The 124,824-nt window shown below is 41.7% G+C and overlaps 8 protein-coding genes across 12 annotated transcripts in view; 5 read left to right on the plus strand and 3 right to left on the minus strand.

Annotated features, from left to right (window-relative positions):
- myh7ba (myosin, heavy chain 7B, cardiac muscle, beta a) overlaps window positions 1–13,686 on the minus strand; it is a 16,908-nt gene extending 3,222 nt beyond the window's left edge. Inside the window, exons 1-33 of one of the 2 annotated variants that reach the window (XM_033626701.2) lie at window positions 13,623–13,686; window positions 13,192–13,344; window positions 12,571–12,674; window positions 12,306–12,449; window positions 11,957–12,113; window positions 11,510–11,537; window positions 11,110–11,206; window positions 10,523–10,546; window positions 10,311–10,403; window positions 9,589–9,652; window positions 9,390–9,488; window positions 9,204–9,307; window positions 8,943–9,081; window positions 8,736–8,854; window positions 8,197–8,346; window positions 7,760–7,930; window positions 7,491–7,670; window positions 7,272–7,404; window positions 7,116–7,192; window positions 6,688–6,775; window positions 6,487–6,604; window positions 6,247–6,370; window positions 4,889–5,025; window positions 2,457–2,712; window positions 2,118–2,360; window positions 1,842–2,018; window positions 1,607–1,752; window positions 1,410–1,500; window positions 939–1,328; window positions 727–853; window positions 520–638; window positions 198–394; window positions 1–109 (exon numbers count right to left, since the gene is read on the minus strand). The exon at window positions 1–109 is cut by the window's left edge and continues 75 nt beyond it. In XM_033626701.2, the coding sequence (XP_033482592.1) occupies window positions 1–109; window positions 198–394; window positions 520–638; window positions 727–853; window positions 939–1,328; window positions 1,410–1,500; window positions 1,607–1,752; window positions 1,842–2,018; window positions 2,118–2,360; window positions 2,457–2,712; window positions 4,889–5,025; window positions 6,247–6,370; window positions 6,487–6,604; window positions 6,688–6,775; window positions 7,116–7,192; window positions 7,272–7,404; window positions 7,491–7,670; window positions 7,760–7,930; window positions 8,197–8,346; window positions 8,736–8,854; window positions 8,943–9,081; window positions 9,204–9,307; window positions 9,390–9,488; window positions 9,589–9,652; window positions 10,311–10,403; window positions 10,523–10,546; window positions 11,110–11,206; window positions 11,510–11,537; window positions 11,957–12,113; window positions 12,306–12,449; window positions 12,571–12,674; window positions 13,192–13,288 (4,302 nt within the window). In that variant the 5' untranslated portion in view covers window positions 13,289–13,344; window positions 13,623–13,686. Of the gene's footprint in view, window positions 110–197; window positions 395–519; window positions 639–726; window positions 854–938; window positions 1,329–1,409; window positions 1,501–1,606; window positions 1,753–1,841; window positions 2,019–2,117; window positions 2,361–2,456; window positions 2,713–4,888; window positions 5,026–6,246; window positions 6,371–6,486; window positions 6,605–6,687; window positions 6,776–7,115; window positions 7,193–7,271; window positions 7,405–7,490; window positions 7,671–7,759; window positions 7,931–8,196; window positions 8,347–8,735; window positions 8,855–8,942; window positions 9,082–9,203; window positions 9,308–9,389; window positions 9,489–9,588; window positions 9,653–10,310; window positions 10,404–10,522; window positions 10,547–11,109; window positions 11,207–11,509; window positions 11,538–11,956; window positions 12,114–12,305; window positions 12,450–12,570; window positions 12,675–13,191; window positions 13,345–13,622 lie in introns of those variants that run through there. The other variant, XM_033626703.2, reaches the window with a different exon arrangement.
- Window positions 13,687–35,338: 21,652 nt separating this feature from the next.
- On the minus strand, window positions 35,339–38,837 carry snai1a (snail family zinc finger 1a). The gene is made up of 3 exons (XM_033625758.2): window positions 38,544–38,837; window positions 37,516–38,034; window positions 35,339–36,850 (listed from the first exon to the last, which is right to left on the minus strand). The coding sequence occupies exons 1-3, from the start codon at window positions 38,617–38,619 to the stop codon at window positions 36,666–36,668; spliced, it is 780 nt and encodes a 259-aa protein (XP_033481649.1). The 5' UTR covers window positions 38,620–38,837; the 3' UTR covers window positions 35,339–36,665.
- A 3,256-nt stretch (window positions 38,838–42,093) lies between these two features.
- Window positions 42,094–45,311, plus strand: tp53inp2a (tumor protein p53 inducible nuclear protein 2a). Its single transcript, XM_033626184.2, has 4 exons — window positions 42,094–42,233; window positions 43,051–43,252; window positions 44,176–44,278; window positions 44,643–45,311. The coding sequence occupies exons 2-4, from the start codon at window positions 43,144–43,146 to the stop codon at window positions 44,905–44,907; spliced, it is 477 nt and encodes a 158-aa protein (XP_033482075.1). The 5' UTR covers window positions 42,094–42,233; window positions 43,051–43,143; the 3' UTR covers window positions 44,908–45,311.
- Window positions 45,312–45,437: 126 nt separating this feature from the next.
- LOC117257446 (glutathione hydrolase 7-like) lies at window positions 45,438–50,755 on the plus strand. The gene is made up of 15 exons (XM_033627640.2): window positions 45,438–45,671; window positions 46,109–46,317; window positions 46,388–46,539; window positions 46,634–46,751; window positions 46,829–46,896; window positions 46,981–47,054; window positions 47,711–47,892; window positions 48,001–48,088; window positions 48,173–48,303; window positions 48,392–48,480; window positions 48,948–49,061; window positions 49,173–49,290; window positions 49,926–50,063; window positions 50,170–50,263; window positions 50,352–50,755. The coding sequence occupies exons 1-15, from the start codon at window positions 45,542–45,544 to the stop codon at window positions 50,498–50,500; spliced, it is 1,854 nt and encodes a 617-aa protein (XP_033483531.1). The 5' UTR covers window positions 45,438–45,541; the 3' UTR covers window positions 50,501–50,755.
- Window positions 50,756–53,929: 3,174 nt separating this feature from the next.
- cyld2 (cylindromatosis (turban tumor syndrome) 2) lies at window positions 53,930–62,661 on the plus strand. The gene is made up of 14 exons (XM_033625811.2): window positions 53,930–54,065; window positions 54,423–54,908; window positions 55,856–55,985; window positions 56,396–56,646; window positions 56,733–56,901; window positions 58,637–58,769; window positions 58,958–59,062; window positions 59,365–59,444; window positions 59,577–59,643; window positions 59,733–59,865; window positions 60,333–60,441; window positions 60,549–60,667; window positions 61,240–61,444; window positions 61,731–62,661. Exons 2-14 carry the CDS (start codon window positions 54,468–54,470, stop codon window positions 61,913–61,915), a joined length of 2,127 nt encoding a protein of 708 aa, XP_033481702.1. The 5' UTR covers window positions 53,930–54,065; window positions 54,423–54,467; the 3' UTR covers window positions 61,916–62,661.
- A 2,746-nt stretch (window positions 62,662–65,407) lies between these two features.
- Window positions 65,408–79,624, plus strand: top1a (DNA topoisomerase Ia). Its single transcript, XM_033627067.2, has 21 exons — window positions 65,408–65,564; window positions 66,052–66,076; window positions 68,392–68,488; window positions 68,648–68,756; window positions 69,703–69,755; window positions 69,867–69,956; window positions 70,063–70,135; window positions 70,351–70,442; window positions 70,595–70,710; window positions 70,820–70,941; window positions 71,357–71,479; window positions 72,765–72,952; window positions 73,048–73,192; window positions 73,361–73,504; window positions 73,694–73,879; window positions 73,962–74,030; window positions 74,709–74,823; window positions 75,038–75,165; window positions 76,346–76,440; window positions 76,530–76,679; window positions 78,267–79,624. The coding sequence occupies exons 1-21, from the start codon at window positions 65,532–65,534 to the stop codon at window positions 78,367–78,369; spliced, it is 2,256 nt and encodes a 751-aa protein (XP_033482958.1). The 5' UTR covers window positions 65,408–65,531; the 3' UTR covers window positions 78,370–79,624.
- A 2,553-nt stretch (window positions 79,625–82,177) lies between these two features.
- Window positions 82,178–95,530, minus strand: zhx3a (zinc fingers and homeoboxes 3a). Of its 4 annotated transcripts, none has more exons than XM_033627138.2 (3): window positions 95,395–95,530; window positions 84,233–87,140; window positions 82,178–83,712 (listed from the first exon to the last, which is right to left on the minus strand). In XM_033627138.2, the coding sequence occupies exons 2-3, from the start codon at window positions 86,941–86,943 to the stop codon at window positions 83,679–83,681; spliced, it is 2,745 nt and encodes a 914-aa protein (XP_033483029.1). In that variant the 5' UTR covers window positions 86,944–87,140; window positions 95,395–95,530; the 3' UTR covers window positions 82,178–83,678. The 4 variants fall into 4 exon arrangements, with proteins under 4 accessions (XP_033483029.1, XP_033483028.1, XP_033483030.1 ...); XM_033627137.2 differs by having other exon boundaries at window positions 95,208–95,510; XM_033627139.2 differs by lacking the exon at window positions 95,395–95,530 and adding an exon at window positions 94,607–95,112.
- Window positions 95,531–97,125: 1,595 nt separating this feature from the next.
- Window positions 97,126–103,530, plus strand: fam83d (family with sequence similarity 83 member D). Its single transcript, XM_033625957.2, has 4 exons — window positions 97,126–98,826; window positions 100,378–100,545; window positions 100,705–100,829; window positions 102,168–103,530. The coding sequence occupies exons 1-4, from the start codon at window positions 98,119–98,121 to the stop codon at window positions 103,060–103,062; spliced, it is 1,896 nt and encodes a 631-aa protein (XP_033481848.2). The 5' UTR covers window positions 97,126–98,118; the 3' UTR covers window positions 103,063–103,530.
- The last annotated feature ends 21,294 nt before the right edge of the window (window positions 103,531–124,824 follow it).

The raw sequence follows: 124,824 nt of genomic DNA on the forward strand, positions 1-124,824 counted from the left end.
CTCGATCTCTGTCTGGAGCCGATGTTTTGTCTTCTCCAGAGAAGAACACTTGGCATTGGAAGCCTCCACTGTCTCTTCAGCATCCTGCAGACGTGTCACCAGCTTCTTCCTAAGAGAGAGGCAAACACATGTGATGTACATTCAAACAATCATTGTGTACAATCAGATTCTGCAAGTTAGAAATATATCTCACTCACTTGGCTTCCTCCAGCTCCTCAGTCCTCTGGATGGCGTCAGTTTCATACTTAGTCCTCCACTGAGCCACCTCAGCGTTAGCCTTGGACAGACTTCTCTGCATCTCAGCCTTGGCTTCCTGCTCCTCGTCATACTGCTCTCTCAGAAGATCACAGTCATGACGAGATGACTGCAGTGCATGAGCCAGGGCGGTCTTAGCCTTAAGAGACCAATCATGATGGTAGAGAGCAATTAGTTGAAATGGAGAAGCCCTGAATTTCTGCAGAGGTAGCAACCAGTTTTGTATATAACCACCACTGACTGATGTAGTGATAAGGAGCTGACCTTATTCTCCTCTTCCAGCTGTTTCTTGAGCTCCTCGACATTTTGGCCGAAGGAGTTCTTGGCACGCTGGAGCTGGGAGACCATGGATTCCCGCTCTTCAAGCTTCCTGCTCAACTCGGCTACACGGAAAGGAGAAAAAGGTATCTGTGTTATGAACTGCTCTGTCAAATCTGTTTGTGGATTTATCATAAAATGAAAGGTCCTTACCACTCTCGGACTGAGCACGGGCCTTTTGGGTTGTGGTGTCATTGAGCTGCCTCTGGAGCTCCTCAACCTTGGCTTTAGCCTCATTCATTTGGTCTTCATACAGGCGACACGTCTTCTCTGAAGTCGCCTGCAAAAAAGAGATAAACATTTTTTTGAAGGAACTGACCTAGTTTGGTCCCATACTACTTTAGATCTTATCCTTTTTTTTCTACCTTGCCCTTTGAGAGCTGCTCCACAGTAGAGGCCAGATCATCAACCTCCATCTTTGCCTCGCTCCTCTCCTTCTCCAGCTTCTGCTTGACTCGCTGCAGACTGTCGATCTGCTCGCTCAGCTCTGCGACGCTGTCGGCATGCTTCTTTCGCAAGGTAGCCGTCGTGGCCTCGTGGTGCAGCATGGCTTCCTCTAGGTCTCGGCGCATCTTCAGAAAATCCGCCTCTCTCTTCTTGTTGATCTCGATCTGGGCCGAGGTGGCCCCACCAGCCTCCTCCAGGCGCTCGCTTAGCTCTTCGAGCTCACGAGCCACATCTCCACGCTGCTTTTCTACTTTGGCCCTGCAAGCCCGGTCAGCCTCCAGTTCCTCCTCCAGCTCCTCTGTGCGAGCCTGGACAAAAGCAATGGTCAGTTATTTTGTCAAACTGATGTCATATGACAGCTATAGAAGAGATGAAGAGACTAGTTTCACCAGTAGCTCCTTTATCTTCTTCTGGAGCTGATTTACTAAGGCTTGCTCATCTTCAATCCTTGAGCTCATCGCATTTATTTCAAAGTCTTTCCTGGTAAAAAAAAAAAAACAAAAAAAAAAACATTTGGCAATCATTATTAATCATTACTTCTTAATGACAAGATCATGTTTTTCCGTGAATATATATGAAAACTCACTTTTTCAGGACCTCCTCAAGTTGTTGCTTGTCATTCTCCAAGTCCATAACCGACTCCAAGGAGAGTTTCAGATCTCCTTCCAGCTTACGTTTGGCCCGTTCCAGGTCCAAACGCACCTTCTTCTCCTGTTCCAGTGATCCCTCCAGCTGATGCACAGGAAGAAGGTTGTAAATTTTACATATTACGCATATGATATGTCACCACCTGTGCTTTTTCAGATCATAAATAAACTCACATCATCTACTTGTTGCTCCAGCTTTGCCTTGGCTTTGGTCAGACTGTTGACTTTGTCTTCTTCTGCCTGCAAGTCATCCAGAGTCTGCTGGTGAGCCTCCTGAAGAGCCTTCTTCTCTTTGGTCAACTTCAGTATGGTTTCATCTAGAACTGCCATTTCCTCAATCAGGTTCTTCACCTGCAGGCCAGAGGAAGAAAATATATGTGACACTCATGAAATGTTTATGGCCTGTAAGCGCCCTCTGGAGGCAACTCACTCCTTTTCCAGTTTCCTTACCTTGTTCTCAGTGGCATGTTTCTCCTTTTCCACTTTAGCCAGTGTGATCTCCAGATCATCAATGTCTTTCTTGAGCTCAGCGCACTCGTCCTCGAGCTTGCGCTTCTTGGCGAGCACATTAGCGTTCATCTCCTCCTCATCATCCAGCCTTTCCATGAGTTCTTTCACTTTGGCCTCCAGCTGGATCTTAGTTTTGATGAGTAGGTCACAGCGGTCCTCGGCATCTGCAAGATTGTCCTGCTCCTACAGGGGAGAAAGAGAATGTTTTCAGTGCATTCCCACAGCACTATCTGTTTTTCCAAAAGCTGGATATGCGAATAAATGAAGTGTGCCACTTACTGCCTGCAGCTGTAGAGAGAGATCATTCTTCTCTTGGACCAGGCTGACCTGTCTCTCCTCCAGCTCTTTGCGTTTGACCTCAGATTTCTCCAGAGCCTCCTTCAGCTTGGCCATCTCCTCCTTCAGAGCGATCAGCTCTTTCTCTGTGGCAGCACTTTTCAGTAGAGGCTTGATTTTGAAGAAGAGCTTCATCCAGGGCCAGTGCTTGACAGCATTGAAGGCCCGGATGTTCCACTGGATTATCATCAGAGCCTCCCTGTACACAAGATGAAATAACACACTTGAACACCACAGTTTGGGATTGAGAGTGCATGAAAACTAGTTAACAAGCAAGTAGAAATGTCTCAACAAGGGATGCTCGGTTTGCTTTGACGCTTTTGGGTCACTTCTGCAAAATGAATTCCCAGTGTGAATAAATTTATTTTCACTGTAAATCAGAAATGATCAACAGGTCACCCAGAAATGATCAACAGGTCACCCAGCACCTGTGGCCCGAGGATCACTGGTCTAAACAGTTAACTAAAAGTATGTGATAAATAATTAAAAATGGCTAAGAGCAATAATAATAAATTAACATTTAAATGGTTGAAAAATACTTAAGTACTCTAAAAACTAAACAGTTGAAACTGTTAGCTAAAAGTAATGAATAAATGATTTAAGTAGTAAGCTAAGTAACTGATAAATGGTTGAAATAGTTAGCTAACAGATAAACAGTTTACCTAGTTAGCTAAAAGTATTGGATAAATGGTTAAAAATAGCTAAGAGTAATAAATAGACAGTTTAAATAGTAAAAAAATAACACTTAAAATGGTTGAAAAAAAAAACCTTAAGTATCTGAAAAACTAAACAGTTGGAACTGTTAGTTAAGTTGCTTTATACATTGATTGAAGCACTTAGCTAAAAGTAATAAAATAATGGCTGAACAGTTAGCTAAAATTAGCAGATAAATGGTTAGCTAAAAGTACTGTATGAAACAATGGTTGAAGAAGTTAGCTAAAAGTAATGAATGAATTATTTAAGTAGTAAGTTAAGCTAAGTACTTGATAAATGGTTGAAATAGTTAGCTAACAGATAAACAGTTTACCTAGTTAGCTAAAAGTACTGGATAAATGGTTGTAACATGTAGCTTTGCCACTAATATTACAGATGCAAACTTGATTAAATCAAGCTAAATATTTGCAGTTCATTTGTTTAAACAAATATTGTGCCTGTATGTACTTTTATATAGATAATAATGTTAGCATAGCTTATTAAAAATGCACACATTTGGTACGTGTCTGGTGGTAGTATGGATGAAGAGGTAGATATGAGTTCATCTGACAGGGTGGTGGAGGGGCGACTACTGTTAAAACCAGCAGAAGTGAAGTTCAGATCAAGTTAAGAGAAGAAGGTCAGAAAGATTTATCCTGGAGTTCCCCGTTTATTTATTTAGTTACTTATTCTGGCACTAATCCTGCTGCTATCCACTCTCTTGTATCTAATCATACACAGAGGGATGCGTAATGAAATCATACACCTAATGCTGCTTTTGATGTTTCACGACTGTGACCAAACAGGGTTACCAGATTGATTTGGTCTCAGTAGAATGGCGTCTCGCAGCCCTAAATATGGACCCAGAGCAGACTGGTCAAGGACTCCCTGTCAGTGTTTAGAGGGTGAGTTTGAGTGAGCGTGCACACGTCGGGGTGGGAGGTGAGGGTGGGGGAGCTGATTGCATTTTTGACATGACTCCATGCTGGGTGCCTCTCAAAGGTGAGCGTCTGTGTTTATTTAGAAACCAAAGCCCTCTGTCCGATGGCCGACTTTAATCCTCTGTCACCCACCACATATCCCATCAATGCACTCACTTAGAAGTACAGGCGCCGCGGACAAAAGGGGCCAGGGGCCATCGGGCATCCAGGGAGGGGGCCGGGGGTTGTATTTTTAGGGAGGGCCCGAGCAGCTGCCACTTGACACATGTCGCCACCTGGCTCTGAGGACACCGTCAGCATTGTTTAATTTATAGAGAGTGGATAGAGAGAATGGCCGGAGACCTGCAAGAGGGGTGTGTGTATGTATGTATGTGCCCGTGTGTGTGAGTGTGTGAGAGAGGGATGGAGCCCTTATTAACAGTAAGGCCACACACATGCCTGGTAACCATACATGGACAAGCACACGCCTCACACACGCCGATAACACTGCTCTTGCATACCACACATACTAGAGCGAGGGAGTGAACACTAAGGTATAGTGTGTCACAAGCTGAAAGGCTCGCAGCTGATTGTGTTGCTATTGAACCTGTTCAGAAAAGCAACTGTTGGGGGAGGTCTTTTTTTTTGTATCCATGTCTTCACCTTCCTGCAAGGTATTAAGATTCCTCCACATATGCATATATTTTATATTCAGTTGGCTTTATTTAAAAAAAGTGAGTTTGTCAACAAAAGTTGTCTTACTTCATTTCCATGATCTTTTTCAGCTCCATCCTCATGAGTCTGCCACGAGCGGCTGCCTGCAGCAGCATCAGGACTTTGGCCAGACGCTCATCCCTCAGTTCTTCGAGGTGACCCAGCAGGCCTGCTTTGAAGAACACCTACATGAGGCCACGGGGGGGGATGAAACAATTATTAAATTTGACAGCACTTTTTTGAAAAATTTAAACAACCTCATCATAAAACATTTTTATAAGACTTTATTAATCCTACACCAAGAGAATTCACACATTACAGCAGCTTAAAAGTCAGAAGAAATGACTGAGTGGTAAATAAGGATGAAAAATATAAATTAGATAAAATTTGACAAAGTAATAATCATGTAAAATCTTTACACACTATATACACCTCTCACTTATACAGATACTGTATATCCACGATTGACAGTTGCATAGTTGAAACCATGAAAACTGAGAATCGATCACACACATTTAGAGATAATATTATAGATTTATTACCAGCGTTGGGAGTAACTTTGTAATTCCATTACTTTTGGTGGCTTTTATTGCCTTTATTACGGTGCAGCTTCAGACTGACAGGAAGGGGGGAGAGAGAATGGGCATGACATGCAGCAAAGGGCCGTAGGCTGGAATTGAACCCAAGCCACTGCAAAGGCCAAATGGGGCGGACACTCTACTCGCTAAGCCAGAGGTGCCCCACTACTTACTTTTTTAAATCAAATACTGCAATTACAATTACTGAATTTTAAATTGGCTTGTTGCTCATTACTTATGTCTTGATCATAGCTGACAATGCAGCGTATTCCCCAGACTTTTTCCAGGTTATGATCTAACTTCACCCAACCTTACAGCAGCGCAATGAATGACATGTATCAATTAATCAGGATTAGACCGTCACTGCACATAATTGTGAAGCAATTTGAGCTTGTTGTCTTGTAAAATACAGACATTATATTTCAGTCCTTGAGATCAAGAACAAAAAATATATTGTTGTGGTCCATGTGCTGTGCTTCTGTTTTATTGTTCCACTATACTGTTCATTACTCTGTCACAGCAACACTAAAAAAATATAGCTAAATGTGTTTAAATAAGAAAATTGAAGCAGATATTTAAAGGAATGCAAAAGTTACATTCCTCAGTAACTAATGACTTTTATATGCTAACTGGTAAAGTAATTCAAGCAGAAGTAACTGCAACTTATTCCTACTTTGCAATAACTTGCACAGCACTGAATCACACGCTGATTTAAAAAAAAAATGCTATCACACTATCCATTCTTTAAATAAAGTTTAATTTAGCTTTTCCCTCCACTGGCTATTTTGCCATTCACGGCTCTGCTTTACACAATCTGCTACTTCCTACCTTTGTGTGTCCAAATCTAAACTGGCTTTGGTCAATTTCCAGGGAGGCCAGCAGCTTCTCTGCAGCCTTCCTGCTGTCCATGAACTTATCATCTGGGATGGCATGGGGGTCCAGGATGCGGTAGCTGAATAGATGGGGGGGAAAAAAAAAAAAAAAAAAAGGAGCGTTTTAGGACAGATTATCACTCTGATTCCAAGTCCATACCATGTAATGCAGAAGTGATCTAAACGTGAGCTGTACCGCTGTTTAAATTCAGCGTAGAGGATGCGGTTGGGAAAGCCTTTTCTGCAGATCCTGATGCCTTCCAGCACACCGTTGCAGCGCAGCTGGTGCAGCACCAGGAATGCATCCATGATCCCTGCACAGAGCACATTTCAAACATAAGTCTAGACCAGTTTTGTTTAGCTCGAGATGATGTATGAGGATTATGCTGTGTGTTACCTGGAGTCTTGGTCTCATTAGGGATGATGCAGCGAACAAAGTGTGGCTGGGTGCTGCGGAGATTGGTCATCAGCTTATTCAGGTTTTCCTGTTGGAGAAACATAAATGAAGTTAAACAATAATACCTCCACCACAATTAAAACACCACTCACTGCAAAAAATAACAGCAAAATCTTGATGTAAAACACTTAATTCTGCCAGACTTTATGTTCCTCACATGTGAAATCCTTGATGTAAAGGAGAGAGGAGCCAGCACAGACTTAAAGTGATGTTCATGTGATCATTGCCCTAAACATCACTGCAAGTCTTAACTGCCTCCGTCCCAGCTCCGTCCCAAGTTCTCGCACCACACAAAACATTGGAAAAACCTCTGTCTGCTTTCACCTGCATCAGTAATGGAATATTTTATTCTGTGTCTTCAGTCTCACCTTGTGAAGCTGAGACACGGTCTGGAAGGAGGCAGCCTTCTTCCTCTTCTCCTTGCTGCCACTCTTGTGTTCGGGCACTGCAAGGTAATTAGCAAAGTCATTCATTTGACCTCCTTAAGGTGCTACTGTCTTCTGTCAGACTCCTGTTTACTGTACCTGCATCCGAGGCAACATAATTTTCGTACAGAGAAGCTAGCAGCTTGTTGGAGGATTTCCGGAAACACGCCACTACCGTCTCGTTCAGTGGGTCCTTATTTTTGTCCAGCCAGCCAATAATGTTATATGGTACCTATAAAAACAGCGGGGGACATCCATCTTACTGAATTCTGTTTCTAAGGATTCATTAATCTAAGGATTAACTCAGAAAACACTTACCACTCCGGCATAGTGCACCAGCTCAAAATGCGTCTCGTACTTGCGCTTCTTGTCCGGCCTTGGCTTTTGGAAATTAGGTGATTTGCCAATGTGATTGTCATACAACTTGGCTTTAAAGCTGCTGTCTGTGGCCTTGGGGAACATGCACTCCTCTTCAAGGATGGACATGATGCCCAGTGGCTGGAGGAAGAGCAGAGTGTTAAGTATGTCTCTGTGAAACTCATTTATGATTCAATTTCATCCCTTATGTGACAAAACACTCTCTCTACCTTTTCAATGAGATCAATGCAGGCTTGAAGGTCCAGCCCGAAGTCGATGAAGGTCCATTCGATGCCCTCCCTCTTGTACTCCTCCTGCTCCAGGATGAACATGTGGTGGTTGAAAAACTGTTGCAGTTTCTCATTGGTGAAGTTGATGCACAGCTGCTCAAAGCTGTTGAACTGCAAATGAAAGAGTAACAGGTGTTCAGGGGAAGCGTTAGAAGTGAGTAGCATGAAAAACATGTCACGGAGATTCACCCTGCAGTAGAGCTAATTCATCACGATAAGAAAGGACGAGGCACAAACAGAGCACCTGTTGATACCTAACCAAAATATGGAAACAGGAAACCAGTCTGACAGTAAATAGTTATTCATAAATCTATTCTGAATTTTAAATAATAATAATAATAATAATAATAATAATAATGCTGTATGGATGAACTTACTTCAAAGATCTCAAACCCAGCGATGTCCAGCACCCCTATGAAGTACTGGCGAGGCAGGGAGGTGTACAGGGTGCGGTTGATCCGTCCCACAAGCCATTTGAACATGCGGTCATATGTGGCTTTGGCCAGAGCACCAACAGCATAGTTAACCTACAACACCCACCCACCCACACACACACACACACACATACACACACACACACACAGAGGGAATACAGCTGTCATTCACATGAATAGCTTCTGTTGCTTAGATACTAGATTCCACGGTGTGTGAAGTGGCGAGTGTATTGATCGACTGGGGATTAAGAAGCTGTTCCTCATCAGCATAGTAGTCGTCCAGCAGAATGAAGGGAAGCTGAACACACTGAATTTTTCTTTCCACCCTGTAAAGTACGTTTGACACCGCAGTTCTGCTTTTACATGTTTGACATATCGTGCCTTATTTTTCACTTCATATTACAGAGAAATTAACTCATTCATTCTCTCTCTGGGTATCAAAATAATGACACACAGACCAAACAGATGACGCATCTCCTCACCTGTTCGACATTCTGTCCCTTCACCACATATTCATTCCCCACCTTCACCCTTGGGTGCAGGAGGCCCTTGATGAGATCAGCTGAACTGACGCCCATCAGGTATGAGGCCTTGTCCGCACCTGGTGACCAAATAGGACAAAAAAAAAAAAAAATCATAAATTTGCTTTAAAATCAGATTCCATGCCAAACGTCGTTATTGGTTCTTACTTTCAGTGCCGTCAGCCTCCGCCTGCTCCTCGCGCTGCTTTTGCTTGAATTTCATGTTGCCGAAGTGCATGATGGCTCCAACTATTTTATAGCAGCCATACTTCTCGTCGGCCAGGAAGCCAAGGATGTCCATGGCGTGCTGTAAAAAAGCCCAAGATAAATCCTCTCACAACCTCACAAACCTATGTCTAATCTAAATCAATGCGCTCTATTAAAATGCAGCTGGATTTCCCTCCATGTGGACAAAATAAAAGCTCTTACGTCAGTGGCCATCAGCTCCTGTCCGTCATCCAAGTTCTCCACGGTGGTCACGCCCTGGGAGCAGAAGTGGTAGTCGTACGGGTTGGAGGACACCAGCAGCATGTCTGGAACACAGAGTTTACAGGATCACGTAGCAGTCCTGCAAAAGTACGTATTAAAATATCCAAAGCAGCCAGAATGACTGACCTAACAGTTCTGGTTTCTTCTGCGACATGATCTGGTAGTAGATGTGGTAGCTCCTCTCACCAGGCTGCTGAAATATCACTCTGGATTTTTCCAGAAGATCTGAAGGGCAGAAATGAGAGAGACATGTTCATATTAGGCATGGAACAAGAAGAGAAACACATGATGATGATGATGGATGCATGTTTGACAATTAACTCACATATATCAATATCAGCTGAGGCCAGTTTGCCAGTAGGTCCGAAGTGGATCCTGATGAACTTGCCCTGCGGAGGATATATATCTTAAATGCTCCAGACATTGATAAAGAAAATAAAAAATACCTCAACATGGGCTCAGAGTTACTGCCAAATTATTGTTTGATAATTTATGTTTAAATTGAAGTTGCTGTTTTGTTTTTTTTTCTTCAAAAATTTAAACATGTCTTCAAATACACATTAACATGAATCCAACATATCATTAGCAAAGATGAATCTATTGATTAAAAAATAATTTACAGCACACGGCACTGATTATTTAACATTAAACCATGACATATATTGTAGGCCCAGTTTAATATGCAGCTCAATTTTATACAATATATGTAGGGCAGTCCCTGCTGTCTCTTATTTATTCCATTCATTTAACCTTTATTTAACCAGAAGTTCCACTGAGATTGAAAATCTCAGGCAGCAGCCGATCAGAACACATAAATGCAACAAATACAACATGTAATACAAAAAATGAAATTAAATAAAACAACAACTATTCGAGTATAGTGGCCTCTCAAGAAAAACACACACATGTCTCTGTCACCACATTCTTTATGATGCCCTTAAATTCATCAGTGGATATAAGTGTTTCTAATTTTAGATCAGTTAAGGGGTCCTTGGCCTGAAAAGCCCTGATGTGTGACTATATACAGGGGATTTTCCAGGTACTCACAAAACGGGATGAGTTGTCATTTCTCAGCGTTTTGGCGTTACCAAACGCCTCCATGGCAGGGTTCGCCTCAATGATCTGATCCTCAAGAGTCCCCTGGGAGAGAGGATTAAAAGTTGTTTTTTGTTTTTTTTTAAACCAATTTCCAGTCTGCTTCTATTAGCTGTTTAACATAATGTGGGTGCATTATATTTTTTTCTGCAGCTTAAACCTACCCCTGTTCTGGTGGCAGGACCTTGCTGCAAAAGAATAAATAAATAAAAAAGAATGAGTTTCCTGTCATATAAAGCATGATTGAAAAATGCTTTCACAAGCAAAGGAAAACATCATAACCAGCTGGAAAATTAGATAGTGGTTGTTAAAGCTGTGGTAAAAAAAACCAATGGCCACCTTGTTTTATATGATGAAGTGTGGTGAACGCAGGGGAGAAAAAGGAAAAATGAAACACAGAAAAGTCAAAAGCAAAACTTAAAGCAAAGGGAAAGATAATGGAAAATTTTGAACAATAAAAAAACAAGGAAAAAATGACATGGAAAGGGAAAAAGAAAAACAATTAAAAACCAATAAGAAAGAGTAAAGTGGCTGGAGAGGGCTACACAACACATGAGGGTAAAGACTCAGACATGAATGTAATCAGTTCTCACAATCACCATTTCGACAGTGAGGAAAATGTATGGACAAGGTTTAAAGGGGAAACACTGAAGGATTCCTGGGACCAAAAAAAAAAAAAAACATGAAGAAAATAAAAATAAAATACAGCAAAAAAAGCTGGGAAACAAAATTGTTGCCACATCAGCCTTACTCCTTTTTTGGCAGTTGTTTCCCCAATGGCTGCCACAATGGCAAAATACTGAATGACACGTTTCGTGTTGACAGTTTTGCCAGCACCGGATTCTCCGCTATAGGAGTGTGAAAAAATAACAAAGTATACATACAACAGGTAAAAACTGGTGGTCACGAAACTGGTAATGGTTTTGTAAATTTATATAATTACACTGCTTGTTACAAAAAAGAAAAAAAGTGAATAACAGATTTCAGTAAAGCCAAAAACTGTGGAGGAAAAAAATATCACATCTTTAAAGTGGTTGTGTGTGGACGGTCTACATGTTATATGGCTGCTTATACAGTTACAATCTGTCTGTTTGTTCTCTAATTTGTGACAAGACAATAAAACATATCAGTTTAAATCAGATGATACTTACGTGATGAGCATGGACTGGTTCTCCCGATCTGAAGAAGAGAACATACATTTGACTGATGAGTATGCACCATTGAAAGAAACTAGATGTTTTAACATAAAAAAGTCTTTTTTTAAGTTGAACTTGATTAGCAATTTCAGAATAATTAAAAAGCAATCTTAATTCAGTTGTACTTAAACTCAGGATTTAAGTACAACTGAATTAAGATTAAGTTTATATGACTAGAAAAGTTTATTTCTTTTGAATCATGACAAAATTACTTTTATTTGTTTTAACTTAAAATAGTTGTGTGTCTGGGTTGCCTTAAAAAAATTTAATTTCACCAAACTTAAAGAGACAAGCGTCTTTTTACACTGAATACTTTGCACACTTTATATTCAGAGAGTTTATATTCGGTGTATGAATGTGCTAATGTGCACTGTGTGTGGTTATATTTTAGTGTACACTCACTGCGCAGCATGTCATTATATGCACTGTCTGCGATGGAGTAGATGTGCGGCGGAACCTCAGTGCGGCGTTTGCCTTTGTAGGCAGAGACCACAGGGGCTGTGTAGACGGGCAGCCATTTGTATGGATTTACCGTCACACAGAAGAGCCCGGAGTAGGTCTGAGGAAAAAAGGACATAACCCACTGTGATGCATCACCTGAAGGCAAAATTACCAGTTCTGCTGCTGACAGGTTGACATTGCTCAAGCCTTCAGTTGAACTCTGTAATTTAATCTGGGTAATCATGCCTCTTCAGGGAACATGGAAACATGGGAGAGAGGAAGTACCATCAGTCCATAAAGGGAGACTCACATAGATCATCCAGGCGGAGTAGCGTTTGCGCAGGTTGAACAGCACAGAAGCCTCGTTGAGGTGTGTCAGCATGGCCATGTCTTCGATCATGTCATACTTAGGAGGGTTCATCTGCTGGATGTCACATTCCTTCACTGTCAGGGTCTAAAGGGATGGACGCAGGCAGTCATGAGAAGGGAACATGGGATTTTTCTGTACTGCTGGAGATGAGGTGTAATGGTTCAGGTTTTCATTCATTGCTGCATGCAGAGGGATGACCACTTACCCTCCCATCTTTGGTGTCAACAATGACTTTGTCACCGCTGATCTCCTTGATCTCAATCTCAATGTACGCCTCTTTATCATCAGGGATCCAGGCTCGCTTCTTACCTAAGAGCACAGCACAGAGGGTGCACTGAGTGGGATGATGTGGGGACACAGCAAAACTCTTCATTATGCAAATATTGGCAGACACATCAAATTTAAATATCACACAAATTAGCCTGTGGCATAAATATTCATCCGCAAGTGTGTTATTGGAGAAATTATTTAAAAACTTTATTTATATAGCAGTTTTCAAATAATGTTAAAAATAAAATAGGGAAAAGTTATAACATTTTACTTCTACAAAACAGCTGGGTGAAATTATTTCATTTGTTTAATAAAGTAATGTTGTTTATATATATTTTGCCATGTTTCCAGACTGTTTCTTTAAAAACTCTGCAACAAATACACCTGCGATGACAAACAGATATCTCACACCATCAGCCGCATGTTTGCCTTATTTAAATACAAACACGACTTTCACATTGAATCAAAAACTGAATTAATTTCTAACATGCATATATTGTAGATGTGTTTTATCCTCTAAGTTTCCGCTTCTTTGAACTCTCCTCATCAGGCCTACCGTCAAAAGCGACAGTCTGCACCGCCATCAGCTCCAGGTCCGTTTTGCGTAAAAACGGTGCAGCCTCCCCGAAGTCCTTCATGTCATAGCGCGACATGGTGGCAGCTCCTCGCCGGTCCCCAAAAGCGGACGCACCAGTGATATGAGGAATTCCTTTGGTAAGAAAACAAAGCTTTGCGTTAGGGTCAGTAGTTCTTTATGTGTTACAGCTGTTTCTTTGTTTTAACTTCACCCCTCCATGAAAGCGCTGCTTGTGCGTAAAGAGCGCAGATCCTCTATCACAAAGTGAGAACAATACAGAAACCTACAACGCGTTAACTGACACGTGCCAGCAAAAGTCAACAGTATAACCATACTGCTGTAAATCAAATTAATACTCTACAGGAGCTTTAAAGGGCAGCCAGCCCGCGCGTAAAATGTGATCAACCTACCAAACCAAAGGCAAAAAGTTGTCCACTGACCTCAGGACGACCACAACGAAATAACAGCCTGGTGAGATGTGCCCTCCTTTATACTGTGTTTCTCAAGGTCACGGTCAGTGGACATTTGTCACTCATTAGCATATGCCACCTCCTCCGGCGCCTATTGGTGCTGAGCGCCTGTCTCAATTGACACAAAAGGAAAGCTACGTTTTTGTCATTGCGCTAAACCCAAGCCGGCTATTTTTGTATCCCAGTTATTTTATGCACTGTACACACTGCGAGGGGAGTGGGACAGGGTTGCATTTGGAGCATCCCTGTAGGGGGGAATTTTTTCACTCTGTAGATTTTGAAGGGCAGTGCATCATTGTGTCTACCAGGACTGTGATTTGTGTCCACACACAGAAACAAAAACTGGAAAATAAATGGAATATTCTCAGAAAAAAAAACACTGAATTAAAATGCAGAGAATATTAAAATAAAATTAAAGTGACAGTCATTAGTTTTAAGTGCACACCCAGAATTTGCTTACTGTTTTTATCCACCTTCAACCTCCTGATAAACACAAATTAACTCTTCCCACATCAGGTGACTGCGATGCTTATGAACTCACGTTGGCCTCTAAGTAATAGCCCAAAGTGCCAACAGGGATGTTTGCTATTGTGTGTGGCCACAGAGGATGCAACCTTAGAAGAGATTATTTCAGGAGCTGTGTGGCATTAAACATGCTACTATAAATACACAACATTTTATTAATAGAGAGAAACATGGCGCGTGGCTCCTAATACACAATGAAGTGCCTCATGTGAATTTAAAAGCAAAGAACATGAGTGACGATTAATTCAAGATATGTGATCAAAGACTTTAAATTTAATTTTAGTGTATAAGAATGTTTCGATGAAGCTGCAGCCAGTGATATGTAGAGCTGAAGCACTATGGGCGTCAGATGGAAATAAGAAGTATCTTGCTAACTATCCGCTGGTGGCACAGTGTTTTATATTGTTGCTGCGGTAATTTTGTGTATCCAGTATTTCTGGCATTAGCAGAGTGCCTCTTACACTCTGGTTCCACCAGATCTGACCTTCAGAGCAAGGGGAGAGGTTGGTGCCTGGTATGAGAGCAGGGTGACAGTGCAGCACGGGGGGAGGGAAAGGGGACCACAGTTTCTCAGAATAGACAAAGCCAGAGTCCAGCATTCCTGATAGGGAGATTGACTGTTAACTGTTGGCTGCGTCAAATTCTGCAAAAGCCACGTAGATAAGCTGAAGACGGTCTGCTGCCAACGGAGACACTGTAACTTTTACAAACCTGGAGAGGCGACAGGCCGTCTTTAGTACGACAGAGAGGGTTTGCTCTGTTTTCTCTCAACACACTCAAACACACACAGAGAAAAACAAGAAAACAAACCACTAAACGTCTTGACTTGAGGGGCGGCCATCTTTGTTGACGCTGTTATCTGTTGCCGTGGCAGACTGAGAGGTGTTTCCGTGATGGCTCAAACTTTCTTGGGCATCAGTTAGATAGAGCGGGCCTGAGCTATTCTGGGACAAGGGGCTCTTCAGAGAGGCAGAGGCTGGTTTATGTACTATGTCACTTGCTGCACCATTTCAAAAGCTGGCATGCTGATAACACATGAGGAGGAGATGAATCCCAAAGTCCCCGGAGCTGCCGTCTTTAAATAAGTCCACATACTTCGGCACGTAAACACACACACACAAACACATAGTGAAGTGCATGCAGCAGCGTTTGCGTCGTCCCCCAGCACATCTCTCTGCACTGCTATACTGCAGCCCACTGCAACAGCTGACTTCTCCGAACCACAGCTCTCCTTACATCCCCAGTGTTCCTCAAAATCATTTAGATCCTAATGTGGTGAGGCCCATTGATGCTCATGTTTTCATTATTACACATTTGTGCAGCTTTGGATGTCTTCCCCGTATAAAATGACCAAACCGACATCCAGCTGTAGGCCTCAGCCCCAACATGCCGGGACCAGGTCCTCGCTTCATTCTGCTGGACTGGCTGCCCGACAGTTTGGTGATGTGCAAGTAAGGAGCCGACATTTTGGGCATCAAGACTTGATCTGGGGGTCTGTCACAGTTGTTTTAAATCATCATGCACCGAATGCCAGCAGGCTTAGGCAGCGGGATGGGGAGAGATCGGGAATTATGACTGCAGTCATTCTCAGCAGTGTTTAATCGCACTCGACACAGTCACCTCTCTCCCCATGTTCGACTCCTGCACAGGTGGAACTGTTCATCAGAGGCAACACAAAATGTTACTACACTAAAATAATCGCACGGCTTTTAAAATTCAAATCCTACTGTAATTTTTTTTTTAAAGAAATGTAATGATTTAAATGTAATGATCACTGTGTATTGTCTGATTTCTTTTGACTTGTCAATTGATCACTCTAAATTTAAAGCAGTTTGAGATGCATTTATTTTTGCTTTTTTTTTTTAAATTGAATTTACTACATTAACATACACATTTACAATTTGTCAGAAATGTGTGTATATTACCAGCCATAGCAGAAAAGAATTACAGCAGTACATAGTTTCTATACAATTTTCAAGTCATTCAAATTTATGAGTTTCCAAAAATGAGGTGCATGTCTTGTCACAAAGGTGAGAATTAAGGTTTATCATCATTATTATTACTATTATAATAAACATTAATTTCATTATACATAACATTCAATTTCTGAAAAGATGCACTTGCATTTGTCTATCTCTGTGTATTAGAGCTGCAAATAATAATATTGTCATTGTTGATTAATCTGTCAATTACTTTCTCAATTAATCGATTAGTTATTTGGTCTAATGTGTATTAAATGTAAGAAAACAGTAGAAATGTCAAGCATTGTTTCCCAAAGCCCAGGAAGACGTCCTCAAATGTCTAGCTTTGTCCACAACCCAAAGATATTCAGTTAACTGTCATAGAGGAGTGAAGAAACCAGGAGCAATTCATTATTTTTTCTAAAAAAAATACTCAAACTGATTAATCGGTTATCAAATTAGTTTGTGGTTAATTGAGCCTCACACAAACTCTGATAAAATCAGTGCAGATTTTTTTCACTGCAAAACGACTTAAGAAATGTTACTGTAACTGTAGAGCACAGTACGTACTGTATAATATAGTACGTACGGTACTGAGCTTTGTGCGCTTTGTCCTTGATTTTATATATCATCTCGTTCGTCTGTTTTATAAGCTCATTTTCTTCCGTCTCCTTCTGTAAAACTTACTGTATACAAGTTTGCTTGCTTGCCAGCTGGAGAGCACACATATTAAGATCCCTATCTTGCTCTATAGCAGTAACCTAAAAATGGGCGGTGGAGCAGTGTTTCATTTTGGATCAAAGCATTCATCGAGGGTGGATATTTCTGTAATCGCCTCGTGCCTGCCCACAATACCTTGCAGCAACTGTGTGGGCTCAGGTCTTAGCCGTCGGTTCATCAGAGTGGAGACGGGCTGACGCGTGGCACAAACACACTCTAAAGCCCCAATTACTCTTCCACACCCACTCCACCCCCCTGACATCCACCCATACACACGCAGCAGTAACACACGGCAGAGTTAATCAGTCTTTTAGCAGACCGTTTGGGGGTTTGATACCTCAGCTATTAGCCTCTGGCTCCAGACAATACCCCGTCTCTCATTGTACTAAGTTGTGGTCTGGGTCAGTGGGCCCGGCCTGCCCGGCCAGCCCTGCCCTCAGTATGCATGGCAGCCCTCAGCTGTCTTTCTATTTCAGGAGCATGGAGGCATACCACGGCCCAGCTGGGGCATCAGAGACAATGGGCATGCTGCCTTATCCAAACACAGGCTCGCAGACAATCTGACGCACTCCAGGATCCCAGTGAGAGCCCCGCTGCAGCCCCTCCTGCCCAATAAAGCAGAAGTAAAGGGTTAACAAGGCTGTGCAGACATTTAGACACATCACTCAGGAGCGCCACAGCTTCCTTTACACCCTATCATGATGAGCAGTCCATCGCCAGGAGAGATACATTTCTTGTGTGCTGTGTGACAACAGACAGGAATGTAGTGAAGAGTAAACACAGCTACTCTCAGTTTATCAGTGCACTTTCTTATTTGGCTGACACGGGTCTTTCTGATATGTATAGAAAACAACTACCACCAAGGTGATGAAAAAAAAGATGCTGTAAGTCATTCTCATGTGAAACTTTCTTGAAATAATAAGTTAATATATCAAATTAATTAGTTAATAGGCCTATCTCAAAGGAATGAGTAACTTCCTCAAAATATTGACCTCAAACCTTTTCCCACCAAAATGACCATGCCAGCAGTAGATAAGTATGCTTATCTGTTTGTTTGTGTTTTTGGTGTGTCACATTCGACATCACGGACAGGCCAAAAAACAGGTTAGTATCCTGTAGAAAGCAGCATGAGGGCCAGTGAAAATGTTACAGTGGTTACTTCTTTTTTATTTCTCCTACCTATTCAGTCTTTCCTTCAGACTCTCTGCCAACAACTTGAACCATGTTTAAGAGCTGCTCAGACTGAGACGGACAACATTGTATGGCGTCCCATCATTGCCACAGGCCGGCAAAGGGGCTAAAATTATGCGTCTACCTGGGTTTCGTATTTCCATCACTGCCACTCGGAGCCAATTGGAGCTAGAGCCGAAAAATACCTGTGAGTACTGCAGAGTCATTTGTCTGTAGAGTGAATGTTGTGGCTGTGAACTGTTTGCTGTAGATCTCTGTAGATACAGTTTACTCGTGCAAATGACTCAAATTTAGTATTTTCATGCATTTATGAAAACTAAACAATTTCTATTTGTATTGCTGATTTTTGTCTGTATCATGATTTAACGGAAATATGATGATTCTGGGGGGTTTATCAATTTACCGTCACATCCCAGACACTGTTATACCAGTGTGTTCATACTGTCACAGCTACACAGAACAGTGCAGTTCACACAAAGATATATTTTTAATCTCTTTTATTTCGGTTCCAATGAAATCACCGTTTCTAAACAGCGGCCCATGACTTCAGTTGCTCTGCTTGACTTTAAATAGACTTGGAAGGGAAACCTGTCTAGCTGCTTGGAAAGACCTTCAGTTAGTGACCTACAGCATCTCACTGTCAGGGTGGACATAGCTTCACCTAATTTACTGTCAGTCCCATTGGGGGTCTGTTAGAGACGACCAGGGGTGCAGGTGGCAGTGCTCGCCCTCTGACCATAATTGCTGTTTAGACAGAGCTGCTGTCACAATGAGAGGCATTTCAGCGAGCCGCGTGGCGACTCTTTCACAGTTTACACAAGCTCCAAGCGCTCCTGTATTTTTTATACACACATTCACCAAAGTGCACGCATACACAAAATCACCATCACCACCTCTCATCACAGAGGACGTCACCTGTTGCCTGTGGCAACTGCTCAAACACACAGGAGAGAAGTGGCCGACTGGCAGCACATGTGTTACACCATCAAAATTTGTGTTCAATTAATTCACTTGATTGCCGGGCAAGTAAACTGACAGAGATCACTCAGGGAAAATATCAGCTGAAGCTCAGAGATGCTCTGAGAACAAACACGCAGAACAGAGGAGACCTGTGGTTCGGCTCTCAAACTGTTCTGTAATAAAAATGAGTCCAATAAGAGCAGCTCCAAGTTTGAAAAAAGCTTTCTACAGGGTTCCTACAGTCAAGTTAGATTAAAGACTTTTAAAGATTGTTTAATGAGACTAAATGAAATTTAATCTTTATTATAACAGAAATTGTGGGAAAAAAATTACTTAGGGTTAGGGACAATTTGACCCAAATGTTTACAGTGAAATAAAAAATGACTTATTTGGTCCATTTAAAAGGTTAGACGATCTACTTACAATGCTGAAAATTATGTCAAACTTTCTAGCATGGTTTGCTTTTTTTAAAAAAAGACTGTTTATTCATCATTTGATTGGATGTGGCATTAGTATATGAGTGTTGTTAATTCTTCTATCCCGACCTCTGTGACATTATGTGAGAGGCATTCAGCAGAGTATTTTAAAAACAGATATATTACCAGATATTTTGAGATTTTAAGTTGCAGCATCAGAAAAAAATTATTCAAAAATTCCTGTTATCCATGTCATAGCATTTGAAAGACCTTAGAAAGATTAATTTAAGACATTTTAATACCAATTGAGGCCTTATTTTTAGATTAGGCAGATGAATTCAACGCCTTTTGAGGCTTTTAAGGATTCACATGTTTCTAATACTTTATTATGGCTGGTATAAGTGATAACTAATGGCCTAATAAATGCTACTAAATCATTTGTTAAGGCATTAGGATACTTTGCTGATTATCAACAAGCTTGGTATCAAACAATGTGGGCAGTATGAGTAAATGAACTGTGGTAAACGTCCCTCCATCTTACCAGTGCCCAGATCTCCCTGCTCATCTCTCAGCTCAAATCCCTGGCTCTAAGGCTGTTGCTTAAACTACAGATTGTAGCTTGCCACCAGGACACAGGAAAGAGTATAGAAGTTGACAGAGAGAGGCGTGTCTTTCTCTCAAACTCAGACCAAATGGTGAAACTGGGCAGTGCTGTTCAAATATAAACCAAGATTCAGTTACTGTGTCGCCTAAAATGTCTTCAGAAACATATTTTAGTGCACTATTTGGCTTTATAAGAGAATTTGTGAACAAAAAGCAAGCCCCATAGCTACTGTGTCCTGTATTGAAAAACAGGCTGAAAATACTGACATTAAACAGTAAAAAAAAAGCAGTGCTGAAAAAACATGGACTATATTCTGTTACTGTTTTGTTTATTTCTCATCTAATATCTTTTCAGAAACGAATTTTAGCTTACCTTTTCACTGTAATATGAGATCTACCAGCCGGCTGCCATATTGTTTCCTGTAGCGGCAACCCAAGATGTCATCCACTAGCAAGAGCATTTATTGGTCCAGTATGGCGCATTGGATTCTGGTAGTTGTAGGTTTTCTACCTCTTGAGCAAACGCAAACACCACAGTCCATTTCCTGTTTTTCTTGTCACATAGCACCAATTTCAGAAGTGTTTTTGTCTTTCTACTGCATAGGCAGCCCACTTTTATGAAAAGACCGTCTTTCCAGCAGTGAAATACTTCTGTAAGGGGAGTCACTACAGGTAAAAGACTAGTGGACAGAAAATGTTCAAAACATACACTGAGGTGTTTATTTCGGTTCAGATTACTCTCCTAGGAATTTAGGCAAGAAGCACAGATTTATTTACATAATGCATCATTTCCATATTTAAACATTAAATTTAAGAAGAACTTGTAATACAAATACATATTGAATTTTACAATACATATCTTTAAAGTCCAATTTCTTAAAATGAGTTTTTTCTCTTACTAGAAATTTCTACTTCAGTTTTATTCCTTTTTATGTTCTGAAGGGTTTTTTTTAACAGAGGGGTTTGTGGATATATTGTTCAAAGCCTGATTTATGTACATTTTATTCCTAAAACATGGCAAAAAAATAGATTTTTTTAATGGCTGTTGATAGTATTTTGTGATTTATGGAGTGCTGAAAAGAGATATCCAAAATCCCTTCTGTAAAATGTGTTTGACTCAAATGTATCAACAAAATAAAACAATATTTTTTAACCTGGCTTTATCTCATGTTCAGATGTCTAATTAAATCATGCCTATTTGAATATCTAAACATACAATTTTAAAAAAAACCTGCAATACAAAAAAACATTTCTCTTACTGTGAGTTATCAGCAGAAGTTTCCTGGTGATATCTTTGTTAGAAGTTTCACTCTGTTCACCTGTATTGTCTCAGCATTTGGCTTGTTAGGGTGTGGGGTGAAGCCTTTGAATGATATACATTTAGCTTCTTAATTCACAAGAAAGATCAATCCAATGTCATGTTTGAAACCGTAAACATGTTGCAGAGCACCAAGCACCAAGACTAAAATCACTGTAACAGCTTTGCAGTGCACAGATAATGTGTCACTAAAGTGTATCAAGGACTTCTTAACATTATAACAGCAGACATGATGTCTTCATATGAAGTCAGAAACTCTTCACTCATTATCAGTCACTCACTTTCTAATGAACTGAATTTGTGAGTGTTAATAATTTGCTAATTAATGCAGCCCATGTCAAGAAAATATGTTTGCAAAATCATTAGCAATCTGAATCTTATATTCTCCTTAATCTTGTAACTCCTAACACAAAACTTTAAATTTAATCAATTTGCAACATGTTCCTTCTCTCATTTTAGTGCAACTTATCACATGCAAGTTTTAGTTTAGTGGTAAAAATGTTTGTTCCATCATTTCTTGAGAACATTTGCACTACAGAGGGGGATCTGAGTTTTATGTCAGGAGCACAGTTGCTGGATTTGAAGCAGGCAGATGGAGAGAGACAGAGGGAAGGCGTGAAAGTGTACTGCGTGTGATGAGTTTGGTCAGAGGGAGAGGTTTTATTGGAACCTGCTGTTGATGTGTTTTTAGTTTTTAACTTAGATTTGTTTGCCTTTTGTGCATGGGTGTTAATATCCATCTGTAAAATGGACTGAACTTGTCTTTTTGAACATGCACAAAAAACAAAATTGAAAACAAGGGAGAGGTGAACACAGAGGGAGAGACAGGACATAGACAACATGCTGAGTGTGAGGCCATCACAGCAGAGTTGCCTATGATATGGCACTTAGGATTACCATGACCTGGATGACTGAGAATCCTCACCAACATCACAGCAGAGATACACAGACGACAGTTGCACCGTGTTAAAATATTTTCTATTGTTTTGGCATACGTAAACGTAAGATCCGATGAAATGATCCAGCCAGTGAGAAGCATTTCTACACTGGTTCATTATGCTTTGTCACTCTGATAAGAACAACACGAGTTCTTATTCCTTTAGATTCTTTGGCTACCAGGAATTAGACAAAGTTCTCTTGTCATATTTAAAAAATTAAATAACCACCACAAATTTAAAAAGAGGGTCAAATTATGGCTTATGGGAAACTTGTAAGTTGCTGTCTAAGTTATAATTTGTATGCCATTTTTGACGTTGAGTGATTCTACTGATAATTAGGCCTTTGTCGTGTTGTTGTGTTTGTAATATGATCTCACCTTGACACCCGCATCCTGACATTACAGAGCAAAATGGAAATAGCTGTAATAGCTTGACATTGCTGTAATTGTGTGTGATTTACTGTATTTGTCTTAACATGATCAAATAAACTAAACAAATTAAAATAAAATTTTGTGTGGAAGCAAATAAGAGACGCAAGTATTGAATGTGTTATATTTAAATTTAGGATTTAGGATTTCGTCAGGATCCTCATTAGCTGATGCAGAACGTCAGTTATTCCTCCTGGGTGCCACACAAAACACAGAAGACATGACAACAGATGAGATACTTGCAGACAAATCAACCAAATTATATTAAAATTAGAAAAGTTTTTCCAACAATCTTTTTCTCTCAAACATATTATACATTAACATTATGCATACTCTTATTCAGTAACACTTACATGTATACACTAGTATACTCTAAATTCACAAACACTCAAAATACATAAAGTGAAATCTTAACATATTCCTGTACACAAAAATAAAAATATGAATAAAAAAATTAATAAACTGTACAAGCTGTGGTTACAGGCAGAAGGCTATTAGGTGCTGCTGTACTTGTTTTTAAAGTTTGCTTCATTGTGTGATTCAGCAATCTGAGCTGAAAGTGAGCTCCATGCAGCCGGAGCTCAATACAGTAAGTGGCTTTGATTGTGTTCTAGCTTTAGGAACTGTGTAGTGACCTCTAGTGGCATCTCTGGTGGGGTAGGTATATATGTTAGAGCCGAATGTGAGTTGACTGTACAAACAATTAGGTTTAGTGCATTGTTTTTTGGCAAAAGTACTGAATAAGGCAGCCAGACTCGCCTCAGCTTTCAACCAGGAGAGACTGATATGCATTTTGTTCAAACACCATGTATTTAAACATCATGTATCTGAATTTATTGGTTCTGAATTCACCTCTTTGAAAAAACAAAATATGAAATTTCTTGATTTGCAATTTCAGATGCTGAATTTTAATATTTTCTCAATGTTCACGAATTCAGATCCAAAATTCAGGTTTCAGAATTTGAAAAAAACAAACAAAAGGTGTATGTTGCTTAAATTCATCTGGCCAGATTCAGATCCAAAAATTTAATAAAGAAAAATTCAAATAGCAAAGAGCCTATCCGAGCACGGTCTGTCAGTCATGTGCTCCATGAAAACAGCTCGAAAACTGAAATCCCGAGATGACCAGTGAGAACAGCAGGGCTCTGGTAAGTTAATTTGTTTGTGCAGTTCATGAGCAATTGATCAAACATAAACATTCAGGCGTGATTACCTATCCTGTCCGGGTAGCACAGATGTTGCTACAGAGATGCATCTTTGCTACATTAAATTCTTTTACTTGAATTTTTGGATCTTAATTTGACCAGTCGAGTTTGAGCAACATGAATCTTTATTTATTTTTTTTATCAAATTGAGGCCTTGGTCAATTTCAAATTCAGCTTTAATTCAGAACAATTTAGATACATGGTTTGCAAAGAAAAATAATTCAAGTGGTGTTTGGACTTCAATATTAAGTTTTCAGAAGCTGAAATGTTTATGTCTCTTCTTTGCTCCATAGTTGTGGTGTGTACATGTGAATGTGGGGGGTCTAAAAAAATAAAAATGTTTGGGAATCCTGGTTTAAGGCGCCAACAGCTGACAGATCTGAAGGCATTCTGGGTTTAAATCCAGCCAAGAGCCGCTGCCATGTGTCGTCCCTTTCTTTTTGTCCAGTTTTCTCCAACCACTGAGAAAGAAATTTGATCTAAATGTAGTGTTTCTTTCATCTGAGTGAGAGCTCTGATTCACACATGACAACAACTGTCAAGTCAGTGACGTGTTGCTTGGCTCTAGTTTTTTTCCCCCAGCAGCTTTACCAGCAGAGGGCATCATACTACAGCTTCCAGCACAGGCCTTTGAGAGATCCTGCCAACATTTAACAGCTAGTCACAGCTATGTGGGGCCCCAGGATGTTGAGCAGTAAGAAGCTGGAGCAGGAGCAGGTGAAGAGAGTCCTGAGGGGAAGCCCTGTGCTCCTGCTTCACTCTCCGAGACGTAACAGAAGGATCAGCTTGGCATGCAGAGAAGTGCTACTTCCCGGCAGCAGGCCAGACACTTGGACAGCTGGCACAGTGTGTGTCTCAATCCTCCTCTTCTCTCACACTGCATTTAGCGCACAATACGACAGTGTGTTAGCGGTCTGTTGTCATCTCCTAATTGGCAGTGCCAGAATAGTGTGAACATCAGAGGATGGAGTCTCAGGAGGAGTCTGCTTACCTGATGACAGAACGGAGGTGAAAGAAAATCAGAATGTGCGAAAACAAATCGCCAGACTGTTGCAGAGAGTCAAATATTTCCTTCTGAGGGACTGTTACAGGTCCTTATGTCAACTGTATGTCTGTCAAATGTGGAGCATGTCTGACCTTTTGTTGGAACTACAGACCAATGCTACCCTCTACTGCCACAGAGCATCTATCACATGTCCCCACTTTTACTGTTGTCTCTATGATGAAGTTAGTTTTGACTCTCAAATTAAATGTCTGTATTTATTTTTATATTCTATGGCAGCCACACTGTAATGGGTTGTATTAGGACCCCATTGCAGAACACATGGAGCCAGGAACAGCTGGTAACGATGTTTAATCTTATGACTCAGCAGGTAAAGAGCAGGGCAAGAAAACAGCACACAATACAGTTTAACACTCCAGCTACGTTGCCCCACAAAGTCCTTGGCAGCCCGGCTGGTTTGGCATGCTGTTTCGGGCTGAGAGGCAGGCGAGTGAGCAGTGATGTTTCTCCAACACCAAACACAGTTCAGTTCAACAACAGGCAATAGTACCGTGAAGGAGCAGGCAGAGGACGTAATCGTGGAGGCAGAAGATACACAGTCCAAACAGACGAACCAGAAGGGGACAGGCAGAAAGTAGGTCTAAGCCAGGTGAAGGGTAAAGGAAGACAGCGGGTAAGTTCTCACAGGATGCACACACAATGGCAAAGTGTTGCAACAGGGTGAAAATCTCTGGACCACAGGAAGTCATAGGTAAGCAGACTGGAACACTCACACTGTAGCGTTGTCATCAGATGCCAATGCCAAGCACCCACAGGCAAACAGGAACCAAGGACTTGGAAGCAGGTCTTGTGGTCAGGGACAGAAGGCTGGTGCATTTATCAGGAATCAGACTTGGCAGGCAGGTCAGAGGCAGGCAGGGTCGCAGCGGGACATCATTTCAGAATAAAATGCTGAAGAGTCTTGCACGAGTGGCAAGACGAATCTGGCAATGAATGTCTGTGAGGCTGGGGTATACAGTATATACTGGGTGTGTGTAATGAGGAACAGGTAAACTGAGTTACCTCGATGAGGTGGGTGTGACTGAAGCTGAGGCAAGAGAAACCAGGGGGTCTTACACACTGTTTCTTTAACTCTAATCTTTTAATGACTCCAACTGGAGTGGAAATTCATCCTCGCATACACTTCTCCAAACCTACTGTATGTGAAGACTTGCAGCATGTAGACTGTTGAGCACTCACACTATCTCTCCAGATGTGATTTATTGTGAAGGCGCAAAGTCAGCCAAGAGAAGGTTTTGGAGTCTGTTTTCTAAATATATCAAAACATGTCAGTGTGAGATAAGACGGTGAAGAACGCTCAAAGAACATATGGCCCTAGTCTGTCACGTAGCATACACTTGTTCGTCCTCCCTCATAGCTCCTTCGGCAAGCCTCCTCTCTCCTCATTCTTCTCTCCTCGACATGCATTTTAGGAATTAATCATCCCTGCTACATCCTTTGAGATGGCCCACTGAGATCAATTTTCACAGGCAGGAAGACAGAAGAAAGAGGAGACGAGGCACAACAAAGGAAAATGAGGAGAGCCCCACACACCTCCATGCTGACATTTTGTATCATCAGAGTATACTACTGGTGCAGTACTAAAGCGTCACCAGCAGAGGGAGCCGTGCCCCTGTATGTGACCATCAAGATTTCAGTTTTCAGTCTGCTCACATGTGGGCAGCTCAGTCTGAGAGGAAACACAAAAGAAACCTTGTGAGTGAACTGCACCTTGCAAGCAGCTGGTCTTATGGCTAACAGAAACAAAAGAAAAGTTTGAACAAAATTAAACTCATACTGTATCAGCATGTCATACATCAGTGTTGGGCTCATGTCAACCCTGACACACTTGACTGGATGTTTTCACTGCCAGAATAAAGGTAATTCCACCTAACAGTCATTAACATGGTGTTTCTCAATGACAGGAAGGGGCTATCTCATAGGAAGTGGAAGTAGGAGCGTCCATCTCTCTCACACACACCCCCACAGTCGTCCACTTGCCTGCCCATCCTGTAGCTGTAAGCGGTGTGAGCCAGGAACACCCCCTCTCTGCAGGGCCATGGCTGCCTGCTAGTATTTTGGTAATCGTCATCCTCCCTGACCTGCTGGCCCGATCCTGGCGCCAGGAGTCTCCACGCCTCCCCTCCACCTCCCAGAGCCAACTACCCCCGACCCCATGGATAATTCAGACCAGCTGTTGCAAGGTGCCTTGCCTGCTCCCACCCACTATACTCACACTTGCCTCTTCCATAGTTTTGAGTTTGTCTCAGGGAAAAAAAGAGCCTGGCTGTGGGCTTTTTTGGAGGCCTCTCAGTCTTTGCATGGGGTCTCACTGGTGCATAAAATAAATCCAAGTCAATCACAGGCCTGGTTCCTGCTCTGCAACAAATCAGCACTGTGTCTGGATTCGATGTTGCAATATGGAAACACATTTTGTGAGTATCGTGCCATGGCAGAGATTCAAACACTGATATTTGCTCTCGCGGTCCTTCACGAGTGTCACTGACCTGAATTTCTCTCATTCCTCTAACCGCTCAGTCTTAATGAAGAGGAATGTGTGTCACTGTGAAATGAGTCCCGGACAGAATTGAGTTTTGTTGCGATATGCCTCAGCAGAGCCATCTCTTCATTGGAGTCACATGAAGAGCATGTGTGTCCTCAATGATCAAGTGATACTGTGAGGGGATTGAAAGTTATTGCCAAGGAATGTTTGATGAGAAGAAGGAAAAAGGCCTTGATTTGCCACAGATCGTCTTCCTCCTGCGCTGAATTTATGTAGCAGGAAAGGAAGCATTTGCAGTGTGTATGTATGTGTGCTGCCCCTTTTGTATTCTTGAGTGTTTTTGGCATTTGGGGGCTCTGTGTAAAATAAGGTGCCTCTCTGTCTATGGCCTGACCACAGTGGGACTTTGGACTAAGATGGAGGGGAACCCCAAGCTTTGATCCCCACTCCACAACCTCAGCTCTGCTGAGTAACGGCCCACGAGTGAACTGCGTACATGTGTGTGTGTGTGTGTGTGTGTGTGTGTGTGACAGAGGTTTGGATTGTTTTTTTCATGGTGGTGGCGGTGGTGGTGTGGTTGCTTCATAGAACAGCAGTGGATGGTTGTCAGAGACAGAGGCCTGATAGAGGGGGGTGGGGGAGGGGTACAAAGAGCTGTTCTGGTGGAACTATGGAGGAAAATAGTTCATGCTGCACTGGGATTTCCTGCCTTTGCCCTGGCTAGCCCCCCTCCCCACTCTCCCGTCTACCCGCTCTGTTCTCGACGCCCTTCAGCTGTATGGAAACTGCTCGGACAATATTTCAGCTGGAGATGGGTGAAGCAATTGATTTAATGAAAAGGACGGCAGGGATCATGGGGCGAAAGATTCAGTGTTGATCCAGACTTTTGCAATCAAGTTTCCATAATTCCATCTCCTCCATTAATCTGTTTGGGCAGATGAATAGTTTTGACTGTGTCTCATTCACATCTCTCACATTGACGGCATATCTGAATGGTGTTATCTGATCTCTTATCATACACAGCTGGAATACACATTACTTCGCCCTGACTTTGGTCCTGTGATTGGAAGCACGAGACAGCCACACCGCCACTGCTGCTTGTGTTAAATGTAGAAATGACAGGTGTGTCACCATTTGGCTGCCTTCAGACATATCGCATGGGTGTCAAAGAGGAGGTGGATGGGAATGAGGGGACTGGGTTTAATGTTTAAACCAGTCCCCGTCTCTTCCAGGGCTTTGATCTTAGGTGTCAGTGGCAGAGCTAGGGGGCATGTGTCACTCATTAGCAGTGTGGTGAGAGTGCTGGCTGTGGAGCAGAGGGGAGAGGATGCTGTGAAAATGGCTGCTTATGGGGTGTTCCTGCTAATAAACCCTGAGGGTGGCGTCAGGGCTTGGGGGCGGGGAGCTGAAAAAAAAAGAAAAGAAAGAAAACCTTGGAGGAAAGCAGTGCAGTTCACTTTAATAACTGTATGTGTTGAGCATCGCTTTCATTACCCTGCACACACTTATGCTAAACTGATAGCACAGGAAGTCGAATAGACGATTTCATTGAAAAGCCCCGCTGCCAGCACTCACTGTCTTGGGAGAGGAGGGAAATGGAAACCAGATGTCTGAGATCCACCGTGAATATGTCAAAGCTCTCAGACTATGTCAGTTCCTCCATGTCCCATTGGTGGACTGAAACGTTTCTGCACTGTCATCAGTAATGTCTATAATACTCCCTCCCTGTGGACATCTCATACGGTCTTGGCTGCAGTTACAACCTGGAGACTCCGGGAAAGGAGCTTCACTGTTCCAGAAGATGATTTTTTTTTCCTCTGTTCCTTAGGTTTCAGACCTCACCACATTCCTCAAATTTCAGGGTAACTTCCCATATCCCAAGGCTCAGTCGGGTGGCAAATCTCTCAGCACTCCTTTGTGGATAGATTGCTTTCTCTTGCTTGAGAAAATAACAAGCTATAGAGTAATGACTTAACAAGCAACAGGATAATGGCTTCAACATGTGGAGGACTGCGTGCATGTGTCTGTGTGCGTGCATAGATTTGGGATTGCGCGAGTGCTTCCTTGCTCGCCTGTGTGTGTGTCTATTGTTTGGGAACCAACTGTGCAGAATCAACTGGTTCTCTGTTTGGTTGGAGTTGTTTGAAAGCTGGGCCGCTGATGAATGGACAGATCTCCCCCCAGGTCTGGAGCCTCAGAGGCTTTGGGGATCCAGCAGCCCCCGGTGCGTCACAATGACAGGGACGGCCTGTGGGGTGTCAGTGGGAGTGCCGGGTGTTTTCCATCATAACCAGCTGCTGCGTAGGCCTCCCACACAGAAGAGTGCTCCTCAGTGTGAACGCCTGTGTGTTCACCTACGTCTGTGTGTCTGTATCTGGAGATGTTGGAGACAGTGTGACAGCATGTGGTGATCTATGACAACATGACAGCTGACGTTTGTACTCTGTGTGTGTGTGTGTGTGTGTACATGAAGCAGCTTGTTGGCGTTTAGAAGTGTTTTGATGCCATGCATCTGTTTCTGGTGTGCTCTCCCTTCAGTCTTAACTTTCTTTGATCTCCATTGGAACAAATGGGAAGCACTCGACACCTCTATCTCTCATATTGGTGTGGCTTTAAGATGCTGTGAACCTGTTAGGCTGTTTAGGCTGGGAAATGACATGCAACAGACACAATCATGACTCAATAAGCAATCCTCTTCCTGTCAGTGATGTTCATCATGTGTGCGACAGATTTAGTCATGGCATGATCCAGCTTGCCCAAGAAGGTGCTTCTCCTTTTCACACACTGCTTTCTAAGTTTCAACAAATCAGAGCCTTGAAACGTGAGGAACAAGAAGAGAGACAATATGTTTCCCAGCGCACCACCTGATGATGTTTACACACTGTTACACCATGACATGTCTCGACAGGTGGGCGCAAATCTACATTACCTCTTTCGTAATACTCTGTCACGGCCTCCGGCATCAGTTCAACGTCCTTTTGCACTTTGTCTGGGAAAATATGCTCAGGTGCATTCCAGTGTGGCAAACAGGTGATATTTCCTCCACTGTCAGGTGAGGGGGAGTGGGATAACAGGTGGGGGTGACTTTCTCTGTTTTTATCCATACTAGCAGCATAGCTTTGTGTATTAGCAGTGTTGGTCAGCTATTCGATCTGGCCACTTTTATGGTCCAGGGGTTGAATCCTTTTTCTGCCACCACGAGGTTTACATTTATGTGATTATGTGTGTATTTGTAAAATGTCTACACAACAAGGGCACCATTTTGTGTCGATAGGTGGTGTAAAAGTGGAAAATAATAACAGTCTTCAACATGTGATTCTGGGCAACGTAATGGGGGAGAGGTGAGGTCAGAGTACATAATTTTGGTGGGTTAGGGAAAAACGGCACATTAACCAGGCACTACTACCAAGAGGTAGGTTTCATTTCAATATTGGGGGGACATATATGTCTAGGGGTCCTCCCCCAGGGAATTTTGAGCATCAGACACTTCAATTCCTGCATTATCATGCACCAATGGTGGAAATATCTTTATTTATGTAATAAGGATTCAAAATATAAAAATACAATGGAACATAGTGCTGTAAGGCTTGCAGGCAGTCTGTATTGCTTTCAAATATTTATTCTCCAATAGATCAGCCTTTCTCATTTAATGTAATCCCTGGTGAGTCAACACACATGTAGGCATAGTTTAGTCTTCAGTCCTCTTTTGTTTGAGGAAGTGACCCAAATATGCATGTGGCATCTATTCACATTAATTCATTCTAATTTAATCTATTTAGCTCGTGTGTTGTCATGTTCACAGAGAGAGGACGGAAAACTTGGACAAAAAGAAACTGCGTCAAGAATTTGTTAAAGCGACACGTGATGGGGAAAAAGTGTCCATTTCAAAAAGTGGTGGGGAAATGTCGATAGTGTCCACAGTGTAAATGACTCCTATGCTCCACAGCTATTACATGGATTGTCATTAAATTTGGCACAAACATCCATGTCCCAGTCAGGATGAATTGTAATCACTTTGGTGATCCCTTAACTTTTCATCTAGCACTATCATTAAGACATAATTTTGATTTGTCCCGTTTGTTTCAAGATCAAATACCTGCAAACCAGCATGGTAACTGTATACCTGCGAAACATCAGCATGCAAACAATGTCCCTGTGAGCATGTTAACATGCTGATGTTAGCATTTAGCTCAAAGCTTCACTGTGCCTCACAGTGCCTCACAAACCCGGTAGCATTGTCTCTGACAGCTTTACCTAACTATATGAATTATGTTAATTTTTCCAGCTTTACTTTATGAGACTTTTCCTCCATATTTAATATAAACTTGCTGCAATTATTGAAAGCTGAAGTGCATTAGAGAGCTAATGCTGTATGAGATATTATCTGCAGGGAGATAAGACAGTGAATATGGTAAACATTATAAATGCTAATCATCGGCATGTTAACTTTCTCATCATAAGCATTTACTGACATTTTATAGCATTGAGCTCAAAGTACCACTGGGTCTTGTTAGGTTAAGAAGAGCCACATTAGAATTATGATCACCTTTGTTTTTCACTCTGTTAAGGTCAGAGGAAAATCTGTTTTGGCTGCTTTTGTGCTGCGCAGACAGACTGCTCCTCAGCTGAGATGCCACACAAGAATTTGGGAGTAAGGATAGTTAAGAAAGCTGGGTCAGGACACTCTCTGAGAATCTCTTGTTTCCTGTCCCTGGGTAGAAGTCAGGTTTATTTTCTCCCTCCTTCTCCTCTCCACTCGCACTAGCACCAGTGTGAGGCAATGCCCAGAAGGACACACAGAGGAAAAGCAGAGCGCTCAGGCGCCATCCATCCTTCTACCTCCCCCCCCCCTTCTCCTCTCTCGCTATGCTTCTCACTGGCATCGAGTCCGCAGCAACACATGTCTCTGATCAAGTCCAGCCTGCGTCATCAGTTAGTAAACTCCAGGCTCCAGGAAAACCAACAGAGAGCACATTCATAGCCGGCGACCCTGTGACTGAGTGTGTGATTCATTACTCTTTAATATGCACCCCCTACCCCCATCCCCTAACCCACCCAACCACTTCTCCAATCCAGCCTTGGGGCAACTCCACAGCCTGATCAAATCCATCATTAAGCATACTTGTGGTGTTACCGCTGTTGGCCTTCTTATTTACCAGATGCAACGATTGTGTCCCAGGCCTGTTTGCAGCTCAGAGAGGAATTAGCTCTGCATTCTGACATTTACATCAGTACTCTAAACTTTACTGTGTTCACAGTGAGACAACACGGCTGAGGACCTTCCAGGGACAAGATCTCCCACCAAACCTAAGACAGAGAAAGTTCTTAACACCAAAACACTAGAGAGTAATGAAGTGCTCTGGAGCAAGGTGACAGACATTGAGAGGTGCTAATCTTGTTGTAAGACGCCAAGGAAGTAATACATGAGGTGAGAGGTGCTTGGGGAGTATAGCTGAGGATAGGATGATAGCTTCAGTGCTATCAAAACTGCACAGTCTTTCTATTCTTAAGCACAAAGCATGACACTGATCCCACTGTTGAGATTATATTTTATGCATTGCAATTCCCAAGTAACATGGTGATGCGGTCACACTTAATTTGGATGGTCCGCTGATGATAATCAGCTTATTATCAAGTGACTGTAACGTGTCAGTAAAATGACTTCTGACTCTCAGGTGATAGTCACAAGTGTGAAAAGTTGTCCTGGCATGTTCAGTGTCTACGTTGTGGTTCATCTTGAGCAGGTCACTGACGAGCACCAGACTGAACCACAGACTGGAGTTTAAGTGTCTGCAGGCTTTTCCTGGGAGAATTCTCTCCAGGTCTTGTGTGTCATGAGTGCAGGATGACTCCTGTTTATGAGATGCTGACAGCTCCTTCCTGTCTCCCAGGCCATGAGCCCTAACTGCTGCTGCACCGAAGGCCACTCTACAGTTCCTGGCCACCCAACTCCACCCCGAAAACTTGGCGAAAAGAGCAGGCCTGGGTGGGACAGCTGATGGGGGGATGGGACATGGCGCTGGTCGTGGCAAAGTGCAGCAGTGGCAGCAGCAGCAGCAGAAACAGCACTTGAGCTCTGCAGCTCCTCCACCCAGGCTGCTTTTTTGGGTAAAGTAGGCCAATGTAAACTCCCACTTCCTGTCGGCCTTGTCTCAGAGGGGGAGAGATGATCCTTCTGTGAAGAGGGAAAGGGCTGCTGCTCTGTAGGGACCGTTTCCACTCACTACACACACACACACACACACACACACACACACACAAATAGAAACACAGTCATAGAGACAGGCAAGAGAGTGAGTGGGAGAGAGCAAGCGAGTGCGAGAGCGAGGAATACACAAACACAGTGGGGTTCAGGAATGTTAAACACATGCTTTATGGCATAAATAGCAGCCACTTTTGGTAAATTACAGTGAGTGCTCTGGCACTGTAAAGCACACAGCAGGAAAATGCTCTCAGATTTCAGATCCAGGCCCTCTACTCTCCCCAAGGAACAAGAAGGGGAGCATGTTGTGTTTTCATTTCTCTATAAAAAGGCAGAAATAAGTACAGTAACTTGTGATGCAGCAAAGATTTGGATGTAGAGTTTTTACTGGCCAAATGAGGCTGTGCAGCTTCTGTGGCAATGGTGACCTCATAAGACTAGAGAGGAAAGATGTACCAGAAATGCTGATCTACAGAATATAACAAATAAAAAGCTGCCCACTTTTTCTGGAGACGCAGCACCTCATCATTGTAGCCTAAAAAATTAGGTGATTAGAGAAACTACGCTGATGAAAACCACCAGAAAAGTCAAACAACAAGCAAACATGAGAATAAAGTCAAGTCTAAATGAAAGACTTTTCAAATGTCTCCGCTAGCAGAGGTACCACCCTCTCCTTAGGACATACCAGCTGAAATCATCAAATAAGTCCTGAGCTAACCTCCAACAGCTGAGAGTTTAATAGCCCCTTTAACCAAGAGCATCCTGGGTAAAAAACATGAGAGCATAATGACTAAAGGGACCACAATCAAGGGCTCTCACATTAGTTCCATATTGGAGCTGGTTGGTGTTCGTGCACAGATGTTTGGGAATCTGCATAAGCAGTTTAGTTTTGAAGTACTGAGTGTGCGAGGTGAGTCACTGCTACATGCTGCAGTGGTCGTCCTGGCTGGTAGCTGTGAGCACATTTCCCTGACTCAGTAGGAAATAAGGAACTGTGCCGTGGAACAGCTTACCTCACTCTGTGCTGGCCCGGCTGGGCCTCAGCCCACGCACACCAACTAACTGACTGACTGACTAGTGGCCTGACTTACTGACTGAGAGCAGGGGAGCCATGGGAACCTACAGTTCCAGTATGTGCAGACTCTGACTCACTGTCTAGGCGGAGGAAGAGGAGAATGTTATACTCTCCCTGAGGAGGAAAAAAATATACACACACTGCAGTCACTGATATGGCTTACTAGACGTCCACCTGAAGGCCATTTCTAGAGCTGCAGTGAGCATGTATGACTTCATGGTAAATCTTGACGATGACTGACTTTCACTCTTTTAACGGCACACACTCACATATCCAGCAGTGTTTGCACAGTGACAGTGAGAAGTAGAAGGCAGGTGGAAACTGGAAGCAGGTGCAATCAGTTGTTCCCGTCCATCACAGTGTGTTCACCTGCACATCTGCGCAATTCAGCCTCACCACAATGGTCAGTTCACTCACCACACCTAATATCAAGATGCTGAACAGAAATCTCCCAGTTAATGATCAAACAGACCTTTTATAACCAACGAATCGACTGCGCCCATTTCCACATCCTGTCAAAGAACAGATAAAAATGTGTGGATTTTAACACTGATGCCAATGACAGCAAGTTTTAATAAACATAAATTACTTTATTGAATGAAAATGTTTCTGTTACAACATACAAGAAATACAAGTGAACACACAAGCATGGTACAAAATTGAAATAACACATCATCTGCACATTGCACTATAAAACACTGCCATAAAATAATTAGGAAAGTTAGAAAGTTCATCTGTGTACTGTCCATTTATAGGGTTCTGATCACATATTAGTCAACCATGTCTCCATGGTGTAAACCTTAAAAATCTTTGGTCCCAGCCTTCTTGCATTTCAAACACTTTGGTGCTAATTTCTACTAATACTGCAATCAAATTTAAATCCACAATACTAACTGAGGTAAAAAAGGCACATTTTTGGCTTATAAAGTTGAACAATTTCAAGGCACAAATTCATTTAAGTTACAAAATATGGCTTTGGCTGGTATTATTAACACTGTGGTAACCTTGAGTGCATGGCTTGCATTGTCCATCCACGCTGCAGTGGCCCTGCAAAGTGAAGCTTCTTTGGAAAATAACAGACAGCATGGCTTTTCCTATCTTTGACAATCATCAGATTAAAGGGAAGGTTTGGATGTAGACAAAATAGAGGCTTAAACTGATTCTCACTGGTGAAAAAAGACTAACTGATGCCATTCTTTTGTAATGACATGCTTCCTCTTTTTTCTTAAGCAAACCAAGGGCAGTGGAAGTCACCTGCTATCAGCCAGCGAAGGTCATGGCTGTAGCACCTGTTAGCACCTCGTCTATCTACACCACAGTACCAGGGACAGCTGTGTGTGCATTTGCTTTTGTGTGTGTGTGACTGTGTGTGTGTGTGTGTGTGTGTGTGTGTGTGTGTTGTGAGGCACGCTGAGAGATTTATTCCACCCACGCACCCCTACCTCTCGGCAGCTGTGTGTAGGCTATGATCCTGAGCTGGCCGGCACCAGGACAGAGACAGGAAAGAACACCTCTTACCCCAATGAGTTCACTACATATTTGGTCTTTGGAATGGGCACAATAGCAACAAAGGGGCTGATATCGAGTGAGTGTCGGTGTTGCTCAGTTCAGATTTGGTCCAGCCTCAATCTAGATTGGGAGAAAAAAAAATCTGCTTCTCAGATGTTTTTTTTTTTTTCACAGAGCAGAGAAGCTAAACGGCTTGTAAAGTCAGATCCATAATGAGGCTTGATTCCCTCCAGGTCTCTTAAAGTAGGCCATTTCATGCTCTTTATGGCCTTACAGGTCATCAACAGGCCAGCTGGGCTTGTGTAGACCCCCTCTCCAGGGCGTGTAGCCCCTCTGCTGCCCTGAGCTCGGACTGGGTACCCACTGTCTCTCTCTCTCTGAGGTGTCTCACACCGTGGAGGAACAGCAACCGGAGGAGCTGTGTTTCTGCAGCAGCGACATGCGGCTGAAGGTGCGAGAGCAGACGCCACACTGGTACTTCTTCACCTCAGCATGGGTCTGCAGATGAGCCCGCAGGTTGGAGCGGTCAGCAAAGGCCCTGTTGCAGTGGGGGCAGGAGAATGGGCGCTCACCTGGACACAGAGAGGGGGAAACACGTCATATGACTTAACTGGAACTGACTTAACTGGAACTCCTTAACAACAGTCCTCCTACAGTGACAACATCTCTGAGTTCCCAAGAAGGCTCCATTAACACCTTACAAACACAGACACATTCTGAAGATAAAGGAAGAAGCACACGGTAGGCTGGTGGGGTCAGAGCCTGACTGAATTAGCTTGATTCAATCAGAGCCAAATAAGATTAGCACACTAACAAGTTGCTGCAGGTACAAAGTGCTCAGTGATAGCAGAGAGCCTGCAGGCATTCTTTAAACCCTTTGTCTCTCCTGTGTCCCCAATCTGCTGTCTTCCCCAGCAGCCGTGATAAGATAATTAGCCGACGAGTCATTGTTGCTGGGACATTAAACACAATGAGGAATCGATGAGCGCAGGGTCTACAGAGGGCTTCCCCATGTGATGATGTCTGCTCAGGTGTTGAGCTCATCAAACTGATTGTCATGGATATCCTGCTCTCTCACCTCACAGCCCAAATGATGACTGAGTGACTCACACTGACAGCAACTCAAATGTAGATTTTACAGCAACACCTACGCAGATTTCTCCACTCATGAATCAACAATAACGTGGAAATTTAGCAGGTGAGAAAGGATGTCTAATGCTGTCAACACGGGTCTCACCTGTGTGTGTGCGAATATGGCCACGCAGCAGCCATGGCCTGGAGAAAGCCTTTCCACAGGTGGTGCACACACAGGGCAGGGTGTGTGAGCGGATGTGCATCTTCAGAGCCCCGAGGCTTGTGTACTCTTTGGGGCAGTGTTTGCAGAGAAACGCTGGTCTGGCTGCTGTGACAGGGGCCTCCCTCTCCTCCTCCTCCTCAGGGGGACTGAGATGGGGCATAACGCCGGTGCATTTCATCCGCTGGCGAGGGGCATACGTGTGTACAGGTTCGGGGCTGGGGGGGTCTGAGGTGCGGCCTTCATCCTCCTCTCCACAACTGCTGGCACTGCTGCTGAGGCTGGATGGAGAGCTGAGGTCCAGGGGACCCGGGGTGGCAGAGGGCTCTGTTTGAGAGGTGGGCAGGTAGAGGGCAGGCAGGACACTCAGGTCCCACACCAGGCCTGTTGTGAAGCAGGTGGCAGTGGAGGTGTTGTCCCCTGATGAGAGCTCAGCAAGAGGAAACCTCTCCAGTGAAGTGTCTGAGACAGAAGGGAGAGAATGAATCAAACACACAGTCAGTATCAGACAGCACGGAAAAAATTCAATATGTATTTGAATTAAAGAATAGACAACAAATTCACAATTTAAAATTGGTCTTATAAAGTTTACCAACTACGCTTATACTGTCTATACTCATAAAAGCAATAAAGTCATGTTTTTCAGCATTTACTGAGCATAAAGCTGGAGCCATGGGAAGGTTTCATGGGCCGTTTCCTCCCACGTATTCACAAGGGCTTGTAACATGAATGGAGCTCTGTCTGGTCGCAGAAAGGGGGGAAAGTGCATCTAACGGGCCCCGACATGAACGGGGAGTAGCCGGGTTTGTAGTTGAACCAGACACATAAACAGAACACAGTGTTTTCCCCGAAATGTACATTTTACTAAAAAGTCGCCAAAGCACTTGAGAATTCAGGTGCTTTAGTAAGTTTGCGCACTTCTGTAAACACTTTAATAATTCACAGAACAACTAGAAATATCCTCAACTCACCATTTTGACATTCCAGTTCACTGTAGTTTGGCTTTTGTTTCGCGAAGTACTTTTTGACCAAGAAGGATCGAGGCATTGTCCTTGTGAGCGTTGAATAGCTGTGCGTAAAAGTATCCTGTGGTCACGACGCACAGTTTACACAAGAATGGAAAAAGAGTAAATCAAATCGTGGTCCTCGGATCCGCAGGAAACAGAGAAATACCTCCTTATTGGTCCACAAGTTAGAGTGGACTTGAGCAGACAAGTGTGTGTGCAGCTTTCATGCAGAATGACTAAATACTTGCCTCTGTGCTAAAATACTCTGACACAGGCGCTAGGGGTGTGCTCGCCCCGAGGGCCCTCCCCACCTCCCGTATCACTGCTCCACAGTGCGCAGGATGAAGCCTTCACACACTTTACGACAACAAAAACACGAGCCTCGCAGCGTTTACACACACAGGAATCACATTGGTGTTTGACCTGCAGACAAGAAAAGGTGAAGGAACAGTGGCGAATTAATATAATTACTATATGTAAATGAGTGTCATCAATTATGATCACGCACTGTAGCAGATGTGTAAATACCTGGAGATGTCATGAAAAGCATTTTATTCTTATAGTTTAATTCAGTTTTTAAACACTACAGCACGTAGTGTGAATACTAATGTAAGCACGTCCTGCGGTTTCTATTGTTACTGAAAAACATTATCAAAAACACAGTCACATTCAAACCTAGTCAAACACATGATTCATTTACAGTCTCCAGCTCACCTCGTCTGTATGTCTGTGGATCAGAGGTCATTGTTCTCACACACTTAGTCACCACCAGTGTTTCCATTATTTAGGGAATTTGAAAGGAAACAGGGTCTGAACATAAAAACATCATGAATGTGCACAACATTTCAACTAAATTGTAAATCTTATCACAATCAAGTTAAGATGACTGCAAGAAACAGTTTTGATCAATGGGCTTGTTGTCAGACTGGCCCGTGTTGTTAGATGATTACTGTGTTGATTTGGTGGCGTCAAAGTGTCATCAGACCCGCCACACTTTTATTGATAAAGCTACACCTTGGTACACATGCTGCCTCGGTCTTATGACAACTTCAGCAGAGTAACTGCACCATCTTGTGGAGGAAAATGAGTAAAGACATATCACCAGCTCATGCCAGTGGACACTGGGTGGCGCTATTGAAGAGGTTCACAATCAACAAGAGCATTGATACACTTAATCTTAAAAGGGAACTACGCCCAGTTTCCATTTCATACATGACCTTTCTATGGTCTAACATAACCCAAAAACGTAAGTGAATATGAACAGCTCACTCCCAAATCCAAAAGCTGGGGTGCTAAAAGTCAAACTTGTTATAGAGTATGAAGTCTGGAGCTGCACCATAGACAATGAATGGTGAAAGATGTTCTAAATGACACTGAGAGCAGTCAGAGAAATGCTCTGAGTATATAGGTCCATTTTCTGTTTCAGAACTGAGAACACCACAATAGAAGAAAGCTCATTTGTGTATTAAAACAAGGAGGAAAAGTCTATGAAGGAGCTCCAGATTTTACACTCTATGACATCACAAGTTTTACTTTTCTGGTTTCTAGCTGTGAGAGAGAGAGTAGCTCATATTCACAAATATAGACTGAAATTTCCTCGGCCATGGAACATAACACATAACATATTGGAATTCCCAGTTTAGATGGTGTTCCACTTTAAATAAGAGGTATCCAAAGTGAAATGACAGATTTAAACTGTCACATTGACCTTCTTCTCCTCTAATTCTTCAAACAGTGGTAAAAATCGATGGGCCATTTTCATTTACCTTCATTAAGACGTTTAGGTCTGTAGAGGATTAGAAGGATTGAGTATATTACAGCAACAATAGAATGATTAGAAACAGGATACTATAGCAGATGAAGAGACAATATTACATGACAGTATAGAATACATACTAACCACTGTGCTGTCTAGGTATCGTGGAGGCTGTATCATACATTTAGCAGTGTGCATAATGGGAAAAAAGTCATCCTTCATGCAACTTTTTGAGTGATGCTTCAGGTCAGTGGCCATTTGTACAACTTACAGCATCGGACTGGTGGCAGACCTTAGCGTAATGTTCTTTCTTTGGCATAAATGTTGGAATCCAAGTTAAACTGACAGCCTTTAATTTTCAGTAAAACAATACAAATCAGAAAAAAAGATAAATCAAAATGTCCTAAAATGAAACCTGCCATTAGCGTAGCTGCAACTAATGATTACTTTAACTACAAATTAATCTGCCTAATTAACTGTTTTGTTAGCAAAATGTCAGATAATAGTTAGAAATGTCCTGTGTAATTTCCCAGAGCACAAGGTGACGTCTCTAAATGGCAGGTTTTATATAACCAAAAGTCCAAGAATCCAAAGCAGTGCAGTTTATTATCATATACGACAAAGAAACGCATCAAGTTGTCACATTTAAGAGGTGCTAAACAGGCAAATGTTGGCTTTTTGTCTTGCTTAAAAAAAGGCTGAAATTATTACTTCATTATCAAAATGGTTGCCAGTAATAATAATTATTATTCTGCACATTAGATTAGTGCAATGGGGGTTGCACTGTGGCTCAGTGATAATCACAATTGCTTTACAACAAAAGGGGAAGTTTTATTAAATGTCATGCCAGATCTTCTTGCCTTTGTGTCTGAATGATTTCTCCAGGTACTGAAGTTTGCTCTATAGCCCAAAGACATGAAGGCAACTCTCTCTGCATTACCCACAAATTTAAAAGTGAAAATGCATACAAAGTTCAAAAAGTCTTCGCACTGACTTTTTGCTTTGATGCTTTATTTGTCCACATTTGCTGTCAGATGAAAACAGGGTTATACTGAATTTAGATTTTTGAATTGACATGCCATCGTGTGGCTGTTTACTGAGATCATTATGAGACACTTTGACAGAGCATCACTTATATTTACCTTATACAGGTGCATGAGTTAAAGTTGCACTCACAGTAGGCCTAATATAATGTTTCAGTGCACCAAGTGAAGGTTAAGAAGTTGTTCTCCACCTTTGAGTCTGATCAAATCTCTGGGGGGAGACAAAGAGTCACCAATGTTGAGTTCTCAAGGTGTAGATACAGCACCATAATAAACTTATAAATAGTGGTTGAATGGAGATATACGTGCTCCATAGATTAATGCACGTGTCATTAGACTGTTTCCACCCACTTAAATTTTCAGTACATAGTAACCATCCCATAGATGTGTAAAGAGGACCATCCAATGTATAGAAAAGGCATCCCAGTGTCTACTTCCGTCATCGCTATGACCGTTTTATAAGGTCAAAAAGACAGATATTAAGGTATACTCTTATGTGGATATCGCTGCTGTAGATATTTACAAATGCAGCAGTTTGGACAGCTGGACAGATGTGTAGAGACCCAAGGGATTTGAGTGATTAGCTGTGATGAACTTTGACAGCGCTGTTTGAGGTTTAAGACAGTCAAATCAATGCGCAGGCGCAGTGAACGGTCTCTGATTGGTGGTTTGATCTTGGGGGGCGGGTCCTGTGTCGTCTGTGATCGGTTGAATATTTGAAATGCAGAACAACAGTGCTGTTTGGTTGTACTGCTACAGACTCTCATACACCAAAACATTAAAGGTACCTGTGAATATTAACAAACCGACACTCAACAATGGTCTGCGACTGAGACTGAGAAACACTAACCGCAGGTAAGGACACCACACATCTACTTTTATTTAAGGGAATGTATGATTGTGTACATCAGACAATACAAAGGCAACCAATAACATAGGTGTCGACAGAAGAGACACATTTAGTTTTATTATTATTAGCCCATAAATGAATTTGATGGAGGCTGCAGGCTGTCATTGAATATCTCTGTTGAGTTTGGTTGCAGCCGTGGAAGGTCACATATTACTACAAACCACTGAGGACTCTGCATGACCCACATACCCGAAACAGTGTTTAAAATACATTTAAACTGAATTCAGTGAGTGAGACATGTTTAATTCTGCAGACTCGATCTCTGTGGCTGCAGTAGTGTGTTTCACTCCCATTATGTCTGTGATGTTTACCTTAGTGCATGACAGCGAGTACAAACACAATGCAATAGCAATAAACAACATTACAGTTAGTGTGCACTGCAGAAAATAATTCACTGGCAATTATTAGTTAAGTTCATTGGCTCAGCATGGAGACATGACAGCCCAATGAAGGGTGCAGACTCAGGCTTTGCACCCACCGACAAGATCCTTGATAAAAAGGAGCCCCTCCCCCATTTATTTGGAGACAGATGGACCCTAACAATGCATTTCTGGGGGAGTGGGCATCATTATTCAAACCAGTGTATCAAAAGACATTTCATTGGACATCCCAGTCAGCTGACCCAGATTGCTTGAATTTTGAAAAATAATAATGAGGGAGGGGTCTCTTGGCATGGCATCAGTCCCAAACAGTCAAAGATGCAGTGATGCTGTGTGAGCATGTGGTGACTCTTTGAGGCAGTATTTTTGTTGTCTTTTTCAGATAAAGACTCACAACACCTCAGCCTCCTGCCGAACAAAGAAGGGAACGAGAGCAAAGACAAACACCTCAAAGGAAGACAAAGAGCAACCAGTAATGTTCCAAACAATTACCCGTCTGCTTTTTGGGGGAGAGGAGGAGACCCCTGAAGATGTTAAGTCTGGGGAGGCGGTGGAGGAAGGGTGGTTAGTTGTGACTCATCAAGGTCAGTCATGGAGCATGTTTCAGAATATCTGTGATATAACGATAGATGTGTACAGCAATATGCAGTGTGACAAACTTAAAAGGGCATACTTTGTAGATCATTATGGTGTTTTTGTCCTTGCAACTTTCAGCTGATACTGCTGTCCATGTTGATGAGTGGAGACAGAGCAGTAGTCATAATAATAAGGATTTATTGCTATAAGTAATAATGATAATCATTAGGGTTGGATATCTGTTCAAGATGCCTTTAAGGTATCGACTGAAATAACGTAGTACCAAGTGATACCCAGATCGAGAATTTTTTTTTACTATTTGTATGGTTTTGCTCACAGCCAATTGCCATTAGCGTTCTTTGATTTCATGGGAGAGGTGATCAGCCCACGACCGCAGCAGCTACAACCTCTCCCATACAGTGTGTGGTGTGGTAGAGTCAGGCGTGGTGTATTGGACGGAGTTGTTTGAACAGTTATCTAATACATATTTTAATGATCTGAACACTTTTAAAATGTAATAGTGATATTTGGATGGGGAGGAGTGTTGGTGGCATTTTACGCAACTGAATGCCTCTGGTGACATTATTGGTATCAAATGAAGTAGAAAAACAAAAAGGCATCACATGAAAGACTCTGCTGGTATCAGAATCAATTTAAGGGTACAGGTATTGATACTAGTATCGTCAGTTTTTTAAACAATACTCAGCCCTAATAATAATCTGGTATTTTATGCAAAATCATTCTAAGTAATGATATTGATGTACATGGTGATGCCAAACGTGATGTCATTTTAGACTGTTATTTGTTTAGCTAGAGAACCGTGCACCCTGAGATCATAAGAGTGTTTTTTTTTGTCCACAGCAGGAGAATGTACTCACTGTATATTGAATTACTGCCTGATTACATGACAAACTTTGTCCTGTCTCCACAGAGGCAGATTCAGCAGAGAGCCAGGGAGCAGAGCTGACCGACACCCAACCATCAAACTCTGTTCTTCATGGAGACAAAGTTGCAAACATGGTAACCAACATCAGGTAAGAGAGCACGAGGAATCCTTTCAAGAAATCAATGCCATGACGTGCCGTGGTAGCTCATAGGGTAGACGGTAGAGAATGTTCCCCACAGCGGCACAGGTATGAGTCTTTCCCTGTAACTCCTCTTTCATACCTCTCTGTCACTGTCAATAAAGCATGAAAAATATATATATATATATAAAGGGAGAAATCATTACCATATTAAATTTGAGGGGGGAAAACTGTATACCAACTATCAGCAGAGTCAATTTCCCTGCAGATAACGCACAACTTTATTCCAGTTCCTTTTAAATTCATATTGCTCATATTGATGAACACTGACTCAGGTTGTCAGATTCATTTACTAGCTTGTGTTTCTCTCCAGTGTGTCAGATCCAGAGCCCACAGGTGAAAGCAGCAGCAGCAGCAGCAGCAGCAACAGCAGCAGTCGAGCTGTTACAGGCTCTGTTTTTCAGCGTAAACCTCTGGCAGAAATGACACAGTTAACCTGCATCCAGAGGGCGAAGGCCTGGGCAGACCCTCACCGCATGTCTCGTAACACCATTCAACGCCAGAACCGTGTTCGCCAAGGAGTCCAACATCACTCCTTCCACCTCCAACAGCCAGGACATCGTAACCTCAGCCACTGAGGCTGTGATTGAACCAGGAAATATTTACACACCACACATGGCACTTAATAAACACATACTCTAATGTACACATGCACACACATTTTAGTCTTTTGCAGATTTAAGCTATACATTTAATCTTGATGTAACTCATCACAACAACTCTACAACAGGCAGCTACATTATTACTCGTATGAATTGAACATATGAATTAGGAATGAAGATGATCACCTCATGAGATGAAATGTTTTCTTGTTTGTGTGCATGTGGATTTACACGTGGATGACTGCAGCCTATGCAAAATGTATTCTCAAACATTTTAGACAAAGTGCTGTAATTTGTGTATCAACATGCATTTTTTTTACCTGTATGTAACTGGGTTAAAAACCTTTTTATACAACAATAAAAAAAATGATGACTTTGCAGCTTATGCTTTATTTTTTAGTGAAATTATAATGTCCAAATGACATTGAACTGCTCACAATCTGACACATGCAAATACTGAGATCTCATTGGTTTGGAGGTATTTGCAGCTGCTGTGTTTGATTACATGCTCAGCTAAGGCAGGGATGCAGTTCGTGGACTTTTATGATAAAGAAGCATGTGAAGAACTGTGTTCTTGAATTAACGTAGCCTGTGAGTGAGCACAGTGAGAATGGATGTTTCTCCTGGAACAAAACTTAACAAGCAGTTCCCACCTGGTTACAATAGTTTTGCTGGTTCTCTTCAGTTGGCTGATGGCTCATCACCAAGCGACTTCACCTGTGACCTGAATAAAAACCACGGTGAGAGGACACAAATAGAATATAAATGGTTTATAATCTTAGGTTTTATCACACAAGATGCCATTGTATCTCTCTCACACTGATTCACACATGCCATGGTGCTAATTTGCATCACTGTGTGAATCACAGGATAAAATGTCAAGGGAGAAAACAGGCAGGATCTCTGGGGTTTGAGAACCTGAACCATGTTCTTAAAAAAAGAAATCTGAATTAGAATGATCAGGATTTGGATAGATCCAGGATCAGCTAATCCATCTTAATTTTGTGCTGGTTTTAAAAGCAACATTGCAACGTTGGATTGGCTGATCCTGAACCAGATACAAACTTAATAAGATAATTAAATCCTGATAACCAGTGCTCTAAATGGGACTATATATCATAGTTCATCATTCCATTGGGATAAAGGTTTAAATTTTGTTTCCTTGTTCTTACCACAGACCTGAGCCATCACCCAAAGGATGTCCCTCTGAACCAGCTGCCCTCTGGTAGCCCACATTTATTAGACCAAAGCCTGTCCGAGCTTGAAGACACAGACAAAGACTGCTTCAGTCAAGGCTCACCCATGTGTGTCTATGCCCTATCTGTCTCCTTTACCATTGTAGTGACCATTTCTTTGATCCTGGATATTTATCTTGGGGAGAGATTGGTATGTCATGCCATATAACGCAAGTTTTACTACAAGTGCATTATGTATCCTCATTACAGTTACTTCTCAGGTGTTAGTAAAGGGTGTGGTGGTGTCGGATCATGAGCGCTGCACTGCACTCGGCCAGAGAGTCCTCCTTGATGGTGGATCCAGTGTGGATGCAGCCGTCACTGCTGCCCTGTGTTTGGGTGTTGTGCATCCACACGTGTCAGGTGTTGGTGGGTATGTGACTGACCTATTGTTGATATGCTGAGTGTAAAATACACATAGACATGTCTGATCACAAATGTAATGTTTCCTGATTGTCTTTCTGTAGAGGTGGGGTGATGCTGGTACATGACAGCCGTAAGAATGAAACCAGGGTGATTAATTTTCAGGGAACTGCACCCAAAACACTTAAAGAGGAGATGCTGCAAAATGTTTCGGAACTAAAGGTAATGTAAAGACGTGGAGGGGGCTACCATTAATCATTTTATTATTCAGTGAACATAATTTTACTTCATCCATTCAGGCAGGTTTGCGAGTGGGAGTGCCAGGTATGCTCCGAGGGTTACACCGTGCTCACAGCCTGTATGGGAGGTAAAAGAGTTTAACTAAACTGAAACATATCTTGGTTCAGTCTTACCCTTAAGTCAATTATGTCTTACCACAAAATCTCTGCAGTCTGTCATGGGAGGATGTGGTAACCAGAGCTGCTGCTGTTGCCAAGGAAGGTTTTAATGTGTCTTTAAGTCTTGGTGAGTCAAACCGTCTGTCTTTAAATTATCCCACTTGAAGGAATACTTCACCCCCGCAAATGACTATTTGTAGGTCAATTGCTCACTTACTTACTTACCCTGTGTTTTGTTGAATTCAGGAAGAAAGCTTTGTTTTTCTCACATGCCTCCACAGTAAACTCAGAATCCAACAAAGGTGAGCATTCTTCATGAACTGAATTAAAGGGAGGCAAACTCTCACACAATTTGTGCAGTATAATCCAAATGTCGTTTGCTCAGTGGACTACTTTTCAAACACATGCATCTCGTGCATGGAGAAGAAGTGCGCCTGCGCTGTTCTGCAGAAGTGTTAAGCAAAAAAATGCATGTGTTTGGAAAGTATGACTGGATAAATGTGAGATTGATTACACTGAAAAAGCTACATGAGAATTTGTAAACAGGTGTTTTTGATAAGGTTTTGCTGTTAAATGCAAACCCCTATGACTCCATCAAGAATTTTCTCTCTTTTTGGATTCCTCGTTCACCATGGAGGCATGCAAGAAAAACAATTTTTTCACACGGGGTGAGTAATTGACATATTGGTGACGTATTCCTTTAACCACTTATTCAAAATATAACATGATGATGTCGCCTCAGGAGAACATACCAGGGTGTGACTCTTTTGTCTACTTCTACAGCTGAGTCTATATCAAAGATAAAAGGTGAGCAGCTGCCGCAACGTTTCAGGGACATTTTCCTCCCAGAGGGCCAAGCTCTGCTCCCTGGTTCATTTCTGAGGATGTCCGGTCTGGCTGAAGTCCTCGAGGCTGGTCTGTCAAACTTCTACAATGGGAAGGTCTCACAAGAGATAGAGGATGAGGTGAATGACACCCATACATCAAATAGGCCTGGTTTGGGCAAAATTATATAATCTGAAATTATTGAAGTGTCAGTGTTATAATAGCTTCTGCTGTGTTGACATGAAAAGGTACGAGCTTATGGAGGGGTCCTGAGCAGAGAGGACATTAGAAACTACAGTGTGCAAGTGGAGCAGCCAGTAGAAGGCCTGTACAATGGTAAAGAATTACTTCAGCAATAGGCTGCGTAAATGTGTATGTGTCCTTGATACCTTCATCTGTATTGTGTTCCTTTTGTCTTAGAATTTATTATTCAGGTCCCTCCTCCCCCATCTGTTGGTGCAGCGTTGATATCAGCGCTCAACCTTTTGGAAGGCCTCCACCTTAATGAGAGTAGTAACGCAGAAAATAAATCACACCACTGGATTGCTGAGGTGCTGGATTGCAAATCTTAAATATCACATGGTCTTGCTAAAATGGTTGGTCTCCTACAGAAGAATGATTTATTTTTTTCCTTTTAAGGCTCTGAAAGGAGCTTTGGATGTGGCCAGTGGTTTGGGTGACCCTAAATATAACTCTTCAGTGACCGAGCTGCTCTCCAACATGCTGAGGTAAACCACATTGAAGGACCACAATTTTAATTCAGCCGGCAAATATTATTGATTTATCAGACTGTTTTCTTGCTTAATGATGAATTGTTTTGTCTGAAATGTTAAAGTAGAAAAAATTCTCATTATACCTTGAGTCCCAAAAGAGTCTCAAATCCAGTAATGTTCACTTCATTATTATATAGTACATGAAAAGCATCAAATTCTCACTCTGGAGGCAGAGAATAGTTGGCATTTTTTCCTTGAAAAATGACTTAAATTATTAATTGACTATCACAATTAGTTTTCTGTTGATCAATTATTTGATCAACCAACTATTTGTCTCAGCTCTAGTTCAGCCAAAGGTAATACATTCTATTATACCATATTCAGGTGTCCCTTCCTTTGTGACATAACTGACTGCAAACTCTTATCAGTACATCAGGCATTTCAGTCAACTTCCTGTTCATTCCCTCTCTGCTCTGCTAAAGCAAGAGTCGAGCTGAAATCCTTCGCCAGAGGATCAGCTACTCCCCACAGACGGAGCTGGAGACCGGACAGGTGACAGTCATGGGACCAGATGGCCTCATGGTATCAGTTGCAAGGTACCAACTGTCTGAGATGAGCGATCACACCAAGAGGATGTTATCTGTGGAATGTGCTACTGGTCACACTGACATTCTTCTATCTTATCTCTTGTCTTTATGATCTTGCAGTTCCTTGAGCATGCCATTTGGGAGCAGAATCATAACACGGTCAGGAGTTATTCTCAACAGCGTCATCCATGACTTCTCCTGGCCAAATAAAACCCGAGGGCAACTCTTAACCAACCAGGTGCATTACCATTAGAAATCTCACCCAATAAAGTTGGTCAGTTACAAAGTACTTGTTTTTAAATATGGCTCATTCTTCAGCCCAGTTGCCAGAAGTAAATGTTGGTAATGTAGATTTCTGCAAACCACAAATATGTTACATGTGCATGTTTCATACAGAGCATATCAACCTTTCTAAAGTGACATAGTATACAGCAGACTACTGCTCAAGACAAGCAATAAAACCATCTGTTTTATAGCAATTCATTGCTGTTTCCAGCAGCTTTTTAGGATATTATTTAGGGACCCTTTGCTGTTTTTCAGCAGGAATAGTGCCACAAAAAGCAATTGTTTTTTACCAAAACGTCGCTGTTCCCCACCGGGATAGTGGCACAAAAGGCAGTTGTTTTTTTCACAAAGACATTGCTGCTTTTTCAGCAGGGACTGGGCACCCAAACTGGGTATTTTAAGCCAAACCATGATTAATTCATAACTATAACCATGTTTTTTTTTGCACCTAAACCTGAACATATACGAAACGTAAAGTTTTAACGTATCCACATGCAATGTAACCTATCCGTGGTCTGCAGAAACAGTGTAAACTTTTTTTTTTTCCTTCTGAGAATTGTGTTGCACTGTGTGCTATTTGTTCCACAGAAGAACAGAGTGCATCCAGGAGAGAGGCCCCTATCATCTCTATTGCCCATAATAGTGGTGCCAGCATGGAATAGATGTGGAATCTACATGGCACTGAGCAGCTCAGGTGGACAACAGAGTTTGAGTGTGATCACCCAGGTTTGATCTCTTCACATTGTAAACGTTTGGATTCTGGTTCAGTGGAGGAAGTCAGGATATTTTATACTAAAGCATTTTCAGTGTAGTTTCTTTTTGTGTGCTTTAGATGTTGATCAATGCACTGTCCTTCCATAAAGACAAAAATGACAGCCTTTCCCTTAAAGGACTTCAACTTCTGCCAAACAGACTTCTTGTTGATCGTAAGTATGAAACAGCATTCAGAAGTTGACCTGATTAGTCATTTTATCATTTGAGTAATTTCCCACTTTTAAAACTGTCCCTCATCAGCTGAGATTACAGAAGAGGATGTGCAGTCTGTGCATGGAAAAGGTCACATAGTTCAGAGAGAGAAGACAAACTCTGTTGTCCAGGGGGTCCTGAGGAACGCAGACATCATTACACCCATAACACCTCAATTAACTGAGAGTCTCTTATAGTTTTATTGTTCTCATTAACTTTGTTTTTTCATGAATATCTTCCATGAGCATATTATAAAATGAAAGAATAAGTTATGGTATTGTTGTATGATGTCAATTTACTGTTCTCCGGTGTTTGATACTCTTATGTAATGTTGATCACCAGCCAACAGTCCTCAAACTAGTACTTTCTACTAAAGAAGGCAAACATTTCTATTCATAGGGATTGTCTTGGAACTTTTTAATGAAATAAAGTCCTCATACTTGAGCATCAAACAGATATTTTGTAATGGATTTTTAAATAACGGGCAACAAAGGTTTTCATGCTGGTTGACAACACATGGCCACTATGCACGCTGAAGAAAATGATGGCGGTTATGTAAAGCTGACATGCAGTCAAGATCCTGTCACACATGCATACCAACTGTGTCTCAGGCAAGGACATGTCACATGTGTTTTAAGTCTGCATGCAGACAAACATGTCACTCAAATTGTTACTCAACAGCAACAGTTGCTGTTGATCCATTGACACGGTTTCTTAGGAGAGACTGGTGAGTAATTAACAAGTGTAACATCAATAAATATATTATATATATATATATATATATATATATATATATATATATATATATATATATATATATATATATATATATATATATATATATATATATATATACATATACAGTACAGGCCAAAAGTTTGGACACACCTTCTCATTCAATGCGTTTTCTTTATTTTCATGACTATTTACATTGTAGATTCTCACTGAAGGCATCAAAACTATGAATGAACACGTGGAGTTATGTACTTAACAAAAAAAGGTGAAATAACTGAAAACATGTTTTATATTCTAGTTTCTTCAAAATAGCCACCCTTTGCTCTGATTACTGCTTTGCACACTCTTGGCATTCTCTCCATGAGCTTCAAGAGGTAGTCACCTGAAATGGTTTTCCAACAGTCTTGAAGGAGTTCCCAGAGGTGTTTAGCACTTGTTGGCCCCTTTGCCTTCACTCTGCGGTCCAGCTCACCCCAAACCATCTCGATTGGGTTCAGGTCCAGTGACTGTGGAGGCCAGGTCATCTGCCGCAGCACTCCATCACTCTCCTTCTTGGTCAAATAGCCCTTACACAGCCTGGAGGTGTGTTTGGGGTCATTGTCCTGTTGAAAAATAAATGATCGTCCAACTAAACGCAAACCGGATGGGATGGCATGTCGCTGCAGGATGCTGTGGTAGCCATGCTGGTTCAGTGTGCCTTCAATTTTGAATAAATCCCCAACAGTGTCACCAGCAAAACACCCCCACACCATCACACCTCCTCCTCCATGCTTCACAGTGGGAACCAGGCATGTGGAATCCATCCGTTCACCTTTTCTGCGTCTCACAAAGACACGGCGGTTGGAACCAAAGATCTCAAATTTGGACTCATCAGACCAAAGCACAGATTTCCACTGGTCTAATGTCCATTCCTTGTGTTTCTTGGCCCAAACAAATCTCTTCTGCTTGTTGCCTCTCCTTAGCAGTGGTTTCCTAGCAGCTATTTGACCATGAAGGCCTGATTCACGCAGTCTCCTCTTAACAGTTGTTCTAGAGATGGGTCTGCTGCTAGAACTCTGTGTGGCATTCATCTGGTCTCTGATCTGAGCTGCTGTTAACTTGCCATTTCTGAGGCTGGTGACTCGGATGAACTTATCCTCAGAAGCAGAGGTGACTCTTGGTCTTCCTTTCCTGGGTCGGTCCTCATGTGTGCCAGTTTCGTTGTAGCACTTGATGGTGTTTGCGACTCCACTTGGGGACACATTTAAAGTTTTTGCAATTTTTCGGACTGACTGACCTTCATTTCTTAAAGTAATGATGGCCACTCGTTTTTCTTTAGTTAGCTGATTGGTTCTTGCCATAATATGAATTTTAACAGTTGTCCAATAGGGCTGTCGGCTGTGTATTAACCTGACTTCTGCACAACACAACTGATGGTCCCAACCCCATTGATAAAGCAAGAAATTCCACTAATTAACCCTGATAAGGCACACCTGTGAAGTGGAAACCATTTCAGGTGACTACCTCTTGAAGCTCATGGAGAGAATGCCAAGAGTGTGCAAAGCAGTAATCAGAGCAAAGGGTGGCTATTTTGAAGAAACTAGAATATAAAACATGTTTTCAGTTATTTCACCTTTTTTTGTTAAGTACATAACTCCACATGTGTTCATTCATAGTTTTGATGCCTTCAGTGAGAATCTACAATGTAAATAGTCATGAAAATAAAGAAAACGCATTGAATGAGAAGATGTGTCCAAACTTTTGGCCTGTACTGTATATATATATATATATATATATATATATATATATATATATATAGCGAAGTCCCATGTTTTTTTAAGATGACTATGACGCCTCAACAAGCAGAAAATGGAGACTCTGTTTTCATTTAACTTTATTCTGAGAAATTAAGCTGCACTGACGTTTTTTGGGGCTTATCATAGTGTCAAATAATGAGAGCAGTCTGTGTAAGGGAGGGCAACTAGACAAGAGTCAGCTAAACAAGGGCACAGATTTTGTTTCAATATTGGGGAGGGGGGCACATATGAAACCGGGGGTTTGAGGGTCCTCTACCACAAACTTAAGAGCATCAAACACTTCATTCTTATGCACCAATTTGTGCTTTTTCTTCATCAGTGTATGGTGTAAATGTCATTAATTTTGGTGAAATACTTTGTTACTTTAATATTTTTATTAACTGGGACATGTTCTAAATATTAAGGGGGACGTGTCCCCAGAGTCCCCCCTAAAATCTACACTTATGGAGTGAAGCAAACTTGGGACAACAGCAGTCCAAGTAATAGAAATATATGTATTGTCTCTGTACTTTCTCAGTACGATGCAGAAAAATTGCGATCAAAATTAAACTGACTTAACTGAGAGCTATGGTTTAAAGCTATGAGCATTTCCCTTAGAGAATGAACTGAATATACACTTTTTAAAATAAGTAACAAAGTGTGGCCGTTACATTAAGCTAATAATTAAGTGCAAACAGTACTGAATAAAGACTAAGCTCAAAATATATGGAAAGCAAACTAAAAACTAATTAATAAATGTGTCAGAGGTCTACTCATATATCGATAAGGGATATTTTGTAAATGTGCATTGGTTGTTCGGCTTTATACATTGCAGTGCTCTCTTGACATTTGTTAATTCATTTATGAAAACAAAGTTGTCTGGCTTAATACATCTACATCTGCATTGGGCAGTTACTGCATGACAAATCTGCAGCCTCTCTGAGTTAAAAGATACAGACTTAATTCAACAATATCCTCCCTTTCCTTATCAAATCTACAGTCATGCATTGTTGCGGAAATCTAGTTGAGAGGACACTTGAGGGCGGAGATGTTGGGAGCTGCCAAGTGGGCGTAGTCGGTCACATCCGGGTCAGTATTTAAAGTCCTGCAGGTTAACCCACCTACCCAGTAGAAGTCAGGAGGAAGAGAGTTTCCAGGTCCGGAGGCACCTGCTGCTTTTGTGGGCAATTAATCCATGCTGCAACAGTGGAGCAACCTGTCGTAGAGTAACTGCTCTTGACAAATAAACACAGTAAGTCAGCTTGCGGTTTCTATGTTAGGCTAAATCGACTCTGATTATTGTTGGTGGTTAGAAATGTATTCAATGTCAAAGTTACAGAGCAGGTTTGGTGATATAAAGAGGTGGAATATCTTATTTCCCATCTCAAAGCTCGCTCTTGCAGGCAAGTGTTAGGATTATATCTACTGTAGGCTACACAATATTCTTATTTTTACACTTATATCAGGTAATTTTAATATACAGTTTATGGCTTTGTGACTGTATTGTCCATGACACAATGAGTTGTTAATTTTTGTTTTTTGTTTTTTTTGCGCAATGTATTTTCTCACACCTTTATAATACCGTGTAACTCCTGTCGTATTGCTACAGGTACTTCTGCTCCAGAACTGTTCAACAGACTCTGCTGGTGGAAATATGGAGAACAAAACTGTAGTAAAGGATAAGCTTTTCATCGTGATACGCGGGAAGTCGAGGAAAGGCTTCTTCTGCAGAGGATGTATCGGCCGTGTGGAGGCGGAGGTGCAGCGGGGAGAGCTGTTGGGGCTGCTGTACTCCGGCGGCGGCAGCAGCGCAGTGAGTCCCAAGAGCGGAGGCATCGTGAGGAGGGAGGACACATACCCTCTGACCCGACACCAGGCCCAGCTCCTGCTCTTCATCTCCCCTGCAAGCAAACGCCTGGACCTGCTGTGTAACCCCCAGCTGTTCTCCGCCATCTGTGCGCTGTCTCAGGGTGACCTGGTGGTGGTGAAGCACAAGAAGGGACACCTGCCAGCGCTGGTGAAGAACCTGATGGAGATCGGGAGGAAGGAGGGCAAAGATGACCTGCACATGCTCGGCTTTGAGGTGGAGTCTGTGGTAGGTGCAGTGTTTGTCTGGTTTATTAAACACAGCATCACAGTGTGGGGGTCCATGATGAAGAACAGAGTGGTAGGAGTGTGAAATGGTTCCTCAGCAATTTTTTGGTGTGGGTTGAGGTGCTCTGTAGCACCAATGCCACTGAAAGAACTTTTTAAGCTTCTGTGTGGTTCTTCAGCTTAGTTTAATTAACAGGGGAGACAATAAAAGTGCTACATTACAGTGTTGTCATGATACTGGAGCTTCTAACGTTGATACAATACCTTGAAACATAACGATATACAATGCTGTTATTGATACTGTGGGAAATAAATAACAATGAGGGCATGTTATGTTTTATTAAAGAATTAATATAACAAGGCTATAACATGACAACGGTGACTTTTCTTGTTTGGTAGCAGAGAAGCAGTATGATTGTAGTAAACATGAACAAAAGACAGTGAGAAAGCGCAGGTGTTACAGGTGTATCCATACTGCAGAAAATGAGTATTTAAACATTCAGAAGTGATATGCATTGATGAATTGATATTTTTTGACAATGCTACTGCGCTATAACAGCCCCCAGGCTCAAAAATGTAAAAACAATAACATTTTTTATGGCACTTCTAAATATAGTAGCACCAGAGGCCCCACAGTATGATGTCATCACAATACTTAAGTCTAGATACAATATTATTGGGAATTTAAACATTTTGTGATGTGCTGAGTATTGCGTTAACATATGTTTCATTTCATTGCCTTTTTCAACTTCAAATTATGTCCCCAACCATGTCAACATCTTTTTTATCTGATAAGATAACGTTTTCAGGGGCGCCTGTGATCAGTCAACTCTGCCAGAAAGACACATGAATGTCATCGACATTAGTGCAAAATGTACACACGCCCTAGAGCGTTTATCTGTACGTCTGAGTACATAAGCAACCTGTGTTTATTTGTCTTCCCTATAGGACAGTGATAACAACTTTTCATCCAAGAAACCTTCACCTCTGCCTCTGTTCAGTGCCGCAGACATCGTCCAGGTGGTCCCATCTTACTCTGTTCCCCTCGGACTGCACTGGAAAGACGGCCAATGTGGGGGTAAGTAAAGTGGTCAAAATCGCAATTTGCGTTCCTCTTACAAAGTCAGTGTGGCATTTTCTTAACACAAGATACTACAGTTCCTAAAAAAATAAATCAAAACATCATACATCCCCTCCCCCAAAATCAGCCAATTAAATCTTGCCATCTTCAGAAAACACCAGTGACGTCAGAAAGCGGTCCCAGAACACAACTAGAAAAACTGGTCCTGTTGCTCTGGAATGTAAAACAGCAGATTCATCACATGGTCTTGCGTTTTGGCACATTGTGTGTCTGCATACCTTATATGTAGACCTGTGCTATGTTAGCCGGAGGTCAATCTGATGAGGCAGCATGTGACAAGCTTGAAAAAAAATGTCTTATGACTTTCTAACCACCAGCCTCCACACCCCCTCCACACCTCTCCACAGGTCTAAACAAAAAAGCGGTGACGCGCATCAACTCAATGCCGAATATAGGATCTCATGCACGGCCATTGAGAGAGAGCCATACGGAGCAGAGCAGAGCCATACAGAGCCAAATTCCAAACACATCACACGTGCATTTGGAGGTGGGATCCTTGGTGGAGGTGGTGTCCAACTCAGGGATCACAGTGTACGGGGTCATCCAGTGGTTGGGGGTCCCAGAAGGAAAGACTAATGAGTGGGCTGGGATTGAATTGGTGAGTGACAAAACATTTTCTACAGTTACATTTTCTGTCAGCTTTAGGCATCTGCCTCATACCTGATTTGGTTTTCATTGTTTCAGGACTATGAGGTGAACGGCTGCTCTGATGGGAAGTATGGAGGCCAGAGGTATTTCACCTGCAAAGGGAACAGGGCTTTGTTTGTTCCCGTCACAAAGTGCAGCCCTGACAGCAGGTTCCTCTGCAACTCCACAGGAATGGAGACCCCCAAACCTAACGACACACCTCCAGGTTAGACATTTCTCCCACACAAGCAATTCACATTTACACACAATTGAAATTATGGTGCAAGTATTTTTAAAAGTCAAAATTTAACTTACTCACTTTAACTTAACATCCCACAGAATTGTCTGCTCTGAAGCGTAGTCGACTGAGTTGTGCTCTACACAAAATTAAAGTGCGATATAGGAGATTTTGCAAACTGAACTTTTGATCAGGGTGCCAGTATTATGTAAACTTTAGTGCTGTACCCAATAGTTCTTAGATTTAGGCCCTGTTCACGTGCATACAGATATTTTTATAAACATTTTCCTCTATGTTTTGGCCTCTCGTTCACACACACACAGTCAGAGTTTTAGGTCACTGAAATAAAGATTTGTTTAAAACAACTCTGGAGCTGCCATGTTTTTTAAAAACTCTTGTTACTTTGTGTATGTGTGGACATGTAAAGTGAAGCACTTGGGAAACGATGACATCATCTCCTGGACGGTTTTGAATCAGGTGCTGTTACACCAGCAGATGGTGGGAAAATTTTTAGAGTGGGACTGTTGTGTATAGCGGAAGCGGAAGGAAAACTTTCACATGTCCAGAACATCACTTGTATCTTTGAGTCAGCGTTTTCGTTCTCATATCACACAAAGGGAGGAACGTGCCTGTATAAATGGGTCGGTCTAACAGCGCTAGAAATTACATTTATTCATTAAAGAAAGTTTGTTTAATAAAAAAATGACAAAATTATGTAATCAGACTAATCACTTTATTCAAATTATACACTCAGGAGTTGGCCGGAGGAATTATGTTTTTGGGTTATCTGCCTGTCTCTCCATCCCACTATCTGTCCATCTTATTGTTGTAAATGCGATCTTTCACAAATGCCTTGAGGGAATTTCTTCAAATTTGGCACGAACGTCCACTCGAGCAGAAGGGGAAACATTTGGTCAGATACTGAATTGGAGAGTCATGATGGACACCTAACATGACTTGGGTGTCCATCTTGACACATTGGTGATTGTATAGATCTTCTTCGCTGCAGGGTTGAAGATGTTTAAGGCATCCACATTTTAAAATTTGTAGCTTCTTTGTAGAAGCATATGAGTCTGGACAGACATGGATGTAAACTGTAAATGCAACTTGACGGAGGTTCACGGAAGCGTACAACCAAGAGGAGGTAATTCTAGGTTTTGTTTAAGGTGATGATGACATCATAAAATAAGACAACAAACATCCAAAGCTTCATTCAAAAACAATTTTAATAGAAACTTTGAATGTTAACAACAATTACCGTTGGTACAGCCCTAGTAAAGTTATGTAATATAAAGCTTTAGGGATAGATTTTTTTCATTCCTGTCATTTCCTGTCATTTATAAATCACAACCTCACAAAATCCGTTTTGAGGAACTTGGAAGCCTGTTGCAACAGCAGGGTTGCACACAAGTGAAAAAGACAGTCACAAAAATAGCCTGACTTCATTTTCACACCTCTTTTCCTCTGGGAGGATTTGAAACAATGCAGGGTTTGTGACCGTGTTACTGTCAGTGGATCGTGTCTCACAGTCTTGGGAACTTCCTGCTTTAGAAAAGCAGATTAATCATTATTCTTGAAGGCCTACATGACTGTCTAGTTGGACTGTGTGAAGCTTGTGGAGAATACTAGGTTCCTCAAATCTAAGGTGAAATGATAATGTTTGTTTTAAAGTTCCATTTGTAATAGGAATGTCTGTCTCTGTATGTTTGCTTGCTGTTTTCAGTTCCTCCATTTGAGGACCTGGAGGAGGATGCGCCCCCTGTTCCTGAATCAGAGGCCTTGTCTTTGCTAGTGGGGAGAATGAAGGGGATTCAGGGTCACATCAACTCCTGCTATCTTGATGCCACACTCTTCAGGTAAAACCAGTTCACCACCCCTCAGGGCATTTGATTCTCGAGCAACACACCACTGCAAATACAGCTCAGATTTACTTTAATCTCTTGAAATAATTTTATTTAGAGAATATCATGTGCAGCTAAATGAGCATGGTGAACTGTATTCAGATAAGTGCTGAGTTGATAAAACTGTGTTTTTCTCTCTTCAGTTTGTTCAGCTCATCTGTGACCCTGGATAATCTCTGCCAGAAGCCTGCTGACACAGAGCAACCCATAGCCTGCTCTCTTAGGAAAATAGTCAACCGTTTGCGCAGGTATAAACATTGTCTCTGAGACTTTGTTTATCTAATGCCTTGCACTATCATCTAGCTTGCAAAACAAGAACATTATGACATTTAAATGGTCACAACTGGTCAACAAGTACTCTCAGTCCTAATGATAGTAGTAGTAGCAGTACTCTTTCTTCACTAGCTAACAAAAAGGTGCAAATGCTTCAAACCTGCTTTCATAAGAATGTGTGTCTTTGGTGTTTGCTCTTGATTGTTTTGTAGCTATTCCAGTATAGGTTCTTGTGTTTGCTTACTGATAGCTGATGTGGCTGATGTATTTATTGCAGACAAGGGTTCGTGCCTGCTGAGAGTGTGATGAATTTCCGTAAAGAGCTTGGCTGTGACACTTTCCGAACAGAGGAAAAAGGTACACGCCCACATGTTGCAACCTGCATTGTTAAAAAATAAATTTCAATTGAGGCTCTTTAGCCACTGCAGAATAACATGCCAGAGCCCACTAACAGTTCTGTATGTTTTTAATCACTTTGCTTTACTGCAGACCCAGAAGAGTTCATCACAGTCCTCTTTCAGAAAGTGCTCTGCATGGAGCCACTGCTCAAGCTCAGGTAAGATCTTAACCACCCAGTATTAAAATCCTGTCTTATTTGACTGCGTAAAGTTAAGTTAGTGAAATTCTGTTCTCTGTTTTTTTTAGATCGAGACAAGAAGAATCTCAGGGTGCCTACACCTTCCAGATCTTTCTAGAGAAAGAACAAATGGGAAAAATGCCCACTGTCCAACAGCTGCTGGACACATCCTGCCTGTCCGGTGACCTCAAGTTTGAAGAGGTGAGCCTGTGCTCCTCTTAACAGGATAGGTTTTCTTCTGTACATTTGACCTCACTTACTATGTAAGCATGCACATTTGACATGTATACAGTGCATTCAGAATATGCGTCTCAACTGGGGTTTTTACCACAATTTGCGACACAAGGCATCTTGCTTGTTTACAGTCAGCTCTTTACATTGTAGTGGATTTATTGTGCACAAACCAACTAGCCAACAATTCGATTTGCAAAGAAGCAAAACCGCACAAGGAACTCCAGCTGTTCCACTTTTTCATAGTTTGACACGATAAACAACATGGCATGTTAATCAGAGAATGCATGGCTGCATGTAAACAGGAATATTGGTGGAATATTCTTTTTCATGAACCATGTAAACAGTTTAGAATATTTATTTGGAATAAGGACAAAATCTGGACTATTTCATGCATGTAAACATAGTCAATATAGCCTCTCTTTTTTGTCCCTCAGATGCCGTCCTGTCTAATGGTTCAGATGCCAAGGTTTGGAAACAAGTATAAGATGTTTTCTCACATCATTCCCTCCACTGAGCTGGACATCACAGATCTCCTGTACAACTGTGAGGAACAGACGTAGTCGGCACTTAGATGTTAATGGAATACTTCTTTTAACACTGTGTTTTGAAGAGCTTAAAGATGCTTATGGATCACCTATTTTTCCCAACAGCTCCAAGGGAATGTTTTATCTGTGGGCATTTGGCAGAGTACGAGTGTCTTCAGTGTCTACCAGATCGCAAACTCCAACCAGGGAGAATAAAACAGTACTGCTCTACATGCAAAACTCAGGTAAGTGTGATTGCCATTTTAGGGCCCTGACACACCAAGCCAACGGTTGGTCCTTGCTCAATGTTTGGCGATCCATGAGCGTCCGTCACCCTAGTTTTTGCAGTGTGTCCTGCGCTGTTGGCCCTTGTTGGCTGTCTTTGTCAGATTCATCTTGTTGAAAGTCAAGAGGGTGTGAGATCGAAACAAACTTGTTATATTAGTAAGATTATATTAGCCCTCATCTCTTTAGCAGAGACAGTTTTTTTGTGTTATTGTTTGGTGGCACACGTTAAATATTCTTTGTTCTTTCAACATTGGTTTGTGTGTGCTAACTGGCTAATTAGCATCTTAAATCTGTCCCATCGGTCACAGGCACAGAACATGCATGCTGGTTGGCCGTTGGCTGTAGTCTTTGCAATGTGTTTAGGTGCAACTTTTTTTCTGAGACACAGACAACATGAGACGATGCAGCAGTCGGCCTTTGCTGCCATTAGTTAATTGATCTCAGTTTGGTGTGTTCGGGTCTTTAGGTGTCAAGTATCCCACTGACCAAACTTGTAAACGTATTAACTTTCTATTTTCTGTTTTTTAAGGTGCATACCCATCCCTCGCGACAGGGTCACTCCCCCAAGGCTCTATCAGTGCCAGCAGGTGTAGCCTCTGACAGTCCCGTGCCCAGGCACATGATGCAGCTGTTTGCTGTGCTCTGCATTCAAACCAGCCACTATGTGTCCTTTGTCAAATACGGCCCTGACCCTCACTCCTGGCTCTTCTTTGACAGCATGGCAGACAGATGTGGTAAGAGATTTAACTTTTTTTATTTATTTATTTGAATCAATAGGGCATCTCTTGGCTTCCATTGGTAGCATTATTAAACTCCCAAATGAGGAATTTTATTCTGATGTTCGTGCAAAGTCTGACTTCTATCAAGTGGTTACCCATGACTGCCTTATTTTCTGATAAGGCAGTTTGACAGTATTAGATAAAGCCACACTCTGACGTCTATGACTGGTCTTTATCTTTCCTTGTGCTGATGTCTGATCTTAAGGCCTCTCTTTTCTTTTCTTTTCTTTTTTTTTGACAGGTGATGATCAGCATGGCTACAACATTCCAGAGATCCGGGCTTGTCCGGAGCTTGGTGACTTCCTCTCACAGCCAGAGGAGGAGCTGCCCTTCTCCAACCCTTCCCAGCCTCCTGAACTACTGCGCAGATTGCTGTGTGACTCCTACATGTTTTTCTACCAAAACCCAGCCACGCCACTTTCATAGCCAAACCATCAGGAGTCAGAAACTAATGTGAGGATGAGGACACAATGTTCCCATAACAGTGCCTTTATAACCTTGCATCTCTGCTCACTCAGCAAGATTTTGTGTTGGTTATTACATCCAAACAGCAGGAACTGAAATGGATGCATTTAACTTTACAGGGATAAAACATTATTATTATTATTATTATTATTATTATTATTATTATTATTATTATTATTATAAATGTGTTATTCAGACATTTGACTGTAAATGATGGAAGTCAGAGTTGATGTGGTTATGTATGAGAAAAAGACTGAGCAGTAAACATATTAGCCTTCACTCTGAACTCCTCATCATCACCATCATTATCTCGTAGATATATTGCTGTTGTTACATTGTGATTATTTATACCAAGATTTCTAAATGACTTTATTCTAGTGTTTTTTTCATCTATGTTATTTGATAAGCTAAAATCCACTCCAGCACTCGGTGACAAGTTTGTATGGTGTTGCGTAATTTAACACTGGATTGTCAGTTGTGACCTACAACAGTCACTGAAGCCTCCCACGTCATATAAACCACATGCTGTTCTTGTTGCTGTTGATGAGCTGTCCATTTAAAAAACAGAAAGCTGGAAAGTACATGTGTGGTTGTATTGTATGTACTGTAAAAAGGTGCACGATGTGCAGTTTTCACAAGGGCATATTACCAGATCTGTAATATATTATTTTAATTTATCAATAAAATGTTAAAATTGCAGTTGGAAATCAGTGAAGCGTCCCAACAGGTTTTTATTCTACTAACAAACAGGCAAACACAGAATCTCTGAAGAGACACCACTGCCAATCATAATGTTTTTTTAGAGGCCATTCATAATGTTAAGTAACATTTCAATCTACTACAACTAAAACCCTTTTATACCAAGTCTTTAACTAAGTCTTAAAAATCTGGACACAAAGTACAGTTTTGCTTTAAAGGTTCCCTGAGGACAAGTGAGCCATATTAGGCAATATTATGGACTGCAATGCCCTCTTGTGGACAAAGTAAGTTTCCCTTAAATATCATCCACTCTGATTTGGGGAAATACATTCCTCTTGTGTATGCAGGCCCATCAAACCACACCAGCATGTACATTATTCACACAAACTCTGGGGGAAACAAATTTATTCAGAAATATTATTGGCTTTAAAAAAACACATACACAAAAAACAGTTACATTTTTCAACATTTTTGACACTGATATAATGATAATATAGCATAATAATGCAAGTACACCCTTTCAAAGAGCAATTCACTTTTGATTCAATGGGAAATTACACTACATTTTGTCTCATGAGCATAGGTTTTTTTTCTGTTCACTTGGCTAAGGTGCTGTAGGAAATAAAAGCTTGGGCGCTGTGTCAGAGTTGTATAGTCATGGGCAGACTATGAGACAGTGGGCCCCTGGGCACAGATATGCTAAAGGCCCTACCACCTCTCCTACACAGGAGCAAGGCACACAGACTTTATGGTAATTTTGCCTCTTTTATTATCACATCTTTTATTTTTGTCGTCTTTTTGCACGTTTTGTGTTTCTGTGTCTCTTTGTGGTAATTTTCTTTGAAGTCGTTTTGTGTCTATTTTGATTATTTTTGTGTCTTTGTAGTTATTTTGCATCTCTTTGCACCTCTTTGTGGTCACTTTGAGTCTGTTCCTGGTTGGTAGGCGTTAATCTGTGACATGTTGCAGGCAAAGGCCAGTGGGGCCCCTGATGCTTTTGGTCCCTGGACCTGTGTCTGGAAGGCCTGTTCAGTAATCTATCCATGCTTTTAACTGCTGTTTATTCTGGGATCATGTTGGCTAAAATTATTGTGACATTGTTATGTAAACAACCATGCACATCAACACAAGGGCAGTATTGTGTGATATATGGACATGACCACAATAATTTTTGCTGACCTCAATAAGTCTATAATGAAATGTGTGAAAGTGTTAGGCCTAAACAGTGTCGTTTTAACAAATATCAAAGTGCAAGGTGTCATGCCACGATAGTATCTTATGACTCAAATAAAAATTATTTTAAAAATACTGTTGTTATTAGATGTTGTCCTGAGTATTTAGGTTAGATACAGCTGTTCAATGGTCATCTGGGAATTTCCATAAAACACTACACATTTTAAATGTATTAGGATCATTAAGACGAGTTGGTATGAGACTGAAACCTACTTTTTGGGATATTTCAGATGGTTATTAATCTGAACCATACGTTTGTATTTCCAGTGTTGGGGTAGAGTGAACTAGGTGTAATTAATTAAACTAGTAGTTTAGCATTTTGCAGTAGCTTGTTGGTTCAACTACATTCGTATTTGCATAGTGATTCAAGTAGTTAACTTAATTTTTTGACATCTTTTGTGTCGTTAACTATTTAACCTACAATCAGTTTTGACCATAAAGGGAAAGGAATGCTTTTTTATTTTTATTTTATTATGACTTCTATACTGTAATTGATGATTGCTGTTAATTAACAAATGTTCAAAAAAGCTGTTGCGTGCTGTTTTAGTAGTGACCTGGCTAACCAGGTAATCCTGCTTGGTGCAGTATTCCCACCTGGACTGTAGTTTCTGGAAAGCAGATGTCTGATTGATGGACTTGTACAAAACAAAGCTGACATTTCTTGCACTTTCCCATGAGTAGTGGGGTATTTTATTTTTTGGTTTACGTATGATCTGTGAGTGGGCACTTTTTTTTTATTAAACTTAATTGAGTAGCATTTTATGCTGGCATGTGACTTTTTTGAATGCTATACTGATATGTCATATCACATGTACATTGTCAATTTGGTCTTTTTTTGACAAAGTAGTTGGAACTGTTTTTCTAAGAAGCTTAATTTAACCAAACTAAATTTCTCCCTGGGGTAGCTTTGCTGTGTTAACTTTCTCCCAGTGTGAGGTAATTGGTAGGTTGCAAAATTAGGCCTACGCTTTCAAAGTACCTTCCCCAAACACTGCACATTTAAATTCATTCCTCAACTACATATGGAGTCTCTCTGCCTTTGAGATATGGGGTAGGCCTGTTAGCTGTCAAGGTTGTAGAGGGCAGGAGGGGCTCATGTCTATTATGTGCCGCATATTCTGGCCTGCAGCATGTTTGAAATCACTTAAAGATGGTTAAGTTGAAATGCATATTCACTAAATGACATAAGTATGGTCACATATCTGAGTGGACAGACCTCTTCAGACATGATGATAATGATGAATGTTATTGTTATTTTTACCAATAATATGCAGTCTACCAAAAAGCTGCTCCTCCCTTTAGCTCTCAGGCACTTATCAGATTAAGTGAATACAAACAACAAACGGGTAAACAAGTGGATCCCTGGGCCTGGGGCACTTTGTGCTCATGATACATGTGTCCCTCCTCAGTCAGGACAGTGTGTGACCACCGTGGGCCCTGAGAGCAACACGTTTTGTCAAGAGGAGGAGCTACACGGCTCTGAACCATTTAAATTAAGGCGCATGCGCATTAGTGTACAAATGGGACTTAACTCGCTTACACAACTGTGTCTTTTCTTCATTCTGCCTGCATCTCAACGCCGGTGTGTGGTTACCCTACTACACGTTACTCATTTCTGACATTTCAATCAAACAACGCTTAGGAAATGAGTGGGGACCATTCCCACAGTGAGGACCAGGTAATGTCACCACTGTTTATGAACGGGTATAAGTTCTTACCACCGTTTTATTGGCGTGGTTTGACAAGATAACTTAGCTAACTGTGAACAGTGCCTGCTAGCGCGCGTTAGCCGAGTGTGTTTGTAACGATAAGCCAACTCATTTTGTTGTTAACACCGTCTTGACACGTTTCATCGCGTTTTTATCTGTAATGTTACTGAAAGATACTGTCTAGTTAGCTTTGAGTTGTGTATGGCCAGGCATGAACTCCCAAGACAAAGTGGGGTAACGCCACATCTAATGTGTCGTTAGCGTTAGCCAATGTTAGCCGTAGCGGCGTCGGCATCAGCCGCTAAGCCATATTAACAGCCAGCGTAGCAAGCTAGGCTAGCTAGCAGGCTAACGTTAGCTAACAAACTCGCTTTGCCATCCAGCAAGTTCAAAGTTAGTTAGCCGGCTAGTTAGCCACTACGATAATTAACATTCATCTGTTTTTGATTTTTCCAGATTGACGGCGGCTCTCGTTTCAATGGTAAGTTTATAACACGGCGCTAACAAGTTAAAATGAGGACTTTCCTCACAGTCTGACATGTCTTCACTGATCAAATGTAACGTTACGGTAGTTCTCAGTAGAGGACAGAAATGGCGTCCAGAGACTAAGTCCTCTGTCTCACTCACAAGCGCCTATTGTTCAAAAGGGAGGTCTATTAAAAGCTCTTCCGCATATTATTTTCTCGATTCGAATTAATATTAGTACACAGCTGGAGGTGTTTTATCAGTTTAGCGTATTAGAATTTCTTGTTAGTTGGCTTTTAATGCCACATTTCCCACCTGAAAGTGAGGGTTTGGGGGTTGAGGACTTAGTCTCTGCGCCATTTTCTTTTTCGGTGTAGCGGCCTGACTGTACGTTACTGCAAGCTGAACCCAGGCTGTGAAGTGCAGATGGCTGTGAGGAGGAGAAATGCGAAGGCATAGTGCTTCATTAAGATCCCACGTAGTCACCAAGAGTATGCTTCTTTTAATATACGAGCGGAAACGCTTTCATATATAAAGTTAGTTTTTATTATGGCTACAGGGACTTATCATTTCCACATGAAAGGAGAAACTGGACTGTTTTAAGTTGAATCCATCCATTTCAACAGTAAACACACCATGTCATGAACTTTAATTCATCATCACATTGCAAATTAAACAAGGTATTAGGTATTAAAGCATCTTGACAATATCTTAGAGAGCGAGCATTAAATGGAGTTTTTAATAGCTGTTAGTATTTATCCCTTTAAGCTCTAAAAACCTATATCAAGCAAACAAAGCACTATCCATACCAAAGAAACATATTGTTTTAAGTCAGTTAAGCAGAACTAACTTTTTCTAGGATGTACGCTCTACACTGAACTACCTTTTGACAAAATATTCAACATGTCTGGTTTCAGTTAAATTATTCATTGTTCTGGCAACCAAGCATGGATTATTGATCTGAGTCTGACTTCCCTGTTCTTCTGTTCATCGTAAAATCATCTAGACAACGTAATCAGTCCACTTATTTGGTTTCCATTCATCAGCAATGGGACAACAGTTGACTGTGGGACATAAAGGGCCTTGGCTCTACTTCTAGTTGTCAGATAATGGTATTCATTCCCTGCAGACTGATCTGTCTGATTTCAGATTTACAAGCAAAGCTGTCTTTTTAAAACAGCATCTTAACTGGCATGCTTCAAAAAGATGACACAATTTGTCAGCGCTCTCAACCATTCAGGACAAATTGTACTTAATGCGTTCATTGGATGGTTTAGCCCAACTTGTTCACTAATCAATCCCATAAGTCATATATTCTGAATGTATGTGTTTCAGCTGTCAGCTGTGAACATATGAGTGGAGTCATAACCAAAAGTCTGTCAGATATGTCCTGTAGTTTGTCTTCAGTAATCTAATGGAGCGCAGCAGGGAAATGTATCAGTCATTTGGTTCAGACAAATCAACTGTGTCATCCTCTGATAATGGATGAATAAAGACAACTAGTTTTACAATGTAAAATGTACTGATCAAGGTAAGGCTCCAAGTCTGTTTTGGGTTTAGTGATTCTTTGAGAAGTCACTCACACTAATGTTTTCACCTAGAACATGGATGCTATTGGTTTGTTCCACACTGTCATACCAGGGGATTATGGACAACTTGTCATTAGGACATGTTAGCAGACTAGGCTATTAGCTGTCAGTTCTGTTCATGACTGCTCCTATAGCCTTTAACCCCCTAAAGCATAAAGACTTGTTGTGACGTTTTTTGATATGAACGTTTGTGTGAACAGTGTTTCTGTTAATTTTGATATTTGCCTTTTTGTCCTACACTAAGATGTTTTATTCCTCCTGCTGTGGATAACCCATTTAAGAGAGGGTGAAAGCCTACTTTGTTCACTGGCATGCTTCAACCTGTCTCTTGTTTCATATTATCTCATAAACAATGGGACTCATATGGGCAGTAGGTGGTGCTGTGCTTATGTGTAATAGATGTTCAGTCTACATTCTGTATGGCATTCAGATTGTAGTGCATGTTCAGACCGTGTGTGTGGCAATTTAATTCATGTTTTTACTTGGAAAAACTATGTGGGGGTGACTAAGTGCTTCTCAGGTTGTCTGTTGATAAGTGTCTGTCTCAGCCTCTCCACTGTGGCACCTGGTTGAGTGCACTTAGTTAGTTTTGTCACTTGTGTATAGAATAAACTGGTCATGCTATGGCCATTAGGTAGATCTTTTACTGATGTAGGTAAACGGCAATCCTACCATTTATTCAGTTCATTGTTGAAGTCATTATTGTTCACTTTTGAAGAAGGTGATGTTGTTCTCTTCTTAGACTCTCACAAGCATAAAGACAAGTATAAAGAGAAGGAACACAAACATAAGGACCACAAGAAGGATAAGGAACGTGAGAAATCAAAGCATGGCAACAGGTAAAGTGTGTGCTTCTGGACTCTTCATAAATGCATGTTTCTGGTGGTATCAGCTCAAAGTGGTCAAGACGTATAACTTGATTACAGCATCATTCTCTGTGCTGAATAGTGGAAGGTGGAACAACCTTAATTAATAGTTGTTGTTTTTTATAACTTAAGCGATCACAAGGACTCATCTGACAAAAAACACAGAGACAAGGAGAAGGAAAAGATGAAGCACAAAGATGGCAGCGCAGATAAATACAAGGACAAGCACAAGGACAAGAAGGTGAATTACCATGCACATAATTCATGGAAGAACGCTCACACAGTTGTGCATGTAATGTTTTGATTTTAGGGTTCGTCATCATGAATTATTCTGCAATATTAAGCTGTCAAAACATACATGCATGTTCACAGCCCGCAGCTAGAACAAAATTTAAAGCTCATTCATTTTTGTTTGGATCTTCTCTTTCAATCAGATTTCAACCAATCTGTTCTTTGAATCAGGACATGGAAATGAACAGAGACACAGATAGAAAATGGAGCAAACAAGTGTGGACTTTTTTGGTTTCACATAATTTCAGGTGGCTTCATGTAGCTAGTTAACTGTGTTTGTATTTTGGCAGAGTTAAGAATGTCAGAATTGAGAATTTGGTTTGCTACTGCCTTTGCTGAACAAAAAAAGTGTATTCTTAGTTGGTCATCATATAGTACTTACAGTGGCCTCTGATGATGACTAAATAGTTAAGGCGCTTTAGTTTCTACTACTCAGTAGTAATAAACAGTTTCATGCAGAAAAATAAGTGTTAATTCATAATTATTTTAGTTTGTTAAAATTATGATTAACCATCTCAATTACAGTATCTGACAATGACTGGACTGTCATTTGGCTGTTATTATGCAGATGAGTGTTCGACACCAAACCTTAAAAAATGTTTACTGTTTTTGATACAACGGGAAGATTGACATTGAGAGCATACAGTTTAAAGTTTTTTTTAGAATTCTAAATATAACGAGTATATAACTTGACAACGACTTTTCTCTAAGTGGCAAAGAACAGCAGAATAACTGCAGCAAACTAACAATAAGCGAGAACAAGAAAGCACAGCTGCTACTGGTGTATTGATACTGTGAAAGAAAGTGTTTCAACACTAATGCAGACATGTTTAATTATCATTTGTTGTTACACATTTTGCAATGTCTGTCTTAACAATTTTGTGTAAACCTTTCAGGATAAGTCACTTGATGGTAAAGTCAAAAAAGAAAAAGAGAACGGCTTTGCCAGGTATGTCTGGGCTCCACATCTCACTTCAGTACTACATTTACACTACCAGCAGATTCCTTTTTGAAATGAAGCCATTTCTGATTCTGAATGTTTTTTATTTTTGTTACGTAGCCCTCTACATGTGAAGTCTGAGCCTGAGGATTTTTACCACTCTCCTAAACATGAGAAGTCTCTAAAGAGAGAACGTGACGATGATAATGAGTGAGTGGCCTTTTGTGATTGGTCGTCTGTATGTTTTCCATGTGTCCATCTTAAAGAGTATTTGTAGTTGTGTGTGACCTAATTTGTAACACAAATTGTTTTTCAGCTCTGAATTCAAGCCCAAAAAAATTAAGACTGAAAATGACAAGAAGGTCAAGAAAAGAAAACAAGAAAATGAGGTAAGCAAAGGCCATAAGCAGAATGCCAACTTGTGTTTTAGATTTTCTCTTAAACAATAAAAAGAAGCCCCTTTTCTCCAGTATATTTTGGAAAGCGCAAAATTATCGAGCACCTGAAGAACTGGGGAGGCTTGGGTCTCAGGCTGGTGTTGACACTGGCATTTTTTGTGCCAACCTGTGAGTGAAATAACTCATAGTTTCTCTTCCCTTTTTAGGACATTAAGCCCAAAAAGACAAAAAACAAAAAAGGAGAAGTTGCTGATGGAAAAAAGAAAGCAAAGAAAGAGCCAGAGGAGAAGTGGAAATGGTGAGTTGCTCATGTCAGCCAGCCGCATCATACTTACATACTTATCAGTGTGGGGATGGGGCAAATGTGGGTGTTTTGCATGTCATTGTTGGATCAAGTTATGTTTTGTTTCTTGGGTATTTTCTTACTGCATGGATTTTTGTTAATTCCAGGTGGGAAGAAGAGAGATACACCGATGGTGTTAAATGGAAGTTTCTGGAACATAAAGGGCCAGTGTTTGCACCGCCTTACGAGCCTCTCCCTAGTAATGTCAAATTTTTCTATGATGGTAAGGCTCTGTTTCTCACGTACTCAACTTTGACATCAGTCAAGAGCAATACTGTCGAACCATGTGATAGCATCTCAGTGGTGGACAAATGTACCTATTTTTTGAACAGGTAAGCACATGAAGCTCAGCCCAGAGGCAGAAGAGGTGGCAACTTTCTTTGCCAAAATGCTGGACCACGAATACACCACAAAGGACATCTTCCGCAAAAACTTCTTTAAAGATTGGAGAAAGGTATGAGGAAAATGCACTTATGTAAACAAAATTGCAAATGTCCTAAGAGCTTTAAGTAGAAGTACGCATAGGTATGTCAGTTATATACAGGTGGGATATGCGAGTAAATATAGATGTATATATGTAAAAGTGTATTAATCTGTATATGAGAAATAATGTGCTTGATAAAGAAGAACTTTGAAAATCCAATTATTTGGGAGGGATTGGTTTGAGAGGGGTGGTCTCAGCATGTGCTCGGCATAAACATAAAGTTGCAAAACATTATGTGGAAGTATATTGAGGCTGTATAATCTGTTTGTCACTTGATCTGTTTGTGCTAAATCTAGGTTTTCATGTCTAAAGTCCAGAATTCTGTGCAGTCTTGTAATTGTTCAAAGACTTCTGTTTTTGAGTGTGCCATGTTTTGCCAATACAGGAAATGACTTCAGAGGAAAAAGCTAAAATCACAGACCTGAAAAAGTGCGACTTCAGTGAGATGAACGAATACTTTAAGGCACAGTCTGAAGCCAGGAAGGCCATGACGAAGGAGGAGAAACTGGTAAACTACTACAATTTTTTTTTTTTAGGCCACACAATATATCAGTCAACCCTACAGGAAGATTTAGCTGAAAACACTGGTCAGACGGTGTCACCTGTGTTGTTTATTGTTTAACATAGTTGTATAATTGACACTAGGGGTGAAAAATCAGTTACTCACAATATATCATGATGTGTTGCCCACAGAAGTGATGGTATTATGAGGGTGATCCTGTGACACTTGGTACATTACAAGATAATTATTGACAATACATCACAATGTGTGTAACTGAAGAAGCAAAAACAAAAATACCCCAAAAAGGCAAAAAAAATCTTTCTTTCACTGCATTGTGGTGTCGGTTTCACAAAATTTGACAACTGAGATGAAACAATATACAAAAAAGTACAGAGTCTTCGCTCTGTGCCTCTCCAACACAATACTGGTGGCCCTCAGGGACATCAAAGGAAGCATTGCTTTAAACATTGTATTCATTATAGGCTGACTCTCAGTTGAGGCAGCATTAGCTGTGTTCTCCAGGACGAGATCAGGATGATGACAAATCAGGTGGCTATGCATGTTCAATGTGTTGCCTTTGTACTCAATGTTCATAAAACCAGGGTGACTGTGGATCCTTGTCTTAGATAAACATTTACCAATATAAGGCTTTAAAAAGTATCACACTGTCTTAAATTCAGATTGAATGGGTCTTAAATGTCCACGGTCACATCCTGTCCACTGTCCCTTTTTACATGGCTGCAATCTGGCACTGTTACTACCTCTGCTCCTGCTTAAAGTGGAGACAACTCTGTACCCCCCATTTCCACAATCATACCTTTTTATAAAGAAGACAATAACTGCAACATTCCCACATGCAGTATGAAAGAGACCATTGAATGGTGACTCTTGTGTGAAATTGAAAGGGGAATCCGTTAAGAGCACCTGCATGTTAAAATAAAAATATCTGTATCTGGTGCCAGTGTATCGACAAATCAAGGCCTTACATGTTTTTTGTAAATAGACATCTGTCATTTAAAAGTGCCTGAAGTATGTATTTTGTGCAAGAAAAGCTCACTAAGTTTTATGAAAATTATTAGTGTTATAACTGTACCTTGATCTGTGTTTCAAACTAAGCCGTCTGGGGTCCTTGCATTAAAGGGAATTGTGCCTTGAAAGTCCTTGTAAAGTCACAGAATTGAATGTGTAAGAAGGTGTGGGAACCCAGAGGAAGGATTGTTGACACAACTGAAATTATTGACCCCAACAAAATGGAGTTCTGATGGTTTGTATTCCCCCTACCCTTTTGTAGAAAATAAAAGAGGAGAATGAGCGCATCTTGCAGGAGTACGGCTTCTGCATCATGGACAACCACAGGGAACGTATTGCTAACTTCCGCATTGAGCCTCCGGGCCTGTTTCGCGGTCGTGGAGACCATCCTAAGATGGGCATGCTCAAACGTCGCATCAGGCCTCAAGACATCATCATCAACTGCAGCAAGTGAGTGAAGGGTTGTTGTTTTTCCCCCAGTGCTGATGAGCTGATGTTTTAAGCGGGTGTAATGATTAAATGTTTTATTAATGTGCTCCTCGAAGGGACTCCAAGCACCCAGCGCCTCCTCCAGGCACTAAGTGGAAAGAGGTTCGTCATGACAACAAGGTGACTTGGCTGGTGTCGTGGACGGAGAACATTCAGGGTTCCATCAAGTACATCATGCTGAACCCCAGCTCCAGGATCAAGGTGGGCCGATGAGTTCTGCAGTAAAAGGTTTTGACCTGGTTTAAATTTGAGCTGTTCCCTACAATAACTTGTTCATATAATTTGAGTTCATATGACGGTGTGCATGCTTGACACACATTTGTGGTCACATCTAATTCATTCAGCCATGTTGTTGTTGTTGGTCTGCAGGGAGAGAAGGATTGGCAGAAGTATGAAACAGCTCGTAGACTGAAGAAGTGTGTGGACCGTATCAGAGCCCAGTACCGTGAAGACTGGAAGTCTAAGGAGATGAGGATCAGACAGAGGGCTGTGGCACTCTACTTCATCGACAAGGTGAGCTTCATGATTACTGTTGACATTGTCCGCAGTGTGTATAGCTTTAGGGAATGTAGTGTTGTGTAATTGCTTTTTAACAATGGCTGTAACGTGCAAGTGGGGTTTAGCGGGTGCTTAAACACTCACTGCAGTGAGGGTAATGTCTCTGTAAGCCGGCTTTAATCCAGCTGTCCTGATGTGCTCTAGCTGGCTCTGAGAGCGGGTAATGAGAAGGAGGAAGGAGAGACTGCGGACACCGTGGGCTGCTGCTCGCTGAGAGTTGAGCACATTAAACTCTATCCAGAGAACGATGGTCAGGAGTACGTGGTGGAGTTTGACTTCCTGGGTAAAGACTCCATCCGCTACTACAACAAAGTCCCTGTGGAGAAAAGAGTAAGGACTGTAAAGCACTGTTTTTTTTATTTTAACTGTTCAAACTTTGCCCTTGTATTTATGCACGCTCTGCTTCTTCTAGGTATTTAAAAATCTTCAGTTGTTTATGGAGAACAAGGAGCCTGATGATGATCTGTTTGATCGTCTGAATGTAAGTAGAACAACCTATGAGGAAACTATAAAATCCTTATTTAGTGCATAAAATTTATTTTGGCAGAAAAAAAATGTCACTATTGGAAAGATGTTTGATTTTGAAAGGCAGTTTCTAAAATAAGTGTTTACCTTTTTTGAAGGGTCTCTGCAGATCCTCAAAGTCTTTAAATGTCTTAAATTCAATTTTAGGCCCCAAAAAATCTTAAACGTGCTGAATTTGAATTTGTTAGGTCTTCATTGCCACACATGGTATCTAATTTCTTTTTGTCAAAATGACTTAAGCATTACTGCATGAAAGTCCCCATTTCCGATGTTACAAATCTTTGAACCTACCACTGAATAAAATACTTGTACATGTTTGAAGTAAACATCAATCAATTAAAAAGAATCAAAAAACAAACTTGTACTTACCTGTTGGCAAAATGTAGATTAGCCTGACTCACTCAATAATCACATCCCTACATAAAACCTTCCTCTGCACAGTACTACAAATACACCACTTCTCTCTATACTTTCCTGCAGTGCTTGAATAAGAAAAAGACGAGTTGTCCAAAAATCTGTCTTAAGTATGGTTCAAATTTATCTTGAAAATGTCTTAAAACATTACATTTAAGTGTCTGATACTGGTAGACACGCCATTTCAGCACTAATAAACCACTTTCTTGTATCTCTCCAGACTTCTGTTCTGAACAAGCACCTTCAAGAGCTGATGGACGGTCTGACTGCCAAAGTCTTCCGTACCTACAACGCCTCAATCACCCTGCAGCAGCAGCTGAAGGAGCTCACAAGTGGTACGTCTATACCTGCAGTCAAAAGATCTAAATTCACAATTAACTGGAATCCAGCCTTATTTAGGCCCACGCAGAGTTAAATAGAAGGTGCAAACAGCGTCATACATCTGAATTGCTGGTTATGAATTGATAATAGGCTTTTCATTTGGGTGTGACTGCTGTGATGAATCATGCTGCATTGATGAAACTCATTTAACTCTTCGTCTCTCCTCAGCGGAAGAGAACATTCCAGCCAAGATCTTGTCCTACAACAGGGCCAACAGGGCTGTGGCCATCCTGTGTAACCATCAGAGGGCTCCACCAAAGACATTTGAGAAGTCGATGCAGAACCTGCAGACTAAGGTTAACATTTATTTTGTTTTTTTGAATACTGTTGACAGACCTTATTCCTGTGCTACACCTGAGATGGTTAGCTTAATTTATAGCTCACTTTTTATTTGTTGGTTGTACTGAAATTGTCAGTTGTTAAGGGTCCAGTGTGTAGGGTTTAGGGGAATATAATGGCAGAAATGGAATATAACATTCATGTTTTCATTAGTTTTAATGTACTGAAAGTAAGAATAGTTTTCGTTACCTTAGAATGAGCTTCATATCTACATAGGGAGCGGGACCTCTTCCACAGGGTCAGACAAACCAAACACTGGGCCTTTTCCTATTGGCCACCATAGTTCTCCCACACACTTGGCACATGGAAGAAATTTCAGTTGTTTGCAGTCTGCAACATCACCACTAGATGCCACCAAATCCTACACACTGGACCCTTAATATCAAGTTAAGTAGGGCTCAAAATACCTCCATTAATATTGCAGTGATATTGTAGGGCTGTCTATTGGTGCTTTAACAAAAATATTTACACGGTGAGAGTTCTGATCATTAGTCATCAATAATGTGGATACAATGCCTAAGTGGGTAAAGGTAAGTGATAGAATAGGTAGATCATTCTGGTAAGTTCAGAAAATTACATCACTTAAATGTAATGCAGCCTTTAAAGCCAGGAAAAGACAACACTTCCAATTTATTATATAATCCAAAATTCAAGATGACATCTAGTCTTGCTTCACAATCTTAAAATATTGATTATATTGCTCAGCTCTAAGTTCAAGTAGGGATTTTAAAATCACTAAATGCTTGAATCTTGCTCATTGTGTGACTGTGCTCAAAGGGGATTTGGTAAATGTTTCTCTTTATCACCATAGCAAAGATAATTTATGAGAATGTTGAGGGTAAATATTCACAAGGTCTTTTTGTTGAGAGTGCTTGAGTTTTGAGTTTTGAAATTGATGGAAGAGCAATTTAAAATGAGTGCCCTGACCCCTCCATATATTCATGGCATGTCCTGCTTTGTCAGTTTAGGAATTTCCAATTTCACCAAAATATTTATTGACATATTTGAAAGCTCTTGCACATGATGTACAAGGTCCTGTTCAATGTTGAAAAATTACCATGTAACTGTCAGTGTTAGGCAAGTACAATAATCGGTGCTTCTGATTTTTTAGACTAATTACTTTTTTTTTTTTCTTAGATTGATGCTAAAAGGGACCAGCTCTCTGATGCCAAGAGAGAACTGAAGAGCGCCAAGGCTGATGCCAAAGTACGGAGAGATGAAAAATCCAAAAAGTAAGTATATAAAAGTTTGCTCTGGACTTAAAGTTGTCTCCCAGGTCAGTTTCATTTATAACCTTGTGTGCTGGTTGTCTCCTCTGTAGGGCCGTGGAGGCCAAGAAGAAGGCAGTTCAGAGGATAGAGGAGCAACTGATGAAGCTGGAGGTGCAGGCGACTGATCGTGAGGAGAACAAGCAGATTGCTCTTGGCACTTCCAAGCTCAACTATCTGGACCCTCGCATCTCTGTGGCTTGGTAAGATAAAACTCTGTAAAATATTTCAGAAGTTGGGAAACATTTTAACTTGTGTTGCTTACTGTGCAGGAATGTTCCGATAATGTTTGCAAAACTGTATTGCAAATGAAAGTGAAAGCCAACTCCAGATTCTCTCTCATTTTAACGTATTCACCTTGCTATATTTGCTTTTTTTTGGCACTGTCTGCCCACTGACCAAAGGTCACCAACCAGAAACATCCCGAACACCGCAACATGATAAGAAATACAGGCAGAGGGCAGTCTCTGCAGATGAATGACTGTAACCAGCTATCATTTTCATTATTTATTTGCTGATTATTTTTTTGATTAAGTCCATTAGTAGTTCGATCTATAACATATCTTTAAAATTGTAAAACATGTCGATCAGTGTTTCCCAAAGACAGGGCTACCGCGGAACCTCTTAATAGACGTTGAATTAATTTAAAAAAAGACCTTATTTGGTATTAAAATGTCTCAAATCAATCTTTCACAAGTCTTCAGACTGCTTAGATATGGAAAGAAGGATTTTGTGAATCTGTTTTTTATTTATTTATTTATATATATATATATATATATATATCTATCATTTAAAAAACCAACACCAACTCCACCAACACTCGTTTTTTTGTTTCCGGCCATAATGGTCAGCGCAGAGGCTCCACTGTCTGTAGCTAGCTGTCACTGTAACCTGAACAACATGGGCAGTAGAAATTTAACAAAAACTGGCTATTAAAACAAGATTACACAGCATGGCTGAAACTGGTAAAAGGCAAACTACATGATAGAAATCAAGGCAGTCAAATCCCACATGCAGAGTCAGAAACGCAAAGAAAGTCGCCAAGAAAACCCAACGAACACCAGGTATTTCCTTGTTCAGTCTTACCCTTGACAAAATAATTGGTCTGTCACCAGGAGAAACTGCATGGTGTGTAAAAGATCCGAACTTTTCCTTGTCATGTTCCCGTATCAGGTCACAGCTGTGCAATTGTCCGTGCGGACAATTAGTATAATGGGGGCCTTAAATATTTGACATTAGCTGCTGTTTTTTTTCTTTTCTTTCATCTGTTATGGTGATTGTAAAATTGGTCTAAACTTTCATTCCGAGTGGCATTAAAAAAGTTTAACTTGCCTTAAGATGTAGAAACCCTGCAAAGAACAAGACATTGTCCTCAGATTTCTTGTTTTGTCCACAAACCACAGAAATTCAGTTACTGTCATGGAGGGGTAAAGAAACCAGAAAATATTAATGTTCTAAACTGGAATCAGAATTTTTTTTCCTTTAAATTATCCAAATCGATTTTGTGAATATAAAATTAGTTGGTGACTACTTTAATAGTTGGCAATTAATCGATAAATCGTTGCAGCCCTACACGTAAATATTACATCACATGTTTTAAGTTGGTCTTCAGTGGTGATTGAGAGGAATTATTTCTGTGTGCGTCTGTACATCATTTTCTAGGAAAATCCTGCACAGTATATCTTTGGCATCACCCATCCCTCCCTTGATTTTGTTGGACAAAGATGCGCAATGAGGACCTCTGTGCTAAAATAACAAACTTTTCCCGTCCTTCTCTCTTTGTGTGCTAGGTGTAAGAAGTGGGGCATTCCCGTGGAGAAGATCTACAACAAAACTCAGCGTGAGAAGTTCGCCTGGGCCATCGACATGGCAGATGATGACTTTGAATTTTAAATCCCAGTTTGTGGTTTTAACTATGATACACTCATTCTTTTTTTTTTTTTTTTTTTTTTTAAATCGGTTACTTGTTTTTTAGCTTAACCGAATTTTGCTCAATGGCCAGACCTGATCAGGAATTTCAGAAAGTTTGAGCAGAAAAAACAGCGGCAAGATGATGAGGCCATAATGAAGTGGCAGGAGGGTATTGTGGGTAGTCTAAACATCTGATCCGAGATCAGGCATCAAGGCTGAACTATACCCACAACTGAGCATCAAGGCATATTCCCAGTAATTGGAAGACCTTTTTACCTTTGTGTCTCTCCCTCCTCGGGGACAAATCCTGACAATGCCTGAACTTTGAACTCTGTGGTCCTATAGCTACTGTATTCAGCAAAAACAAAATGCTTTGTATCATTTTATTTTCTCTGTTCACTTGCTCTGTATTTTAGCCCACCCATGTATTATTAATGAATTCTATATTTTGATAGACAAAGTTAAAAAACAAATGAATTCCTTAACTACACCCACACGCCTTTCGAGGAAATGGAAATGTGAGCTCAACTTCTGAGTTGTGTGTGTGTGCGTGCATGTGTGTGTATGAGGGGCTTGGCCATGGAAATTGTTTGTTAGGGTGAATATTTTAAACTGGACTATGTTGAATTGTTTAGCATGAAAGAGGATGTCTGGGCAGGCAACGGGGAAAATACTGCAACCATGTCAATATTTACTTAAGCAAGCAGAATGTGAATATTTTGTTTTACAGCCTCCATCAGGGACTTCTTTTTCAGTGTAAATGTGAACCAATCATTTGTATCCTTTAACTTGCAAGCATCCTCTGAATCTCTCCGCATAGCCCTGTCTACATTTGATTTTAACTTAATTTAACAATTGTTCCAAGAAAAGAAAACTCCCATATCTGTTACTTGAAGATAATGCTATGATAATGTATTTAAAGTCATTTAATGGAGTGTTTTTCTTCCCAGAGGGGTATGTGAGGGATATCAACTTTGCCAAAAAAATCACCAATCTGTTACAATTTAGGCAGTTTCTTTTTTTTAATTGTGTAAAGATTGAGGATAAAATAATGTAACATTTAATGTGAATTATCAGTTCATTTTATTCCACTTTTATGATAGGAAATTTGATGTAAGTAGCTGTAAAGTCAACATCCTATTCCTGTTTTACCTTTTTGTCATAGCCTTTGATCATGTTTTCTTTGAGTTTTATGCTCATTGTAGGTTGAAAAATGAAATAAAACCCTACAAATAATTTTACTGTGTACTTGTGATTATTTTGTTTCTTCCTCGCATTTCAATTGAGCATAGGTTTACTCTTTAACAGTTTTCAAGGTGACTGCGGGTCCTTGAAATGTCTTAAATACACATGTAAATAAAAAAGGCCTTCAAGGATTAGATTGTCTTAAATTGAGATCGGGTGAGTCTTATCGCCTCAACAATTTGAAATGATGTTAAAAAAACTGTTTAATAGGCAGGAAAGAAGGTGGTTTGTTTGTCCGTCTCAAGATTGGTTGTAAATTTGACTGAAAGTGGTTTTAAATTTAACTTCTTTATACCTGTAGACACCCTGTGCTAGGAAATTTGAGGCGAGCTTTGACTTCCTCCAAAGATTCCCAGCCTTTGACACATTATATGCGAGGTTTATCAACATTTAGTCAAACAGTTTTGACGAATTAAATAAATCTAATCCTTTAAATTTAACTGTTTTTAAAGGGGATCACCATCTAAATTCAGAATTCCAATATGTTACTTCCATGGCTCAGGAAAGTACAATCAATATATTTCTGAAGATGAGCTTCTCTTCAAAGCCAGAAACCAGAGACTAATGCTGCATCCATTGCAAGTTGAAGCCAATAATTCTGACTCCGTATTCCAACTTCGGATCTAAATGCGTCCCCGTGCGCCTGCTCAGGAAAGTGTGGTCAACTGTGGCAAACTGATGTTTAAATGTCATGCTTCTGAGCTTAACAAGCAACCACAGAGGACCTACATCAAATATCATAGTGCCATTAGTGAAGAGAAATGGTGAATAGTCAACGGTCTTGCCCGTATTTGCTCATTAAAATAACATACAACAGTTCAAAATCATGTAAAAGGGTGCCAACAACTAACAAAGTAAACCACCACAGCCAACAGCATTAAGCTGTCAGGTGCATTCATTTAATGTGGATGTAGACAGAGATATGCTGAGATGCTAGCAGAGAGTGCCAGCAAGCACAAAGATGCTAAATGGAAACGGTTGCTACAACATTGTTACAGCACGTTTCACAACAAAAACATTAAGTAATACAAATGATGAAAATGTAGTTTACCGTACAGTTCATTGTGTGTGATGTCATGTTGCTGTGACATCAGATGCGATTGTCTTGAAAACTCAGGCTAGAGGAATCTTGCTGAGTTTGAGTTGACGGATTTGTCTATGAACAAGATAGACGTTGCTATCAAGGCTGTTCTAAATCGACATCTCCTCTATATCATCACGGTTTGTTTTACTTTGCTTTGTTCTGCTCTTAAAACTCCAGCAAAATAGGTATGTTGTCATGGCTACACATCAGTGTGGATTTAAAATGCGCTAGGTTCAGGCAGGGACATTGGTCCTTAGTGCTTGGTTAGGTAAAATTAAATATCCCTCCCCAGAGATTATCAGTTAAAGTAGAGACAATGTCAGACTGAAGATGGAAACACAGTGTAAGTGCTCATTTAGTCTCTTTACATATGAAAATAGATCCGTTGTAAATATCACTGACCAAGTACTTTGAGGTGCTCTTTAGAATAGCATAGATACAGCCAATAGATGGCACAGGAGGGCAGAGTCAAAAGATTTACTCAACAACAAACGAGGTGACGGTGGAGGAGGTCATGATAATGTACCATTTAATGGACGCAGCGCTGTGGACTGTGAGGCCATTAAATAAACTGCAGCATGTGGAGTGAGAATTCCTTTCATTATATTACAGATTGGTTCCATTCCACTTTTTTTTTTTTTTAATGTTTTCATCATCTCCTACGACCGTATCTCACTTGAGCTACGCTACACCGCCCCAACGATCTCCGATGGTAGAGCTCTGTTTTATCAATATTCTTAAGCTGCAAAAAATACGGACTATATGAACGGAGAGTATGGACAGAGGGCTCTGTCCGTGTCCATATACGTATTTTAGGTTGAGCATAACTGAGCCCTATCAGGCAACCTGATGACATCGCATATTTGGGTTTCAGTACTCTAGTTTTGGGATTTGGGAGACAGTTGTTCATGTCTACTAATATTTTTGAATCATCTTAGACCAAAAGAAATAACATGCATGAATTCTAAAAATGGGTGTAGTCCCCCTTTAAAGATGACATTACACTGGAGAATGAGCTGCAGTGTAACTGGACTCATTACAATCCTGTACATTCCTGTGATTCCTTGTGCTCTTAGGAAGGATTTCACTTTGCTGGCAACACCTGGCAGGCCTTTGCCCCTTTCTTTGCCCACAGTGCACACCCTTCCTAGAATAGAGAAGCTCTGGTCACCATCTGCATACATACCTAAAAGGCAAAATACCTCACACACACCTTGCAGCCAGAATAAATGGGTTATTCTGCAGCGATTGCCTGTCATGGAAACAGACCCATTATTCAGCTCTCAGCACAAACTGTATTGTCAGCTGCTCGCCAGCAGGTGAGGCTGTATGCATTCCTCCAACCCCAGCCCCAGTACACGTTTCTTTCACATTCATCACACTGAATAATTTGACTGTTTCCATGGTATAATTCATATTCACTCCTGGTGCATGGTGCTGAGCAAAATAATGAGACGTTAGTGCTTGGTGAGTATTCAGTTTATTCTGTAAAGATTCAGAAGTGTAGAAAGGATGATACAACAGTGCTTTATGATCAGACTATTTCATAAAAGTTTTTTTTTTTCTTTTAAGTGATCATTAACACCGTAAGTCCAGATTCCATTTATCTCAAACCAAAATAAATTTGTAACATTCGACACAAGTGCATACACTGCTGGTAGGAGATCAACCTCCAATTTCACTTTGGATGGTATAGCACCGTTCTTAGCTATTAGCAGCTTGACAAAGATGCAGCTTAATAGGATTCATGTAGTGACTGTATGTTTATATAAACACAAGAAAATTCAGAGGAGAGCAAAGATCTCCTCATTTGGCTCTCTAGCTAGCACAATATCTCACTCTGTCAGTGTCTAGGGATCAAATTGATAATTTTGCTTTTAAACAACATTTTGCCAGTAACAATATTTGATACAATTACAGCTTAAAGTTAAACATCTCCAAGTGTACAGAAAGCAGCACAAGATTTTTTCACAGATATAGACGAACAGTGACCATTGATGCACTGGCATGTTTTTTTTTCTTTCTTTTTTTTTTTTCAGGACAGCACAGTAGCTGGAAAGCAAAGTGATGGACAGACAGGTCATATAAACACATGGACAGAGCTGAGTAAGGCAACGTTAGCGTGACAGGCTTCTCTCTGTTCAGTTTGCAGGGCAGTGTAGTGTATTGATCTTGACGGAGCTGTCAATACCTTTACTGTGGGGCAGTGTGATTTTTAGCATTGCTGTCTTCATTAGTGCATTGTATATAGTCTCTTGCGTGTAGCTGAACTGCGAAGTGATCACCAACATTTATACAGATCTAAATAAACCATGTTTGATTGCATCTGGACTTACAGTGACTATAGAAGAGTAAATAGAATTGAAAAACCAAATAACGGAAAAAGTAAAATTCAAGGCAGTGCTGAAGTACTGGTTGCTAAAAAAGTAAAAAATATCACAAAGCCAACAATAACATTTCCTTGACACATCTTTTGTTTGTCCAGTCAGTACAAACCCTCTTTAGTGCAGTTTCAATCATATATATATATTTCTCCCTCTGACCCCAAAACAATATCTCTCGGCCCTATCCTATCCTATCTTCGCTCATTCAAGTCAGTTTTCCAGTCAGTGTGCGTCTTTTCTCGTTCTTTTCTTTGATCCCTCGTACTGACCTCATTGTGCACCCTCCCCACACAACCACAAAGAAGCATGAAAGGCTTAAACATCACAGGACTCAAAGGTGAGAAGTTCTTTCTTTTGACGATGGCAGGAAGTGATGGCAGATGGAAGAGGAGGAGGCGGAGGAGGAGGAGGAGGAGGAGGAGGAGGGGTGGGGGGTATTCACAGTTACAGTCAGAGTCCAACGGTCCAGCTACAATCACATCTGCTGTCATTATGAACACTCTTTTTTAGACCACGGCCAGGGGAGCGAGCCAGCCTTTAAAACATCATGTTCCTCTGGCGAGATCGGGCTTGCTTCATCACACCTCCAGCAGCTCCATCCTCAGGCGATCCCTGTCAGCAACACACAAAAACACCACATGCAAAAATTGTGAAGGCATGACTGGAAGGTTCCTGCTGTATTGCATGGCAGTTGCACAGGTGAGGTGCTTTTTTTGGGGAGGGAGCATTGTAAAAAGATGCCTGTGTACGGGTTAACTTGCCTCTTGGAAATCCATCTCACCAAAGACAATTGTCATGATTTATTCACATATATTAGCATGCGCTCAATCTATAATTCAGCGGCCCAGACTCCTACTTATCTAAAAATAGCTTCTTAAACACAGATCTTTGATTGCCTGAATAAGCTACTCAGCATGAGTACCTGTACACACTTCTTCTGCTTCCTTTTTACTGTACATCATGCAACGACGACTACAAACAGCAAGCTGTCATGCTTTCATCACTCCACCTGGCTTACATTGTTTTTGTTTTTTTGATTGATAAATAGCACTAAGCTTGTAAATTATCACAAGGCACTGTGAATGAGCAGTGTATCTCACGTCTTACTTTATCACACTTATGATTACAGTACCTGGCCTGATTGGCATCAGTCTGTTGTTCGATGAGTGACTGATTGGCCACTGGCTGCTGGTGGTCCTCCGCTCTCTCTGACCAGGGATCTTGCAGGACTCCCGGCTGTGCTGACTCATCAGCTCGGCCTCGCTCTCCGCTCCCCTCGGACCCCATCAGACCCAGCAGCGGTGAGTATGAATCCTGCCACACAACCCGCTGCCCTGAGTTCAGTTCTGCTTCTCCTTCAAGGTGCTTGTTCATGTCTTGCTCAACAAGTTTCCTTTTGGCCGCTGGAGAGTCTTTGGGTGACTCAACTTCAGCGTCTCCAAGCCCCCTCCCTTCCTCTGGAGCAGTCGGTCGTTGATAGGTCTCCAGCCACTTCAACTGCCCGTTCTTGTGGCTGTACCGGCTGTCGCTGAACCAGCGCACCACCTCTGACTTGGGAAGGCCAGTCTGGACGCTTAAGTCTTCATACTGCTGACTGCTGGGCCAGCGGGTGCTGGAAAAGACCTGTCGCAGGATGTGCAGCTGCTGGGGGGTCTTATTGGCCCAAGGGGGTGGGAAAGACTGCTGAGAAGCACACACCTCAGCTAGGTCAGACCTATGTTCTTGATTTACAATCTCAGATGTGGTATCCGGTTCATTCATCTTCAGCCTCTTGAAGTTGATCTTGATGGGGTCAATTTTCAGCTCGGGGCAGCTTCTGTCCCCGGTAAACGGGTCCTCCTCCTTTATGAGCTGCTGTAAGATTGACATGCCTTTGATGGGAAAGTCCTTGTTGCATTTACCCTCATCTAAAATAGATGAGCTGCTTTTTGTAATGACAGTAGTGCTGGTGCTTTCGGTTGGGGATTTGCTGGCATGATTCAGGTTAGGGACACTGTCATTACAGGTAGTACTGGGGTAATCATTGCTAATACTGCTGTTGTTGGTCTTGTAGATGCAGTTGTTGTGTTCGTCGTCAGGCTTTGCGGCGTGAGCCTCCTCCTGTGGACTGATGATGCCGCTGTTATGATTGTTACAGGTGACATTGGATTTGCTGGTGTTGTCGATGATCACTTGACCCTTGGTACTATTTGAACCTTCCAATCCAATCGGTAAACTGTTGCTTTTGACGTTTGGTTTCCCGTTGGTGTCAGCAACACAGTGCTCATCATTATTGCTAATGTTGGTAGAGCAAGTGGCAATGCTGTTGATGCTGTTGGTTGGGCTGCTGTTATGCACCGGTTTCCGGGTGACAGTCTCACCACCATTACTACTGCTGGAATAGCTGCTGATGCTGCTGCTACTACTGCAACTACTGCTGCTACTGCTGCTTCGACTGCTGCTGGTGCTACTGACACAACCACTGCTCCCAGCCATATCTAGGCCGAGGCCATTGCTCTTGTCTGGCTCCACAGTGGGTTGAGTATTCTTTGTCAGTACCTGTGTTGTTCTGACTACAGATGGAAACTTTGGGGGAACGATTGGAGTAGAATACGAGACCCTAGTGACATGGGGGTTGGTTGACATGCTCGCCTGTGTGGCCATGACCCCGACAGGCCTGGGTTTCATACCGCCGTAGGGAACTTTGGCCATCTGAAAGTTTGGTCCTTTTGAGTCTGGATGGGCAGTGACAGTGTGGTGGGTTACAATGTGATTGACGTGCTGCTGTGTAGCGGGTTGCTTTTTAGGTGCGCCACCCTGGAACACTGTGTTGAACATCTTCCTCCTGGCCTCTTCAATCTCTTCAGGAGACCAGCTTATGCCCTGCTTGAGCCTTTGGGCAGTAAACCACAGTTTGATCTGCTCTTCAGGGAACTCCGAGACCACCGTTAGGTAGCAGAGTTCGGCTTTGGTCGGGTAGGGGAACTTGCCAAAGGATGTCTTGAGAAAGCTGCTGGTGTCCATGGCGGCATCGTAGGTGGGGATGCTGCTGAGAGGGATCATCACCTTTGGAAGGTCTTTATTGGAACCAGAGGACGGGGGGGAGTAAAGGGAGGGAGTGTGCTGGTGAAAGACTTGGTTGGACACTGTCGTCTTAATCACATGAGCGACAGTGGTCCTCGGCATAGCTGGGGCGCCAGAAACACTGAGAGCCCCGTTTTGGAGTTCAGGCACATTTTTCAGCATGCTGGGGTCTACATCCTTTCCAGTGTCTATCTTCCGTACCTCAACGGTGTGAGAAACCACAATCTTTTTGTGCTCACCCTTAGCTTTCATCATCTTTGCAATCGGTGTTTTGGTGAGGGAGATCCCAGATTCTCTGAAGTCTTCTCCGCTGTCTGTGAAGAGGCTTTGCTCAACTGTTGTTACTCCATCCCTGTTGTTGACAGTCAGGGAGGCAGTGACCAAGCCCTCCATTATCTTAGGGTGGGCGTTAGCATTATGCAGAGCCAGAGCCTCAAAGCGGACGACTGACACCCCACAGTTCAGGCAGTAGAAGGTGGGCTGGGCCCTGAAGTCTAAGTGGCAGTTGTGCATGTGATCCAAAAAGTAGTTTAGATCTCTGGACTCGAAACGGCACTTTGGACAGCTGTATGTACCTCCTTTCTGCATCTCGCTGCCACTTTCAGATTTGGAGGAGCTGTGAGAAAAGTGGCCAGACTCTTCTCCAGAGATGCTGAGTATGCTGTCTTCTGGGATTGTTGGTAGGAGTTCTGGTAGCGAGCCCAGTATGATTTCCTCACGCACATGTTTGGATTTGGATGGTATCATGCAGGGTACAGTGGATTTCCTCTTGCTGGCCATCGTGCAGCTTTGTGTAGATGGGAGAGTGAGTGATTGCTTGTCCAGTATGATGAGAACAGAGGGCGGGTGGAGAGTGGAGAGGGTTGAATGGAGTTTAGTGTCATGGACCAGCCACTATGATATCACAGTGTTGCTTCATGCCCTCTGCCACTTCAGGACTCCTGTCACATGGACGAGTTTAACAGCTCCCAGGGAACCTGTGAGGAGAGAGCACAAAAATGAGAGACGTGTGACTCTTTCAGCGCATCGTTAATTTTTTAATTACAGAGAGAGAAATCACGCCTGAGCATTGTCAAAATGACAGCTTAAAACCTGTGTTATATGGATTGCAGATTTATAGTCTGGTGAAAACAAAAAGCATCTGAAATATTAATACATGACATATTATAGTAAGCAGGATGTAGAAGAAGCTAAAAGCCCCACACAGGGTAATAAGTGTAGGTGGAAATACTGTGTGGTAAGTGTAGGTAGTATTTATCAGCAATTAGAGCACCAAAGTAAAAGAGTCTAGGGCTTTCCTTTTGAAAAATGCCTTTTGTATTATGCTCATAATAAAAAACGAAGGTTACATTAATTTACTGTACAGAAAGAGGTAAGGTGGACTTGCTCACTAGACACATTATTTTTTAAAAAAAGGCATCAGAGTTCATGGACAAAATAACTAATGCTTTTAAATTACACGTGGCTGATTTCCTAAATACTGAAAAATATTTCAACATTAAATGTATCAAGGAAATCTCCAAAGAAAAATAATAAAAAATACTTGAGGGCACCACACACTCCTACACTCCCACACGCCTGTGAGTGGTCTGGTTATTTACTTGGATTTACAGACTCCTGTCTAGCTGTCGCTTTTTATGAATTCAGAAAAAAGAGCATGGTAATCGACAGAGACAGAAAAGACAGTCTAATTCACTGTTGCCATAGGTTCGGCTCTTCTAATTATTGATGTCCACAGATTTTTTTCAGTAAAGCTTCATGATATTAACAAAACATGTCGTCAAAATGCTGGTTGGCACCGAGACTAAAGCTGAAGTTATTATCATATAAATATGCTGTGTTTGAATCAGTGTTTGGATCTTTGTTGCCAGATGCCACCTGCCCCTCTCCAGGAAATCGTAAATATCACTAAATAAATATCGTCCACAGACTACGATGGGGATTTTGCACCTATTGAGTGGGATGCACTTCACCACTGCAAATTGATAGTGCTGGGTGTATCTAACCTTACCAGCTGTTCCACATTGTCTGCAACAATCACAAATATGCAAAAATATGCACACAGGTATGTTTGTCTACAAAAAAAATATTTGTTAAGCTTGTCTGGTAAGTATCAGTATTATTGTTTTAAATGATGTGATTTTTTTAGAGGTGGAATGGGGACATTTTAAAATATATATATGTTCAAAATCTGTCACATGCTGTAGGTTGTGCAGTCCTATTTGTCTTTGGTTTGATATTGTAAATCAGACATGATATGAAGGTTAAGTGACTTTGTGGAGAGGGTGAGCATGGAGCTTGGATGGGAGCCATATGTTTTACATTGGATGTTACAGTGTACCTTCACAGCATAATGTAGTGTCAAGAGGGGAAAGCAGGTGACCAGTGTGTGTGTGTGTGTCCCAGCAGTCAGCCAACAACAGTACAGTTAAAGACCTGGAACATTCTCATAAGGTCTGAGAAGGTTACTGCAAACATATCTGAAGCCTTTTACAAGTTGCAGGTTCAAACCATTTCATCCTACACGTGTTCAACAAGCAGCATGGCGGCGCATGCATGCATACAAACACAATACACACATCACCGGGCGCACAAATCCATTAGCAAACCACATCCACAAGCCTTCGCTTCCAATAACACTGCAGTCATGAGGATGGATACGGATTGTCTCTGCAGACTTCGACATTTCTCCTCTTTTTTCTCTCTGCATTACCAAGGAAAAACACGCCTCTGTTCTCTCACAAAGCCACAAATATTCAACAAAGTTTGTAGGACAAGACGATGGATGTGCTCCAGCCAGTGTTTCATTAGCGATACAGCTGGTTTTTATAGTCCTTTTAACACTGGAAAGCACAAAACATGTAAAACAAATGATGAGAGAAAAATATCAAAGTGGAGACGTAGCTCTGCACCCCCTGCCCTCTGCATGAACCTTTGACACACACACACACAGCCTCTGTATATCAATCTTTCTTTCTGAGACTGGAGAAGCATTGATGTGTGACATGCTGCTGAAAACTAGTCTCACCCCATTATCATCTATCCATATCACCCAGGCTTTACCTTCTGCAAGCTTATCATACTGGGAAAAACATCAGCTGCACAAATTTAACACCAAAATTCTGGGACCTGGTGAAATCAAGCATTCCTCAACATTTTGTACTTTATTTTGTTGTCTATAAAGAAAACAATTTCTCATACTTTCAGCATATTTTCTTTTGTCACGCTGCGTTTGTACACAGTGAAAAGCACTTTCACAGACTTTAGTTTTACTGCATCCACGTGCATGTTCACCATGGCCGGCTGGTTGGTAAATAAAAGATGAACCTGTTCCAGAATTAAAACCCTCAAATGACTGCCCGACAGTACACACTGATCCCAGACAGACTGTGTCGTCCTCCTTGTATCTACCTCTTTTTTATTGCTACTGACGGCTGCTGTTTTCTGACAGAAAAAAAAAACTAAAACAAAACAAACAACCAAAAAAAAAACTAGGTCACCAGCATCTTATGCAGTAATCCCGGTTCACTGCATCCAGACACGGGCATGTGCTGTATGTTTTGCTGGCGTGTCCTCTGACGGCACACTTGATTAACCCCTGTTGAGGACACGGCGTTCATTGAGTTTGTTCTGCGGAACGAGGGATTTAGAAGTCAGCTTTCACGCAGCAGAGGGACGTAGTCATGCACATCTGAAACATCTGTGTGAGAGATGTCACAATGCTATAGGACAAATCAGTGTTGGCTCAGTTTAGCTGTGCTGAAGTGATTAATTCTGTTTGTCCCACAGACAGCACAGCGTATGTCAGGATGTGTCAGAAAATAAAGTGACAGAGAAGGTAACTCAGTCACGGCGGTGGCATGCAACTAGTGTAGAAGCCGCCCAGAAGGGACGCCGGTCTGTGACGACGAGACAGACACTGGCCTAATACAGAAGCTCTCCCACCCCAGAAAAACACTGCACTTCCTGCATGAGAAAACCCAAGACAAGCCAAAAGTTGAGAAAGGTTACATAAAGAATCAGGTCACCTATCAAAAGAATGGGCTGCTTTATCTGGTGAGCGAGACGTGCGATCAGACACAAGACAAGGGCTTCCCAGACAGGGAGCCATTGAATGGTTCCCTCTGAAAAGCCAGGCCTTGTGTTTCAGCGTCGAGGTAGACAACGCTCAGACGATCACTGTCCCCAGTGTGTCGTATGTCCTCGCACTGGCACTGGATCTGTGGCACAGGGGGAGGAAACTCTTTTCATCTGAGCGGACCAGGGGAGTCGTATCTGAAGTGAGGGAAAGTGGCAGAGCTCTCAGACGTGCTTTCTGAACACCCACGCTCAGCGTAAGCAGAGGGGCCTTGTTCGCTGAACTAAAACCACGTCTGAACCATTCAACTTTTCAAAAACAAGCGTTTCAAAACAAATGGGATTAGGCTAGGTTTAAATTCTGATGGGATTTATACGTTCCGCCTCATTAAATAGCAGCTTTAAGATTTACAGGAGGGCCTCCCTTATGTGCTCTTACACTGTCATTTCCATAACAATATTATATTTACATCTCATTAATATTTAATTATATTCTTTATACTTTTACATGGCAAACAGCTGAGTGTGCTGCTCCCATTTCAGCAAACCAATTGAAGGAAAGCAGCATGTATTCCCTTTCATCACCTCATAAACTGCTGCAGTAATTACAATATTACAACAGGAAAAACATGCCCAATCTACAGCGAGCTGCCACCAGCGGAAAGGGAGGCGAGGCTGCAAAGTGGTTGCAAAACATTAAAATTTAATTCAAAACAGTCCACTGATTCAGACACTCCCAGATTGTTGGGTCACCTACAGTTGACATTAACAAACAGAGATTGGTGTTTTTGTTGTGCCACCTGTCACATGAATGAGAATGCGAAGGCTGGAGGAGGAAGAAGGACAAAGGAAGACAAAACTCAGACATTTGGGAGTGAAGTGAGAGGATGACTGATGATGATGACAGGCTCTGCTGTTTCAATATTCCTCCCTGCTGACACCTCGTAGGCACACATCTCTGCACACACTCCTCACACACTCCCTCCTCACCTCCGCAACATTTAGCACCTGCACCGTTCTGAAAAATCTTTCTCTTTGAAATGAATAACTGGCAAGGAGTCTCTTGATGCGACAGGCGCAGAAGAGCTTAAAAAAAAGGCATAAATTCTCTCACTTGTGACAATATTTGTTTTGCGTGTAATTTGTTTTGACATTGATCCGCGGCTGTCTTGAGAGTCTGCTTCAAAAATCAGCCAAAAAATGACCTGGTGTCCGCTGGGGGTTGGGGCAGAGATGGGGAACTCCTGACAGATACATTTGAATGATCAAAAAATCTGTTTAGCGGGAACATTTTCTGCCAAATGTCCATTAAATAGATTAACGTCATGTGAGTGGATCAGCTGGACACCCAAATATAAGCCAGAGACAGAGAGCAATTACTGTCTTGCACAGAGAAGAGATTGGGAACAATGGCGCCTCATTTATAAGGGAAACGTGATCCAGCGCTGGGAGCCTTTAGACGGCTGACTGTCGAATTGTGATTATTCTGTTTCCTGCGTGTCTCCTGTGTCCATCATGCTGCCACGGTGGACTAATGTGGGCTTTTTATTGACAGTAAGGGTGGACAGGTTTCAGTTTGGGGACATCTTTGTGCGTGAATGGCACTGTACGCCTGCCAGCATGAATAAGTGTCGGGCTCTAGTGTTACGTGTGCTGAAAAACAATTCAGAGTCATCAGGGTCCTTAGCACAGTGCTAGTACAGCACACCAGTCCAAGCCGTCTTCACCGCCTGTCCAGCTGAAGACACACCGTGGCTTCAGTGTGTAGTCTCCGTCTCTGCTGCGGGCTCTTCCTTTTTTTCTACGTGGGTGTGTTTGTGTGCGTATTAGTGTCTGAATGTCTGAGTTGCAGGTGTTGTCAGCCATCTCATTCTCCTCCTTCTCCTCCTCACACACACACACACACACACACACACACAAACACACACACACACACTCTCCCCCCTTACCTCCATGACTGCAGCCTCGTCCACTGGGAGACCGGTCGGTGGTGCCACTCATGTGTTAACATCGCCATGGCAACCCCTCTCTTCCCCTTGCCCACCACGCCACACACACAGCGGAGTCACTCGCCCACACCCACCAACCTCAAGACATACACATACACACACACACACACACACACACACACTGAATTCCCTGGACTGCATCCGGTGCAGGACAAACTTAATCCACATGCTCTGCCAGCCATCTTTGAAAAGTCCATTCACGGGTCAGGTCTCTTTCAGATAACTTCGGGTGAGGTCCGCAACAACAACTTGGGTTTTTCTTTCCCAATCAGGTCATGGCGACGCGGCTCCACTGTTCTTATGTTTACGACAGTGGTGGATGAAAGAAATATCGCAGCGGTACGTGCTGCAAATGACCTCCTGTCAGTGTTATTGTCTTGCTAAATCAGTGCAGAGGCCTGGAGACTTAGGCGGTACAGTACATACCTACAGCACTCTGTCTGTCTGAGCATCTTTGTTGCATGGTCCTGTTTTGTGTTAGGGTGAGCGCTCACTGCTGAAATCTCACATTGTTCTCCGAACCCTTCTATCTGTGGCCCAGATGAATGACAGACAAATAAACCATGGTGCGCAGAGAAAAAAAAAATCTGAGTCATGCATCCTTTTAAATCACTTTTGATGAATAACTTCTTCAGTTCTGTAGCCAAGACTACAGGCATTCATTTGGCAACTTAAGAAGAAAAAGGAAGAAAGATGGCGGCGTACCGCACATTGTACTGTCCATCCTAAAATGGCTGACATCACAGCCTCCTATAACTGCCAAAGCCTTGCAAATGCCAGCTCCTGCTGACCAAACCTTTCTTGCATGGGACAGAGAAAGTGGCAGGGGCTCTTTCCCCACTAGCCCCAAGGTTTTTTCCCCCCTCTCAGAGCTTGAGCGTTTCTTTTGGTTGGAACTGTGCAAACATGCTGTTTTAGTGAGGCTTTTGAGCGGTCTGGGCTTCGATACGGCATTGGTCCGATGACAAAAGCAATACCAGAAAGGATGAAAGACCCAAATAAAAGTGAACCTGTATAGAACGCCGTCCTTTCTGGTGGGAGAAATAGGACTCAGCATTGTGGTTCGGAGAATTTTCTGTGAGGATCATGAGGTATGCCGCTATCATGAATGCTTGTTTGTACAAAAACGGCTGTAAAATAGATCTGGTTGGCATTAGATTAGATTCATTTTCTTCTCTAAACTCAAGGAATGTTATACACTCCATGTCAACTAAATCTGCAAATCATGACCATATGACCTTCCTCGGTATTCTCTGGCAGGGGATTCATTTTGAGCTGTGGGGGACGCACAAAAACATAACATCTAGTGTGACTGTTGTTAGAAATCAGAACACCAAATCCTGAAAAGTACAGTATTCCAGGTATACGAGGGGCGGCATGTGCAGAGACGCTGTTTTGCTGAAGGGGAGTGGGCAGTCTTGGCCCACTACATTGTGTCTGTGTATACAAACACTCTGCTGTGGCCATAACGAAAACTGTGAGCTGTGCCTAATTGCAGGGAGTGAGGGATGAAAGGCAATATGCCTGGCCTCATTAGAGCAGTTCCGAGAAGGGAGATGGAAGACCGTTCCCAGGGATCCACAAAGGGAATTGACATTCCCCCAGTGTAAGCGTCCTGCTGGAGTGAAATCCTCCACACACACTGAACTCACCGGGCCAAGCTTGAACCCGATCTGCCGGATCCGCACAGCAAGAGCTCATTTACCTTTGTTTAGCCGGTCATCACACACGCCTGAAAATTAACTATCGGAGTGCACAAATAATGTCCACTGGACTCTACTCTACACTGGGAGTCACTCCGCTCCACAGTCCAAACACCTACTCCCTCAGGAAAACCTCAGTGGCAGAAGTGTTGCGCAGTCATTTCCATGACCTACATTATATGTAACAAGCTTACATGGTTAAATAATTAAAATACGTTCCCAAAAATTGCCAGTGATTCATGCCTGTCTAGCTGGCTGCTGCGGGAATAATATGGGGTTGTCTCTTGTGTTATGGACACTGGACTCACACATGATCCACAGAGGCAACATTAGTCAGCACAGAGGTCCCTCCCCTAAAGGCAGAGGGAGACACATGGCATTCAAAGCTGGCTCAATATTTATCTCCAGATAGAAAATGTGACCGAACAGGAGCTGGTATTTTTTAACACAATGCCTCACTGATAATCCACAGTTTGCAAAATATCTGCGTATTCCTGAAATGAGCAGCTCCTCTTACTGTACTGTATATGTTTCAGTGTGTGTGTGTGTGTGTGTGTGTGTGTGTGTGTGTTTGAGTGAGTAGGGCAGCAGCACATGTTGGCAGAAGGAAGAGGAGGAAATGAAAGAAAAAGAGTCCTGTGCATACAGGCCTACCTTTCTGCTCAGGCAAGAGGAAGAAATGTGTAGAGAGTGAGCGATCAATAGATGAAAATTGATACTTGGCGTGCAGTTTGAACATCTATGGACTCGGAGGCTTCTTATATCAGTCGATAAGCCTGCTATAGCACTGTGTTCAGAAGTCTTTTACAACTAAAAAGCACTCACACTCGCGGCACAGTGGGGAAATACAGCGCGTTGTGCAATAAAATAAGCAGATACGCCACATTGTATAGCGCGAGAGGGAGCGCAAATTCAGCCAGACGGAGGATCCGTTGTTGCAACTGTAACAAACTGACGAGTTAACCCGTTTCACTCCATTCACAAGGCTGTGGGGCAACACACTGCCTCGGAGCCTACTTGCCAAAGGCGATCTGGCACTCTATATAACCTTATGAATATTCCCAAAAATCCTCCACCCCCCTCCTCCACCTACTGTCGCCATTTTATACATTGGCGACTTCATATAAACTGCCTTGACTACAGCACCAGATGAAAATTCAATATTCAATAGCGAGGCTTAATTTCAGTAAACAACTTTGGAGATCGCATAATAATGAGAGGTATTCGCGTTTTGGAAGAGTAGGTGTGTCCTTACCTCAACAGTCGCTGGGAAAAATGGAATCCGACATTAATATATAAATGAATAATTTTGGATTAGCTCCGATCGTTGCGTTTTGAGAAGAAGAGGAGGCGAGCAGGGGGTGGGAGCTCTCCTCAAGTGAACCCGGTGAACTGGCGTGAACCCGTCAGTGACCACGGCAAGGTACATTACATTACATTACCTTTCCACCCCTCAGCCACACTGTATGGAGACGGCAAAACAACTATGGTCGGCGGTGCAGGACGAGGCAGCTCCAAAAAAATTATAGCGAGTGTATTTCCTATGAACACGTGATTCGGAGCGTCATCCAAAATCCAAAAGCCCTTTCATCTAAAATTTTGGAGAGGGGCGGGGATGAGATGGGGATGTGTGTGTTCGTGTGTGTGTGTGTGTGTGTGTGTGTGTGTGTGTAGAAGGGGGAGGAGGGGGGGGGGGGCGGGGGTACGTATACTGAGCCCAGTGCACATTTGGGTATGTCGTTATAGGGGTAAGGCAGTGCTCTCACAGATTGGGTTATACATAGCTACAATGGCGCCGCGGAGCAGGCAGAGCAGATGGATTGTATTGTGTAAATTTGGGATTTAACAGGAGTTCAGTGATCTGCCGTTTCGGTGAGCTTCATCACCCAAAAGGTCCTCTTAATTAGGTCACATGTTTTTTCAGTAGATGCCTGCCGTCTTTAGAAAAAAAAAATCTCTTGATGGGCTACTATGAATATGAATCGTTGTGGGAATTGTCATTTAAAGTACAAGCCTATTAGCCCACCGGCTTAAAATAGACTTTTACGCACACGCGTAAAAGCGCTAGACCAATTTACGCAGATATACAGTAAATCCATCCTAGTTGTTCATGTCCACTTTTATAGATAAACACAAGATAACATTTTCTGTTTATCTAATTACTAATCTTAGTTACGTATTATTGTGCAGAATAGGGGCTCTACGGCTGTGACCCTCTTGACCTTGCTGGCCTTCCGTGCGTAAAAGCGCGCTGAGAAAAGCGCAGTGGACTACAATAGGCACAAGCTTAAAATGAGGGTTTATCAGAAAAAAGATAAATGGAGAACAAATGTTATTTTTTTAAAGGATATTAAGAAAACAAACCAACAAGAGAAGTGGAATGTTGTTGTAATAGTACAGAAATTGCATTATGTATGCTTAAAAAAGATTATAATGAACACTATATCTTTGCTTAGAATATTACTGTACTATGACAGATTAAAAATGTGTACAGTTGTCTATATGTGTAAGAGCAAATGCAGCAAAAATACACCACCTTCAATTTCTGTTGTAAACTATGGACATATAGGGTTACTACAGGCCTCCATTATCCAGGAAACATGGATTTGCTCTTCCCTCCCAGTTTGTCCTGACTGGGTTCAGACGTTGCCTGTAGCTGTGGTTGTGTACAGTCAGGATAAACAAAGATTATCTATCAGGAAGATGAATCACTCAAAACACAAACCCAGCCCGAGGTTTCGGTCTGCAACATTGAGGCGTGTAGTGGTGTGTATAATCTGGTAAGGATTCGAAAACGTGTATCACATATGACAGAATGTACATTTTCTTGTGACAGTGATACATCTGTTATATAAGATGGTACTATGGTGATCAAGCGATGGACAGGATACCAGCAGTCATGGCTCATCACCATATTTTATGTTTTACTTGTTAGCATGTTTGTAACCACACAGGCTTGCATTATGTTGGACTGTCTGTCGGATTCCTCTGCTTCTGTTGGCACAATCTCCTCTATTGCAGGTTTGCCTTTCTGTCCCAGTAGGCCTATACACAGCAGGACATTATCCCAGATGAATACTGATTAGAGCGTCCCAAGACAGTGCACAGAACATATTCTTCGTAATTATCCTCTAAATTATAAACCATGCTGGTGTGTTTAGGGTTGCAGGTTTACGGTTTATTTTCCATGGCTGCAAATTTAGGCAAAAGCTTGAGGTTGTGTTGCCTGTTCCATTGAAAGGTCGACAAAGGTGTCACCAAATCAACTTGACAGATCTTCATTAATAAATTTAGACGGTCTGTAAACAGGGTTATTAGTGTGTAATGTAAACTGTGTGTGGCCAGATAATAAAAAAGAATTCTGTAGGAGGTAACCTGACAGGGTATACAAACAGGCCTGATAGAAGGAAGCGAGGTTGTATTCAAATAATTTTGTTGTAGTTTGTAGTCAGTTGAAATTAACGCGCAGCATCCACCAGGAGTAGATACTGTTGCTATGGTTACCCACAGCTTGTACACCTTGCACACTGGTTTACAAAGGAAGTGTATGATTTTAATGCACACTTTGTCTGTGACCTTAGCATACATGATACAGCATACCTCTTATATATTATATTTGTATGTTGATTTGCATATATTGTTTTATATATTGTAGGATAATTCATGTTTGTTGTTGCAGACTTCTTATTTGTATTTTCTTGACATTTCTATGCCCATGGTAAAAGAGCAACTGTAACATGTCCAGATTGCCTCCTGGGGATCACTAAAGTACTTCTGACTTCTGATTAGCCTTTTGTCCTAAAAATATATCAGTTTCATAAATAATGTAATGATTCTTAGAGTGCTGCTCCTCTTGACTGCAAACAACCTTTGAGTTCCTCACTGAGACAGCTGACAGCCAAGTGTGCAGACAGGGGGAAATGCTTTCTACGTTTTCATGTTCCTCTAAGGTGAAGGAGAACCCCGTGCCAAAGAGAATATGTTTTGTAATAGAAACTGTGTTCCTACTGATATTGAGGATGCCAGTCTCAAGGAGTCAGAGTCTATGGTAGCAGGGAAAAGCGTCAGAGTGAGAGCTCTCTGATCGTCCCTGCTCTCTGCGGTGTAACCGGATCAGGGCAGAGCAGAGGGACGTACAGGAGGCTTGTTTGCCTCCAAATGAGCCAATGAGACCGGCTGCACATGAGACTGACAGCCTGCCTCAGCGAGCCCGGAGACGCCATTCTGGTCTGGCAACCTCCCGACAGCCAATACGGATCCACGACGGACAGGAACGGAGGGAAAAAACAAAATACGAATTTTGCTTCCTGGAGGTCAAAACGTTACCTGTCACCTGCGACACGGCGGAGTCTCTGAGAGGAGCGAAGAGAAGAACAGCCACAAAAATGGCTCTGTCACAGTGTCTGGACGACTCGCCTCTGAGGCTGGGTCCCAAACGGACCGGGGCCGACGACCTGAACCTGCAGGAGGTGTACAACGAGAGACACCGACTGGCGCTGGAGGAGCTGGTGTCAGGGGGTCCCGACAACTTTCTGGAGTTCCTCAGGAAAGAGAGGATCCCCAACTTTCTGTCGGATGATGAGATGCAGCGGATCCGGAGCGCCGCTGTGCCCGCGCGGTGTGTGTCTCTCCACGGGGAGGACCTGCAGGCGCTGGAGCAGTCGCTCAGCAGCTCCCTGGACTGCTCCTCCGTCACCTACTTCCCCGAGGTGTCGGATGTGGAGCCGCCGCTGCTGGAGCTCGGTTGGCCCGCCTTCACCGCCGGCTCCTACCGGGGGGTCACAAGGGCCGTGGCGCACTTCCAGCCCAGCTATGGGGAGTGCATATATAGCTGCAAGGAGGCTGCGAGACGTATGATTAAAAGTGCCAGAGAGGTATGCACAAAGAAAGTCTTTAAAGCCCAGCTGCATACTTGTTCACCTATAATCACCTTTTATAGGGTAATTCTTTATTTGGCAACTGATTCTATTATTTCATGTAAAGATAACCTGCAGGCACTGATGCCACACGGATATCCCTTAAGGGACACACTGTATACATAAAGCTGTAGTCTAGTTTTGTATTCTTTACAACCCCATTGTTACACATTGTCATATTTCTGTAGCTACAATAGTATTTTCTAGGCCTAAAGGTTACAGTGGTGATATGACAGCATGGTTTTGTGTAGTATCATGCACAAGTGTGGAGTGTGGAGTCAAATTCAAATTGATATTTTATAAAATACCCCCCTGCCACAAAATAAGTGTTAGTATATGTATCTAGTCACTCACTAAAACACTTTTGGAGGGAAACTCAAGTTCTACATCTTGTTTGTATCATCCTTAAAATACATGCCAGATTGTCCCCATGGAATTTCCTTGATCAGTCTGAAATTTTGGAAGGGTTTTTGAAGTCTTGATCAGAACGAAAGCAGTGACCAAAAGGATGAAACAAACACAAAATAGAGCATGAATATTCATGATGACGCTCCTGACGGGAGCTGTCAGTCCAGCCTGTAGATTTGAAAAGAAACATTCCAGCATGAAGGGAGTGTGCGGCTTCAGCAGCACCTCGGGCCTGTGGCGGGCCTGCGTGCCAGATGTGCCTTGACTTGCTTTGCTCCCCTCCATCAAAGTTTGCGTTCCCTCCTCATTAGAGAGCCTTAAACACTGGATTTCCTTTTTGGGTCACATCTTAAAAGCTGTGGTGTGCATAGAGTCTGCTGGCAACCAGTTGAAACCTTAGAAAAATATTCTCATCCAAGTTTAACCATTAGATCATCTGTCCTTTTGTAATGTTAAACCACTCGCTGCACACAGTCTTTATTGTACAACGAGGCCACTGACTGTAACAGCACACCGCGCATCTGCATCGTCACAGTTTGGTTAACAGGAACAGCCTGGTCCTTTTTAATTCAGTGAAATTTAACTCTGTTTTTACACGTCTTCCTGAAAATGAACCCCCACCTGCTATCATCCGCATAAGGTGGGGATCTCCTGACAAAGCTGCATGTGGATAACACCAGTTTAAAGCTATAAATCTGAGCTATGTAAACATCCGTGTCTAATCCTCGACACACAACCTTTACCACAGCATGTGAAATTCCATTCTTCCTCGTGAAAAAGAGAAATCTCAGTGCAAACTGAAGCTCAGACAGGAAAGATGGAGGCGAGCCCTACAGTGCACCTACTTGTCTCCTGTATAAAAGTAACTTGTTTGCTGACCAAGCGTTACTGCTGATTGCCATGGTAACAGACCACAGTCAATAGAAAGCTCATCAGCACACACATTACAGGCAGTGTGTCTGACAGAGATCTGCAGCTCTGTTTGAATAAGGCCTTGCATTTGACAATAATAAAAACACAGTCATGTGCTGCATCTGCGAGAGCACGGCTGCAGCCCTAAAAGGAATTCTATTATATTACCTCTGTAATTTTCCACTGCAGGTGATTGCCATAGTTACAGACTCCCTGACAGACCTGGATATCTTTAAGGATCTTCAGGAGGCATGCTCTCTCCGCAAAGTCCCCGTCTACATCCTGCTGGACCAATCATGTGCTCCTGCTTTCCTCAAGATGTGCAGAAATGTCGGTGTGCGGTTGGATGACCTTCGGGTATGTGGTTGGTTCAGTAAAGCTGGGTGTGGCTCTGTGTGCACAACACGAACATCAGATGGCATCCAATTAAAAAATGTCCTTAAATATTTGATATGTCTGGGTGGGTCTGCATTCATCTCTCTCCTGTGCTTTCTCTTTGTTTTGTAATCCTCATAGCAAATGAAAGTGCGAACCATCACTGGTACAACCTATTACATGAGATCAGGAGCGAGGATTACTGGGGAAGTTCATGAGAGGTTCATGCTGATTGATGGAAACAGAGTGGCTACAGGTTCCTACAGGTAACAGCCTGCTAACCATTTTATCTAAATGCTTTAGCTGCCTATAATGAAGCATGGAGATGCTGAAAACCCACAGGTTTACCAGACTGTGGAGTAAAACATTTTTCTTGCTGGGTTTGGATAATCCTAGCTGCTTACCCTCAGTCACGCATGTTGTTAAAGGGATACTTTGCCAATTTTTAAAAAGCTTTGTATCATAACAGTGTGGGTAGTATGTGTAAATGAACTGTGGTAAACTTCCCAGCCAGATCTCCCCGCTCATCTCTCAGCTCAGATCTGCTGAATGACACGTTTTCACATCATCCAGCAGGTTTTTGCTGGCTCTAGGCCTGTTGTTCGAACTACAGATTGTACTTCTGCATTTCTGTATGCCCGCCACCACAAACACAAAGAGCATAGAAGCGGGCCACGCTGCCTGCTTAAGCAGTGCGTGAGGGCTGAACTGCTGCAACTCGTACGTGTGCAGTGTTCATACAGACGGCATTGCTGCTGCGGTGCTGCTGCAGAGCTGCCTGCTAATATAACTATTCTATTTCCACAATTAAAAGCCAATACTCTCATTTATGGAGCAGTGCAAGCCACTGCATTGCCAACAACATGGTCCTGCAAATATTTCACATTAAAAAGCCTTTTATCAACAGAAATGTTGTCAGAGGGCTTTTATTTTGACATCGAAACAGAAGAGGCTGAGTTAAAAAGAAATACTTATATTTTTTTCCACGTCTATAAGTGATCTAGACATTGAAACTGTAAATATGATTATCAAAAGACCGTTTTCACATTCATTTTCAAACAGAGTATATTTTTGCTGAAACTGAACATGTCACACACAAAAAAATAGGCATGACTCCTGTTCTTTAGATGTTCTGCCCACATGAGCGCACTGCTCATGTGGGCAGTGTGGCCTGGGTGATAAATTCAGATTAAACTCTGATCAAACAGTAAAACTCGCCAGTGCTGATCAATATGTAAACCAAGACTCTGTTACTCTATTGCCTATTTCTTGCCTAAAATGTTTTCAGAAATACGTTTTAGTTTACTGTTTAACTAGAATTCAATTCAATTCATTTGTTACCAGTCAGCTGCCGTATTGTTTTTTGTGGAAGAACGACCAAGCTTGCAATATGTCATCCACCACCACGAGCATGTATTGGTCTGGTGTGGTGCAGTGCATTCTGGATGTTGTAGGTTTTCTACCACCTGAACCAGTGTTTTCTCTGTTCATGTAGCACCATTTTCAAAAGTATTTGTGTCTTTCTACTGCATAGACAGCACAGTTTTATGAGAGGTCCATCTTTCCAGCAGTGTAATACTTCTCTGAATCCCGTCCCTGTGCAGGTTCAACTGGACTGATGGCAAACTACACAGCAGCAACCTAATCGAGCTCTCTGGTCAGATAACAGAGAAATTTGACGAGGAGTTCCGCATCCTCTACGCCCAGTCTCAGCCTGTAAACACTCGAGGACCTCCAAGTGTCCGAAACAGCGGCATCTACGAGCATCTCCTCATCAAACACTCGGTCACTTCCTCCCCTTACCTGACCAGAGAGAGGCCTGTGGAGCCGGTGTGTCTGACCAGCACGCCCAGCCGCAAGCCCCTAAACGTAGCTGTCCAGCCCCTGTGTGAACCCACGATTCCAGATTTCCGTAAAACCAACCCAGTGTCCGACTCCTCCACCATAGGTGAGGACTGGACGGGGCAGCAGCACATGCAGGAGGAGATCCTGGCTGGTAGCAGCACTCGGTGTTTCCTTGCAGATCAGCTAGCAGAGGAAGATCCAGCGACCCCCAGCAATGCCCCCTGCCACGCCTCCACTCAGACCACTCGGTCAGTGACAGACAGTGACACCCAGACTGACCTCAAGCTCACACAACACCCCAACCTTATCACACCAATGAGTACAGTGCCAAACCAGGCCACCTCGCCCTCCTCAGTGTCTCCCAGGCAGATCTCGCCCACCCAGGCAGCTCCAGACGGTACCTTAAAGGAATGCTTCCATAAGCTGACCAAAGAGCGCCAGCACCACTACTCCGCTATCCGATCCAAGCTGGAGCACATGGTGACCACCCTGTCCCAGCGGCGAGAGCTAGTGGACGTCACCAACATGACTCAGGGGCCTGGCGCTCACAGCAGGCAGAGGGTACACAAAGACTGTGAGCAGGAACCAAACCCCAGACTGCTTGTTGAAAGTGCGGGCATGGGCACATGGCCAAGAGCCAGATGTGTACACTAGTTTGTCTTCAGGGATTTCGCTGATGGAGGGTAGTGGGGGGAGAGCTATTGCAAGGTTTCTTGTGGATCCTCTGTTTCAAATAAATGGTTTTGGCTTTTGTAGTAGAATTACAGCTTTGTTCTATTTGTCTTTTAGGCAGCGCCCACTTTTGTCCTTTTCCTTCTGTGTCCTGTCTGTGTCAAAGCAGTTTTTCCTTTAATCGTAACGTGAATTGACAGAAATTATATTTTTTTTCACCAAAGATGTGGTACTGTAATAATTTTTGACCACCTCGATTTCATGAAAAGCATTTACCGAGGCGGTTAGGACTGGATAATATCTGCTGTAGTATGAGTGAAAATGCATTGAAGTGCTGTTTTTGGTTATTTAATCACATTTGGCTGCTGTTACTGCATCTACTGAACAACATTCCAGAGAGCAGCTGGCTCTCACTGCATCTTTGCAAATAAACAAAGTAGTATTTTGCTAGATGAGTGCTCATTTCTTTTGTCTTTTCTAACACTTCCTACATGTTCACCCTTTGTTTTTACTTTTAGCTCCGTTGCAGTTGAAATTGCAATCAAATCCTTGTGAAGAATATTGCAGAAAAAAATTGCTTCAAAGTTGCAGGATATGTGAGGACACAAAGTGACTTCCTGAAGAGAACGAGCACCTGCGCCTCATGCACTGCAGTGCTGTCATGCAATTAGTTGAGAGAGAGCATCTGTGATACTGGCACCTCTGCTGATTATGTAGCCAATCACAGCTACTGTCCAGGCTGGATTTGGAGAAGAATCTCTGTCACAGATTACAAACATAGATTAGGATGAACTCTGAATGAACTCTTGCACAGTTTGAATTTTACAACCGTTGTTTTCTTGCTGTGATAATATCGTCTTTTATTATATTGTGTATATGAAATGTACCACACAGATTTGTGTTATCAGTCCTTGAAAAGGGGATTCAGATGTCTAAACAGATAATTTTTATGCAGCATTGAAGCTCATAATTAGCATTTATGCAAAGCTCTTTATTAACAATAATTTACTTAAAGTAATCCTGAATCTCCACACACACTGAACCACAGTTCTTCATGGGCACTGTGTGCTGCTGAGACTCACACAAACAGTGTTTCCGTCTTCCTATCTCACACTGAAGCACAAAGGTCATACTGTGAATGATCAAAGCATGTCAGTGTCTCAGCTGTGGCGAAATGTGCAGTCAGAATGCCCCAACGCATAAATGTATGACTCACTCTGAGCTTTATGTGACTAATGTTTAACTATACTGAGGAGATGAGGTGTAAATGTATCATATCAAGATGTACAGATAGCTTTAACCACAGAGAAAGGAAACCTGTTGGATGTAGTTTCTGTACGTGACGGACAGCAGGTGATCAAAGGATTGTGTTTACAGATGAACTTGAGGTTGACGTAAACTAATGACTTTAAATAACTTTCCTCCCTGCAGACCAGCAGTTTTACATGTAGGAAGCAAACTTTTAACAGCAAGCAAATTTTCTTCTTTTCACTATTTATTGTACAATAGAGTGCATAGAGTTATACAGAGGAGCACAACTAATGCACATAAAAATTGATGACATAAAAATAACTCTATGCATAACTTCATTATTTTATCCTATCAGACATTTGTGTGAAATTTTGTCAGTTAGCATATGAATTCTGGAGTTGTGGCCAAAAACATGTTTTGTGAAGTCACAGTGACCTTTGACCACCAGATTTAAATTGGTTCATAGTTGCGTTCAAATGGACATTTGTGCCAAATTTGAGTAAATTCCCTCATAGTGTTATTGAAATATCGCATTTAGGAGACTGGGATGAGTGGACTGTTGGACAGATGGTCTACCGACAACCCGAAAACATAATGCTCCCGGCCACGGCTGTCTCCTCCGCAGAGACATTGAAACACCCACTACAATTTCCTTGTGTCCAAATGTCTTTTTTGTCCAACCAACAGTGCAAAACTCAAACATATTCAGTTTACAGTGATCAACTCATCGTTTGACATCACATATTAATGTGCTGAACTTCCTAACTGCATATTAAACCTTGACCTGCAAAGACATCAATGACAATAATCACATGATGTCTAAATATTTAATGATATTGATGGGGCAATTCTGCCTCCATTATATACATTTAGCTGTGTATTTTTATTAAAGAAAAATGCTGAGTACTTCTTCCACAAATTAATTATTCATTTAATAATTTTCTTGTTGTCTTGCATTAAAGGCCTCAGAGACAGCATACCCAATATCAATTAATGAATTCAATGGTTAACTGTAGCTTTGCCCATATCAGTATTGATATGCTGATATTAGCTTTGCTTTGTTTTACAGAAATGTACTAAAAGGTCATAATGAAGCACGATTATATCCACTAACTATAAAATACTGCTGTTACCTACAACTTTGGTAATGAATGTAAAAACAAACACCATGTTTTCCCCAACATATTATAAATGTTTCTCATTTACAAGATGGCACATTATTACCACCCCGACTTAACATCGCCTACACTTCAAACTATTACATGGCAATAAGGTGAGAACAGCAGGAAGCCCTCCTGCCGTGCTGCGTGCATCTCCTACCAGGCAAACACATCAAAATCCTCTGCATTCATTATGTGAAATGGTGCAGCTGAAGGGAATTGATCTACAAGTAAATACAATGGCGGTAATATGCGGGAGAATGGTATTTGTTTTTAATTGGCTGCTGCAAAGCAACCACTGTCTGTAATCAAGGAAGCAGTGGGGGATCCACAACACAACAGTCTGTACCTATTAGGCTCGGCTCACTGGTAAACAAAGAAGCTCACATATTCCACCTCACATGTTACAATTAAAAAACTATATCTATGATTTACTTTTTAATTGTTTTGTTTTTCCTCAACAGAAAATGCCCATTTTTACTCATTTTTACTCATTTACTGGGGTGATGAGCATTAGCTGTAACACTAGCAGCATTCTGCCACCAGAGAGAGCCCTGTCCTTAGTTAAAAACATGCTCACTGGTTCATTTTTCTCAGCGTGCTCTGCCTCATTCCCCTTACGGAGGAACTGTGGAAATAACAAAGGTTTATTTCTTAGAATGAAACAGCACAATATCAGTCTTTGTCACCATAAACACTTTGCTGAATTATCAAAATCAAATCAAAATGTAGGATATGTTTGTTATAGATTAATTCTGATGGCTGCCTCACAATCTCTTAACCTGTAAAATGTTCATAATTTTGGGGGAGGACTTATTTTGAGGAGACAAACAGCGACCGTCTGATGTCCTCTTCAGGTCACTTATGATCCCTGGAGAATTGTAGCGGTAGAACCTCTCCTGCTGCATGATGGGTAAAATCCTTGTGGATGTCAGCATGTCTGGCAGAAGGTGTAACATTATATCCTAACAAATATTGTGTTAAGGTCTAATCCAGTTAGTCAGCAGGTGTATGCTGCTGTGCATAAGGACAAATCACATCCATGCAGATGTGAAATAACCTTTTTACTGTATATGTGTAGAGCCAGGGATAACAACTGTGATCGTTTGCTTTCAGAGGTTAACGTATCTATTACACTAATCTCTATGAGTAGATATCTGCACATGTATGCAGAATCTGTAAGCAACGAGACAAGATTTTGGGATGTGAAACGTTCTGGTTTCCGTTTGTAGTCCATGTATTTATTCACCCATTTGTGAAACTGCCTATCCTGTTGGCGGTCGTGGGGGAGCTGGAGCCTATCCCCTGGACAGGTCGCCAGACTATCACAGGGCTGACACATAGAGACAGACAACCATTCACACTCACATTCACACCTATGGACAATTTAGAGTCACCAATTAACCTGCATGTCTTTGGACTGTGGGAGGAAGCTGGAGTACCTGGAGAAAAACCACGCTGACACGGAGAGAACTTGCAAACTCTGCACAGAAGGGCTCCCCTACCCAGTGTTCAAACCTCTTGCTGTGAGGCAACAATGCTAACCACTGCATCACCGTGCCGCCTGTAGTCTATGTAGTAATGACCAATTTGAGCAACAGGTGAACAATCCAGGTGGAGAGGTAGAATGCATTTCCTAAAATGCAACCTCTGAACCCATTCGCTGTCGTCTGATGATGATTTAGCTTTATATTACCCTTTTTTAAAATTCTATCTGCATTCATATGCTGAAAGAACCTGTGCCAAAAGAGAAAGTCTTGGCCCGGATACTCTGAAATATCATTCATTGCCACCAGATACTTATTGTTGTCAGATAATAGCCACTGGGTTACAAGATTGCAGTTAAGCATTAAGGTTTCAACACTATGAGACGATAACCACCTCAGAAAATATCACAGTTTCACGATATACAGCATGACACAGTTATTATTATTGTTATCAGTTACCATTTTTTTAATTATTGGTCAGACACTTTAATACATTGGAACTTTAAACCATTTAAGAAAATGAAATTATGTGTAAAAAGTCTCAGTTCATACAGAGATATCCAGTATTATTTCTTTGGCAAATCCTGTTATTTTGGGTATATGACTTGTAGATTTGAAGGCCAGAGGTTGTGTTGTATGACGGCAGTATTTTACACTAACAGCCCCTTGGAGTCCCAGAGGACAGAATAGATCAGGATGATGCAGACAGACAGTATTCATCATACAATTGATTATTGGACCTATATCCATCACTGTGTACATTTATGTCGGCTCCCCCTCTGCTTGGATGTGAATGCACAGACTGGACCTCTAACTGTGGCACTATGTATTTGTTATGGCATTATAAAAATAAATTGAATGAACAGTCAGTTTAGTGGGTTTTGCATCAAAATGTTCAGTTTTTGGCACTGGCTCCTGGAAATAACAAACACCAGGTTTGGCTTCTGACACTGACTGACAGAGTCAAACGGCTCTCCTGGTGCTGAACATAAACCTTTTAATTACTGCAAACATGGTTGATGAGTTTGAAGCTTGATTACTTGGCCTTCATTAGTCAGATTGTGAGCTATAGTGACTCCCAGAGGCACAATTTACCATCTCTAAACACTGCCAGCCTCTGTGTTTAGCAATTAGATTTACCCTACAGTACACCCAAACAGGTGTGTGCACCCGCATACACACACAGCCTCATGTATGTACACTCACACGTTTTATTATTAGCTTGAACAAGCAGGGCTGGATGCAGGAATTTCAGTCTGTTTTTTAATTTAGAGAAAGAGCCTGACCAAAAGAAAACACTGATAAAATGTGCTTAGTGTGCTGAGTCCTACATTGTTGAACTCGGCCTGTCATAATGATTTCGTGTTTGCTGTGCCATCTTGGCTTTGTTTTCCATCAGGGCGGCCGGTGGTTGTCACTACACCGAGGAGGGAGCGTTCTGCCTCAGGCCACGACACACTGATAATGAATGTTCAGCTCATTGGAAAAATAAAGTGTCTGAATTATGTGGTCAGGATTTGGCCGTTGTTTAGGTGTGTGAGTCAGACACAGTGACACGCGCGGACGTTCAGTTTGCACAACAGTCAGTCACTTCCTGCATTATAATGCTGATGCAAGGCCGCAGTTAGGCTAATGTAGGAGGAAGGCATTGTTGATAGGCTCTTTGTGCTATACTGCATGTTGAGCTTTAACACGCTGTCCGGCAGCAGCCTGGCCGCTATTTTTAGACGGGTACAGCTGCTCCTTAGCACCCACCCTTAAACCAGCCATTCAGCAGAGATTTATGGCACAAGCCCCTAAGAAACAGCTGTAGTGTCTTGCCCCTTGCTCGTCCGAGGAGTGTAAGCTGAGGTTTATCAAGAATCATATTGATTTTGTTTACTATGATGCCTGTTCACAACAGCTGACACCAGTATTAAATGTAGTTATCAGTGAGTGGGATGCCTCATGCAGTTGAACGTTTAAACCACAAGTCTGGAGCGTCCGGTGCTGCAGCGATGAGTCAGACACTGGTCACAACGCCACCTGGGTCCAACACAAGTTCAACACTTGTGGCGAGCTGCTCCCCCACAACGCCATGTGTCCCTGCATGTTAGCTCAGCGTTCTGTACGTACATCTGAAAAACAACAATATACTGTTGTTTGTCCCTGGTGAAGGTGACTTTGTGCTTGCTCACACGTCCCTGGTGAGGATGGAGAAAAGATTACTAGGACTCTGTGTTTTGAACAAAAAACACACACTTGTCCTTCTGTTAAATTTCTGCCTCGATACTGTATCTAGAGTCTAGTTCACCACAGACCCAGGCTGACCAGCACTGTCACATGATTATAGTTGTGTTAACTGGCAACTGCTGTGGAGATACAGCAGGCAGAGAAATTGGCCTGCTGGTGGCTGCCTTTTTGACTCTGTGTGTGTGTGTGTGTGTGTTGGGGATGGGCACTAAATACGCAGCTCCCTCAGCCACACTATAGCAGCTAAGCTTAAGTTTAGCTTATCACTGTCAGTTTGTTGTCTCCATTATTCAAAAGGACACCTTATCAGCCAGGGCGACTCGTATTAGCCTCCTCCACTGTGTGCTCCTCCACACAATGATGTTCTACACTGTTCCACATTAACTCTGGTGTCTATTTCAGCAGCTCTCTATCCATTTATTGATGCATGTCTTGCATTGATCCCAGCATTGATTTGCCATGCAATCCATTACCCATCTGTCTGTTTCAGCTGGCTTTTAAATGATCCGTCAGATTGAGCTATTAAGGGGAGTAGTGGTGAAGTCCAAAGGTTGGTGATACATTCAGGGAGAGAGGGGCGCTCTGTGTGTGTGTGTGTGTGTGTGTGTGTTTGGGGGTTGGGTATAGGTGTTGTCAGTGTGCTGTGATATTATATTAACACAATTACATTACTGAGTGTGGACCTCATGTAAATAGTTAAAGGTGTAAAGAGGGTCTTCCTTCAGTTTAAATGGTCCTGATTATAGAGTAAAAATGTCTAAATTTATGGTAGAACCCAAATTATGTAAAGCTAGGTGTTGAACACTTCATTTGGCAATTCCCAAAATGTGTCTCTTGTTTTCAATGGCTATATTGTTCTTATGCTCTGTATGATTAATTTTTTTTACCCAACATCAAAAACAAAAGTGACATTAAATATCTAGTTACATTCATAAAATCAAAAGTTCCTGATTGAATGGGTTAAAAAGTTGTCTGTTGCTACTTTCTTAGCAAAAACATGTTTACATATGTCAGGGTAGGTATCAAAATAGATTTGTTTGGTATTTGCTCCGAAACACTGGTATTGTATTGGCACTTGAATCAACATTTTCAAATAGTAGCTATCCTTCCTGTTTTAAATTGATTTGAAAGGAAGAGTTTGATGTTTTGGGAAATTTGTTTATTCACTTTCTTGCTGTGAGTGAGATGAGAAGATCGACCAATCTCTTGTCTGTTAAGTATGAAGCTACAGCCATGAGGTTAGCTTAGCTTAGCATAAAGACAGAAGAAAGTGGGGGAAAACAACTAACTAGTGTTGTCCAAAGTTCAAAAATACACCTAGCAATACAAGTTCACTAATTAACATGTTATATGCCTGTCTTGTTTGTTTGCTGTACACAGACTTAAGTATGAAAACAACAAGTTGTAGTTTTACAGGAAGCTACATGCTGAAACTATGGTTGTGACTTAGCTACAACTAAGTTAAGTGTCTCCTGGCTCTGACTTTATACTGAATGGACAGATATGAAAGCGGTATCAATTTTATCAACTCTCTGCAAGAAAGTGTATAAGCGTATTTCCAAAATGTCTGACTCTTCCGCCCTTTACACCTTGCATTAAAACATTTGTTAGGTGTTTTTTGATTGAAATCGGATAGTACTTGATCATGTAAAAGTACTGGTGTAGATGCATCCAAATGTGGTCAGGGAATAACTGTGACCACATTTATCAAAAGTGTAAATGCTATTGTGTTTTCAATCCACATACAACAACTATGTGGGCAGAAGTATGTAATCATGCATGACTGTTCCAAATCAGCGAGGCAGCAGCAGCTCTCTCACCTGATGCTGGAGTAGGGGTGGGAATCACCAGAGAATCCACGTTAGTATATTAATGTGATACTTCAGTCACGATACAATATAATTTTGATTTTGAATGTTACCATATGCTGAGTATTGTCATAAAATATATTGCGATTTATTATTTTTCAACACCACCACCATTGTCCCTGAAAATACAGACAATATCATGATGTGCACCCTATGTTATTGCAATTTTTTAAAATGATATATATATTTTTTTACCATAATGTTTGTCTACAGGCAGGGGTGGGGTCTGTTTGTACTGCGCTTGGTTGTTTGAGCTAGACAGAGTGATCGTATCATATTGTGAACAGCTGAGAGACATGTTAATACCAGGTGTAAATGTAAATGTTGAATTATATTTAGATAAACTCTAGGTACTAGATGCATTTTAATGTAAGGTGTAAAGGGGGGCCTCCTTCAGTTTAAATGGTCCTCTATGGTGTGAAGTAGATCTAGAGGCCTGAAGCTCATGAAACCTTTAAGAATTCAATTGAATGACGCTAAAAATGCTCGGTCATCAAGCTGAAAAAACAGGCTGTGTTCCTCAGTTCCCAAAAAGTTGACATTTTGGAGCTTTTCACCTGACAACAGCGATATTTAGGAAAACCACATTCTTCATGCACTCTCCCTCAAAGTTCTGAAGATGTATTTTACTGGGAATTTCTTTCTTTTTTTTACACAGAGAAATGTGTGCTGAAATTTTTGATGTTTCATACGTTTTTGAATTATGTGTTTTTCAGGGTAAAACTTTAATCTTCCTGTAAGAGCACACTTTGAGGAAACAAAGAAAATGCCACCAGCCAAACATAGATGTAAGGGACTTGGATGAGGGGTGTGTGTGTGTGTGTGTGTGTGTGTGTGTGTGTGTGTGGTGGGGGGTTTCCAGATTGAGATGCAAGATGGATTCATATATATTCATGAATTCAGTCAGAAAAGTCAAACGGAAGCAGTATGATAATCTTGCAGTAATTGCATTTTTCCCTCCAACTGTTTTTGGCAGAGCTGCGAGCCACATTCAGAGACATGCGACAGGGAATGCAGTCTCAAGGAGTGTTACAACAGTGGTGAACACTGATACACTCTGACCCTGTACCTAAGGCCAGTCAATCCACAGTGGGGTCAAGTGGTGGTTATGCCAAATCCATTGGATTCATGGGTAATGGGATGGCTATCATTAGTCCTTGGATGGTCAATTATATGTTTAATTAAGCAAGACAGACATCAGATAATTGAACTATTGACTGGTCTCTCCAAGTCACATTTGTCTCCTGATTCAGGGCACAGCTGAAGTCATATCACATTTGTTTTAATGCGTGACATCCTCATGAGAGTGTAAATTAACTTGAATATTTACTCGGCAGATTTATGACCTCAGACTGGAAAACTTTTTGGTTAAATTATCTGACTTCGCACTCTTTCTCTTCCAAGCCGAGAAAAAGGCCTTACCCCCCCCCCCCCCCCCAAAAAAAAATTAAAAAAAGAAACATCCAAAGGACCATATTTCAAACTATCAAGCTTTTTTTCATACATGTCAGTCTGCTGGATACATGTCAGCAGCCGTCTGAAAAGTGCTGACATTGCTGCCCTCCTGTCCGGCCGCCCGCTCCCTCTGTGTGAACTTGGATTTAGCTCAAGGGTATAGCCACCCTGCTAATGTGATGTAGCTCCAAGAAGGAAACAAATTGGCCTGACGTCTCATACACTGCCTTGTCTTGATTGTGTGATGGCTTCTACTGCTAATGTGTTACGATGGGTAGACCTGCACGGGGAGGGAGATGGGTTTGTGTGTGTGTTGGAGAGAGAAAGAGAGGGAGAGAGGGAGGATGGGGGAAGGGCCCCAGTCTGCAAGATCAGCACAAGTGGAATTGCATTGATTCAGTTAACTGCAGAGTTGGAGCGTGATGTGGAATTCTGTTTATCAAGGGTGGAGTTTACACGATAGGCTCCATTTTGATCGTATTTTCTACATCGCATTCATAATCAGCCCCTGCTCTCTTATTTTCAGCAATAAAATGTGAGATCAGTTTTATACATGTAGCTCAGCCCCACCTGGAGTTTCATATGCTCAATAAAATGAGCAGATATGTTTTTTTTTCCTATTTACTGTCTTGATTTAAGTGGTCACATAATGTCTTTTGTACCAAAATCATAACTAGAAATGCTCACACAGCTCAGATGTGATGAAACTGGCAGATACACACTGTTAACAGCATCATAATCTGTATTAATCTACAAGATCAGATGCAAACAACTGACATCATGTTCTGTAAATCACCAGGAAGCATGCCGCATATTCCAAGTAAATACCGACTTGTGTTTTATATTCAAACTGAAGCCGCTGGCCCAGAAACGACATCTGCTGAATCTTAACAAACTGCTAAATAAATCTCAAACATTGTACTAATTATAGGGAATAAAGCACAGAATTGTAGCTTTGTAATTGGCTGTTTCTTGTGAACGAGGAGTGTTTTGTGGTTAAAGAAATGCACTGAGACAATACTGTGTGCAATTGTCAGAGAAAGATGTGATGTATTTACAATACTGGAAGTAAAATACAGAGGGGAAATTCTTAAACTGACTGATATTCCTATATAATAAATCAGTTTTAGATAAGATTGGCCAATTCACTTTTAAAAACAACCCCGTAGCTGGTGTTTTATTTGTTTAAAAGCCATCTACGTGCAGTCTGTCTTTGTTCTCGGCATTCAGAGAGGATATACAGATTGTATATTAACAAGGCTCTCTCTTAAACATACATTTACAATGGGCAGATGTACATTTTCTTTTCTCCTCTACCTCTCTTTCCTCCCCTCAGTTTTTCGTCTAGCTGTAGGGAATTTGTCTCTAAGGGTTTATCATGACTGCCTCATATTTCCCCCCACCCAGTTTGTCATTTTGCTGATCCAGACGCTTTTTCATATTTCAGTATTCTTATCATCCACTGGCAGTAAGATGATCCATTTCACTTATTTCTTAGAAGTGTGACTGTAGCCTAAGTCAATATCTACAGAATAAATTCAGTGAATTGCAGAGGAGGGGCAGCTAGTTAGCGACTGTGGTGGTGGTGGTAATGGTGATGCAGGACTCTTTTTTTTTTTATCCAGAGTCAGCAAGGGTAAAATGTCAAGCATTTCTTAGGGAAGCGGCTCCATAGGATTCCATTTGAAGCTTTAATCTTAATTGAGAGCATCGCACATTGATATTCCATAGGCCTCTTTGCCCTTCGCCTCTCAGCTACTTTCATTTAGAGGACAGCCGTACTGCACTAGAGCATGGGGATTGCTTTGTCAGACAGCCAAGAGGCCAAAGGCAAGGTCAACCTCTCTTTGTAATGGTGGCTCACCACGGAGTGAAGGCATCACCTCTTTGATGCTGTCAGTACTTTTGTGAAACATTTCTGAGTCTTCCTGAAGAGAAACTGAATGAAATGTATCACATTCTGACCTTATATGGAGGAGGACTCATATTTTAGTTTATCATATCATAGGAGTAAAGTTACATCGCCACTTCTCTCCTGCACAGCTCCAGGCCAAACAGAACGATGCTTTAAAGGGATGCTTCACCGATTTTCACCCATCTTTGTCTCAAAACAATGTGGGTAGTATGTGTAAATGAGCAGTGGTGAACTTCCCTCCATCTAACCAGCGCCAAGATACTCTCCCTTGCTCTACTCCTCTGTTTTGCAGGCTCTTGGGCTGTTGAACTACAGACATTTTTGTATTGCCCACTACACATGCCCCCACAGTGGACACAAAGAGTATAGAATAAGATCAAGAGACAGACCCGCGTCTCTCTCTCAAACTCGAACTGAAATCCGATCAAACAAATTTTATTACCCTGTTTGGCTGTAATAGCGAGAGTTTGTGTTTTCTGCACAGTGAAAAGAGAGGCAGAAAAAAACGGAGATTGAATGGTAAAACTAGGCAGCGCTGATCGAGTATAAACACAGATACTTAGTTGACTATTTCTTACTTCAAATATTTTCAGAAACATGTTTTAGCCTACTGTTTAACTGTAATACAAGATCATTTCTTGCCAGCTGGCTGCCATTGTTTCAAAGGTACGTGTTCGCAGCATTTATTGGTCTGACCACCAGTCAAGCCACCACTCTGATCCAGACTAAAATATCTCAAAAACTAATTGGATGGCATGCCATGAAATTTGGTACACACATAAACATTACACTTGCTAAACATAAGCTTGTTAGCATGGTGATGATAGCATTTAGCTAACCTAAGCATTACTGTAGATGCGACTTATTATTACCATAGGCTATAAAATAATGGACGTAGCTACTGTGACATCACCCATTGGTCTTTGGACTTCCTTTATGAAGAATCGAGTTTGGCATTTTAGCCATCATCATCTTGGTTTTTGGAGCCAGAAGAGACCATATTTGGGCAAAAGGGTGGAACTGTGGAGGAGTGAGGGGTGGATCTGTCTCATAGACCAACAGATGCCTGTCACTCAAAGCAGCCATGGCCTTAAATATGTGTAAATTTAATCCATATTAAAAGTTAAACAAGTGGGTTTTATATAAATTCACCCCCAGTACAGTTGTCACGAACACTGCAAATAGCTATAGAGAACAAAACTGTTTTTAACAGTTTTTTAAACTGTGTTTATTTCTTCTGTAATGTTGGGCATTTTAACATGGGGGTCTACGGGGATTGACTCACTTTTGGAGCCAGCCTCAGGTGGCCGCTAGAGGAACTGCATTTTTTTGCCCTTTCACGTTGGCTTCATTTTTCAGCCCCAGAGGTTGCCGCTTAAATGTTACACAAAGAGTTTGCCTGTGGTTTGCATTTTCTAACAGCCAAAGTAACATTACTTCTAGAGACTTGATGAAAAGTCCCAAACTGCAGACATTCATCATGTTTGCAGCTGACTTTAGAGCTGAGGTTGGCAAGAATTACCATAGTTATACGTTTCCAATTGGTAAGAAAGCTCTCAGGAAGTGATGTGGTAATTACTGCTCGGTGTTTCTGAAAACATACATAGTAGTGTTTATAACACAAAAGTGTGTTGAACGATAGTACACATTTTAGGTATGTAGGGCATAGTATGTGATTTCGGATGCAGTGCTGGACTAAGTGGGTAAAGGCAGATAACAGAACAGCTAGAACAGCCCGGCTATGATCAGAAAATGACATCACTGTACTGTAACGAAGCCTTTAAAACCAGGAAAATACAACACTTGTGATATTACGGTAAACACAATCTGAGATGATATCAATCTCGTATCACAATATCAATATAATCTGAATATATTGCTCAGCCCTAGCCTCATCTGTGAAAAGCTCCCAGTTTAGTGTTCCATACCTGACAATGGGTGCAGCAGCATCCCCTTAATCCCCAAACAAAGAGAAAGGACTAACTGGCCTGGCAGATGCAGCGATAAGGCCCATGTCATCAAGTAAGGTGAGGAGAGGAGGAAGGTGCGGGACGGCAACGCTCTCGCCACTCCTGTGGGAAGACTCGTCATGCCACCTTTCCAGAGGTGATGAAAACAGATGGAAATAAAGACTCATGACACACACACAAACACAAACACACACACACACACACACACGCACACACAGAAACCGTTTACAGCTGAGTGCACAGCCCCTATCCGCGGGACTGAGGACCGAGTTCGCCTCCATTTCTCATGCTCCTGCCTCAGCCCGCTGCTGACACAGATATACTGTAAAGAGATAGCAGCACAGATAGGTATGCATGTGCATGTCAAAGCAGCCCTGGGGGTAAGCCGCTCTGAAAACACCAAGAGTGAAGGGATAACAAACGATGCATCTGCCACACTTTCCTCATTAATCTCGAACATTTATGTGACACTTAAAACTGATCTGGGAAGCACTCTTCAAGATAACAAGTTTAAGTCTTTGAAGCAAACACAAGCGATTCTTCTACTGATGAAACAATGACTCAGGATTAAAGGATTAGTCCCTCAGAGATCTGTTTTACTAGCACATATGAATAACAGGTTCCTATGGATGGGGCTGCAGCTTCTGACAGATTTATCAGGTGATCAGGACTTGATAAAGCTTCAGAGGAGCTGCTCCTATTTCAAAGTCCTCTGGCTGTGGTTCTGTGGGAAAACCCAATGCTCCTGATTTCCACTCCTTCCACCAATCAACCACAGCAGCATTCACTAAACACCTCAGCTGCCACAGACGAATCAACACAGTTAGACTCCAGATCTATTCAGACAACAAAGCAACTGAACTCCTCAGCAGGACATTGGGAAAGAATCTTTAAAGAGAGGGTTCACTTTATCACATGGATCAATAAAATCTATTCTAACCAGGCAGTGATACTTTACTCTTTCCAATAATGCGTAACCTACTTTCTAACTCATACGTGGATATGAGGACATTGTCAGAAATTATACGTTTCTTTTTTAAGAACTGACCTAAATTTCAAAGGTTGACAGTATTTGCTCATTCTGCAACAGATTTCACCATCAGTATCTTAAAATAATTATTGCCATCAAGTCATATGGATGCTAGGAAATTTGACAAGAAGAACAGATTCATTTTCCTTTTGAGGAAAGAGGATGCGCAGGGTCCACACATGAGTCAAGGCTGTTCCTCTCCTCGGGATTTAAATATAGCCTCTCTCACCATTACTGCTGTCACTCACAGACTTATGGTGACCTTTTGACCTCGCCTGTGCAAAAGAGACTTGAAGCTGACATACTCTCTTCGAATGTTTCTCACCAGAGCAGCTGAATGGAGGCAGAGGCTTTCAGATAGTTGTTTTTCCTGGGTTTTGATGTTATCAGTTTGATAGTTTGTCATGGTTTTGTTTTCACTCATTTGTCTGATTTTGTCTGAGGTTTCATCTGTGCTCCAGAAGACAGTGTAAACGTACGGGAGGCAGGCAGATGGTGGGTTCCCACAACAGTTTGGACAGTTGAACGTTTCTCAACACCTGATGTGCAGGCTGAGGTCAGAGTTTGTTGGGTTACAGCTCAGAGGCCACCAACTTGTGTTGCTGTTCAGCCTGGATGTGTTAGTATTGCAGGCCACTGCTTGGCCACGTGTGGGCGGTGTGTGACTTCACACGATTCACTTTCTCTTCTCTGAAACTGGACTGCCGCTTTTTAAAATCACCAGCAGATTCAGTATCAGTGCATTCATGCTGATTGTGTTTTGCCTTGTTACGGATATAAAGGCATGTAAAGTCAGTTAACAACAAACTGTATGTCATGGTAAATAACTAGAGACACAAATAATGCAATAATGCTAAAGAATGGAATTTTCACTAACCGCCACAAAAAAACCTAAAAATTCTTAAAGCTTCTACAATAAAAAGTTGGTCTCCTATGTTGGTCACGACTGAAATATTTAAACAATGTTTGAATGGAATAAAATTTTGTACAGATATTCATGTTCTTCGGGGGATGACCTTGAATTTTCCTTCCGATTTTTCCTCGAACACAGTGAAGTTGTGGGTTTTGTTGAGTCTCAACATTTATGAGATGGATTGCCATGAAATTTTGCAGCGATATTCATGTCCTCCACAGCACTGGTTCCCAACCTTGAGATCCCAACCCCCACCAGGGGTCACCTAAGCTTCACATGTGGCCCTCTTCATTTTAAGGGGTGTAAGAAAACACAAAAAATACACATTAGGCCTATATATCAGTAGTTTGTTCATTTCAGTGAAGAAAACTAAATGAAATTTTTATTGTTAAAGTTTGGATTATATTCAAGTTATAAATTCAATAAAAACCTCACAGGATAAGGGCGCAGTGACGACCTGAACCCAAGCCATATTCACCTCTGCTAAACAGCCTTGTCCTGCATTAGAAAAGTAAGCAGTTAAAAAGAACAAAGACCTAATGAAGAAAGACTGAATTTGTAAAAAACAAAACAAAAGCAAAAACAATTAAGTATGTATGATTTATAAAATTGCAAATACACAATACAGTCAGAGAGCTGTATAAAGAAAATTCTAAAAATAAGAGGACAACTCATCTCTGATGAAATATTTACAAGAAATAATGTGATCAAGATTCATCCAAATTGCAAAATTTTACTCAAACTCCCTACAGTTATTTTGATCACTATTTGGGTTAATTTTATTAGCTCTGTTCTGTTGTCGTTATACGTTCAATATGATATGAAATATCCATAAATAATGTCACTTAGTCAGGGGTCATTGGTTTACTCAATGATAGAAAAGGGCTCCCTTAAGGAAAAAGGTTGGGAACCACTGCCCAACAGGATGAATTATAATAACTTTGGTGATCCACTGACATTTCATCTTATTTTATCATTGGTTGAAATTTTAATCTGTTACTAAACTAAGGTTGCATTTACACCAAATCCAGCATTGCGACAAAAACACCACTCATCCCATTCATTTGAGTGTGGTTGGTGTGTCTAGGCTGTGGTGGGGGGGCTGCAGGTGTGGCTGGAAGAAAATGCACCTGAGCTGCAGCAAAAAGTTCAAAACAGATTCAGCTTTTGGAGAAATGCAACCTAGCGTCAAGCTGTGGTGGCCAATCATGTGACTACCGATCAGCCTGGAAAGACAGCCCCTGTCCACGTAAACAAGTAGCTAATAGTCTCATTCTGTTGTTAGATATTAATGTGAGTACAAGGAATATCAAGGTATGTATTAACAGCTCGTGTGTACTATCCTACAAAAGAGAGCACTTGCTTTGTTTGTGTGTGTGTGTGTGTGTGTGTGTGTCTTTTGTGGCAGTAAAGATAATACAGTAATGATGAACAAAATTAATTCTACAGATCTTTTGAGCAAACACAAACAAAGTTACCAGAGACAAATGCTCAGTTGCTGAGATGGGAAGATTGGCTTTGGATTGTTGGTCTCCACTCCCCCACAAATTAACCGTTTAAGTGACACTTCTACAGTGCTGCACAACCCTGTAGCTATCACTGCATCACCAGATTTGGTGTGAATGCAGCCTTAGATGATGAACATGGCGAGCATTACACTTGCTATATAAGCATCAGCATGTTAGCATTGTCATTGTGAGCATGTTAGCATTCTGACATTAGCGTGTAGCTCAAAGCACCTCTTTACCTTAGCAGTGCTCAATACAGCCTCACAGAACTGCAAGCATGGCTGTGGACTCCTGTGAACAATGGATCACATGACTTTGAAGAGTTGCTCTTAGTGATAAACAGACAAATGTCTTCCAACTCTTGCCGCTATCGTCAGCATAATTTCCAGCTCAAAAGCTTTGTTTAACCCACTGTACACTACCTGTCCTGCACCAAAAACTATGGTGAACATAGTGAAGCATTTAGCTGCTAAAGATCCTGATATTCCACTCAGGAGTTGGTAGAGACCAAAAACAAAGCTAAAAGGAGAATGAATATTGAAGTTGCACTCATCAAGTGGGTACAAACAGTACACCAAAAAGATGACACTGTTGCTCCATATCTGTTGATGCATAAATAACCAACTGCAAACATGTTGGCCATATTAACTCGATATTTTGAAAAGTACAGTTTTTCGCTTAAGAGAAGACTGAGACCATTCTCATGTCGTAGCTCTAAAAACGAGGCTGCCTTGAGTCTTGTGGTCATTATGGAGATTACCAAGCAACTAGATGAGACTAGTTACTGCTTACAGCAGTGGTAACGACTGGGCTAAAAAGTTAAACCAACGAGGAAGTGCCAAAAATGGTCATTTTTACATAACTCACCTGTGTACATTTTATTAAGGCTGAAAGTTCTGCAAATGTAAGGGTGGGAAGCTTGAGCGACAGGCTGTCTGCAAGGTGTCATCACAGTCTATGAGTCAGATCCACCCTTCACTCCCCCACACCTCCACATTCTCATTCAAATATGTTGACCTCTGGCCCCCCAAACCAAGATGGTGACAACCAAAATGCCAAAATTGAGGCCTTAAAAAACGTGAGTCCACAAACCAGTGGGTGACGTGATAATAGCTACGTCCATTATTGTATACAGTCGGGGCTCTCAGGAAAATAGTCTGACACATAACTCCCCGTGAAACCACAACTTGACGTGTTTATATCTCGGTTTTTGTACCAATTAATCAAACAAAATACACCATGTTAATCAGTGAGCTTCATAAGTGCTGGTAGGTGCATTTTGTTACCTTTGGTAAGAACCAGGCTAATTGTGTCCTCATGTTTCTAATTTTTATGTTAGGCTAAGCCAACTGGCTACTGGCTGTAGCTTCCTAGAGGTTGAACTTAGGATAAAAATGTCAGCATTTACAGTTTGTTTCTGTTCCCTATAAGTGTCAAAAAGTTAACTGTGGTTTGATTTCATAAATGATCAACTATATATTATTCATATAACAATTTTTAGTATCTGTTGCATTTGTAAAGTTAAAGTTTATTACTAAATCTGCCTATTACCACCTGAAAAATATAGCTAAAATTAAGGGGTTTCTGTCTAAACAAGACATGGAAAAACTTATTCATGCATTCATTTTTAGTAGGTTGGATTATTGCAATGGCTTATTTACAGGCCTTAACAAAAAATCAATCAGACAGCTGCAGCTGATTCAGAACACTGCCGCCAGAGTCCTTCCAAACACCAGGAAACTGGACCATATTACACCAGTCATTAAATCGCTACACTGGCTTCCTGTGAGTCAAAGAATAGATTTTAAAATCTTACTGCTGGTCTACAAAGCCCTAAATGGTCTCGGACCAAAATACATGCTTGATCTACTGGTTCCCTACGAAGCATCCAGACCCCTTAGGTCATCTGGAACAGGTTTGTTGTGTGTTCCAAGAACAAGAACCAAACAAGGTCAGGCAGCATTCAGTTATTATGCTCCTCACCTGTGGAACAAACTTCCTGTAGATCTGAGGTCTGCTCAAACTGTCAGCTCCTTTAAATCAGGGCTAAAAACACTATTGTTTACTGAAGCGTACTCTTAGATTAAATACTTACCTGCTGTATTCTACTGCCTGTACTTTTTAACTACACACTGCTGATTTATGCCTTTTATTATTCTACTTCTTTTCTTATCCTGACTGTTCAATGTATTGAGCCTGTTTTTATTTTATGTTACTGTATTTTATTATTATCACTATCATTCTCAGTTTCTATTTCCCTTTTTAATCGACTGTTTTTATTGTTTTAAATTGTGTCTTGTTGCTTTTAATGTCTCTGTAAAGCACTTTGAATTACCTTGTGCTGAATTGTGCTATACAAATAAACTTGCCTTGCCTTGCCTTGCCTAATCATTTGCATGTTGCATGTATTTCTGATGCAACAATTGAGACATGAGATGGAGATTTATGTGCTGCTGGTAGTTTCGAACGTCATTTATCTTACAAATGAACTCTATGTTAAATTCAGTGGGAATTCTTATCACACCCTTCATAAACTTTATTGTCTACTTGTAACCTTTCATTTAATTCTTTTGAGAAGTCAGAGTTTCTTTTTTGCCCCTGCCGTTAAATCCCAGAACAAAGTACTTCCTGTATCTTGACCACGAAAAGAGCAAACAAGTACATGGGTTCACTGTAGTATAAAAGCCTGCGTCCCCTTAAATAGATCTTTGTAAGCTCTATGTTGGCCAATCACAAGCTTCTCTCCCTGACAGTCCAACCACAGCACACAGATGGTTGTTACTCAGTTGTAGCGGAGGCTTAACATTGTACTTGATGACAAAGATGGCCAAAGAATCAAAGAATGGGCGTGCGAACACTGTTGTGCCAAATCCTCCAGCTACATAAAAGATGCAGAGACGGATACGGCTGCGCTAAAATCAGCTGAAAGGAAAAATTATATGGCTTTAAGCTCAGCACAGTGCCTCTGAGACACATGAGGAAAGAGTTATGACACAAGGGAGATGTTAACATGACACACTAGTGGGAGCGTGACACACCCAATTCCAAGGAGGCCTGTTAGACTTTACCAGAACGTATGACACCGCTGCCATATTCTCATGGCAGTGACAACCGCAGACACTTATGAGGAAGGGTGTTGAACAGTACATGTGCAGTGACAACTGTAGTTTTGATTTCAAACCCTATCATCTATTCATATCTGGTTTTCTCACTCTTCATGAGAGAATCTAAACCAACAGGAAAACTGACTCAAAAATCTGATTTACTTTAAGATTTTCCAACTAAACCTGATCAAGATAGTTGTTTTTCTGCTGATACATCTTTGGGATTTATTTAATATTCTTTTAAAATCACAGTGACACATTAGCATCATCCAAAAAACATAAAATGCTCTATCTCCTACATTTAAACCCACCAAAATACATGCTTCTGTGTCCCAACAGCAACAATAACAATTTCCTCATTTGCAGCACTCTTCTCAAAAACCAGTCCCACCATTACTTTTCCTGGAGGCACGTTTGTTATATACCAGAGACACAATATGGTCCCTGAGGGCTGGACCTGCTTTCCAGGTTGTGTTAAACTCACTAGGGTGCACATGCTGGTGTCTGAGCTGGAGCTGACCCTTAATCAAAGCTTTGCCAACAGCAACTGAGAGCCACAATTATCTGCCCTATAGATAGGTAGGTTGTATAGTGGGGGCCAGGGGCTGTGGAAAGGGAAGAGGCTGTCAGGGGGGGAGGAGGGCCTGAGTTAACCTCTGTGGCTCGTGTTTCTACTGTGCACTAATGGATGCCTGTCATCATTATGGACAGAAACAGGAGGGCGCCTGCCAGCTGCATGACCCCCATAAAACAGAACAGGAAATCCTAGCAGGGAATGAAAGGAAAAGAGATTCCCCCTCTTCTTTTTTTCATCTCTTCTCTTTAACAAGCCTTCTCCCACTCTTTGGCCTCTTATTTATGCTGCAAAACAGCAGTGTCACTCATGAAACGGGAGTATATGCGGTGTATCCATCATAGGAAAGGTGTCAAGGGTGCGGTTATTGTAGTGAATCTGAAATGACTTTCACATCAGTTGCACAGTTCATTTACCCCTGTTGTGTATCCCAGTAACACCCCTCTGCTTTCCACCCCCGTTAACAGGCTCGGGCTGTTTTTACAATGTTTCTGTCACGCTGGGAGGAACCTGTATAATCATTACATACAGTGGTTCACCCTTTGCTCTGTAACCAGAGTCCAGGGTCTGTAATGTGACAGGACTTTGTCACACTTCTGTCAGTGGTGTCTGCTTAAACGTGACAAGCCCTTTATCAACGGGCCTGCCTATCAGATCCCCGGGAGTTCATGCACAAACACGCTGAACACGACGTCCCCAGGAAGCCAGATTCCTTATTACAGCCAATAAGATACCAAGACAAGCTTTATTGAACTTCTGAGGCTACACATTAATCCACTCTGCCGGAGCATGCGGCACCCATCATGTGATGACCTCAGTCATTACCAGTAGTACAATCATAATTATTGTGGAATCTTTCAGGATGTGGCAACACTGAAAAAATGCTAAGCAGGAGCTCAGACAATAAAAAAAGAGTGACAAAACAAAAATGGTCAGAATCACATGATTTTATTAAAAGTATGTGCCTCTGTGTGAGAGAGCAAAAAAGTGCATTAACGTCTGTATTTGCATAGGCATGTCTGTGTGTGTATGTAAGCCACGTCCATGGAGACGTGTGTGTGCGTGTGTGATCACTGCATGATTCACAGTGTCACAACTGTGCGCAGAAACGAGTGGACATCCTGAGCGGAAACCACAGCCGTCCAAGCTGCGTTTTCCTGCGACATACAACCTAACACTCTCACAAAGAGTCACTTGACTGGACCCTCATATAGGAAGTGAAAGAGGAAGCCCCTCGTCCATCCTGTCCTCCATCCCAATCTCTGCTCTGCGCTTCA

The sequence above is a fragment of the Epinephelus lanceolatus genome, chromosome 1 (genome assembly GCF_041903045.1).
Source record: "Epinephelus lanceolatus isolate andai-2023 chromosome 1, ASM4190304v1, whole genome shotgun sequence".
In the NCBI taxonomy this organism is placed as follows: domain Eukaryota; kingdom Metazoa; phylum Chordata; class Actinopteri; order Perciformes; family Serranidae; genus Epinephelus; species Epinephelus lanceolatus.

Coding starts and splice junctions, on each gene's coding strand:
- LOC117257446 (XM_033627640.2), top strand. CDS start 45,542: ATGGATGTTTCTCCTGGAACAAAACTTAACAAGCAGTTCCCACCTGGT. Junction 47,893..48,000: donor CACAAGAGATAGAGGATGAG/GTGAATGACACC, acceptor TGACATGAAAAG/GTACGAGCTTATGGAGGGGT. Junction 50,264..50,351: donor AAACAGACTTCTTGTTGATC/GTAAGTATGAAA, acceptor GTCCCTCATCAG/CTGAGATTACAGAAGAGGAT.
- tp53inp2a (XM_033626184.2), top strand. CDS start 43,144: ATGTTCCAAACAATTACCCGTCTGCTTTTTGGGGGAGAGGAGGAGACC. Junction 43,253..44,175: donor GTTAGTTGTGACTCATCAAG/GTCAGTCATGGA, acceptor CTGTCTCCACAG/AGGCAGATTCAGCAGAGAGC. Junction 44,279..44,642: donor AACATGGTAACCAACATCAG/GTAAGAGAGCAC, acceptor GTTTCTCTCCAG/TGTGTCAGATCCAGAGCCCA.
- zhx3a (XM_033627138.2), bottom strand. CDS start 86,943: ATGGCCAGCAAGAGGAAATCCACTGTACCCTGCATGATACCATCCAAA. Junction 83,713..84,232: donor ACTGATGCCAATCAGGCCAG/GTACTGTAATCA, acceptor TGTTGCTGACAG/GGATCGCCTGAGGATGGAGC.
- snai1a (XM_033625758.2), bottom strand. CDS start 38,619: ATGCCTCGATCCTTCTTGGTCAAAAAGTACTTCGCGAAACAAAAGCCA. Junction 38,035..38,543: donor TGAACTGGAATGTCAAAATG/GTGAGTTGAGGA, acceptor CTTCTGTCTCAG/ACACTTCACTGGAGAGGTTT. Junction 36,851..37,515: donor CCATATTCGCACACACACAG/GTGAGACCCGTG, acceptor CTCTGTGTCCAG/GTGAGCGCCCATTCTCCTGC.
- cyld2 (XM_033625811.2), top strand. CDS start 54,468: ATGGAGAACAAAACTGTAGTAAAGGATAAGCTTTTCATCGTGATACGC. Junction 59,063..59,364: donor ATAGTCAACCGTTTGCGCAG/GTATAAACATTG, acceptor TATTTATTGCAG/ACAAGGGTTCGTGCCTGCTG. Junction 60,668..61,239: donor GCTCTACATGCAAAACTCAG/GTAAGTGTGATT, acceptor CTGTTTTTTAAG/GTGCATACCCATCCCTCGCG.
- top1a (XM_033627067.2), top strand. CDS start 65,532: ATGAGTGGGGACCATTCCCACAGTGAGGACCAG. Junction 69,756..69,866: donor AAAGAGAACGGCTTTGCCAG/GTATGTCTGGGC, acceptor TTTGTTACGTAG/CCCTCTACATGTGAAGTCTG. Junction 74,031..74,708: donor ATCTGTTTGATCGTCTGAAT/GTAAGTAGAACA, acceptor GTATCTCTCCAG/ACTTCTGTTCTGAACAAGCA.
- fam83d (XM_033625957.2), top strand. CDS start 98,119: ATGAGACCGGCTGCACATGAGACTGACAGCCTGCCTCAGCGAGCCCGG. Junction 98,827..100,377: donor TGATTAAAAGTGCCAGAGAG/GTATGCACAAAG, acceptor TTTCCACTGCAG/GTGATTGCCATAGTTACAGA. Junction 100,830..102,167: donor GTGGCTACAGGTTCCTACAG/GTAACAGCCTGC, acceptor GTCCCTGTGCAG/GTTCAACTGGACTGATGGCA.